Genomic DNA, 144,179 nt, shown 5'->3' with positions numbered 1-144,179 from the left:
GCATCCAACTCTTGTTTTGGCTTTGGGCTCAGGTCATGATCTTGTGGTTCATGAGATCAAGCCCCATGTTGGGCTCCATGCTGAGCATGGAACATGTTTGGGATTCACTCTTTCTCTCTCTCTCTCTTAAAAATAGATTAGACAGGGGCGCCTGGGCGGCTTAGTCGGTTAAGCGTCCGACTTTCGCTTAGGTCATGATCTCGCGGTTCGTGGGTTCGAGACCTGCGTCGGGCTCTGTGCTGACTGCCAGCTCAGAGCCCGGAGCCTGTTTCAGAGTCTGTGACTCCCTCTCTCTCTGACCTTCCCCTGCTCACGCTGTCTCTCTCTCTCTCCTAGAAATAAATAAAAAAAAAACATTAAAAAAAAATAGATTAGAGAGATAGATAAAAATAAAGATCTCAATTCAGTAATCTAACCTTCCACCTTAAGTGTATGATTCTATTATAGATGTGTCCAGAGTAGGTGAATCCACAGACAGAAAGTAGACTATTGGTTACGTAGGACTGGGAGGCATAGCGGGAAATAGGGAATAACTGATAATGGGTATGAGGTTTCTTCTTGGGGTGAAGAAAATGTTCTAAAATTGATTGTGGTGATGGCTGTTCAATCCTAAGAATATACTAAAAACCACTTAATTGCACACTTTAAATGGGCGAATTGTATGCTTTGTAATTATAACTCGATAAAGCTATTAAAATGAATACACTCAAATATATACATACAAACACATACAAACATATATAGTACATTTCATCAATGCTAAGACTTTTTCTTTTCACATTTTAATATCTTTGACATCAAAATGAATCTACCTACAGTGAAATCTCTGAGAGCAAAGCAGCGACTGTGACATAGTTGTCATTGCCTGTGCAAGCAGAAACCTGGTTTTCTCTTCACAGAGTTTCTGACCAACTGCAACCTCTTCATTTCCTTCAACAAACTGCTTGATGTTCATTTTAGGAGAAATATGGGTCCTTTTCTTGTTTGGACATTCCACTGGCACCACCAAGATCAAGAAAGTGCCAACATTAAAAGGTACAGAATATGTGTTAGGAGCTTAGAAGAAAACTCCAGAGACAATATTGGAGCACTTCCTATGAAACACAGGATAACATCATATGGAAAAACATAAATATCCATAACTCTGGTAAAAGAATGACTCACAAGACTTGGGCTCTGAAACTTTTAAGGTTACCCTTAGGCAATTTATTTCTTTTACGTATTCCTTTTTATATATGGCTAAGAGTGATATGTAATTTTTTAAAATATCTAAATAAATTTTACAATAAGCATAACATTAAATTTTTGCATGATAAATTATTATGTCGTAGTTTAATCATATTTTTTTCTAGTGCATCTTACAACTGATGGCAATGATATACAGTTATGTTAGTAGCAACAATCAATGTGAGTAAACTAAACTCATCATTTAAGAGGCCGAAATTATCATCTTGCTAACTCAGTTCCTATAATGCATAGAGTCAAGATAGATTTGCCTAATTCTAATTTCTGGAATTCTAACATAAATTGAGAATTCCTAAATTCATTGAGATTATACATAGGGTTTTTTTTTTTTAATGTTTTATTTATTTCTAGGAGAGAGAGAGAGAGACAGCGTGAGCAGGGGAAGGTCAGAGAGAGAGGGAGTCAGTCACAGACTGAAACAGGCTCTAGGCTCTGAGCCGGCAGTCAGCACAGAGCCGGACGCCAGGCTCGAACCCACGAACCGCGAGATCATGACCCAAGCGAAAGTCGGACGCTTAACCAACTAAGCCACCCAGGCGCGCCTAATCATAGGTTTTTAAATCAACAAATACAGGAGTGCCTGGGTGACTCAGTTGGTTCAATGTCTAACTTCTGATTTTGCTCAGGTCATGATCTCAGGGTCATGGGATCAAGCTCCATGTTGGGCTCCACACTCAGTGTGGAGCCTGCTTAAGATTCTCTCTCTCTCCCTTTGCCCTTCACCTCTGCTTACGCTCTAAAATATAAAAATAAAAAAATAAAAATTAAATTAACAAATACATTACCAGAATTTTTGTAGAGAACTTCTATAGAACCTTAGATTATTGACTATAAGGCAGATTAAAAAATTTTTTTTAAATGTTTATTTATTTTTGAGAGAGAGAGCATGAGCAGAGGAGGGGAGGAGAGGAAGACATAGAATCTGAAGCAGGCTCCAGGCTCAGAGCCTGATGCAGGGCTCGAACTCACAAACGGTGAGATCATGGCCTGAGCTTAAGTCAGATACTTAACCGACTGAGCCACCAAGGTGCCCCTATAAGGCAGGTTTTTAAAGAGGACATGTCTATCTTGCAACCTGACAGGAGAGGTGAACTATTAAAATGCCAAACTGACTTCACAGTCAAGTAGTTTCAATTTAAGAGGATCCAGAGATATAATTTAAGAAAGATGCTATGATAACTTTAGTTTGTGTGGAAATAAATGCAATTTTTAAAAAATTACAAGTCACTTTTAGCTTTTACTTTTCTCCCCTAGTACAAAAATGGACTACTCTACTTTCAATTCTTTTTTTCTCCCCTTGGAAACTTTTCACTCTGATAGTATGAGTTGTTTTACTACGACATTTCCTTCGTTCCCTTAGAGGTTGTTTTAAAAGTTAATCTAGTCATCTAATGTGTGCTGAAATTAAAAGCGAAGAGCCTAAAATTTTTAAAAATTTTTAATGTTTATTTATATCTGAGAGCAAGAGAGAAAAAGAGAGCTAGAGAGAGAGAGAGCGAGCGAGTGAGCGAGAGAGAGAGAGAGAGAGAGAGAGAGAGAGCAAGCAAGCGTTGGGGAGGCAGAGAGAGGAAGAGACAGAAACTGAAGCAGGCTCCAGGGTCTGAGCTATCAGCACAGAGCCTGATGCAAGGCTGAAACTCAAGCTGTGAGATCATGACCTGAGCTGAATTGGATGTTTAACTGACTGAGCCATCCAGGCACCCCTAGAGCCTAACCTTTTAAAACAATTATTAAAATATGCCTGTCGAAGTTTATAAAAATCTTCTTGGGATTTTGGTAAGAATTGCATTAAACAATTAAATCAATTTTGGAAGATTAAAAAAAAATTAAGAGCCTAACAAATGAAAATGAAAATGAAAACAACCAGTACAATCTCTCCCCAAATTATATAGACTTCTGTTCATTGACATATTCTCTTTTAATGCCTAAAATAACTCTAAATTTTTATCTTAGAGGTAAGAAAACTAAGGTAATAAAATTTACAGGTAAGAAAACTAAACATCAGAAACCTTGTGATTTGATCAAAGTCACTCAAAAAAGAGGGGAGGGCAGATTCAGCACTCAAATACAAATCCTAAATCCTTTATAAATCCACCAGAACCTATTATGCCAGGGACAAAAAGGCTGAAAAGAACGGACTTGATACTAGTCACATCAAAATAGGTATGTTTCATTACTCTCAGGAGACTTCCAAGTAAACTCCTTTTTGAACAAGCAAGAATTCACATGGTGCTATATAATCTCTGTGTCTCTATCCTATCTTTGCCTCAATTTTCCTCTCTGTAAATTGCAAGTAATATCTTCCTAAAGAAACTTCAGAGCTGACAGGACCATTACAAACAGCAGAAGAAAACGGTTTTAATTTGGAAATCCTAAACCAAAGCAATCCACTAAAATAAAAAAAATACATAAAATAATCTGCGACTGAAATAAACAATACTTTTTACATATAGAATCTAAAACTAATCTGCAATGACAGAAGCAGGTCACTGGTAGTCTGTGTCCATGGGTAGAAGAGATTGACTGTAAAGAGGAACAACAGAACTTTTTTAAGTGGTGAAAATAGTCTGTCTGCTTGATTATGGTGGTGGTTATATGAATATACACACCTCAAAACTCATTCATTGTACATTTAGGTTTAATTCACTGTATGATAAATTATACCTCAATAAAGCTGCTGTAAAAAAGGAATAGAAGACACAATCAAAACCAGGCCCTACAACAAGAACAATCTTTTCTGCATATCACTTTCATATCTACCAGCCTTTATAAAGTGCTTAATGAGCATATTTACCAGAAGAAATAAAGAGTTGTTAATTGTTAAGACACAGAAGTTCACCTGAAGACCCACAGTATGTTCAACAACTTGGTTTTCAATCACAACTGATCAGTAAGTATCAGAAATACAGGGATCGGAAGGCCATGAAGTAGTGTCCCACCAATTTTACAGAGAGAATCAGAAGTACTGGGAAATGGAACAATAATCCTAAAAGTTCAGTTTCAATGTCCTAGCTACAAGATTCTGAAATCTCCTAAAAGTATATTCAAAAAAAGAAAATTATTTTTAAAATTATTTAAGGGTAAGATTGAACAGCACTCAAGGGTTTGAGGAGTCCAAACAGCTCTAACCTACAGATTGCTAATTTATGACTACTGAAATATAATTAATAAACCCAGGTCTTCTGCTCCTGGCATATTTGATACCTAGCGACATAGAGAGGCCATCCAAAAAAGCTCATATTTGAACTGCAGAGACTGTGGCCAGGCTTGATTTGACCATATATTAGCAATGCTAACTAATGGTTAAGGCTGGTTTTAATTTACCTGACATCCGAGAAAATCTTGCACATTTCCTACTGAACATAAAAATAAAGAAAAGGGAAAAGAGTGACATAAAAGGTACTTTGAATTTCCAACTGTCTTTTAATTTTATTCCAATGGATATAAACTTTAGGAAATGAAAAAATAGTTTAGATTATTTTTATTCTAAAAGGTCTGAGAGCTTCTGTAAGTCATGGGTAAAAAAAGGGATTCCTTATTCTTGATGAAGTCATTTGCCTTTAATATTTGCAACGGAAAGCCCTAAGGGTTACTAAAATAATCTTTTAAACATAAGACACATCCCAAGAAATAATAACTTTCAAGGAGGAGCTGGCATAAAGCAGAACAAAAGGCTAATAAACTCTTTCTTCCCTCCTACTCATTACCCTCTCCCATCATCTTTTACAGCACCTCTAATGAAACCATTTGCAGATTTTGCAACATTATGGACAAAACTGTTTTTCATTGTTTCATTTGTAAGTGGTCAGATAGTCAAATTAACTATACTATGCTATCAACAAATGCATTCTTATAAACTGAGTTTGGGCGAAGCACAGAATTTTCATTAAGACCTTTTTTTCTATGCCCTAATATCTAATTTTTCTTAAAGGTAAAAACCATACCCATAGGTCTCACTTTTATCCCATTCTACAAATTTGTGGTCATTAATGATTCTAGTGGCTACTAATCAAAATATCCACAGTGAACTTGTGCTATACAGAAATTCAGAAAATTCCCTGAAAAATCCCATTCTCTTCATATAGCCAAGGAGTAATTAAATCCACTCAGAACTTCATGGCAATTACATTTCTTAGTTACTGTAAGTAGATTATGCCCCATTTTCATTAGAAATATTAAAAATAGAATATGAAATATGATTAGGGCACTGAAACTATTTAAATTGAAATTATGATTATTCCCTACTGCATACTCTTCCTAATGAAAAGGTAGAACTACTGTTAAAACATTTCATAATTTGGGCAGTGTAAGTAGGAACTCTCAGCCCAGATGGTGAACAGAGAATATCTGAGCACAGGGGCTACAGTATGTTATGCTACCTTTCAAGCTACCGGACTAAGCACGGGCTCACCTTTCAAACCAACTGAAATTCCTAGCTATGCAATACATTAAACTGCTGCATAACCACAAGGAAAAAAATACCATGTCTACATGCATATTTTACTCACAATTGGCAACCATCTTCCCCCCACTTTTTTTTTTTTTTTTTTGATATCTTGAAGTAACAGTTCTTTCTGCGGCCAAGATTATACTCTCTTTAAATTGAATTAATGGACTATTTGGCAAACCAGAAACTGGCTCAATCACCGCAGCACAACGAAGGAAGAGAAAGTAAACTGGAATAGACTTCTACAATGCCCTGATTCCTTAAATCATTTAGTAGAACTGAAAGCCACAGGGCCGAGAAAGGCAGAATATGTGGCTAGTCAACATTATGTAAATGAGTGGAGGCCAAAGGGGAAAAAGCTTGCTCTTAAGAATAGAAAAATCTAACAGTTCAACTTAGTCTTTGCTTTCTTACTAATGGTAACTGGCTACTTTTAGAGAAGGAAATTAAGAATTTAGGTCAACTCACTCTAATGTGGTTCTTCTCCTTTTGTGTGTGGATGGGGGCAGGGTGAGGTGGGGGGTATTATTATTACCTTACATCTCTCAAACCTTTCTTTCCATATTCTTCTGATTCTATGACCCAGTCTTCTAAGCCAAAACTTAATCAGCTGAATTTTACATAAAGACACCTGAACAAAAGTAACCACCTTTTCAATGTCTCTTTAAGTCCAGTCTTTCTCTCATAGCAGCTGAGAATGATCTATCTAAAGTAAAACCTGATCATGTGACTCCTCAGTTTTAAATCCTTCAGGGGCACCTGGGTGGCTCCGCTGATTAAGTGTCCAACTTTTGCTCAGGTCATGATCTCCTGGTTTGTGGGTTCGAGCCCTGCATCAGGGTCTGTGCTGGTAGCTCAGAGCCTGGAGCCTGTTTCAGATTCTGTGTCTCCCTCCCTCTCTGCCCCTTGCCCGCTCATGCTCTGTCTCTCTGTCTCAAAAATTAATAAAAACTATAAAAAAAATTAAAGCCACTGCCTGTAGGATAAACCCAAACTCTGAAGACAGTATGCAAAATCCGACCATAATCAAACCTTTCCCCCATCCCACCATCTCATACTACACCTTAAACTAATTTGTAGCCCTTAAAAAAAAACAAGCCATGCTATTTAACACTTCCATAGACACTCATATAGCTCCTCTAACACAAATGCTTTTCTCTTACTCATCTAGATACCTATCCAGCAGCCACTTCTCAATATTCCTCCTCCACCCAATTCAAGACCCAGCTGATCTCCTCTGGAAGCTTTTCCTAGATCCCTAAACTGCCTTAGGTGCCCAGCTTGTGTTCTTCTATAGATCCTTGCTTGGTGTGGTAGGCAAAATAATGGCCCCCAAATAAGTCAACGCTTCAATCCTCAAAAATCCATGAATATGTTACCTTATATGCAAACCTTACAGATGTGGGTAAGGACTTTGAGATTTGGATTTAAAATCATTGTCCAGGATTATCCACATAGGCCAATCTAATCACAGGAGTCCTTAAAATCAGAAAACCTTTCCTAGCTGCAAAGACCCAGAGAGATAACAATGAGAGAAGAACTGGACCCACTGTTGCTGGCTTTGAAGATGGAAGAGATGAGTGTGAGCCTACCTCATACAGGTGGCCTCTAGAAATTAGAAAACACAGAGAAATAAATCCTTTTGTAAAGTGTCCCACAAGGAACACAGCCAGCCCTGCTGACACCCTGATTTTAGCCCAGGGAGATCCATGTCAGATTTCTGACCGACAGAACTGTAAGGTAATAAACTTGTGTACCTTCAAGCTACTAAATTTATGTAATCTGCTACGGCAGCAATAAAAACTAATATATTGGGGCACGGTTTTTATGCTGCTCTACTTTTACTGTCTGTGTCTACTAGAGGGTGGGAGCTCCATCTCATTCAAAATTGTTTTCACAATACCTAGCACAGCTGTTGTCTATAGGGATGCTCAACAGTATTTTAGAACAGATACATGTTCATAATTTAATTCTGAAGAAGCTTATTACTATAATTAAAACATTTTTCTTCAATTCAGAATCTTAATTGGCAATATGAACTGCTTTCATTCATCATTAGTCACTCCAGGCACAGAGATCTATTAATACGAGTTTACTTATGACTTTCTCCTTTCATTAACAGGACAAGTGCTCAGTGTTACACAGTCTTCCTATGGAACTTGCATGTATATAGATTTGTTATCAATTTTCCTGCTTCATATCTGATACCATATTTTTAAAAAATCATATACATTGCCATCAGGAACACGTGTGTAGCTCTATCAATTCCAAGATCCATTAAGAAGTATTTTATGTATTCACAGTGCCTTTAACCTAAGTCTCTTGAGTATCTGACAAAATAAATTAGTACTGGAAGTTCATCTCTTAAATCAAGGATTTAGAAATATTCAGGACCTACAAAGTCCATTTCATAACCCTCTAAAATTAACACTATTTTCCCCTCGTCAGCAGCATGCTCAATACGCTAGTTTACAATATCAGCTGAGAGTTTTGAGGGCATAATACATACCTATCTCTGTGGTACTCTTTATCTTTACAGTGACCCTACAAAGGTGATTCTACCTATTACCCTAATTGGAATAGCAGTAGGTGGCTCAGAGGGTTTAAGTGTCTTGCCTGAGATTAATTACACAGCTGAAAAGCAGCAAAAATGGGAATTCAACTCCAAAGTCAATTAAAGAGTAAAAAGAAGTATATATCTTACATCAACCCTTATGTAGCTTATTCTACTATTCAAAAATAGAATTTGGGAAAAGTCAACCCTCACATCTGACCAAGAGTTTTCAGACTGACAGGTACCCATGAAGATATGGCAGTGGCTATCATAAAATACAAAAAAGTACCCATCATGTGACAAGATAAGATGAAGCAGTCTGGCCATGAGATAAATTCATTTTCTTTGTAGCTTAAAATACCTTTTCTAAATGAAGATAAGACTGTGGGTCATATTATTCCTGTGCATCTTTCCTAGCAACTGATACTTCCATTCTTCAGGAGACAAAAAGAAAGATTCTAAACTTCAGGTTCATTCTGTGGTTTAAGATTGGTTCCATATGCAATTCAGACCTCTCACTCAACATCTTCTGATGCCTCTCATTGCTAATTCTCATTACTCATTAACACGGCTAAAAAAATGGACTGCAGAACACTGGCAGCATTGATCTTCACTTCACTAATCAGCTCCACAATCTCAAGTCACCTAATTCTCTGGTCCTTGGTTCTCTCCATCCAAAACACAAGAAAGCTAGATTAGAGAAAGTCTGAATCTTTTCTTAATTCTAATATCCTAGAATGGCATTAACCTTTGCATTCTGCCTGGCATTCTCCTGAACTCAGTACAGCTAGTAGAAACTTAGAAGGAATTAAGATATAATTAAAAAGCTTCAGAGGGACTTTGTTTCAATCTCAGTGCTGTCACTTATGAACTGTATGGCATTGGGCAAGTCTTAGTTGCTTTGCCTATAAAATAAGGAAAAACATACCACCTATGTTATTTGAGAATTAAATTTGTAAATACTTTTTTTTAAATGTTTACTTACTTATTTTGAGAGACAGAGGGAGAGAGAGCCCCCAACAAGGGAGGGGCAAAGAGAGAAGAAGAGAGAGAGAATCCCAAGCAGACTCCGCACTATCAATGCAGAGCCCTTTGCATGGCTCAGTCTCATGACTGCAAGATTAAAACCTGAGCCGTTATCAAGAGTCACCCAGGGGCGCCTGGGTGGCTTAGTCGGTTAAGCGTCCGACTTTCGCTTAGGTCATGATCTTGCGGTTCGTGGGTTCGAGCCCCGCGTCGGGCTCTGTGCTGACTGCCAGCTCAGAGCCTGGAGCCTGTTTCAGTCTGTGACTCCCTCTCTCTCTGACCCTCCCCTGCTCACGCTGTCTCTCTCTCTCTCTCCTAGAAATAAATAAAACATTAAAAAAAAAATTTAAAAAAAAAAAAGAATCACCCAGGTGCCCCTTTAAATATATTTTTTAAATGCATCTAAAACAATGTCTGGTGCTGCGTAACTGCTCACTAAATATTCCTTTCTCTTAAAGTATGACTTGTAAGTATTATAACCAGGTTTTCAAAGGAGCCATTTCTTGAAACAGAACTTAAAAGTTTTATAGGATTTAAAGATAATGTAGCACCAAGAGCATCTTAATCTATTTGGGCTGCGATAAGAAAATACCATATGGGGGGCCTGAGTCACAGGGTGGCTCAGTTGGTTAAGCATCCAACTCTTGATTTCAGCTCAGGTCATAATCTCATGGTCCTGAGACGGATGGCCATCCCAACCCCCCAACAGCCCCCACAGGCACTGAAGGTGGAGCCTGCTTAAGATTCTCTCTCTCCCTCTGCCCCTTGCCTGCTCATGTAAACAAGTGTGTGTGTGCTCGCTCGCTCGCGCGCTCTCTCTCTCTCTCTCAAGAAAAAAAAATACCATAGACTATGTGGCTTAAACAAAAATTTATTTTCTCACAGTTCTGGAGGCTACAAGTCTCAGATGACGGTCTGCCAGGGTTGGTTTCTTGTGAAAGCTCTCTTCCTGGCTTATGGGTAGCCACCTTCTCACTGTGACTTCTCTTATTCCTTCTACTTCCAGTCCTGCTGGATTAGGGATCCACCTTTACGACCTCACAAAATCTTTATCACCTTCCCACAGGCCCTACCTCCAAATATAGTCACATTGGAAATTAGCACTTCAACATATGGGGGAAGGGGGTTGAGAGAGAAGGGCAGAGAGAGAATCCCTAGCAGGCTTCCCACTGTCAGTGAGAAGCCCTATGCAGGGATTGAACTCATGTACCATGAGACCATGACCTGAGCTGAAATCAAGGGTCGGAAGCTTAACCAACTGAGCCACCCAGGTGCCCCTCAACATATGAATTTTGGGAGGACTCAAACATTTGGTCCATAACAAAGAGTATTACTTTATTTTTGTACTAAAAGTTTTTTATTTTAAAGCAAAGGTTATAGACCACATTCAAACCTCATTCCAAGTCTCTAAGATGAATAGAAGTACTATGATCCTACATAGATACCTGAGTAACAGACATGGAGAAGTTATAATCTTAACGACACAACTGAATGGAGGCAGAGTTACAAACTGAATTTGAGCATTTTAACTTTGAAGCTCATTCCATTAAATAATAGTGCATTTTTGAAACTTCTATTTCTAAATGTATTATCATTGTTCTCTCTCGCATCTGTCGTAGAATTCTGTTTCGAAGGGGCACCTGGGTGACTCAGTCAGTTAAGTGTCTGACTTTTGATCTCGGCTCGGGTCATGATCTCAGTTTGTGAATTCAGGCCCCGCATCTGGCTCTGCACTGATGGCACAGAGCCTGTTTGAGATTCTGTCTCTCCTCTGCTCCTCACCTGCTTGTGCTCATTTTCTCTCTCAAAATAAATACGTAAACTGAAAAAATAAATAAATAAAAGGAGACATTCTTCCAAAATAACATTGTTTTCAAAAGAAAATTTATTTATTAAAAAAATTTTTTAATGTTTGTTTACTTCTGAGAAAGAGAGCGTGAGCAGGGGAGGGTCAGAGAGAGGGAGATACAGAATCTGAAGCAGGCTCCAGGCTCTGACCTAGCTGTCAGCACAGAGCCCAATGCAGGGCTGGACCCACGAACCGTGAGATCATGACCTGACCTGAAGTCGGATGCTTAACCAACTGAGCCCCTCAGGCGGCCCAAGAAATTTAAATAATATTAAAGAATGGGTAGATTTTTAAAAAATGACTAAAGTTCTCAAAGCCGAGGAAATAGATTAAATAGAGCCATGAAAACCAAGGTTTAATAAGCCCTATGATTTTGTGATTTCTGCTTTTAAGGAAAGCCAAGAAACTGACACACTCAGCAAAGTCATTGGCTTATTTCTTGACCGACACTCATCAGTGACGCTCATCCACCCACAGACAAGCTGGAGTTAGATAATTATTTCTAGTAACTGAAAGTTGCCTATTCTTGATTTCAGAAAAGAGAAATAGATTACTTTAATAATTATATTTCACATTCTCTGGATGGCAGAGATTTTAGCCACCATCTCTCTGGGTAGCAAATACTATATACTATATCTGTAGACATGACACAACATAGAGGGCTGTTTCAAAGAACATTCTCATGGGGTGGGGGGACAGAATTCTTCAGTGGGGAGAAACACTGGCTTGTATTTAGTAGGTATTACTCCTCAGACCACTGTGGCTTAGGCGTTAAATTCTTTTCCTCTTTTTAGAGATTAAAAAAATGTAAAACAAGGTGGTGTTATTTCAATTTCTATCCTTTAGCACTGATGTGCAGGCTAGCACCTTCTAGAAAAAGTGAGAAACTTCCTGTTCAAAAATAGCAATTTTTACGGGACTTTCTGTACTTTTTGGTAGGGAGGAAGGGAGAGAGAGATCACGTTGTACTTGTCCTTACCTAACCAAATGAAATATTCTATTTAAATATATTAAATATTCTTTTTTTTCTTTCCTTTTTTCCCCCCTGAAACAATGTTTGTATTCACTGTGCAAAAATATTGTAAATCCCGGGGCGCCTGGGTGGCTTAGTTGGTTGAGCGTCCGACTTTGGCTCAGGTCATGATCTTAGCCCGTGGGTTCGAGCCCTGCATTGGGCTCTGTGCTGGCAGCTCAGAGCCTGGAGCCTGCTTCAGATTCTGTGTCTCCCTCTCTCTCTGCCCCTCCCCTGCTTGCTCTCTGTCTCTCAAAATAAGAAAATAAAGATATTTAAAAAAAATATTGTAAATCCCTATGTTCCTTCAGTTGGAGGGGGTGGTGAAAGTGGTGGTGGTAGTGACTTCCTGTTGCTAATCTCCAGATTACTCGTCGTCTCTTATTTGGCTCACAGCCCCTTCACTGCCTGTGTTACAATTTTCCTGCATTAAATTTCTTCTGTTGTAAATACCTGAGAGAATTTCCATTTTCCTAGTGAGACTCTGACTGATAAAACCGCTACACAATGGCAATTTTGTCATTTACTGCTTTTTGAAAAGTTAATTAGCTTTTTCATATACTTAATGTGCTTTAATATGCCTCCTCAAGTAGAAATTTTAATCTTGAAGTCATGGATTCTGAGATCCTAACTGACTTCTTAGGGCACACACTGAAATAAGGATGGGGAGTGCAGAAAGGAGAAAAAAGCGGACATGGAAAGTCAGTGAACAAAATGGGGTAGAGCAAAAGCTCTTCAGGTAATATGCTAGCGATGACAAAGTCATGTCAGCCAAGGAGTCTCTGAGATTGAGATGTCCTTTGAGTATTTTAATTATTTTTTAATGTTTTATTTATTTCTAGGAGAGAGAGAGACAGCATGAGCAGGGGAGGGTCAGAGAGAGAGAGGGAGTGACAGACTGAAACAGGCTCCAGGCTNTTTAAAAAAAGTATCGTAATCATAGTTGTGTTTTTTTTTATTTTTTATTTTTTTATTTATTTTTTATTTATTTCTAGGAGAGAGAGAGAGAGACAGCGTGAGCAGGGGAAGGTCAGAGAGAGAGGGAGTCACAGACTGAAACAGGCTCCAGGCTCCGAGCTGGCAGTCAGCACAGAGCCTGACGCGGGGCTCGAACCCACAAACCGCGAGATCATGACCTAAGCGAAAGTCGGACGCTTAACCGACTAAGCCACCCAGGCGCCCCGATTGAGATGTCCTTTGAATACAGCAAAAAGTATTATTAAAAACATGTCAATACATGTACAATGAATACAGCAAGCAATGATAATGCTATTACAGCCTCCAAAAATCAAGATTCCCAAGCAGTGAATTATGCAATTTCTTTAGAGGCTTCCCAAACTGGCTAATAATCCAAAAGAAATTTTTTATGCATGAGTAATTGTTAGTGGCTGTAACTTTAGGCAATCTACTGAAAATGCAGTTCTTAAATACTAACAGTCCAAAGATAGACTGGTATCACAACACAGTATAAACGGCTTGTGCATACCTCTTTCAGGAAATGGTTTCCTCTGGGCTAGTATCCCTAAAGTAATACTTTGACACAATCTTTGAAAATTCCCGTCTGGCAAGAAAAAGCCCCAAGAGACCATATGTAGATAATCATTTATGTTTCAGCAAATCATATCGCTTTGGCTTATAGGCATAAACCCATAATGACAGAATACTAATAATAATGACAACAGCAACTAGCAATCAAATAGTAGTTACTAGACTTATGTTCTGGGCACTTTCCTAAGTGCTTTACATACTTACCTCATCTAGTAATTCTCACAACTCATTGGGATAGGAACTATTATTTCCTACTCCACCTCCAATATCACAGACTAGGCTTAAAACAGCAAGTAAGTTGCCTAAGTTCACAGAGCTAGTAAGTAATTGCTAGAATTTGATCTCAGGTAGTCTGATTCCATAGTCCATGCTCTTAATTATTATACTGTATTCTCTCCCTAACTTGGTATAAGTCATACAGGGAACTAAGTGGTGACACCAGGACTTCAATACAAGTCTTGGGCTGCATTTAACCAAAACACATTTAGTCATGAGACACGGGAGGTTATAACTCTTTAGCTCTCCCCCTTTTAAGCCCTGAGAAGTCTTTACCATCACCAGCAAACAATGCCTATGGAACTAGGCAATGCGCATAGCACAATATGGGACGCCAGTGCATACATAACAAAAAGAGCAAATTATTTGTGTTCAGAAAATCATGTGTTGAAGCCAAAACTTTGTCATTAATTGGCAGTATGCTATTAAATAGAGTATAGGCTCTGAAGTCAAACAGACATCTATTGGAATCTTAGCTTTGAGACCACTGTGTAGGGTAACAAAGGGCACTTAGAAAAGCAAGCAAAATGGGGCTGAAATTCTGCCTGTGTTCAGCTGCTCACCAACCATCTACACTGGAATAGGGGATGTGTGTGCTAGAAGAAGTGGCACCTAGCACGAGCCCCTAAGCTATTACCAAGGGTAGTGTGGCAGCCCAGAACTTTTAGCCTCTGGTTCACCACAGAGGGCACCATTTTCTATTTCAAACAAAGGTTTCTCAAAAACTAAGGGTGACTGCATACTCTAATACCAGCTATGTAATCTTAGGCAAGTTACTTAATCACTCTAAACCTCAGTTTCTACATAGGGAAAAAGTATTTGAAAATAGTACTTGCTTCATGGTGCAGTTCTAAGGATTACGTAAAATGATGCAAGTCAAGTGGTTAGTATAGTATAGTGCCAAGTACTTAATAAGTGCTCAGCAAACCATAACCAATAAATTATAAACACATGTAACACAACCTGGTCCTCCCACCCTTCATCAGTTAAAATGAATACCATCAATCCCACAAGACATTTCCATGAATGCTGAATTGTGATGAGAAAGCATTTTATAAACTATTTCATATTTATTTATAATTGTTATATAAAGAATTAACAAATACAAAAAGTTTTTGGTACCCAGCGCTTACTAAATGCACGATGAATGTTAAATGGTATTGTTGCTGTTAGTATTGACAATTCATTTAAATTTTTTACATGATACATTCATGTTTAGGTATTTCTTATTTTAGGGAGGATAATCAAGTTCATGCATCATTTTGAATCGTGAGAGGAAAATTATCTTATCAGAGAGATCTGTAAACAATACACATCTAAGGAATCTAAGACTAAGTATTCAGCACTCCCTAGCCTCCCGCCAAAACATCCTACAATTGATCAGGTTTGAGCTAACTAAAAAAAAAAAAAAATAGGAAGAGGCGCCTGGGTGGCTCAATCAGTTAAAGTTAAGTGCAGTTAAGTGTCTGACTTCAGCTTAGGTCATAGCTCGAGCCCACGTCGGGCTCTATACTGACAGTTCAGAGCCTGGAGCCTGCTTTGGAAAGAGAGAGAGAGAGAGAGAGAGAGAGAGAGTGTGTGTGTGTGTGCCTGTCTGTCTGTCTCTCTGCCCCTCATCCACTTGCACTCTATCTCTCTCTCTCTCTCAAAAATAAATAATATTAAAAAAATATTTTTAAAGAAAAGTAGGGGCGCCTGGGTGGCTCAGTCATTTAAACGTCCAACTTTGGCTCAGCTCATAACCTCATGGTTCATGAGTTTGAGCCCCATTAAGGCTCTGTGCTGACAGCTCAGAGCCTAGAACCTGCTTCAGATTCAGTGTCTCCCTCTCCCTCTGCCCCTCCCCTGCTTGCACTCTGTCTCTCTGTCTCAAAAGTAAATAAACATTTTAAAAAAACAAAGGAAAAGAAAAATCATGTCAGAGACACTAAATCTTCTTGCTTAAAACTAGAGCCTTCTCAAAGGAAGAAATTGTATTTATATCTACATGATACATATACACCACCAGATTTACACATAGTGGCATAACTAGTTTCTCTGAACTTGGAAACAGCATTCCTCAGAAACTGCCTGTTGATTCAGCTCAAACTCAAAATAAATATTTGACCCTGCTCCCCTAAGAAAAGGGCTCCTTCCACCCACATTGCAATGTTTGGGACATTTAAAGTTTCTATTACCATAAATTCCAAGTTTATAGTCTCACAGCAGCTATAATTCAGCTACAAGGGACACACATAGGTCTACAAACTAGAGGATTTAATAGGCCTCCTGCTCGATGACAGATTGATGCTTCATGTGACCCATGCCGCAGGCAAAACCCAAAATAAAACGAAGACCTAAGACAGCTATCAGACCTTATATTTGCTTCATGTCTATATTCCCAATGTGCTTACAAGTTTTGTTGTTGTTCTTTTAAAATATTTATTCAACAAGTTTTGTTGTTTTGTCACCGTTCAGAGTCACTACCACCACCAGAGTGCTAGCAACACATCAGCTGATAGAGTACTAAGGAAAGCAAAGAATGCTTTCTCAACTTTATTAATGCTTGCATCTTCTTAGCACTCAAGCATAAAGCACATTCTAGATTTACTGTGTTATTCTGTCCATCAGAATATCTTGATGGGATGGACAACAAGATGCTCTGGAATCAAATCTGAATCGGTCACTAAGTAATGTTATGTCCTCGGTACATCGTTTAACCTCTGCAGGTCTTCTCAGAGATAATGTATGAAAGAGATTTTTAAAATTATAAAGTGATAGGGGTGCCTGGGTGGCTCAGTTGATTAAGCATCCGACTTCGGCTCAGGTCATGATCTCATGGTTCGTAGGTTTGAGCCCCACCTCAGGCTCTGTGCTGATAGCTCAGAGCCTGGAGCCTGCTTCAGATTCTGTGTCTCCTTCTCTCTCTGCCCCTTCCCCACTCATGCTCTGTCTCTGTCTCAAAGATAAATGAAAACATTAAAAAATTTTTTAAATTAAAATTATAAAGTTATATGCACATGGAAATAATTATTTCTGCCAACAGTATATCATACAAACACTTATAAAAATCTTGCTTTCGTTATTCCAATGCACTATAAAGGAAAAGTTATGAAAGTGCTCTTTGAGAATAGAAGCATTCTATAAATGTGAGACTTATGAATTATATCATCTTTGATTCTTTATAATCATATTATAGTACCCACTAGAGGTATTATACCAGATGGCTCAATCAAAAGGTAACCATAATTTGGAAACTTCTAGTATAGGTATTGACAGTGGGGATAATCAGCTTCATCACTAATATTATCAGTTTGGCAATATATGCTTTCTTTTTTGGCTTTTTTGGTAGCATTTTATGCAGCCTGCCCTATTGCATGGGTACAAAGGAGAAGCAATATTACCTCCACTTAATAAAGGAGAAAAGTCTGGGTGATCATCGAAACATATGAAATAAAAAATGAAATCAGAACTAGAGCAGAAAATAGGCTAAGTTCATTGTTCTTTCCCCTAGAACACACTGCCTTCCTTGGGGCATGAAAAACCTCCAAACTGAAAACAAGAAAACAAGGAAAAATAAAACCCTTCCCTGTCCTTTCTCTCTTCACTTTACTACCCATCTGAGATACTTGCACAACAGAGCACAAGAAGCAAAAACTTTGTCCCATAAGGCATAGCAAGGGATGAACTTCATGAATCTTTGTTTTCTACTTGGCAGCTCTACAAACTATATATAAACTGAGCTCCATTAAGATCAAGGCCAGATTCATGTGATTCAAGCTGCTCCATTTGGGAAGGAAACCTTGGACATCTGGCAAAATAATCTGCCAAAGACATGGCTCCCTTCATCATGAACAGGCAGATGAACATGATTGCCAAATGTCAAGAGTGATACTGAATGACTATTTGCTAATGTGCACTTACCTCATTTACATAGGAATTATTTTATCTATTCAGTGTGCATTATGACTAAACTACAACATCTCTAGTCCAGAGTATATCTCAGACACAGAGCATGGCCACTAAGAAATAAAACCACCACTTCATCTGGCTTTAAAAGCCAACTAGGAAGAAGCCAGAAACACAAAGTAGTTTAAGAATCATACAAGTGACGCTTGAATAATGTAGGTGTTATGGGTGCTGACCCCTGCACAATTGAATATCTATATATAAGAAGTGACTCTCCAAAAACTCAATGACTAATAGCCTACTCTGACCAGAAGCCTTACCAATAACATAAACAGTTGGTTAACACATATCTTATATATATATATTATATACTGTATTCTTATAATAAAGCTAGAGAAAAGAATTAGAAAAATCATAAGAGATAACATTTACATAATATGCTATAAAAAATCCATGTATCGGTGGAGCCATGCAGTTCAAACCTGTATTGTTCAAAAGTCAACTGTTATTTCCCAAGTTAAATATTTTCATGCTATGTAGTATTCAAATATGTTGTCACTGGAACAGCATTTTGCTAACAATGTATGGCAACACTGATATGATATACCACAAGCTAAAAATGGCTGCTTATCCAGACATGAGGTCTGGATTACAGATGAAGTAAGCTGATTTGGTTTTAAAATACTAAATATGTTTCAGCTGCTGACATGCATCCTCAATCTGAATTTATACAGAGAACATACTGACTCCATAAAATATAACAAAACAGTGTACAAAGTTTCAGAAGGGAGAAAATGAGGAATGATTTTTTTTTTTTTAACTAGATGTATGTAAGCTGAGACACGGAGGTTGTTACTGAAGACTTTTCCACCTGACAGATCTGTGCTCCTGTGGCCATAATTTGATATGAAACGTATTTTAAAACCATTTAAAGGCAAACTGACATATGAAACTCATCGAGGTATAGTTTATTCACATGAATTTTCTTACATAGTCTCTCTCTCATGAAAATTGTGTTTGGGTTTCTGAGGAGCTGGCTGGCTGACTCTCATGGTTCATGGATGATCACTGTTCCTCATCTGGAATTATTCTTCTCTGTCAATTTCCCTTTCCTGACACATAACAACTATTTTGGATTCCTGGACTCAATACCTAAGTGTGTGTGAAGGTGTTTTCCAACCCACCAGTAAGCAATTCTTGGACACCAGCACAGTATCCAAGAATCCAACTCAATTCTGACACTATCTCCCTGGAGACAGTGTCAGAAACTCAGGAACAGCCAGATGGAAGAGATGCGTAGGGCAAGGTATGTGGGAAGGGGCACGGAGCTTCTGTGCTCTCTCCAGGCACACCATTCTTCCCACATCTCCACATGTTTACCAACCAGAAGGCTCTGGGCAATGATGATTTTTGAAGTAGAGTATCTAAAAAGATAAACTAGGGACTCTTGATTTCATATCAGAGGCCACTGAAAGTTTTTGATCAAGGACAAATATTTAAAACAGTACAATTATATAGAAAACACTTAAAATTGGTCCTAAGAGCAGATTTTATTTTTTTTAATATTCATTTATTTTGAGTGAGAGAGAGAGAGAGACAGAGAGTGGGAGGGAGGGGAAGGGGCAGAGCGAAAGGGAAACAGATAATCCCAAGCAGGCTCTACACTGACAATGTGGATGAGCCGTGAGATCATAACCACCCGGGGCCCCCAAGAGCTGATTTTAAATTTAAATAGAAAAATGGATTAAATATATAAATGGGCAACTTATAGTAGGAGAAACTCGAACAGCTAATATATTTTTTAAATGCTCAGCCTCACTCATAATCAGAAAAATAATTTAAAAGACTAGTCAAAAATAAAAAGTTTGACCATACCAAGTGTTGAAAAGGATATAGAGCAATGTAAACGCTTTCACACTGCTGGTAAAAAAAAGTAAATTGCTTATGACCACTTTGGGCAGCATCTGTTAAGAAAAATATGCAAATCCTACACCCTAGCAATCCTGCTCATAGGCAAATACCATAGAGAAAGCCTGGGCCAGGTACCCAGAATGTTCACAGCTGTATTTTTATTAGGGGGAAAAAATTCCTGGAGGGGAGCTGGGGTAGCTCAGTCGGTTGGGTGTCCAACTCTTGCTTTTGATTCAGGTCATGATCCCAAGGTCGTGAGATCAAGCCTCATGTCTGGCTTTGTGCTGAATGTGGAGCCTGCTTGAGATTGTCTCTCTCTCTCTCTCTCTCCCGTTCTCGCTCTCTCCGCACTCCCGCCACCAATCTCCCCCAAACCCCACCTCAATTGTGCTTTCTCTCTAAAATAGAACAAAACAAAACAAGAAAACCACCCTGGAAATAGCTGCCTATCAACAGGAGAACAGAAAACAAGTGTTCAAAAACTGCTGAACAAATGACACCAAGAAATGAACAACAGTGTTCTCAAAGGAGGTCAGAGTCTCAGCAATCTGTGGGTATAAACAACCATGTCATCAGAAAGAAGACAAAGAATATGATGCAGAAAAAACATTTAAAGAAATAGCCATTGAAAACTTATCAATTTTGGTGAAAGACAAACTGTGGTACATTCATACAATAGAAAACTATTCAGCAATAAAAAGGAACAAGCTATTGATACATGGAACAACATGGCGGATCTCAAAGGCCTTATGCTGAGTGCAAGAAGCCAATCTCCAAATGTTGCCAACTATTTGATTCCATTTATATGATAATCTGCAAAAGGCAAGACATAAGAACAGAGAACAGATCAAAGGTTGCCAGGGGTTGTGGATGAGAGGAGGGTGTGAGTCCAGTGAACAGCACAAAAGAATTTTAGGGGTGGTGGAACTGTTCTGTATCCTGATTGCTAACGTGGTTACACAAACCTATACATGCATTAAAATTCACATAAATGGACATGCAAAAAAAGCCAATTTTATTATATATATACTAAAAAAAGAAAAGCCTAGGAAAAAAATCAGTATCTCCTCCAAAGTCACGTAGATCCAAGATATATGGCATCACATATCCGGTGCCTTTTACACGCAATGTAAAAAGTCACCAGATCAAGCAAATATATTACGATAGCTCCCTAAAAGATGGTTAACAAAAAATCTAAATAAAAGCACTGAACAATAAAAATCAAATACGTAATTAATGTCTTGCAACATAATTTTATCAGGAAGAAAGTACTCAGTTATTTTTTGTTTTTTTTGTTTTGTTTTAAAGACTGTATTTTTAAGTAATCTCTACACCCAATACGGGGCTCAAACTCACAACCCTGAGATCAAGAGTTACACGCTCCACAGAATGAACCAGCCAGATACCATTTCAGTATTGTTTTTAAGTAATTAATCTATAATTTAAAGACAATAACTCTGCACAGTTAACAGGAAACATTCTTCTGTCTCATTTCATGCCTGAAAAACCTTTTTGTAGAGGATGGGAGATATACCCAGTCTGTTATTAAAATGTTTTACCTTTCCCTTCTCATTCAACCTCTGAAGTTCAGTGTGCCCTAAATAAAAAGTTGTCTAAGCCCTGAGATGAAGGAGATGTCACCAACAGATCAAGCCCTTAAAAGTGATTACTTCCACAAATGCAATTTCCGTAGCCTATCAGGATTGCCAAAATAGAAGATAGCAAAGCTTCAACAAAGCCTTTTAACTTGGGTGGCCATATGTCCTAACCTGCTTGGGACAGCACTGGTTTAACACATGCTGTCCCAAAATAATTAACAGCACTCTCTCTCACTCCAGAGGTGCTGCAGTTTAGACAATAAATTATATGGCCACCCCACCTGTATCCTATTTCCCTTAAGGAACTTAACTCATAATCCCTACCTATCACCAAGGTCTAGAAAGTAGACCTCACAAAGAGAAGCACTAATACTAGGTTAGAAAAGAAAAAAAATGAATTTGATTAACCTAATGTGTTTGTGTTGTATTTGCTTGTTCTGTCAATTACAGCTAATTAAATTCTCTTCTTTGGATTGTATGACTGCATAAGAATAACCCAAAACTCTATTCCATACCCTAGTATCTTAGAAGAACTCCATCAGTCACATTGAGTAACAACAAATCACCCATTTAAAATCTCTACCCATGTGCTCGCTTCGGCAACACATATGCTAAAAACTGGAACAATACAGAGATTAGCAAGGCCCCTGTGCAAGGATGACACATAAAAGCTCTACCCATGCCTCCATTCTCATTTTAAAGCTACTGAATAGTGTGGAAAGGCCAGTGCTTTTTATTCCAATTTAGGATGCTGTTTGACAAATTCTAAGGAATTCTAATATGCTGTATCTCCAGATGGAAAGCCTATCTCTGCTTCCTTGATGTGATATCATTGTCAAAAAAAGAACAGGTTTCAAATTATATTCTTTCTTCAGACTGTAACAATGTAGACCAGATATCTTTTTTTTTAGTCTATCTAAAACAATGAACTTACTTCCTCAGAGAATGAACTGCCCAAACTCCTTATATCTCTTTGTCATCCACCCTTTGGGCAGTTCATTGAACAAGGAAAAGTTAACATTCTTGCTATCATTCCTTGGTAATAAATCTGATGAGAGAAAGAGAATAAAATGATAGACCTACACTGTGCATTATAACAGCCACTAGCCTCATGCTCTGCTGTTCACTTGATATGTGTTTCATCCTAATTGAGATGTGTAGCAAGATTTTTAAAACTTAGTACAACAACAAAAAATAATGTAAATTAAATAATTTTTATATTGAGTACATGTGGAAATAATAGTTTTGATATTTTATATTAAAATATATTATATAGGGGCTCCTGGGTAGCTCAGTTGGGTAAGTGTCCGACTCTTGATCTCAGCTTAGTCATGATCTCACAGTTTGTGAGATCAAGCCCCACATCAGGCTCTGCATTGACAATACTGAGTCTGCTTGGGGTTTCCGCTCTCCCTCTCTCTTTCTGTCCCTCCCCTGCTGATAGGCATTCTCTCTCTCAAAATAAATAAACAAACATTAAAAATAATAATAAAAATAAAATATACAAATCCACTGGTTTCTTTTTACTTTTTTTAATGTGGCTACTACTATAAAGGTTTATTTTATTTTATTTTTTTAAGATTTTTTTAATGTTTATTTACTTTTTGAGAGACAGAGCACAAGCTGGGGAGGAGCAGACACAGAGGCAGACCCAGAATCTAAAGGAGGTTCTGAGCTGTCAGCACAGAGCCCGACGCGGGGCTCGAACTCATGAACCATGAGATCATGACCTGAGCCGAAGTCGGAGGCTTAACCGATTGGGCCACCCAGGCGCCCCTAAAGTTTTAAATTACATGGATGGCTGCATTATTTTTCCACTCAACAGTCCTACAATAAACCATGTTTTGATGTGTTTCCATAATAATTTTCATAATAACAATAGCAGGCATAATACCAGCTTAGTTATAGAGGCTTTGCAACTGCTCCACAGGTGTCAAAGTAACAAAATTATTTGTAATGAGAACAGTCCTTGTTACTGTACAGTAATTAGCACTATATTATCCTTAACAGATTTTAAAAAGAAATAAATACCAAAGCAAAACTCAGGATATTTTTAACATGCAATGCTCCTCACTTTTTTGTTTTAAGGAGTACTCTTAATTCTGTAAGAATTTATTGAGTATCTACTATTTGTCTAGACACTGTACAATTCCTGAAATATCTCAAAGCAACCAACTATAGATTTTATTGAAATATAGTTGATATGTTATATTAGTTTCAGGTATACAACATGGTGATTCAACAATTCGTGACATTATGCAATGCTCACCATAGTAAGTGTGGTTACCATCTGTCACAATACAAAGTTATTGCGGTATCACTGACTATTCCCTATGCTGTACTTTTCATTCCCATGACTTTTTTACAACTGCACCTCTTAATCCCCTCACCTTTATTGCCCATCCCCCTCCCCTGGCAACCACATATATTTGAGTTCATTTCTGTTTTTTTTTTTTGTTTGCTTATGGAAACAACCTAAGTGTCCACTGATAGACAAATGGATAAAGAAGATGTGGTATTAAAAAAAAGATGTGTGTGTACAAACACACACACACACACAAACACATCACACAGTGGGGAATATTACTCAGCCATAATAAAGATGAAATCCAGCCATGTGTGACCACATGAAATTCTGTGAAGTGAAATAAGTTAGACAGAGAAAGACAAATATCATATGATTTCACTTACATGCAGAATCTAAAAAACAAAACAAAACACCATAGTCCCAGTCTGGGAAAACTATATCCACAGAGGAATGTAATGTGGAATACGGAAGCAAAACACAGGCCCTGAACATAAACAAGGTGCAGCAAATAGGCAACCTGAGTTTAAACAAAAATAAACTCAAACTATTGTTCCATAATGCTTTTGCCCTGCATGTACTCCTAAACTTTCCCTTATATTTTTAGTTTCTATTTTTAGGTGCTTTTGGTCATATCTCCAGAGTTAGGCTGAAAAGACCTAAACAGTTTCACTGTTAGATTCAGAATTTCCTTTATATTTTCAAATATCAAACAGGCTGACTTCATGCTTAGCAACCTACCATTAAGAGTTTAGCAAGCTTCTCAGGTGCCTGGGTGGCTCAGTTGGCTAACTGACTGACTTTGGCTGAAGTCATGACCTCATAGTTTGTGGGTTCAAATTCCCACATCAGACTCACTGGTGTCAGTCTGTCAGTGCAGAGCCTGGAGCCTGCTTCAGATTCTCCCTCTCTCTCTCCGCCCCTCCTCTGCTTGTGCTCTGTCTCTCTCTCTCAAAAAACATAAATGTTAAAACAAATGGGGGGGGCATAGAGGAGGGCACTTGTTGGGATGAGCATTGGGTGTTATATGGAAACCAACTTGACAATAAATTATATTAAAAATTTTTTTTTCAAGAGTTCACCAAACTTCTAAGTAAAAGATAATAAATCAGGCCACTTCCAATACTCTACATAACAACTACAAGTTTTGTTATCTCAGAGTTGGTGTTAAAAGATCCAAATAAACTATTTTTTCCATACTCTGGGCTACCTTACATGGTAACAATTATAACAAATTTTGCATTGTTGAAACTTCACATTGCTGCTGAAATTACAATTATAATTACAAAATAAAATGAGATCTCCAAACACACAGCAACTAGCATACTCTCTGGAGGCAATTTCAGGTATTTGAAACACTCAAGTCTTTTTTTTTTTAGTTTTTATTTATTTTCTTACTTTGAGAGAGAGAGAGAGAAGAGAGTGAGAGTGAGCACAAGCAAAGGAGGGGCAGAAGAAGAGGGAGAAAGACAATCCCAAGCAAGCTCCATGCAGTCAGTATGGAGCCCAATGCAGGGCTCACAGTTTGTGAGATAATAACCTGAGCCAAATCCAAGAGTTGGATGCTTAACTGCATCACCCATGCACCCCTGAAACACTCAAATCTTATTAATACTGCAGAACAAAAAGGAGACTTGAAAATAAGGAACTTTAGACTTACTGCTTAGGACAGACATAGCTTCAAAAATAACTCAAACGATAGATCATTCTATAACCATATTTATCCACTTTAAAAGGAAAGTAATATTTATCAAGATACAAATGACATTTATGGCTCCTTGACATTTAAAGTTAAATCCAAGAACAGTGTACAACAGCTATTTTTTTTTTTTTTGCAACCACAAAAAAATCTTTTGGATTCTCCAGATATGTGATGTGACTTAGAGCTTCTACTCAAGTATCTTTTTTTCCTTTTAATTAGGTCTGGCCATAATTCAAATATTGCCATGTAGGCTTTATCTTTTTGAATTTTGAAAAACTACAGCAATGCTAGTGTAGCTAGTGTCAGATTATTCTGTATTTGAACATTAGGGGTAATAGTTACATCACTAGGTTCCATGCCCTACCACATAAAGGCGCTCAATAAATATTTCTTGAATGAATAAAATGAGAAGACGGGAAATATGCACAGTGGTATAAGACTGCAAAGAAAAACTTAATGCAAGGAAACAAAATACAGGCAGAACTAGATGGGATGCCCTTCCACCAAAAACATTAAAAATAGCTACTCAGGGGGCATCTGGCTGGCTCAGTCAGAAGAGCATGCCAACTCTTGATTTCAGGGTTTGTGAATTCGAGCCTCACATCAGGTGTAGAGATTACAAAAACAAACTTAAAAAAACAGCTTCTCAGTATGGAACGATGCAAAAGTTCTGGAGATTGAAGCAGTAATGGTTCACATCAATGTAAACGTACGTGATGTCATCAAATTGTGAAGTTAAAATGGTTAACATGTACATTTTACCACAATATTTATTTTAAGTAGGCTTCACACCCAATGTGGAGCTTGAACTCACAACCCTGAGATCAAGAGTCACATGCTCTACCAAGTGAACCAGCCAGGCATACCTAAAAAATTTTTTTAATAGCTACACAGCCAAGCGTGACTACAGACTTTCACAGGAAGACACTAAAACTATGATGGTGAGAAATTCTGGCCATGTAAAAAAACCACTGGCTATGTGTATTGTACAGTAAACAACTTCAAAATAAGCAAAAAGGCCCTCACTGAAAAAGTTGTACTGTTTTACAAAATATCTGTTTGCCAAGTCCTTGTGACAAAATTAACATTCTGTGGTAGCTGCTCATATGTATAATATTAAGTAGTATTTACTCCATTGGAAGAAAAACTAAGTATAACTGTAGGTAAACACAGACTTTGAGCCTTTAAAAATAAACACGCTTACTTAAAAAGGAAATAAATTAAACTGTTTTTATCTAAACTGACCATAAGACTTTCAATTTTAAGTTTTTAAAAACTCATATGGACCAACCACATAAACAATGTAATAATATTAATATGAAATACTTATTTGCAAATCTTGTTACATAAATCCAAAAGAAGAGGGTCAGGTGAAAATATGAAATCTCAACTGGTGATACGGGGACAATTTTCTGATCCAGGGGCTATATGAACTTTTCTGTAATCCTCTCCAACAAAACTTCAGGAAGAAGTATGATAGAAAGAAGTCTGCGATACAGCTCAAAGAAATTTGGTATGTTAAAAAAGCAAAATGGGGGCGCCTGGATAGCTAGTTGGTTCAGTGTCTGACTTCGGCTCAGGTCATGATCACACGGTTCGTGGGTTCGAGACCCGCGTCGGGCTCTGTGCTGACAGCTAGCTCAGAGCCTGGAGCCTGCTTCGGATTCTGTATCTCCCTCTCTCTCTCTGACCCTCCCCTGCTCACATTGTCTCTCTCTCTCAGAAATAAATTAAACATTAAAAAATTAAAAAAAAAAAAAAGGAAAATGGGCTTATAACTAAATAACCACCTCTATTACTATTTTATGTTTTGTCCCAAAGCTGTGACCAGTCAAAAATTCGAACATTTTCTCTCCTCACCAAACTCTTCTGGATTTCAGGAGCTACTTGGCACAGTGAAGTCAGCCCACTGAACAAAGTCTGCGCTCAGTTTGTCACTAAGTAGGGATATCATATTACCACTAACGTTAACCATCCAAAAATCTTAAAACAAACCAACCCCAAAACGTGCTTTGGATCTAGAATAGAAAAAATGAAGCCAAAAGATACATTTATTACATAATATATAAAAAAATTATACCATATATAAAAAATACTTCCCACATTAAAGGTGGGTTAAATAGAAATTAGGTTATAATCATTTAATCTTTTTTTTATTTTATTAGGAAGAGAAAGAGAAAGAGCAAAGAGGGGAGTGGGGCAGAGGGGGAGAGAGAGAGATAAAGAGAGAGAATCTTAAGCAGGCTCCATGCTCAGTACAGAGCTCTACTCAGGACTTGATTCCACAACCCTGGGATCAAGATCTGAGCCAAAATGTAGAGTCAGACACTTAACTGACTAAGCCATCCAGGCACCCAAAGATAATTTTCAAATAACAAAAGAAACAAAATATATAAATATATAACACTGTCAAGGGGGAGAAGTGAAAACGATGAGTTATAGTATAACCTACAAAACATAAATGGATGGGACGCCTGGGTGACTTAGTTGGTTAGTATCGAATTCTTGATTTCAGCTTAGGTCATGATCTGAGGGTCGTAGGATCAAGCCCTGTGATGGACTCTGCCTTGAGCATGGAGCCTACTTAAGAGTCTCATTTTCTTTCCCTCTGCCCCTCTCCCTTGCTCACGTTTTCTCTCTCTCTCATTCTCTCTCTCTCTCTCTCTCTCTCTCAAATTAAAACAAAACACAACAAACAACAACAACAACAAAACCAAATGGCTGGTTTACTGGAAAGAGCTGCAGAGTTTATTATATTATAGAACAGTACCATGTTCAGCTTTTCAGAATCAGCTGTCACCATGCACCAAAGAACTTCAAGCAGAAGTAAAACCACTACACAGAACAAAGGTTTTTTCAAGCCTAATTAATTAGCCTCAAATTCTATCATGCATATACCAAATCTTTCATGATTTCTCCACAGCTACTCTTCCATGTGCAACATCCAATAATACCATCCCCTAGGTGATAATGCAAAATGAATTGTTTATGACTTGAGCCAAAATCAAGAGTCAGACACTCAACCAAATGAGCCACCCAGATGCCCTTGCAAAATGAATTTTTATTTTTTAAAGTTTCTCTCATTTGCTTCTAAATTCATAATATAGTAATTTACATCATAAAGCTTATGCTTGCAAGCTTCTAAAAGTAAAAACATGGTTTATACAGCATCTTAAATGTACCTGTACTGAAAACAAAAAGTGCTTTCAATGATTAGAACAGTGCCTGATAACACAGTTGGTACTCATTATAAGTATCTGTTGAATGAATAAAGGAATTATAGTTATGGAATTATAATTAGTCATAGTTAAGTTTACCATCTCCCCCTCATAAAATGCTTATATTACAGTGGCTCTAGAATCCTAGAGCAGGCAGAGCCATAAATACAATGTAGCGACCAAATGGCATACTCTCTCCCTCTCTGCTTCCCTCACCACCTCCAACATATACACCCATTTGATCCCAAAACCAAATTTAAGGTACTTATTTCCCTCCCTGTCCCTGTCTTCCTGCCTTGAATAAAATATTCAGTAGTATTTATAGTTGTGCACTCCCTAAAATGAGCTCAGGAGTTGCCTCAAGAGCAAGTGGAAGTAAATCTAACTATATCTAACCACATCTTCAAGAGAAAGACCCATCCTAACTTGCGTTCTGTGATGCTCTTTTTCTTCCTCCAGTGGGGAAAAAAAATCACACCCTACAATTTATCCATAGTCCAAGTCCTGCCTGTGGGCAACAGATTCTTTCAAAATTAATGGCTCTTAAAAAAAATAATGGCTCTTCATCATTAGACATAGCTATATGTGTGGAAGTTGTTGGGCAAAAGACACGTCTGACTTATCTTTCACTGTGTCCTATGTGAGCCTCACTAGGTCCAGTTCTCACCCAGTCACCCTGGTCAGTGAACAGGTAGCCACTTAATGAACCCATGAAAACCACGATTATTAGTTTATAAACGAAAACATTGTCCAGTGGTGATTGTCCAGGTTGCCACTGGAGGAACTGTATTCATTTCTGAGCATTATTTACTTAACTAAAGATCTAGAAGTCTATAATATGGCTGAAATATATATTAAAAAGCTGAGAATCTCTGAGGGGTAAAAAACACTGTCAGGTAATACAACAAAGTATAAACACAATAAAACTGCAAGTCTGAAGAACCCCTTTGATGACAAAGATGGGTAGAGTACACAGAAAAAACAGGAACAAGGGGAATCTAGAAGACTTATCCAATAAAAGCTCAAGATACAAATAATCTGCAAGCCACCGTCAACCTGGAAGGATGGCACAGGCAATGCCAACAGCAGTGACACAGGCCGCAGGGAACACAAATATCTCCTCTCACAGTACAGATGCCTCTTTGTACATCTCCCACTTCCAAAAGAAGACTGTTTCTGTATGTTTATCCTTTATGGTGAATGTCTTTAAAATCACAGGGGCATATTTTTGACACAACTTACTTATGCCTACTGAAACCTATATTTACTCATGCTCAATTAAATGCTGCCTTCTCAAAAGCTCAATTGCCAAACTCATTAATTGTTGTATCTGAAAGGGGAAAAAAAATTCTTAACTATGTTTACAATTAAATATATGAATAAGTGCATTAATATTTTATTAACAACTATTGAAGTATGTTGGAACAGCCTACATGATGCCAAATATAGCTAGAATTTTTAATACATCCAATAAGTCTTTGCCTATTAGATCTAGAAGCCCTTCTCTAGGAATCACGCTGTCATGTCCCCACTGACATAACTAGATTAAAGGATCTGTCCCGACAGTTTATCTAAGAGACACAGCCACACCTAACAGCGGCATGCTGGCCGCCCAGGCAAAGGAGCAAGTGACTCATGGTACCTGTTGGTTTGAACTCACCCTTGTAAGACACCAGCTTTAATGACCTAACTGGAATTGAAGTTGGAGATGAAGAAAACAAATAACACATGAAATAAACAAAGATACAGGAGTCAGAAGTCAGAAAGAAATGCAGAACTCAAAGTCACAATTCTGATGCTTGGTTATTAAAGAAATTAAAAAAAAAAAAACACCTGATAAATAAGAAATTTTGTTTTGGGAAAACCATTCCTTTGGAGGGGAGGGGCGACGGGAACCATTCCTAATAGGATATTCTGTCATTTCACTGTTATGATCAGCCACAAACTAGGGAGCTTCCTATTTTGAGGTAAGAAAAGAGGAAGTCTCACACTAGAGGGGAAAAGATCATGATGAAAAAACTCTTTTCCAGGTGGCCATAGAACAGTAAGCAAGAGAGTGATTATTAATTGATATACAGCAAGGGGAAAAAACACTGACTCAGGATCAAAGCAGAGTTAACAATAAAAATCTTCACTGGCTAACTTCATACACTCAACCTCCTTTCAGAGGAAAAGAGCTGAGCAACCACTTACCCCCAAACCCTATTCCCACAAAAAGACAACAGAACATAAAAGGTTGGCTTTCTTTAAGGGCACCTAGGTGGCTCAGTTGGCTAAGCGTCCAACTCTTGGTTTCAGCTCAGGTCATGATTTCACAGTTCGTGTGTTTAAGCTCCGCATTAGGCTCTGCTTGGATTCTCTCTCTCCCTTCCCTCTGTCTCCGCCCCTCCCTGCTCTCTCTCTCTTTCAAATCAAATGAATAAACATTAAAAAAAAAAGAAGAAGAAGTTGGTTTTCATTAAAATGGAAAACTCTTCTCTGTTTCGTAAACAGAGAAGCCTGGAGGATTGCTGCAATGAAGGCTATTAAAATGCTAAGTTCGCCCAAAACTGAAATTCTCCTTAGCTAGAATTCAACACACGCACACACACACAGAGTCTAACTTTAATCACTTTTTCAGTTCCCAACACTAAGACTTTTAAAAAAAAAAATCCTATTTGAGACAATACAATTTAATAAGAATCAAATTATCCTAAGCATAATTCCAAATGCTATTTTACAAGTGTGTAAAAGGGAATGGTCTACCTCAAATCTGACTATATACTTCACTGCAAGGCATATTGCACATTCCACCCTTCTCTTTTTCGGCAATTAGCTGACTATTCACTAGTAGTAAAAAACTTTTTAAAGTAAAGTACACCTTGATATTCCAACTTATAGTTCCTACTTCAGTAATTTCATTATAATGTCTTGTGCACCTACCACGTACAGCATATCGCTGTGACGTGACATACAAACCTAAGTGTAAGTATACATAGTGCTACCTTCTTTTTTTATTTTTTTAATGTTTATTTTTGCGAGACAGAGAGAGACAGAGCACACGTGGGGGAGGGGCAAAGAGAGAGGGAGACACGGAATCAGAAGCAGGCTCCAGGCTCTGAGCTGTTAGCACAGAAAGCCCGATGCAGGGCTGGAACTCATGAACCGTGAAATCATGACCTGAGCCAAAGTTGGACGCTTAACCGACTGAGCTGCCCAGGTGCCCCTACGTAGTACTTACCTTCTAATACTAAACATGCTTTTAGCTCTAGCCAAATACAAAACTAAAACACAAGGGACAGTTTGGAGCCAGGAGCCTGTTTTGGATTCTGTGTCTCCCTCTCTCTCTGCTCCTCCCCCACTTATAGGCACACGTCTCTCTTTCTCTCTCTCTCTCTCTCAAAAATAAACATTAGAAAAAATGAAACATAAGAGCTAGAGCCTTAAAAAATGAGTAGCACTTTGGCCACTGGAAAGGGTCAGGAGGACATCCCACAAAAAGCTGTGAACAAAGACAGAACCATTAACGCACGTCTCAGGAAACTAGACCAGCAAAAGCCTAGGTTGCAAAAGAATAGGAGGCAAAAGGAAGAACCTGGAAGGCTAGACTGGGTGCAAACTATAAAGGACCTTTAATCCTCAAGTACAAGGATTTTAAGCTTTATTCTCCAGGCAACAGGCAGCAACGGATTTTAAGCAAAACGGTGACTATTAAATACCATGTGCCAAATACAGAATTTCTACAGATAAGAAATCCTAAGTTTCACATAACATTTCCTTATGTTATTTATAACCCTTAACTATTGAAAGATGAGGCTAGGATGTCACCATGGCTATCAGTACTCAGCATTTCCTTTTTCAAGATAATTAAGAATCCACATTTCCTTGCTTAGCATAAACTTTCTAAAAAGGCTTTGTCTTTTTGCCCCATTTTATCTAAAACAAACAGCACAAACCAGAGGAAAAAGTAGTCTTTTCTATGTTTGCTCAATCCAAAAGCTAACCCTGGCACGAAGGGTACACATTACTATAGAAAATTGGCTCTATCCCTCACTCCACGAGACTATTTTTGATTTGTTGGTCGTGTAACTAAGGAGGGATGAGTGGAAGGAATTTCTCAGTGCCCTCAGGGTACTTATTTATCTAACTTCATGCCAATTCCACCTCTATCTCCCTTAAAGAAACTTTTTGATTACTATAATTACCAGCTTTATTCCATCACCAGAACTAGAAAGCTTTTCCAGTGGTTTTTATTTGTAATGACTGTAACTCTGTCCCCAGTTCCAGTCTAGGCTTTCTCATTGTTTTAAATTATTACAAGATTTCTCCAGCAGCGCTACCTCCTGGCACCCTGCAAGTCTAACTACTAAAGTAACAACAGTACCTAAAGATAACTTCTGTCCCTGCCTCCACTCATCACTACTCCTACGCCCACACAAAAGTCAGAAAATGAGGAGTGGCGGGGGATGCAATCAACAGCCTGCTGCACCTATAGATAAGGGACAGCCCACTCCTGAAATTCAGGTCAAAAATTAAGAAGCAGAAAAGGGGAAACACTGGCAAGTTTCCTCCTAAGGAATTCACATGGGGTAGCTTTCCGTATCTTCTCCTCTTAAGTTCTAAAACAGAAATCTCTTACTATTAGGTTATGTGCCTTTTGAGGTCTGAGGCCAAGGCCTAGCAATGTGAGACTTTTACAAGGAAGGTTTGTTCTTTTTTTTTTCTAAGTAAGTATTGCTTGAGTTGAGGTTTCTGCACCTGTTTTATCACTTAAGTTTCCATATTGCTCTAACAGAAAGTTCCTGCTATTACATTAGTGATCACACTTAATCTATTTTCTTACCTCCAAAACACAGTTATGCCTTAACACCTTAGAGAATACAAACTCATGACTGAAGAGTATGAACTATATACCACTTCTATGGTACCAAGAGTAGAATTTCTGAAGTTTGGAGAAAGCGAGTTATTAGTTATTTTCAAGAAAAATGTGTATGGCCTTTTAGAGTATAATCTACAAGTGACCTACGTGTTTGACTAACAAGGCTAAGAAGCTTTGAGTAACATTGCAGCAAATTACAAACAAGTGCTTGTAGAAACCTTTCAGAAACACCGAGAGAGCAGTCTGTGACAGCTCTTTGACCAGATGCCAACAGAACCATTTCTCCTCACACTACTGTCTCAAATACTGTACGGCTCCATGTTGACATCAAGCAGTAATATCCAAGATGGGCCACCATTTAGATTGCTAAATGCTTGGCCTAAAAGTCGTCAAAAGGGCGCTATTAAGCTAAGCCAAAGGAAGGATAGTAATAGAACTCTTCAATGACAAATGTTACAGATTTTTAAAGTAGGTGAGAGAACTATAGCAATTAAATCGTTAGAATCCGAAGCTAAAATTCACTGAATGATAATAATGGGGGGGGAGAGGGGGAGGAGTAGGTCTAGCTCAGAGCTTTTGTTTACAACCTATTTACTAAGGCAGCTTAGCAACATTTCTCCTGAACATCACCAAGAGGCAAATGTTGGCTATAATCCTTCTTTCCCAAAAAGCATAAAGGGTCAACCTTTGTCTCTGGGGGTTAAAATAAAACCATCTGAGGGAAAACAAAAGATGTCTGGGTTAGAAGGAAACATTTTCCTAAGGGAATGCAACATTTTTTTCCACTCTTACTTCCTCTTAGAACTCAGAGTCCTTGTGAGTACAGGGGTACTAACTAGAAATCAGTACTTAATGGGGGGGAGTAAATGAATCAGAGAAATTAGTCAGAATCTTACTATTTAGTTATCTAATATCGCAAACCTGGAGCTGGAAGTAAATCTGAGGATGTAGAATAATCTGCCAAAGCCCAACTAAATTTCACTGTCACCATCCGGAGAACTACCTAAAGGAATACAGGCAAATATTAAGCAAAGCACTCTTCCAAAAGCACAAAATATTCATGTATCCAACCTCCATGTGTATACACATCTCTCAATACATGTGAAAGGTTATAAACACACAAAAAAAGTTTATATTAATTTATTGTTATTTTTTAATTGTTTTGAATTAAAGTATTGTGTTGATACACAAAACAATAATATTTGTTTATGACTTTGCCTTTTTTTTTAATAGAGTAATACATATTCATTGTAAAAACTAAAATTAAATACAGGTATGCATAACATGGAAAGTGACAGTCCCTTGCAATCCCATCCTCCAGGGACAACGGCTGTGAACAGTTTAGACCCCAGTAGTCTACAATGTTCTCTAATTATAAAACCTCAAGGGCGAAGATCTACAATGATAATAGATATAATGGAGCATCTTCTCCATCCCCACTCTCCTAAAAGTACTAACATAGACTTTACAATGTCCCTACCAAATGTTTAGCCTGACTCTACTGGAACAAATCCTTTGACAAGGACCTGACTACCCCTCAAGGCAGTCCACTCCATCTCATAACAGCTTTTATTCTAATACTGACTGGCTACTACCTTGCTGTCAGATCATCTCAATTTCTGTCTTGAATATATCTGTTTTTAAATGTGCACCCATAAAATCAGGTACAGAAATGAACACAGTAGTTTGAAACCATCATAGTATTCATTCTGGACACTATGCTTCTATTAACAGAGCCTAAATTACACTGTGGACTAACTCACACTGAACTCACATTTAACATGCACCACTCCAACCCCCCAGGATTTTTCATGTTACCTATTGTTAAACTACATCACAATCATCTACAGTAACACTTATTTTTTAGAATCATATGTAGACTTTTGTGCTTATCAATGTTTAATAAAACTTGATCGGTTTAGTCCATTTCAGCTAAAATAACTATTTTCAATTTCTGTTCTGAAAAAATAACACATTAATTGTACACTTATCATTGCCAGCTTCAAGTCATGTATGGATCTGCAAAGCAAGCCATTGATATTTCATCCATGTTATTAATAAAAATGTTGAGTGCTGAAAACTCATCAACTATGAAAAGATCTGAAGTTCTGGTATGTGCTACAACATGGATGGACCTTGAGAACACCATGCTTAGTGAAATCAGCCAAACACAGAACAACAAATATTGTATGGTTACACTTATATGAGGCACCTAGAATAGAAAAATTTACGGAGACAGAAGGAAGACTAGAGGATACTAAGGGCTGCGATGAGAGAAAGTTATTGTTTAATTGGTACAGAGTATTTTTGGGGTATGACGAACAACTGTGAATATATTTAATGTTCCTGAATTATACACTTACAAATAGTACAAATATATACTATGTTATGTTTATCTTACCACAATAAAGAAGAAAAGGTACTATTGATACATGCTGAGAGAAAAGAAGCCAATCTCAAAACGTTACATACCTACATAGGACTCCATTCATTTAACATTACTGAAATGACAAACCTATAGAAATGGAGAACATATGAGTTGTTGCCAGTGGTTAGAGACTGGGGAGCAGAAAAAAAGATGTAGTTCTAAGAGGACAAGAAGAAGGATCCCTGTGGTGACATCCTGTTCTGTATCCCTGTTCTTTATCTTGACTGTGGAGACAGAAGCCAATACACGTCACAAAATTGCACAGAACAAGATAAACACACACACACACACACACACACACACACACACACACACACACACCAATCAATCAATCAATCAATGAGCAGAGCAGAAGTTAAACTGAGAAAATCTAATACAATCTGTAGGAGCCCCCGACTGCTTCCGTCAATAGAGCACGTGGTTCTTGATCTCTGGAGTTGTGAGTTCAAGCCTCATGCTGGGTGTAGAGATATACTTAAATATACCAGAACTCTTTTTTAAAAATGTGTATTTTGAGGCATCTGGGTGGCTGAGTCAGTTAAGCCTCTGACTTCAGCTCAGGTCTTGATCTCACAGTTCATGAGTTTAAGCCCCAGTCCGGGTCTGTGCTGACAGCTCAGAGCCTGGAGCCTGCTTTGGATTCTGTGTGTCCCTCTCTCTCTCTGCCCCTCCCCTGATCATGATCTGTCTCTCTCTTTCTCTCTCTCTCAAAAATAAATAAAAACATTTTAAATAAATAAATATGTGGATTTTATCAATGTCAATATCCTATGATTGTATTTTGTAATTTTGCAAAATTTTACCAGTGGCTAAAGGGCACACACTGGATCTTACTGCATTATTTCTTTCAATTTCATGTGAGTCTACAATTACCTCAAAATTAAAAGTTTAATTAAAAAATTTTTTAAATGTCAAACAAAAGATGGCAAAGCACAGTGTCTGCCTATTACTATCATTTTCCCACTGTCTCCTGTTAATGTGATACTATAGCCCACCATTAGACATGCATTCTTTTTATTTGAACTCTTTAATTATCTAACTAGTTCTAAGTTCATTTAATTATGAAAATATAAAATCCTCATTTCCCCTCCACCTGCTTACAAGGAAATTATTTTAAGCCTAGTTAAATATCCAGTACTTTAAATTTTTCAAAAATATCTTAGTAACTATTTATATACTCAAAGCACAATGCTGTCCAGTACTTCCAATAGAAATATGTGAGCTACACATATAAAGCTTGTTTATTTTTGAGAGAGAGCAAATGCAAATGTGCACAAGTGGGGGAGGGGCAGGGAGAGAGGGAGAGAGAGAATCCCAAGCAGGCTCCACACTGTCAGCACAGAACTCAATGCAGAGCACATACTCACAAACTGTAAGATCATGACCTGAGCCAAAATCAAGAGTCGGATACTTAACCAACTGAGCCACTCAGGCACCTCAATCTCACTTTATCTGTACAACAACTTTTCAAGGTAGACTTTATCCATCCCATTTTAAAGATGAGAAGAGTGATATTTCAAGAGATTAAGGGGTTTGTCCAAGGTCACCAAAGGAGGAAATGGTACATTTTGAAACCTGTCTGGCACCAAAGCCTGTGCTCTTTTTAACCCTCTCTACCTTTCTTCAGCACTCCTTATAGAATTGTATTTTATTTTTCCATTTAATATTAATAAATTTAAATTAATAAAGACTATAAATGCTCTTACCAAAAGATTACATCCATATTAAACCCACGAAATATAAGGGAAAAAATCTAAAGGGCAATTTTGGTCTCATGGAAGTGCTCCTCTAATTTAATCAAGTTAAGAATATATTTGGGGCGCCTGGGTGGCTTAGTCTGTTAAGCGTCCGACTTTCTCTTAGGTCATGATCTTGCGGTTCGTGGGTTCGAGCCCCGCGTCGGGCTCTGTGCTGACTGCCAGCTCAGAGCCTGGAGCCTGTTTCAGTCTGTGACTCCCTCTCTCTCTGACCCTCCCCTGTTCACGCTGTCTCTCTCTCTCTCTCTCTCCTAGAAATAAATTAAAAAAAACATTAAAAAAATTTAAAAAAAAAAAAAAGAATATATTTAATAGGGGGCGCCTGGGTGGCTTAGTCGGTTGAGCGTCCGACTTTTGCTTAGGTCAAGATCTCGCGGTTCGTGGGTTCGAGCCCCGCGTCAGGCTCTGTGCTGCCAGCTCAGAGCCTGGAGCCTATTTCAGAGTCTGTATCTCCCTCTCTCTGACCCTCCCCTGCTCACGCTGTCTCTCTCTCTCTCCCCTAGAAATAAATAAAAATATTAAAAAAAAGAATATATTTAATAGTAGCCTTCATTTACTACTACAAAACATGGCACATATGATAGCTATGTAAATCATCATCATGATCCAGTTAAACCAGTTATGAATTCTTTGAATGCCCAAATTCCTTTTGAGGGAGGGTAAAACAAATACATGATCTAAATATTATGTACAAAACCCTGCAATACTAAGTACAAATGTTCCTTAAAACCCGGTGAGAGAGAGCACTTAAGGGGTGTGTCAGAAACCAACAGCATTTTTTGGACACATTTAGTAGCTGTGGTTTTCTTGCTCAATCAGATTCCCATAGGAATTAAAGGGATTTAATTCTACTCATCAGATCCTATCACATTTGATCTATATTAGTAGTCCTTTGTGTAGTTTCTTCCACTTATCTGTCTTTGTACATCAACAATCTCCATTTCAATTTTTCAACAACATGACTTTTACTCTGTTTATGATCAATACTTAAAAAAACTAAAGGATACTGAAAAGGGCACATCACTACCTTCTTTGGAAAAAAACTCTGAGGGGCACCTGGGTGGCTCAGTCGGTTAAGCGTCCGACTTCAGCTCAGGTCATGATCTCACAATTGGTGAGTTTGAGCCCATGTTGGGTTCTGTGTGACAGCTCAGAGCCCGGAACCTGCTTCAGATTTCTGTGTCTCCCTCCCTCTGCCCCTCCCCTGCTTGTTCTCTCTCTCAAGAATAAATATTTTTAAAAAAAGACTCTCTGAGTTATCAATTTGAAAAATGAATGATAGATTCATAATGATATAAAGAAAAACTTTAAAAAGATGCCCCAACTCTTCCAACTCAACAGAAAGACAAACAACCCAATTTAAAATGGGCTAAGGGGGGCGCCTGGGTGGCTTAGTCGGTTAAGCGTCCGACTTTCACTTAGGTCATGATCTCGCGGTTCGTGGGTTCGAGCCCCGTGTCCGGCTCTGTGCTGACTGCCAGCTCAGAGCCTGGAGCCTGCTTCAGAGTCTGTGTCTCCCTCTCTCTCTGACCCTCCCTTGCTCACGCTGTCTCTCTCTCTCTCTCCTAGAAATAAATAAAAAATATATTTTTAAAAAATGGGCTAAGGATTTGAATAGGCATTTCTCCAAAGAAGATATACAAATGGCTAATAAGCACATCAAAGTATGCTCAACATAAATAGTCATTAGGAAATGCAGATTAAAACCACAATAAGTTACCACTTCACACCCACTAAAATGACTACAATAAAAAAGACAATAACAAGTACTGGTGAGGAACAAGGAAACTAGAACCTTCATACATTACTGATAGGATTGTCTCTCTCTTTTTTTTTTTTTTTAACATTTATTTATTTATTTTGAGGGGGGAGGGGGAGGAGAAGGGGAGAGGAGGGAGGGAGGGGAGAAGGGAGGGGGAGAGACAGAGAGAGAGAGGAGAGGGGGAGAGAGGGGAGAGAGAGAGAGAGAGAGAGGAGTGAGGAGCGAGCAAGGGAGGGGCGGTGGAGGCAGAATCCCAAGCAGGCTCAATGTCAGTACAGAGCCCGATGCAGGGCTAAATCTTATGACTGTAAGATCTTGACCTGAGCCACCCAGGGACCCCATGTGGGGCACTTTAAAAAATGGTTTAGCAGCCAGACGCTTTAACCCACTGAGCCATCCAGGCGCCCCACATTCCTATGGTTTTGAGAGGCAACCAGGAGCAATCAGATTTGTAGGCCTCTCTGTACTCATGAAGTAGAAGAATGAAGGTTCTCTTAACCAAGGTCTTTTCCTTCAGATTTAGGACAATGTGCCCATCCAAAATCAATTACTGCCACCAGAGGAATTCCATGTATAGACTAGCTTAAACCAGGGTTTCTGAACCAATCAGTGGCAAGGGGAATGAAATTATCATGATTGTCTATGACTAATAGTTTTTTAACTTTTTCAACAGCAAGCCATGGTAAGATATATTTTACATCAAGACTCACACACACGTAGACACATATTCAGACAAGTTAACGAACATTCTGTGGAACAATACTTATTCTTAATATACACAATTCACTCTGATATTTTCTTATATTACATTTATTATTTTTTAAGTTGGTTGCCATTCTATTACGTTGATTTTCTGACCCTTTAATAGGTCATGTTTGGTCATTTAAAGACCACTGGCTGAGGCTAATCAGAGCCCACACATGAGGCAAGTGTCAAATTCAGAAGCCCTACTACAGATGTACAATGGGAAAAAAGTGAAATAGTTATTGTGGCATCAGCCATTAACATCCATTATATCACCCATAGTGCACTTTTGCATCTTCTTATATGATTTTACAAAAGTAGTACTGGAAAAATCCACTCGATAAACACATAAGGGAAAGAGGTTTTTGTCTTCTCATTTTCAAGCTATGTTAAAACTCCCTGCACATTTAGGATAAAGAGGTCATATTTAGAAACTGCTCACATGGATGTAATCATCTCTGCAGAGCACCTACAAGTAGGGTCATCAGATATCGTTAGAAAGGACAAATAGGACTGGGTTTTAAAAGAAAGCCGAAAAGCTATAGTTGGGGCAGCGGTTCTCAACCAGGGATGTTTGGCAATGTCTAAAGATATTTTTTTGGCTCCCAAAACTGTGGAGAGGGTGCTACTAAACATGTTACAATGCACAGGACTGTCCCCCTTTTACCAGAATCATGTTATCAGTAGTGCCAAGGTTGAGAAACTCTGCATAGACTATTACCACCGATGGTCCCATCAGCCCATCTAAAATCCAAGCGCCACTAAGCAGTATGAGAATATTAGATACATAAGGGCTGTCTGTACCAGTTTGAATGAGAAATGGAAAATGGAAAAGAGAGTGAACGAGAAGCAGAGTTTTATTCAGAGTCATAACTACTCTGCCTTCCAAAGCAAATTTATCTCATTTGCTTGTGGAGTTGATTTCTTAAAAAAAATAAATAAATAAAAGACTAGAAAGCAGTTTTCTATCATTTCATTATATAATGCAATTCTTTAATGGGAAAGATCTATCATAGCAGACTTGAGGTTGGAGTCTTTGTTATTCTGAAGCAGTCACAAGAGCTAGTGTAATACAAATCACTGTAACCACATAAACACTGTTCCTGTACATCAAGGTAAGAGGAATAAAGAAGGAATTTCTTTCAAGGCTCCCTAGATTGAGGCACTGGAATGAAAACAGAAGGCTTCATCCCATTACTCACTGGACATGCAGTCTTTCTAGTATTTCTTATCTTTGCTAGAAACCTCATGCTGTTTTCCTCCTAAGAGCATATAAATAATTTTAGTCACTTCCATAATACCCAACAGCTCGTGGGTTTAATAACACAGAAATATCCTCCTTTTCTCCACACCTATAATTACATCTCTACTCTCAACAGGACATCTCAGGGGAAGAAAAAGTAAGATGAGTGTCTTCACACTTCTGTTAAAATACAACAAAACAAAAATATCCTCTGCTTTATAATTTCATCTACACTCCTTCTCACTCGCACACTCTAGCACCATCGGCCATCTTGCTTTTCCCCTGACAGGACAAACTCATTCACCACCCTGTCCCTCCAACCCCCATCGCAGTCCTAAACCAGGGCCTTTTGACTTGTTCACCCTACTAAAATATTCTTCACCCTTCGAGTTACATGGATTTCTCCTTATCATTTAGGGCTGAGCTGAAGTATCTTGCCCTCAGAGTTGCTTCCTCTGACTACTCAAATCTAAATTAACCCTGCAATCACTCTCTACCATATCAACTTTTCCATGGTGTTTTACCTTCCTTGTTTGGAAAATTTCCCATCTCCTAATTGTGCCTTCCCAAAACATAAGTTAGAAATTCACTTCCACAGCCTCTTCTGCAAATAGGAAGTGGGTATGGGACCTAGGTTCTCCCACCTAAACACATCCACATGATATGTCAATTAGAAAGCAAGTGATATAATGGAGACACCATGTTTAATCTATTCTGAAGTATATTCCAGAGAGATATGCCTTTTCAGAAGTAGAAATGATAGAGGTCTTAGCAGTTACATCTCCTACTCAGCACAGACAGTGCAAATTCCAATACCTGTCCGTGACAAAAGAAGTAATGTCTCCAAGGATGGAGCCCAGTGTTATAATTTAGGCACTGTCCCTAGCTAAGTGGTCACCAAGACTGCTTCTCCACTTTCCCGCAAAGAATCTATGAGCTGTGTAATACCCTCGAATTTTTTTCCTCTGCTTTAACTAACTAGAATGGGCTCCACCACTTGCAACTAAGATATCTGATTCATTCTTCATAAATGTTTTCATAAAATTCTTACTGTCTAATATTTTCTTGTCAGTTATCTTATTTATTGGCTGTGTCTCCTCACAAGAATATAAACTCCATGAGGACAGGGACATTTTCTATCTTTATCCTTTATACCCAGTATTTAGAGTAGAACTGCATATGAAAGAGGCACTCATAAAAACTCAAAAACATTATTTACTGCTACATAAATGTCTACTTAGGAACAATTTGGAAGAAATTCCAAGTACCACTGCTACAGGAGTTAAGGACGAAAAAGGGATCAATGAGACTAGAGAGGCCAGAGAGTCTTCACGACTAAGACGGCACTTGAGTACTGAAAAGATAAACTAGAATCCATCTTTCTGCAGGGGTGCAGAAGGGGAAATACATGCCTTCTAAGGGGGATGAGAACAAATGAATGGCACTGGGAATAGTGTGGCAAACACAGAAATACAAGATTAAAGAAATGTGTGTTGAGCTCAGTGGGAAATATCTTAGATATGCAGGATGGGCAAGCTTATGAATGGCTGTGAATACTGGGCCTGGGAATGTTGTATTTGATGATGTTTCAAGAACACTAATCCTCAATGAGCATTTTCATCTATTCTTTATCCTAGATGTTATCTGCTATGTAAAACTACAACAGCTACCCACACATTTTCTTCAGCATTCCCTCTCTGAACATTGGTGCTCTATATTTATCTGTTCAAGCTGAGACTACTAGAGAAAGAGACTGTTATAATTAATCCTCTTTTAACCAAGCGAATACCCAACTTGCAGATAAAAATCTACTACCAAAATGGACTTTATTTCCAAGCCCGATTCCCAAAGTCAGGTTTTAACATTTGTCTCAATTCCATTTACCCTCTAGTCTCTGAGAATATTACACTGGTACTAGGTACATGAACTAGAGCTTTAGGAATTTTGTTTTCTTTTGTATTAAAGTAACACAGTCATTCAGAACACAGACAATTTTATAAAGAGAATTGTTCAGATAAAGTCTGAACTTTAAGGATCCAGAAAATCCAGGGCTCCTGGGTGGTTCATTCAGTTAGGCGTCCTAGTCTTGATTTTGGCTCAGGTCATGATCTCACAGTTCATCAGACTGAGCCCTGTGCTGGGCTTCATGCTGACAGCACAGAGCCTGCTTGATTCTCTCTCTCCTCTCTCTGTACCCTTCCCGGGCTCATGCTCGCATACTCTCTCTTAAATAAATAAATAGACATTAGGGAAAAAAAAAAAAAAGAATCCAGCAAATCCTATAGCTAACAACTATAAAAAGGCTACCTAATTCTATTTTATGGTCTTACATAAATCAGAAGGGACTTGAGAAAGACTCTTCTGTCGTTGGTTTTGGAAAACAATCTGTAGTAATTGTTAAATATTACTAAATATGCATATAGCATACACACACACACACCCTTTGAATCAACAATCCCACTACTATTCTTTGGCACCCCCCACCTACTGATTCTTTATCTCATAGAATAAATGTACTAATACGTGAGAGTATGTACAAGATGCTTACTACAATGTGCACAGTGACAAAAAAAGAAAAAGGGAAACAATGTAAGTGTCCATCAACAAAGGATTAGCTAAAAACATGGAAAGAGCCTAAGTGTCCATCAACAGATGAATGGATCAAGAAGATGTGGTTTATCTATACCATGGAATACTACATGGCAATGAGAAAGAATGAAATCTGGCCATGTGTAGCAACATGGATGGACCTTGAGGGTGTTATGCTGAGCGAAGTAAGTCAGGCAGAGAAGGACAAATATCATATGTTTGCACGTATAGGAGGATTAGGAGGAACTTGACGGAGGAACAAGGGGGAGAAGAAGGGCGGAAATGGTGGGGGAAAGGGAGAGAGGCAAACCATGAGAGACTCTTGAATGCTGAGAAACAAACTGAGGACTGATGGATGTGGGGGGGAGGGGGTGATGGGCATGGAGGAGGGCACTTTGGGGATGAGCACTGAGTGTTATGTAGAAACTAATTTGACAATAAACTATTTGTTAAAAAAAAAAATAAAGAGCAGCAACCATAAAAAAAAAAACAAAAACAAAAACAAAAACAAAGGATTAGCTAAATGGACAAATGTACAGCTGCACCAAAAACAATCTCATTTAGGGACACTGGGTGGCTCAGTCAGTTAAGCATCCAACTTTGGCTCAGGTCATGATCTCACTGTTAGTGAGTTCAAACCCCATGCTGGGCTCTCTGCTAACAGCTCAGAGCCTGGAGCCCACTTCAGATTCTGTGTCTCCTTTTCTCTCTGCCCTTCCCCCATTCGCATTCTGTCTCTCTGTCTCTGTCTCTGTCTCTCTCAAAAATAAACAAACATTAAAAAAAAACTTGGTTATTTAAAACCTCATTTATAACAGTATATTTTATACAGCCAATAAATGAATGCTTTAGTGCCGTACTAGTTGATGTGCAGAATACTGTACGAGTTATTACTGAGAAAAACAAGATGTGGAAGAGAATGCATAATATGATTCAATTTTATAAAAAAATTAAAAATTACTGTACATATGCATGTACGCCTGGAGGAGTATGTGTACTGATAGGCAGACAAAAAAATACATAGGATGGCGATTCAAGTAAGGGGGAAATATGAAAAGATATTCACTACACAGTTAGTTTGGAGCAAAACACAAAGTAAAAGGGGAAAGGGAATTAGGCAAGACAGGAAAAAAATGACATAAATTCACAATTATATAAAAAACAATATGCATAGAAAAATTGGTATTTTTAAAATAAAAATATGAAAATAAAATGGTTATCAGAAACAACCTAATCTAACCTTCCAGATGATTCAACCCGCATTTATTCAACACTATGTGCCTATTTTGCACAATGAACAGGGACAGGGCTGTTATTTCCTTTCCAATCACAGATCTAGAAACAAAGAATCCATCTAGTCCCAAGGATGCCCATCCCATTTTAAAGCTGATCTAATGAGAAATTCTTCCATGTGATTAACTGAAATTTGCTTCTCCATGAGAAGGAATAAATCTAATTTAACCTCTATTTATATAACTGTCTTCAAAGAACTAATATCATATTCACTTAGCAACATTTACAGGTAGTTTCCTGCTTTTATACATAATACAGCCCTTAAAATGTGCCTGTTGAAACTGCAGACTCAGACTTAAGTAATTTAAATGTTAAAAAATGACAACCAGGGGGGGAATCTGGGTGGCTCAGTCAGTTAAGCATCCGACTCTTGATCAGCTCAGGTCATGATCTCACAGTTCATGAGACTGAGCCCCGTGTCAGGCTCTGTGCTGACAGTGCAGAGCCTGTTTAGGATTCTCTCTCCCCCTCTCTATCTGCCTCGCTCTCTTCTAATTAAATAAACAAATTTTTTTCTTTTTAAAGAAAATTGCAACTCGATCACAAAGGCTTTTCTTAATGCTGAAACAGCTCCTAAAAATCACAAAGAAAAAGATCACTATAAGAGTTAAGGAACAGGAGCTTTAGTGCACAGCAAAAGCAAATGCAATTCTTTAAAAAGATGTTCAACTTCACTCACTTAATGCAAATTAAATCTACACTGAGATACAATTTTTCCACCAATCAGACATAGATCCAAAAGTTTGGTAACACATTTTGTTGGCAAAGATGTAAACAGATAGTAGTTCTCATACTTTCTGCTTTTAGGAAAACATTCTATAAACTCATAGAGGAGCAATAATGAATGCACAACGTTATTCACTGTAGCAGTGCACCTAATAGCAAAAGACTAGGAATAACTTAAGTGTTTAACAGAAGGGAATTGCTTTTTCCAAAAGTATAGTAGTTCAGCACATCTATGTGAAAGATCACAAGGTATGAAAACATCATTTAGCAATTCTGAAAGTTTAGAAAATAATTATTTCTTTTTTTAAAAATTTTTAAATGTTTATTTCTGAGAGAGAGAGAGAGACAGCGACAGCGTGAGCAGGGGAGGGTCTGAGAGAGAGATACAGAATCTGAAGCAGCCTCCTGGCTCTGAGCTAGCTGTCAGCACAGAGCCCGACGTGGGACTCAAACCCACGAACTGTGATATCATGACCTGAGCTGAAGTCGGACACTTAACCGACTGAGCCACTCAGGCGCCCCAGAAAATAATTATTTCTATATTTAACTTTTTGAGGAACTTCCTTATTTTCTAGAGTGGTTACCCTATGAGCCAGCAATTGCACTACTACGTATTTATCCGCAGGATACAAAAATGCTGACATGAAGGGGCACATGCACCCCAATGTTTACAGCAGCACTATCAAATAGCTAAAATATGGAAAGAGCCCAAATGTCCATCAATTGATAAATGGATAAAGATGTGGTGTACACACACACACACACACACACACACACACACAATGGAATATTACTCAGCGATCAAAAAGAATGAAATCTTGCCATGTGCAATAATGTGGATATAACTAGAGTATATTATGCTAAGTGAAATAAGTCAGTCAGAGAAAAACAAGTATCATATGATTTCACTCACTGTGGAATTTAAGAAACAAAACAAATGAACATAGAAGAAGGGAAGGAAAAATAAAATAAGATAAAAACAGAGAGGGAGGCAAACCATAAGAGACTCTTAAATACAGAGAACAAACCAAGGGTTGATGGAGGGGAGCTGGGAGGGAAGATGGGCTAAATGGGTGATGGGCATTAAGGAGGGCACTGGTTGGGGGGTGCCTGGGTGGCTTAGTCGGTTAAGCATCCGACTTTGCTTAGGTCATGATCTCGCGGTTTGTGGGTTCGAGCCCCGCGTCGGGCTCTGTGCTGACTGCCAGCTCAGAGCCTGGAGCCTATTTCAGAGTCTGTATCTCCCTCTCTCTCTGACCCTCCCCTGCCCACGCTGTGTCTCTCTCTCTCTCCTAGAAATAAATAAAAATACAAAAGAAAAAAAGGAGGGCACTGGTTGGAATGGACATCGGGTGTTATTTGTAAGTGATGAATCACTAAATCCTATTCCTGAAACCAATACTACCCTATACGTCAACTAACTTGAATTTAAATTTAAAGAGAAGAAAATTATTTCTTAATATTTCTCATTACCAAATCTAGAGATGGAACGATGGGCTTTCCAACAGCCTTAGAAGAATCTTATCAGTTTTTACTAAAATGGTAAAAGGGTTCTTGAGAACAGCATCTCAAACAGATGGACTTTAAGAAATGCTTTAAATAACTTTATTGTAATTTGAGGCTGTTACTTGTGAGTGTATAAGAACATGGTGAGGGCGGTATCCAATTCTGTTCACACAGTAACATAGTACAGACGGATCATCAGGTGAATATAGGTTTTTTTAACTTATTTTTCAATTTTCCTGAAACTTGTATCAAGAGGAAAGAATGTTTATTCTTCATTTTAAAGTTTATTTATTCATTTTTGAGAGTGTGTGTGATGTGTGCACAAATGGAGGAGGAGCAGAGAGGGGGAGGGGGGACGGTAGGAGGGAGGGACGGTGAGAGGGGGAGGGGAGAGGGGGAGGGAGAGAGAGGGGGAGGGAGAGAGAGAGAGAGAGAGAGAGAGAGAGAGAATCTCAAGCAGGCTCCATATTGTGAGCGCAGAGTCCAATATGGGCACAAACCCATGAACTATGAGATCATGACCTGAGCCAAAGTCGGACATTTAACTGACTGAGCCACCCAGGCACCCCAAGAATGTTTATTCTTTAAAATTATGAAGTGGCCACCAAAAGAAAAATCTATTTTGAAAATTATATTGTAAACACAAACAGTAATATAGCTACTCTTTGGAATATTAAGCTGCCATTAAATGTTCATGACAAGTTTGTTAAACATTTGGTATAATGCTAAGCAAAGGAAGCAAAATATAGTTTTATGCTATATTTAAAGATGAACTACTCTTTTATCAAAAGTGAGATGAACTCCATAAAAATGCTGGAAAGAAATGCATAAAAATATTAACAATGGCTATTTCTAAGTAGCACTTTCTCTTTCCATTTTTCTGTATATTTTATTTTTCTGTGATTTCATACTTATATAGTAGATACATAATATATATTCATGTTCAAAAATGAATAATAATAACTTCATACACAAGAACACAAAATTAAGTTTATTTTTGTTCTGACAAACGTACTAGGTACTCATTTAAAATGTAGCTGTAAAAAAAAATCTAACTCTTATTTTCCCCTCACTTTTGCTGTGAATCTTAAACTGCTATAAAAGAATTGTTTTAATTTTAAAAATCCTAGAAGATAAACATTCCCTAAAGACAAAAGTCATATAACAAAGCAAATTAAGCTTTCATAAGAGAAAGGAGCTTTTTCACCCATGCCCAAAAGTCTTAAGGAAGGAAATATTGCAAATTTTAGTTAAAACATGATCCAAGAAAGTAACACACACACAAAAGAGAATCAGACTTTAACTGTCTGCAGGGAAGAAGTGACAGCTTTCATTTCAAGCTACTCTCTTCTTTGACCTCTGTGAATCAAATCCCAACACAAAAATGGGTTATTGTGGCTACCCACAGATTAACTTGGAAAATATAATGCTGTCTCCTGTGTTTTTAGCTGTTATTACACAAGAATTTTATTCATAAAAATACTTACATGTAAAAAAGAGAGAAAGAAAAGAAACTCTGGCAGCAACTACAACTCAATCTTGCTACCTCATTGTAATTGTTGTTTATGCCTAGACTAAGGCAAGTGGAGAGCTGAATAAAACAGATAGGGGGGAGTAGGTGGTGAGGCAGTAACTGAGATCAAGTGGGAAAGATAGAACCTAATTTATAAGAAGTCATACACTTTTTAATTACAATAAACGAGTATGCCAAGCTGGTCTATAAATTTTAGTATTCATACAGAAAAATGTCCTCATAAGCTCGTTTTGATCTTCAAATAAAATGTACAGATTCTGTTTTCTCATTACTTATCAAAGATCCTCAAATTCACAATGATGATATTGTAAGAATAACACACTACCAAACACACACTTAACCATAAATATTGTCGAGTTCCTCATTAGAAGCTTAAGTGAAGAATAATTTCAAGCTGCAATTACCAGTGACAAGGATTAAACTGATTTGTCTATAAGTTTCACAGATATTTTTATTTCAACCAAAATAAAATGCTTCTTTTTCAGTCTCAAAAGCAAATACAACCATTACCCACATACAGATGACACTGTCTAGAAATAGCAGTAACGCATCACTACATCAAGGCACAGTCAGGTATAAAAACTTTGTAGTGTAATTAGAAATCATCTCAGGACAACCAATAAATTAAATTTAAAAAATCTTTCTATACAAAGGAAACTCTGAGATGATGAAACACACTCAAATGTGCACTTTTAAAAGAAGTACATATTAATTCATCCAACAACTATGCGAGTGCCCACATGTTAGACATTCTTTTAGGGGCTGAGCATTCTGTAGTGAAGAAAATATTCCTGCTCTGTTGAAGAGGAAAGGACAGAAGAGCAAGTAATATATACACATGAAATATTGGAAGTGCTAAAAAAAAAAATCATAAAACAGGGAGTAATGGAGAAAAAGAGTGTTGAGGAGATGGGAGAAGACTGCAGTTTTATATAGGCATACTTCATTTTATTGAGCTTTGCTTTATTGTATTTCAGATACTGCATGTTTTACAAATTAAAAATCTGTGGCATCCCTACATCAAGCAAGTCAACTGGTGCCATTTTTCCAACAGCATCTACTCACGTGGTGTCTTTGTATCCCATTTTGGTAATTTTTGCAATATTTCAAACTTTTTCATTATTTTTTTTTTAATTTTTAACATTTATTTTTGAGAGGCAGAGAGAGACAGATCATGAGCAGGGAAGGGGCAGAGAGAGAGGGACACACAGAATCGGAAGCAGGCTCCAGGCTCGGAGCTGTCAGCACAGAGCCAGACACGGGGCTGAAACCCACCAACTGTGAGATCATGACCTGAGCTGAAGTCGGACGCTCAATCGACTGAGCCACCCAGGCGCCCCAAAACTTTTTCATTATTATACTTGTTATGGGGATCTGTGATCAGTGATATTTGATGTTACTATTGTAATTGTTTAGGGGCACCATGATGTGCCCATATAGCACAGTGAACTAAATGGATAAATGTGTAATGTTCTGACTGTGCCAGTGACAGGCCATTCTCATGTCTCTGTCCCTGTCCCCGAGCCCACTTATTCCCTGAGATACAACACTAGAAATAGGTCAATTAATAAGCCTACAATGGCCTCTAAGTATGCAAGTGAAAGGAAGAGTACAAATCTCTCACTTTAAATCTAAAGCTACAAATGATTACGCTTAGTGCAGAAGGCATGTCAAAAGCTGAGATGGGCCAAAAGCCAAGCATCTTGTGCCGAACAGTCAGCCAAGTTGTGAATGCAAAAAAGTTCTTGAAGGAAATTGAAAGTGCTACTTCAGTAAACACATGAATGATAAGAAAGTGAAGCAGTCTTGTTGCTGATAATGAGTAACGTGGTCCGGATAGAAGACCAAACCAGCCACAATGTTCCCTTAAGCCAAAGGCTAACTCAGAGCAAGACCCTAATTCTCTTCAGTTCTAGGAAGCTGAGAGAGGCAAGGAAACTGCAGAAATTTGAAGACAGCAGAGGTTAGTTCTTGAGGTTTAAGAAGCTGCCTCCATAAGAAAGAAGTGAGGCAGCAAGTGCTGGTGTGGAAGCTGCAGTAAGTTTTCCAGAAGATCCAGCTAAGATAATTCATGAAGGTGGTTACAACGGCTTTTCAATGTAGATGAAAACAGCCTTCCATTGGAAGAAGACGTCATCTGCAGTGTTCATAGCCAGATAGAAGTCAATGCCAGCTTCAGAGCTTCAAAGGACAGACTTTCTTGACAGGGGCTAATGCAGCTGTTGATTTTAAATTGAAGCCAATTCTCATTTACCATTCTGAAAATCCTTGGGCTCTTAAAAATTATGGTAAATCTACTCTGCCTTTGTTCTATAAATGGAAAACAACAAAGCCTGGATGACATCACATCTGTTTACAACACAGTTTACTGAGCATTTTAAGCCCACTGTTGACACCTACTGCTCAGAAAAAAACATTCCTTTCAAAATACTACTGCTCACTGTCAATTGGTCACCCAAGAGCTCTGATAGAGATGTACAACAAAACTGTTTTCATGCCTGCTGACACAACATCCATTCTGCAGCCCATGAATCAAGGGGTTATTTTGACTTTCAAATCTTATTATTTAAGAAATACTTTTCAAGGGACACCTGGGTGGCTCAGTCAATTAAGCATCCAACTTCAACTCAGGTCATCATCTCACAGTTTGTGGCTTCAAGCCCCATGAAGGGCTCTGTGCTGACAGCTCAGAGCCTGGATCCTGCTTCAGATTCTATGTTGCTCTCTCTCTCTCTCTCTCTCTCTGTCCCTTCCCCGCTTGCACCCTGTCTTGCTCTCTCTCTCTTTCAAAAATGAGTAAACATTAAAAAATTTTCATAATAAAAAATACTTTTCAAAAGCTATAGCTGCCACAAATAGGGATACCCCTGATTGATCTGGGTAAAGTAAATCGAAAACCACTTGAAAAGGATTCACTATTCTAGATGTCATTAAGAATACTCATGATTCGTGGGGGGAAAGTTCAAAATATCAACATTAATGGGAATTTGGAAGAAGTTGATCCCGGCCCTCATGGATGACTTTGAGAGGTTCAAGATCTCCAAGGAAGAAGTGAGGACAGGTGTGGTAAAAACAGCAAGAGAACTAGAATCAGAAGTGGAGCCTGAAGAGATGACTGAACTGCAGCAATCCCATGATAAAACGTGAATGGATGAGGAATTGCTTCTTGTGAATGGACAAAGAAAGTGGTGTCTTGAGCTGGAATCTACTTCTGGTGACGATACTGTGAAGATTATTGAAACAACAACAAAGAATTAAGAATACTACACAGACTTAAGTTGATAAAGCAGCAGCAGGGTTTGAGAGCACTGACTCCAGTTTTGAAAGAGGTTCTACTGTGGCTAAGATGCTATCAAACAGAATTGATGCTACAGAGAAACTGTTCATTCCCATCGAAGGGAAGAGTCCATCCATGCAGCCAAATTCACACTATTGTCTTACTTTAAGAAGTTGCCATAGCAACCCCACCCTTCCGCAACCCCCTCTGGTCAGTCAGCAGCCATTGACACGGAGGCAAGACCCTCCACCAGCAGAAAGATCACAACTCGCTGAAAGTTCAGGTGATGGTTAGCATTTTTTAGCAATAAAGGTTTTTTAATTAAGGTATGTACTTTTTTTGATACAATGCTACTGCATACTTAATAGATTACAGTAAAGTGTAAACATAACTTTTATGTGTACTGGGTAACAAAAATACATTCAATTCATTTTATTGTAACATTCACTTTATTGCAGTAGTCTGGAACCAAACGCACGATATCTCCAAAGTATGCCTATATAGGGAGATCATGGAGGAGATCTGAGGAGACCTGAGAAGGATAACAAATAAGCAAACATGCAAGTATTTCAGAAAAGAGCGCTCTAATCATAAAACTGCAAATGCAAAGATCCTGTGAGGTGGGTACATATCTGGCATGTTTGAGGAACACTAAAGTCAGTGTCACAAAATTGGAGTGGGCAAGGGGAAAGCAGCAGCAGGTGGGGGTCAGACAGGGAATGTTCAGCACTGGGGAGCTGAAGCTGGCTGGTACCAGCGGAAAAGAAGACTGTTACACATTCCAGGACTTTGAATCAGCCATAGTGGGAGGAATTACCCCACAGAAGTAGTCAACTGTTACAAATTAGTGGCTTTTCCCCAGTTCTGGAGATCCAGTTTATCAGCACATTGCCGCCTATAGGCCACTTTAAATACTTTATCTTTTGCTCTGTGTGAGATCAGAAGCAACTGGAAGAGTCGTCTTCGGTCTGATATCATCATTCCCCCTGCTTGTGTTCTGATCACAGAGAAAAAGGGCAAAAACAAAGACTAATTTGGAGGCTGCTGACATACTATAGATGAGATATGCTAGTGGTCTAACTCAAAGCACCAATGGTGAGAGCATGAGAAGTCAAATTCTGAATTATGAAGAGCTGCTCTGATTTGAATCAGCATATGGCAACAGTTACCAAGCTTCCAACCTACAAATCAACGATATCTATCTCTAATCTAAATATGTCATTTCTGGTTCTGACTTATGACTGCTAGTTGGATTTATAAAGAGCTTCAAGAAGTGCAAAGAACCAATAAGGACTCTTAGATGCACATTATTATTATCTTCAGCTATCAATGGTTCTATTATCATTCGAAATGATCAACACAGACATTTACTGAGCACCTGTTATATATAAGGTACTGCAAGAGATACAAAAAAATTTATACTCCAAGCCCTCAACCTCAAGGAGGTCATAGTCTAAAAATTTAAGCTAAGGGGTGCCTGGGCAGCTGAGTCGATTAAGCAGCTGACTCTTGATTTTGGCTCAGGTCATGATCTCATAGTTCATGGGATGGAGCCCCACACTGGACTTGCACTGACAACATGAAGACTTCTTGAGATTCTCTCTTCTCTCTCTGCTCCCCCCCACTTTGCTCCCACACACTCACTCTTGCTCTCTCTCAAAAAATAAAGTTTAAGCTAAATCATCCATATATAAAAATAAACAGAGTCAAGGCAGTGAAAATACAAAGTGTTAGTAGCCCTAAGGAGTTTTCTATAAACTGGAAAGGAGGGTGGGGGGGATCAATGGATGTGATGAATAGAATGGGACTGGGAGAGAAAAAGGAACAAGAAAGGGCCTTCCAGGCAATGAATCTGAGAAGTGAAAGAGCTGGGTAAAGATGGGAATGCACTTGGTGGTTCGGGGGTAGCCTACTGGCATTCAGGAGCACTGGGAGATAGAGATAACAACTGTGGCAATATGGAAACCTATAGTTGAACTCTTAACTGTATCACTTGAGCATGTTACTTAGAACCCTCTAGTCTCTATTTCCTTGGAAGTGACAATTTACAGGACCAAATTAAGTAAAATTATGCATGTAGAGTGCTTCACTCAACTTGGAAGTTAGTAAGTAGTCACTGGTTATTAAAAATAACATTCTCATTAAAGACGGAAAGACAGATTAGAATTCCTTGAATATCAGACTAAGGAATGTACATTAAATCCTGTAGGTAGTGGCAATGTAGGGGGCAAGTTTTGTGTAGGAGAATGATTTGGCGAGATTTTACAACTATAAATCTGGCAAGCAGACATAGAATGGATTGATTACAGAGGAAACATTGAAAGTTGAGATGCTATTTAGACAACAATCTAGATATACAGTAAGAGTTTCATCAAGGGAAAGGATAGTGATAATGGACTATAACGTGCAAAGGGTAGAATACTGAACTGTGTGTACACAGTTAAGAAATGGTTAAAATGGTAAATTTTGTGTTATGTGTTTTCACCACATTTTTTTAAAGGGTCAGAAAGGGGAAATTAACTCAAGTAACTAGACGAACCAAAGGTGCCAATAAGGAACAACAACAACAATAACAACAACAGTAAAGTCATGAAAGGGGGCTCCATTTGGGAAAATGACTCTACATTCTGGTTAGGTTTGAAGTGATGCCACGAAAGCCAAAAGAATAATTAGAATATACAGAGACACAAGACAGAAGCTCACTCACTGATGAGTGGGAAGGAGAAATTTCGCCATGCATAAACATACTAATACACCCAAGTCACAACTACTTGGCTTAACAGTCTTTACTGTAAGGCTAGAAAGGATGGATAAATGATTTGGTGACTGTACTTAATACAGACTGAAAGATGCTGTCCGAGGCATCCCCAAAACTTAATTACAATAAAAGGCAGCTATTAACGCAACCTACTTTATTCATCTGATGATACAAATAGGACTGTAACAGATCCAGTAACACAATGCCACTTTGATAATCCTTTAATTCAGACACCATATATTCTAAGATGTGAGGCTAATTTGTTCGGTGTATTCTCCATATATCCCTTAAATGTCAGCAGTGAATTTGTGCATGTGTGTGTTTTTTCCAGAATTGCTAACATTTTTGTATATTTTTTTCTTTGAATAACATGAATATAGAAAAATATATAAGCCTGGTAAACTTTCATGAAGTAAACACATCCATATAACCAATACCCAAAACAAAACCCAGAACATTACTAGTTCCCCAGAAGGCCCCTTCATACCCCACTCCAAACACTTTCCCCAATCTCCAACAAGGGTAACCAATCTCCTGACTTCGGACACCACAGGTAGTTAAAACTGTTTTTGAAATTTATGTAAATGCAATCATAAAGTGTGCACTCTAGTGTCTGGCTTCTTCCACTCAGCATTAGATTTATGAGACTCACACATTATTATATACAGCTGTAGTTTGTTCATTCTAATCAATATTTAATATTCATTGTGTGATTATGGCAGAAACATATTTACTCATTCCACTGTTGATGGGCATTTGGAAAATTCCAGCTTGCGCTATTACAATTAGTCCTGCTTATTAACATTTTTGTCCAAGTCTTCTGGTGAACACACACACACAATTCTGTTGTGTAGAACTCTAGGAGTGAACACGCTGAGTCATAGAGCATGTAAGTGTTCAACTTTAGTAAAACAACTAATGAACCTGAAAGGAAGGAATATTTTAAGGTCTTTATAGGAAAATTTGAATAACTAATGATTCATCAGAAGGTGCTGATGAAAACGACATCAAAAACAACTTCGAGAGGGTAAATATATTGAAGTAGGATTGTTGAACCACATGGCTTCCAAAGGCGGCAATTTAGTTTGGATATTTTCACCAGCAATTTAGAATGTGACTATAACACTTGGAAGTAACCAAGTCTGGGGCGCCTGGGTGGCTCAGTCAGTTAAGCGTCCGACTTTGGCTCAGGTTATGGGTTCGAGCCGCACACTGGGCCCTGTGCTAACAGCTCAGAGCCTGGAGCCTGCTTCGGATTCTGGGTCTCCTTCTCTCTCTGCCCCTCCCCTGCTCATGCTCTGTCTCTGTATCTCAAAAATAAATAAAAACGTTAAAATTTTTTTAAAAAAAGAAGTAACCAAGTTTATCTTGTTTCTGGAACTGCTGATGATGAAAATTTTGAAGCAACTGAAGAGCCATTACTATCAATAAGGTAAAGTAGCCACTTTCTCATCATGTTACGGAATATAAATGTCACAACTCTGCAGCAGTTAAGCCTGTACTCATTGAATCACACTCCTGGAATATGAAAGGGACTTCAAAACTAATCTAACCTTTAGGTGGTCATATCAATGCCTTCTAAATCAGTGAACATGCAACCAAAAATTCATTTAATCCTGGAACAGAAAAAGATTATTAGGCAAAAACTAAGAGAATTTGAATAATACATACTTTAGTACGTGCCAATACTGGTTTATTAACTGTAACAAATATACCACTCTAATGTAACATGTTAACATGTTATATATATGGGGTATATACGGGAATTCCTTAGCTATTTTCCTATAAATCCAAAACTGTTTAAAAATAGAATTTATTTTTAAAACTCCATTTAAAACTCTGCAACATAATCTGCAGATTGTAATACACCTGCTAAACTCCTTTCAGAATGCAATCCAAATGCATTTTAAGAGCTGTTAGACACCCACGTGTGCGCACAAAGACACACACACACACACACACACACACACACACACACATACACTCTCTCTCTCTCCATCTATGAGCTTAGACACATAGTTATATGAGGGAAGCATTCTATCTGTGCTGATTTTGGTTTTGCTCCCAGCTATAAAATAATGAACAAGGCTCAGACTTCCTTTTTTATTCCAACTAATCTAAACTTTTTGAGTATGTCCTATAAGCACTTAATGATTCATTAAGAAATCATCCCCCAGTTAATCTTCAAACAAGAAAATAAAAGCATCCAAACTCCAAGTAACATCAATTCTCCAATAAATCACATCATTGTGGTTTAAATGATTGAGTCTTTCTGCTTCTACTTCAGAGGGAATAAGGGGGAAAGGCTGTGCCTTATAGATAGTGGTGAAAACAAGTAGTCCGAATATGGTATAAGACCTAGTAGAAGGAATCCTTGGAAGAGGAGGCAGAAGAGCTAGTTTCTGGTTCAGTTCCACCACAAATCTCCTCTGTGATCCTTGAACATTTCTCCGAACATCTCTGATCCTCAATTTCCATGATCTTAAGTTCATCTTAACCCTAACATTTGTTCAAAAAAAATCAAGACGTCCTTTAGTTATCACTTCTTGGAAGATACCCTAGTTAAAGCTTTTATCTTTATCTGTTTATAAAATCTTTCAAGTATCTAGAAAGAAAAATAATATCCTGTTATGGAATGAGTGTTTATTCCCATGGGGGTTGGTGAGTAGGGAGATATAATGAATGAAAGAAAACAAGTTGAACAGCCATCATGGATTTCCATTCCATTAACCTCACATTAGTAACCCCACCACCATATATATTGCAAATATTTATTTGCTAGACAGCATTATGACACAGGCTTGGCTTTCTTTTTAGAAGACTATTTGAATTCACCTGTGGTTCCAGCAAATTTATATCTAAATACATCCTGAATTTTGGTTCTTCTATAGAAGGAATTGGCACGCTTTTTCTTAAAAACCCAGATAGTTTAGGCTTTGCGAACCTTATGGTCTCTGTCACAACTCAACTTTGTTGCTGTAGTGCAAAAGCAGCCATAGACAACTGTAAATGAATGGGTGTGTGTTCCAATAAAACTTTATTCACAAAAACAAGTGATGGTCATGGCTGTAGTTTGCTACTCTCTGTCCTACTATCAGAGGTAGAAAAATCAACTGGCAAGATAGATTTTGTGAAACCATGTCATTAATTCACACTGAAATCAACTGTTTTGTTTGCAGGGAGAAAATGTTTATGAATCATGATCTTCACATACCTGAGAATGTTCAAGTTTCCCCTGCGTGAACAGGTCACATCACCAATACCTAAGACAGAGCAGGAAAACACTCTCCCTTACATGGTTGTTATGACATAACAGGGGATGTGTTAATTTATATAGGCAAAATTTACAAGGTGACCTGCAAAAGTAAAATACCAGGTTTTAGCAACTTAAGCAATAAAAGAAACCCAAACCTCATTAATGCCAACCATCACTTCTTCTATATATTGAGCTAAATTAATTAAGCTATATATAGAGCTAAATTTCAAGGTCATTGACTTTCTTGGGAGAGCTGTACTGTTTCCATGCAACCCAGCTGGTGTAGACCAGCAGACCCTGGTCATCCATAACCTGTTAAATTTCCAGAAGGCCAGACTAACAAACTGTTTGATCTAATACAAAAGTTCTGATTCATTCTGGGATGGGACAGGAGCTGCACATCAACATGAATGGGCTAATTTGGCCAAGATCAGATCTATCATTCCTTAGGGTCTATCCTAACAAAAATGTTCCATCCTGTGACAGTCACCTTGCTAAATTCAGACCCATGTTAGCTACCAGGTATTTAACAGCAGGCTAGAGCAAAGAGGCAGCCCACAAGGATCAAGCAAGTGCCTTTTTAAAAACTAATCTTAAGAAGTTCCTCTACATGGCTTTGCAAAGTAAGCAAAAACCATGCCAAATAGTAAAAAAGGCACTTACTTGACTCCCACAGGCCAGCTCCACACTCTAGCAGCTAAGATGTCACTGGCATGGTACATGGAGAGTGAGGTGGAAACGATATCTTGTCAACCACTGTAGGAATGGTAGTGAAAGACCTAAAAAGTAAAAAAGTAAAGAAAAAAGAAAAAAGTAAAGTCAATGTCAAAGGTAAAGGCTCTCCTGAGCCTGCTGACATGGGTACCTCAGCATATGACAACAAAGGAAAGAAAGCTTGAGAAGATGTTGTTTAGGTCACTTTAAGCTGCTAGTCATTACAGGTGACCTTTAGAACAAGACGGCACTCTTGAAAGAATATTAGCTATAACCCAGAATAAATCCAGAAGGTTATGAGAAACTCTCAAATATACATTTTTCCTGAGAAAGAAAGTATTGAATCTTTTGATATCTGCCTGGTAAACTCATACAGACGTAAAACTCGAGAATCTGAAGCAACAATTCATAGACCAGTGATACTTTTAGAAATTTTAAAGAAGCAAATTTTTTTTCACTCATCTCTATGCTTCTAGCATTTAAAAAATGGAACCCTAATAAACAATGAGAAATTTTTTAAATTTTTTTTTTATAATTTTCTTTTTAACGTTTACTTATTTTTGAGAGGAAGACAGAGAGTGAGCAGCGGAGGGGCAGAGAAAGTGGGAGACACAGAATCCAAAATAGGCTACAGGCTCTGAACTGTCAGCACAGAGCCCAATGCGGGGCTCAAACCACAAGATCATGACCTGAGCTGAAATCGGTCATGATGGCTTTGAATAAGTCATGCAAGCACCCCAAGATTTCTTTTATTAAGTAATCTGTAAACCAGTGTAGGGCTTGAATTTACAACCATGAGATCAAGAGTTGCATGCTTCATGGAATGAGCCAGACAGATGCCCACTCCCCCCCTTTTTTTTCTAAATAAGAAAAAAAATTTTTTTTAGCTGAAGGGGGCCCTGGCAGTAGGAGTCTCAGGTTATTCACATTCATTCAAAACTTTCACTAGTTTCAGAAAAAAGTTCCCAAAACACAGCACTCTTGGTGCACTAAAGCACAACATCTAATTCATTTACCTAGCAACACAAACCTCTGTTGTAGGAGTTCTGTTCCAAATGCGTGACTCTTGGCAAATTTTATCAGTGATCATTCAAAAACAAGAACACCAACAATTTTTTTTCAGCACAACAGCATTTTTAAAAAGAGCCTGTTCACATACCACTACCTCCTCTCCCAATGCCTACACTATTTGTGGGTAAAATAATTTGTGAATAAAGAACTGCAAGTTATAAGAAAAGCAGCAATAGTGAAAAAACAAAAATCATTCTTAATAATCAGTTAAGTCTCAATTCTTAATTCTCAATAATCTCTTCTTTCCATCTAATCATTTCAACCTCCTCAATTTTTATTTATTTATTTTTTAATGTTCTCTTTATCTCTGAGAGAGAGAGAGACAGCGTGAGCAGGGGAGGGCCAGAGAGAGGGAGACACAGAATCTGAAACATGCTCCAGGTTCTGAGCTAGCTGTCAGCACAGAGCCTGACGCAGGGCTCGAACCCACGAACCTTGAGATCATGACCTGAGCCGAAGTTGGATGCTCAACCGACTGAGCCACCCAGGTGCCCCTCCATCTTTTTTTTTAAATAATCTCTTCTTTTATTTGCTGGCCCTTTTAGCATCCTATCCCCCAGAACCACGATGGCAGAAACTAACAGGCAACTGAATGTAATTCTTGGGGCACCAATCTCTCCAATAAGAAAAAACAAATATAATTTCAGTTTTTATTCTAAATTAAGTTTTAGCCAAAAGACTACTTTGGCTAAATTCTAATATGCTTAAAGTTAGGTCACCTTTTTAACAGTCTGATGATTCAAATGGCCCAGGCCTCAATTAATTTAATTAGAAAGGGATATTCACTGTTAATAGCATATCTGGCCAGACTGCATTATGGGTGCCTACCTCACATTTTCTTCTCAATTTTGGCTTGTGTTTGCTTTGCCTTAGCTCCAGTCCCTGGAAAGCATCCCATTTATTAGTGTTTCCCTTGCTGCATCAGCACTTCTGTTAAAGCACAATAGCAAATCATTTGGAGGGACAACCTGAATGGAGTTCTATATTGTATATTCTGCAACATTATCCAAACCTTTATCAAAGATGTTATTTTTTTTAATGTTTATTTATTTTTGAAACAGAGAGAGACAGAATGGGGGTGGGGGGAAGAGACAGAGGGAGACACAGAATCTGAAGCAGGCTCCAGGCTCTGAGCTGTCAGCACAGAGCCCAATGCGGGGCTTAAACTCGTGAACCTGACAAAGCCAGATGCTTAACCAACTGAGCCACCCAGGTGCCTCTCAAATATGTTACAAATGACACACAACTGCATGAAATTGAGAAGAAGAAAAGTTTATCAGAGATCGTCTTTCTAAAACAATGACTACAAGGAATACTCAATGGCAAATACATATATAAAATTCATTATTAAAACAAATATTTATTTCACATCAACTGTCTATCTCTAAAGGAAGTACCCCCCCCCATTCCTAGGCTTTGTTTTTCCTTTGCTCCATAAAACCATGACACAATTCAAGAACATTCTTTTTACCATTTAAGGCACATACCCTTTTTACAAATAAAGCAGTCCCAAACTGCAAATTATTCCAAACTCACAAAGAGAAACAATGAATAAATGTCAACAAGTTTTCGTCCACAGCTTGTCTGCACTTCAAAAAACCTGAGCATTTTTATAGAGCAAACCAAGTTTAAGCTGCAACAGCTCAATCCCACATGAGTTTGCTGTATTACAGCAGATGCTGTTTGGCACTTTGCATAAGACATATTCATCTATGTAATGAAACATTCTTCTCTGCCTTCTCTACAGGAGTACAAAGGGTTGTCCCAGGAATATGATAAATGAGGGCATTCCACACCCAAAAAAGGAAACTGGCTTTTTTGAAAGTCAAAACATTCCTAGTCTAACTTTTAAAATGACATAATAGATTCCTCTTTCTCAGCTGCCCCAAATATTCAGCTAAAAAGACTCTCAGTCAACAAGAGAATGGATAAACATAAGAAATGGAGAATGATGCACCACAAAACAGTTAAACGAATGAACCAGAACTACATGTGTCAACTACAGATTCTTTATTTAAGTGGAAAGAACAAATTATACAACTACATACAGTGTAAAATCTTCTAAATAAGGCTTATTTACAGTACTATGTAAGGTTGACAGACAGATATAGCAAAAGCATAAACGCATGCATGGGAATGGTAAATACTAAATTGGAAAGAATGGTAATTTGGGGAGAGAGGACAAGAAATAGGCCTGAGGGAGGATACCTGGGAAAGCAATAATAGGTATCGTGGTTAATTTTTCAAGCTAAAAGAAATAAATATTCTATATGTTTTTACAGACATAACATACTTCATACTTTAAAAACAAATGACTTTCCCCATTATGTTTAACTGAATAGAATGTAATTTTCTTATGAAGGCCCCAACCCCTCCCCCCATAGAAAAACCCTCTGGTGATGGAATGCCCTTTCCAAGTGAGATTTGAGAGCCTGCGCAGCAGTACAGATCTTCTGTTTTCTTCCACTAGTGCTGCTACTTTCTGGTGCTGACTGTGATGGGATTTTCAGATCCCTAACTCAGGGCCTCAGCTTGTCTCTACTTTTAGTCTTACCAAGAATGCTCTTTTTAGGCAAGAAATCTATTAGAGTTCCCTTCCATTTTCCTCTTTTCACTCCTAAAAGCTCTAGCAATCATTAAAAAGAAAGTCATTACATATTTAAAGCTCACCCGACTCTGTGGCACTAAGCTAGGAACTTGATTTTATTGTGAATCAAATGCCAATGCAGAATGAGATATTAAAATTAAAGAAAACACTGGGGCACCTGGATGGCTCAGTTGGTTAAGTGTCTGACTTCAGCTCAGGTTATGATCTCAATGTTTGGGAGTTTAAGCCCCACAGGGGGCTCTGCTGACAGCTGAGCCTGGGGCCTGGAGCCTGCTTTGGATTCTGTGTCTCCCTCTCTCTCTGCTCCTCCCCTGCTGATGCTCTGTGTGTGTGTCTCTCTCTCTCTCAAAAGTAAACATTAAAGGATCAAGAAGATGTGGTTTATCTATACGATGGAATACTACATGGCAATGAAAAAGAATGAAATCTGGCCATGTGTAGCAACATGTATGGAACTTGAGGGTGTTATGCTGAGTGACAAAAGTCAGGCAGAGAAGGACAAATATCATATGTTTGCACGTATAGGTGGATTACGAGGAACTTAACGGAGGACCGTGGGGGAGAAGAAGGGGGAAAATGGTGGGGGAAAGGGAGAGAGGCAAACCATGAGAGACTCTTGAATGCTGACAAAAGCTGAGGACTGATGGGGTGGGGGGTGAAGGGAAGGGGGGTGATGGGCATGGAGGAGGGTACTTGTGGGGATGAGCACTGGGTGTTATATGGAAACTAACTTGACAATAAATTTGTAAAAAAAAATTTAAAAAATTAAAGAAAATACTGACTGCAGTTCAATTTTCTATCTAATAAATGAATATTATAAATTTCTGTAAGATGTTATACCATGATTGCTTTACCACCTCAACACTGTTCAGACAACATTTTGTTTTGAAGCTTAAGTCAGAGCTGGAAAGAAAAAAAGAAAAAAATTAATGGTTGGGGGGGCGGGTTTAAAACAAAAGTGAAAAAAACTCTGAATTTCTCACCTGCATACATGTAATGAGACATGCACACAGAGCATACACTTGGGATTCACTCAAAAAACGAAAATAAAAAAGTCACTACCACCTTTTCATGATCAAGAAACTCTTTTTTCCTATCTATTTTAGCACCAGCATTCAAAGATCAGGGACAGAGGGGCAAGAAAAAAGAAAATGACAGAGACAGACATAAGCCTTACCTAACAAATGTAAATTCCATGAAAAGCAAATAAGAAAATTCCAATCTTCTCGTTAGGTTTTTACTATTTCTCTTACTCCATTCAATCTATCCTTAAATACTTCATAAAGTATTCTGATATCCATACTCTGTTTTAAAATGGAAAAATAGGTTTTATCACACTTGGCCACTTGCCACAGCCCTGCTTCATGGCAGCTAGCAGAATTCTGGCAGTGCAAGATACAGGATACAGTGGGGGCAGAATGGAAATACAGAAGATTAGTTCCAAAATAAACACCTCCAAAAAGCTGTCATCTTTGGAAATATATACATGCAGGGAATCTAGAGTTGGCAGCACCTCTTTCAAATAGTTCCTTTAAAGCTCCCTTCTGCAGCGCCCAGCCCTCCACCCTTCCCTCTGCTCTTCTACTTCCTCCAAATACTTGCCACGCAGATGCATGTGTCAATTTCTTAAATTACTTATAACACAATAGCACTACAATATTTTTCCATCACTATTTTACTTAGTATTTTCTAGCATCCTGCTTGTTTCAGCACAATCTGTGAACCCTTTTAAAATGATAATGCTGCTGCATCAAAGAAAATTTCTTCTTATTTCTATGGTTCCCATCACTCTATTATCTAGGCACGGAGAACAAGAGAATCTACAGCTGCATTGTTCACAGGGTTGACGGGTTTAGACAATGGTCTCTAGGACTTTTTAACGCACTGACTCTTATTTATCCAACACTGGCTGAGTGTCTCTGTTCTGGACTGTACTAGGCTCAGTTCACAGCATCTGGGAGAAGAGACTACTGTGGGCAGCTAATCACCTGAGGGTTTCACACTCAGGATTCCTGTAGTGTAATCAAAGGAAATCAGAAACATTCTGTTGCAGGCTGGCAGGTCACAACTCAGAATTAGCAAATGATTAGAACAGTCCGTCTTACTTCAGCACTTCAACATTAACTGGTTTTTTCCTTCCCCTGTCTCTCCAGCTCTCTGGATTCCCCACCACATCTCCACCTCTTCCCCCTCAGCAGTTTGCATTGGAAAAGGAAGAGAAGAGAGAAGGATGGGATTTAAAGGCATAATGACTTGTTTAAGAGGAACGCAGGGTAAATTGTCCATCAATATGTCAGAAGTAATATGCAAACTGTCCAGAAAAGGAAATGGAAGGTATTTTTGGTTGCTTCAAGCCCTTCACCTTGGTGAGAATAAACAAATATATTATACTTGGGTTTATGATTTTATACAAGCTCCCCAAAGAAAAAATATAATAATTACTTAGAAAGTATTACATGAAAGTGACATATGTCTTCGGAAGCCCTCTAGGCTCATTTGATCAAGCATCCTAATTTAAGGGACCAAAACATTAAGACCAAAGAGGTCACTTGCCCAGGGTCAAATCGCAAGTTAACAGAAGAGAAATGAACAAAACCCAGACTCCTACCTCTCTTGTATCACATGGTACCTAGCCCTCTTCAAGTACAGTAACTTACTTTTATTTTGGTGACTGAAACGCACACGCAAAACTTCCATCTCTTATTTAACTATCGCAGAAAACGAATTAAAAGTTCTACGAAGGTACAGCAATCCTTAGTTTTTCAAAGGCTCACCAACAACATGACAAATACAATCTCTTCTGGTGAAGCAGATATTGTAATGGCTCTAAAATATTGTCATAATTATCAAATAAATACTTACCTCTGTATTATAGTATCTAGAAGACCAAAGAATATGTGCTTTCCGAATAAAGCAATCCAGTAAGGTACCTATCTAATCAATTAACATATAGAGAATCACTCCATATAACTTGTTCTCCATTATTACACGTTTTTATTTTTATACTCCCCTTGAGAAACGGATGGCAGGAGAACTCCCAGCTTCACTTCTAATGTAAGAATGGAGGTTGCTAACATTTTCCTAAGAAAAGGCTTCTTGCCTAGGAATGACTAGGTTTTTGTTTGCCTGTTTTAAAGATAAAAGACCATCATGGATACAATGCTCAGTGTTCCCTCAAGGTAAACAAATATCAAAAAAATGGAAAGCTAAAGAGAACAAAGTCAAAGGAAATTACTGAAAAACATTCCTCTTATTAACTAATGCAATGTGAAGAGTTTCTGCTTTGGAAGAGTGTAATTACACAGAACACACACTTTCAACAAAGACTTGTAGGAGTGCTCGTCACACGTTGTGAACTCTTTCCATACCAGTGCACAAATCTTTCAGAGTCTGATGGTATGGGGGAGGGGAGGGGAGGGGAGGCAGGAGCATGAGGGTAAGGTGGGCATCTGATTTGATACATAAATTTTAAAATCATTAAACCAGGTCAGCACATTTTTATATACAAAAGAAGAGGCACAGAAAAGACAACAAAGTAGCATATTTAACATGACTAAAAAGAAACACACAGAGAAGGTCCAGAAATAAAGTTTCAGTGCCTGAGTATTAATAGCATCAGACAGCCCTTGAATTGAACTGCTGCCTTTCTACCTGGTACTAGCCGAGTGATAGTCTATGTCAAATCACCAAGTTCTAACAGTTCTACTTCCTAAATCTGCTTCTTTCTATTTCCTTTCTCCATCCCCAGTGTTACTGTCCTCATTCAGGCATCTTTTGCCTGGTTCACTAAAATACTCCTTACTGGCCTCTTGGCTTTCTGGTCCCATCCTCTCCAATCCAGCCTTCACACTGCTGCCATTGTAACCTACTAAAAAGCACAAACCTGATCATGTGATTCACCCAATTGAAATTCCTCAGACGCTCACCTATTTACTAGCAGTTATTTTTCCAAACTGTGGCTTAAACTGTAGAATCAATTTAAGTGGGATCCAACCAGTATTTCTTTAACACAACAGCATAGAAACTATGTATGCCTCATATATAGTGAAAATATTGTCTCAAGAAACTTTTCCTACTTTTATGTACACGTGCACATTCTGGGTCATGATATAAAATGTATTTCTACTGTGGGTTGAGTTTTAAAAAAACCACTGACCTACATAATAAAATTCCAACTCCTTCACAAATCCCTTCACAGTCTGATTCCCTCACCATAGCACAGGAGTTAAGAGACAGGCTCTGGGGCCAGACTGCCTGCATTTATTTGCCTGATATACCAGAATCAGCTGCATGATGCTGAGCAAGTCATTTACTAGCTGAGTGTCACTTACCAGCTGTGATCCTGGGCAAATCAACCAATCTGAGGTAACTTGGTTTCACGATCTATAAAGTGAGGATAATAACAGCACCTACCCATAGGGTGCCAAAGAATTAAGTGAGATTGGGGCGCCTGGGTGGCTCAGTCAGTTAAGCGTCTGACTTTGGTGCAGGTCATGATCTCGTGGTTTGTGGGTTCGAGGCCACATCGAGCTCTGTGCTGACAGCTCAGAGCCTGGAGCCTGTTGAGATTCTGTGTCTCCCTCTCTCTCTGACCCTCTCCTGCTCGCGCTGTCTGTCTGTCTGTCTCTCTCTCAGAAATAAATAAAAACATTAAAAAAAATTTAAAGAATTAAGTGAGACTACCTACATGAAGCGTGTAACACACAGTGCACTTGATAAATATTAATTATTAGTGGTATCACTACTACTGCCCAGCCTGATCTCTGGCTCTTCTTGCCCATACTCCAGTTCTAACAAACGACTGGCCATTTCTCAAACACATCTTCTTCCCTCATACACTCATGTCAGATGTTGCTGCTGCCTAGGCTGGACTGTACCTTTCCAGCCCCCACACATCATATTTTATCCTATTTTAGCTTAAGTGAGGCCTCCCCTGTGAAGCTTTCTCCAGCTCCCTCGAGTAGGGCTAACGGCTCCCACTGAACCTCAATAAGAGGGGAAAAAAGCATAGCCACTTACAGTCTTGCTTGTCACGGTCTCGTAGACAAACTGTGACCTCAGGACCACCTCAGAGACATTGCTCTTTCCCAGCACAGCATCTTACAAACAGCAGTTCATCAGATATTTTCTGAATGACTCCAGGTTACTTACCCTTACTAGGTCTTCATTTTCTCATCTGTACAATGGGAGTAGTATTTTGCCTGAAGAGTCATTGTGGAGTATACTAGACTATGTTACAAAAGCATCAATACAGAAGCAATGCTCAATAATGGGTGAGACTTTCCAGAATCTTTAGCTAAATTTCATAGACCCTAAGGAAGCAACAATATCTTAGACCCTTATTAGCTAATACCTGGAGGAGCGGGTAGAGAGACTTAAACGTTGCCAGAAAGATGGTAAGATCTCTTGGAAGAAAACTGCAGTAGATGCTTGAGAAAGAAACATGGCTGAAGGGCAAGATGAAAGGGAAGGAGGCCCCACGCTGACACTCAGCCAGGCCTAGACATAAATCTCAGCTCCAAAGCATCTGTCCATCTTTGTATCCCTAGCATTAAAACAGTTTATGACACTTAAGAAGAAATGAACCTATCTCATCCTCAACTTCCTCATCTATAAACCCGGGATAATAATGCCTCTCATAGGCACTATTTGAGAATTAATTTGAGAATTAAATAAGGTAACACAGTGCCCTCAGATCTCAGATGCTTTCTTCTATATCCACTCCTCTACATACGTCAGGTAGTTCACATTAACCTATTTGCTCTCCAGTTATTTGACAAATTATCAGTCACGTTAACTTTCTCTAAAGTTTAAAGCAGATATTAATGCTCTTGAACACTCTGTAACACCACTTACGACAAGTGTTACAAAAAAGGTGCAAGGCACAAAAGAAGTTTAAAGGATCTCGTAATCCATAAGGCAGTAGTTCAAGACTGTACATTGGAGACTGTCCTCTGGACAGCCTTATACACATATGGATTCCTTGGCAATTCTCTGGTGGTATTCCAAACAATAAAAAAGACAATAAATAGTAAAAACTGAAAACTTTAGTAACAAAGTATAAAAAGTAAATACCCCCTTTTGATTAATATATACAGTCAATGTCCTTAAAGAACCTTTGAAAAGGACTCTTATTTTCAAGAGGTGTCAAAATGCAATCTCATATTTTCCATTTTTTCCAGAACTGCATTAAAAAAGTTCAGTTTCAGCATGCTTCTAGACCCAGTTGGTGACATAACCTACCAAGGTATATTTTTATGAAAATAAAAGATTCAAGCCCATACACAGTTTATGGGTCAATAATTCACTAAACTTATTAAAATTACTTTGCTTGAAGTCAACTTTCATGTTACACAGGCTGTCTCACTGCAAGCATTTAACAAAGTGCAGTGAAATAATTAAATGGATTGTTTCTCTTTTTGTGTTCAACCTGCAGAGGACAAGTTTTTTAACACATGTCATCGAGCTTGACCTAAATCAGGAAGTAATTATTCAGGACTGGGTTTGAGTTTAGACACTTACTAAAAGAACAGGGCCCCAATTCACTTTTTATTTGTATTTTTTTTTTCTAATTCACCTTTTTTTTTTTTTTTAAGTAGGCCCAACATGGGGCTTGAATTGGGATCAAGAGTCAGATGTTCTACCTGGGATCAAGAGTCAGATGTTCTATTGACTGAGTCAGCCAGACGCCCCTCCCAATTCAGTTTTTAAAAGGAATCTCAGCTTAATTGTTTTTAAAATGAAACATACATTCCTACAATTTCGTAGGAAAAGAACTGAATGGGAAAGCCAACAGATGGGGGAACCATTTACAGCTTTGTAGTAATTTGCTGGGTTACTAAGGAAAAAACCATTTCACCACTCTTGCACTATTTCCTTAATCTATGGTCTTTCTGAGCTCTAAAGTCTATGATTCTTTTAAGTACATGTCCTCCATGGTAACATCTTAGTTTTCCTAGTAACATATTATTCCAGTAATTCTAAAATATCCATGAGTCATGGTATGGTATTAATCAGTCAAAAAAGAATAGAGGATTCCGTTATGTTGAGTGGCCATCTCAAGATCTTAAAAGGTAGTCTTGTCCTGGGATGCCTGGGTAGCTCAACTGGTTGAGTGTCTGAGTGTCAGGCTTTGACTCAGGTCATGATCTTGCAGTTCATGAATTTGAGCCCTGCACCGGACTTGCTATTCTCAGCACAGAGCTCCCTTCAGATCTTCTGTCCCTCTCTCCTTCTGTCTCTCCCTGGCTTGTGCACATTCTCTCTCTCTCTCTCTCTCAAAAATAAAAATAAAATAAATTTAAAAACTAAAAAAAAAGTAGTCTTGTCCTTAAGCACACACATAAACCAGTAATTTTTAAGAAAACCTATATAGGCACAAAGCTAGAATATAAAAAAGAAATGAAAGCAACATCTGTGCAGTTATTCAGATAATGGTATCAAAGGGGGCAGGGCGCTTGGGTGGCTCAGTCGGTTAAGCCTCTGACTTGATATTGGCCCAGGTCAAATGATCTCCCAGGCATGTGACTGAACCATGTCACGCTCAGCAGTGAGCATGGAGCCTGCTTAGTATTCTCTCTCTCCCTCTCTCTCTCTCTCTCTCTCTGCAACACCCCCTCCCCTCAAAATAAATAACAAATAAACATTAAAAAAAAAAAAGCAGACAATGGTATCAATGAAGTGCTACTGGAGAAGACCATGACCACTCTGGATTTCAAACACAAGGCAGTCCCAAAACCAAAAATGATGTACATTCAGTTTGTTGTTGTCTTTGACATACACCATTCCTGATGCTTTAGATTTCCTCTTGGGGTAGAGTTCCATAAAGCCTAATAATCTAGGTATTAATCATATTTTTGCTGGGCTTTGGGAAGAAAGTAAGTATCACTGCAGAGCTCATTGAAAGGTACCAAGTCTGTACACCAGTCTACCATAAAGAAGTGTAATATGCAATCAAAGACAGCACCAGCAATACCAAAGTTAAAGCAATTACCCAAATGTGGCTACCTAGGCAACAGGCCATTAAACAAGTCAAACTGAGGGGTAAGGGGGAGGTGGTAATGAGCATACCTTTTCACTGCAACTGCAAGCAGACAAAAGGGTGCATGTTCAATTAATGCTCGTCTGAGTGTCACCTATGTACCTAGCACTGCGCTGGAGTCTATGGGAGACAAAAAGGCAGTATTGTCCACCCACCCTGTAAGATAAGGCACCCACAAATGAAACTTTCAGATAACAAGATAAGTCAGCGTCAATCTGTGTTCTGCTAATAATAAATTAGCTAATAATAAATCCTATCAGAACTTAGACAAGACAGAATACAACAATAGAAAGGGATTAAGAGCCAGGAATCACACAAATTAAGATTCTGACGAGGACTTCTTGAATCCACCTCCATCTAAAGACATTTCAGATGTCATTAACCACAAACATAACCTAATAAGTCACCTCCCTCAGTTCCCATTAGGCGTGTTTGCTCATCTGTAAAGTGAGGAAGTTATTCAAAGAGGAGTCATAGGTCACAGTCTCTAACCTGAAATGGACCTTAGAGGTGAGAGAGTGATCAAGACTGAAATTCAGCTGCAAAACTGCATAAACATTTAGTAGAGATACTCAGAATACTGGCATAAGAGCAGTGGAGTATTTGTCCTGGGATGGCTCTGCGAAACCCAATTAAAGAATTGCGACTTGCTTCTGTATCTGGTAATGTAACCTCTGTTAAAACTATCAGGTTAAACGGAAATGTTATGACTGCTAAAGAACTCTAATGTGCAAAATAGAGAGACATAGTCGCAAACTCTAACAGTCTAATGACAGACTTAAGCAAGAGATTTAGTAATTCAGTATAGCCACTGACGACTAGGAAATGTCAACAGTCAGGCTTTCATAACCAGAGGTGAGACCGTTTGATTTAGCAAAGGAATTACCCAGCTCCCAATGAAAGGCAGTTCCCCCTCAAAGAACCATCCCTGAAAATAGCAACCACCTTCACTAACCACACAGAAAGGCATGCACCAAACATTTTACATCAGTCTGAGTTACAGTCACAAGCTGGGGAGCAATAACAGGCTCTTCACACAGGAAAGGAAAAACTACACTAGATGGTGCTAAATATATTGAATAAGCCCCTGCACTCTTATTTCTATGTACTCAGTTGAATGATCTTTTAATGAGGAAAGTGGGAAGGGGACACATGTTTCATAACTTCTAAAACACATTTGCCAATGGGCTGAACCATATTGTTTTGGACCTCTTCGGTAAACTTGGAAAAGATTTCACACGCATGCCTCTCAAGCAAAAAATGAACCGGTGCCGTAACTGGTTATGTCCCCCTGGCTCTAATTTACTGCACCTACTACAGCAGAACAAAAGTGGCACAAGCTGGGTTTGTGATCCGTCCAATGCAGAGTGCCATCTGCTGCACACACACAGGATATCTCCAAGGCAAGATTCAACCTTAGTGTCTCTCAGAGACCTTTCCAAGAGCAAGCTGTTTGCTCCCATATTTGCCTACTACATTCATCCTCAAACAACATCCACTTACAGGAACATTCCCATCCATGGGATTTTAAAACGCCAATACTTTCCTAACAATAGCTAGTTTTATAAAGGAGGAATAGACCACGAAGGAGCAATAGCACCTTATAATGAAAAAAACACAAGAACGGGGTCAGAATATCCAGGGTGGGTGGGAGTTCTAAAACTGCTGCCTATTAGCTTTGTAATCCTGGCCAAGTTTCTCCCCTTTTCTGGGCCTCAATTTCAGTCATACAATGTCAAGAGTTAAACACATCTCCAAGAGATACCTTTCAAATTGAGTCTTGTGAGAGATCATAGAATAACAGATGGAGACAGCTATATACAGGACGGCTTCAGAACAATCGTAGAAAAAGGAAAAAAAAGGCCTGTTTACATATTTTAAATAATCAGATACAATTTTTTTCAAGAGTGTACACTTCTAAGTTCGTTTACAAGTCAACATTCCCATGATAACACTTCAGCCCTTCAGAAATAACACTTCACTTTAACTGTGCTTTCAGTTACAAATTCAGCACATCACTTTTACCCACCCCAGAATAGCACAGAAGAACACTTTCATGAAGTACCCACACAAGGAAGGCACTCACAGCCTGACAGATTCGCATAGTGGAAAATATACAAGGCACAAATTTAAAAATGCTAAATGAATACCACACCCAAATAGCCTTAAAAACAAACTGTGCGAAGTCAAAAGACGTATTAGCAAAATACAGCGATAAAGACAACTTGAGAGGTCTTTAAATAGTTTGAGGCAGAGGGAATGCAATCAGATTTTTGGGTGGCTTCACGTTTTGAGGAAAACAAAACACTTAAATGGAGGCTATGAAACATGCAAATCTAAACTGAACTGTGGAAAAGCTCGGCTCTCACCCAAAAGCTTCAGCAAAGCAATATGTCAGTATGCCAAATATGAAGTACAATTTTCCTCACAAGAATGAGGATAGGATCCATACATATGACTAATAATAACGATATCATCTTGCATTCACAGAGCATCAGTTCTTTTCATAGCTCTTTTAGACACTTGACTTTATGCTGTCATCAGTCTTGGGGTATCCTCTCTGAAAACCTCCAGTCCAGTTTCCTCTCCAGAGCTATGTGATCACAATAAGACAAGAGGATGATATTTGTTAACACAGGTGGATGTATGTGTTGACATCGGAAGGTACTAGTTTCTTCTAGCAGGCTGTCTGCAGTGATTCTCTCATTACCACACCACACAACTTAGCTCTAGGAAACAAAACCCACACTCTTTCTCCCTCAGTTGGCCAAAGACCAACACAAATGGGTCAGGAAAGTCCAAGGAAAGAGAACCCATTGACTTGTTAGGTCAAAAACTCCAGGCCAAGTTGATCTCTTGCAACTGAAAAAAGAAATGACAATCACTCACAAACACACCCCAGGGCTGTTCAAATAGAAACTCTCCTTCGTTGCCAGCCAATGAAATCCAGCAATAACTGGTTAATTCAACCACCAAATCCCTGCCTCTGTGAACAACTTGCCATATCCACTTCCCCTCCGCCCGCGGCCCATCCTTCCTTCTCCAGGCACGCGTGAACAAGCCGATAAAGCAGCCCTCCAAAAAGACCACCGAGGACCTTTAAGGACCTCAGGGGATGGAGCTTGCTTGCTCCTGAAGCAATGCAGCATCCTTCGCGAGGGGGCTGGTCCCCGTGCCCACACACGCAGGAAGTCAGAGGGGGATAAAGTTTGATCATCCTTTCTTGCCCGTTCCCAAAGGGCCGAGAGAGGACGAGGGAGCGGTCCCGCTGGGGTCCTGGGCTGCCCTCCCGAGACAGTTCCCAGAAGCATGGCTGGCACTGCCACTCTCCTGACACATACACCAGGCAGCCGCGGCAACTCAGGACACCCCGACCCGCCCGGAGGAGGAGAGAAAGGGGACAACTTGCACGGGGCTCAGTTCGCGAGCGGTGGGGCAGAGCGGTTTCTTAAAAAAAGAAAAAAAAAAAAAAAAAGGAGGGAGGGACCGAGATAGGGGGCGAGTCAGAGACGGGTTCAAGTCCCTTCCCCGCCCTGGTGCCCCGGGTCCTGAGGGAACATCCCCGCCATCGCCCCTCCTCCTCCTCCACTCGGCTTCCTCCGCCCTCCCTCCCTTCCTGGTCGCCGCCGCAGGCGCCTGAAGGGCACGGCGGCTCCTCGGTGCCCGGCAAGCTCGGGAGCGGCAGCGAGTTGAGGGAACTCGCCTGCTGCCCCGGCGGCCTGCCCGCCGGCGGCTCCCACACGCCAGCGCCGCCCCGCCCTCCCCGGAGCCTCGGGGCGCGCTCGCTCACCGTCCGGTGGTGCTGCTGCTGCCGGTGGCGGCTGACGCCCAGCCCGGGGAAGCAGCCGGCAGTCAGCGCTCCGCAGCCGCCGGCGCCCCCGCCGCCGCCTCGGGAGGAGAGGAGCAGCAGGAGCGATCTACCTGCGGCGGCCGCCATCTCTCAACTGGAAACGGCGCCGACCCAGGCAGCGCAGCGGACGGCCGGGGCGGAGCTAAGGCCCGCCACTCACCCGCGCCGGACCAACTGCCGCCCTTGGCTGAGTTGAAGAGGCGGGGCTTCCTGCAAGGCCCAATCGACAGGCGGGAGAACCACACTTGAGGCTGCCTGTCACTTCCAGAGTTACCTATTGTGGGACATAGTCAATTACGGGCAAATTCTAAGGAACCGGTAATTGGCACCCGAACCCCTCAGAATAGCAGCAGTAGAGATGGCATATTCGATTTGGCTAATCTTCACCAAGGATAGAGCTATGGTAAAGGTAACTGGGGAAACATATTTGTGCTAAGCTTTCTACTTCGTGAGTGTTCTAAGTTGGCAAAATATGTACCAAATTAATAATCATTAAACTAGGGATGCCAGAACTCTCAATGACACGCCCAGAGTTACCATTCATACTGATGGCATTCGGATATGCTGGAATTAACCCTACATCATAGGGTGATCTAATGACTGTGATGTGTGGCATAGTATAGGAGAGGTAGAATGATTAGGATATCGAAGTCCCAGAATGAGTCCATGCCATCAGAGTGAATTAACAAGCCTATACAGATTTCAAATACCCTTCGTTTTTACACCATCTTTTAGACTGATACTCTTACATTCTCCAGAAGCAATAGTCTCCATTTTCTTACTATCTTTGACCTTGTGTGCACTTACTAAACTATGAAAGCAGAACATGTTGGTCATGTAATAAAAGTCATGTAAAGGGTATTTCAATGAATTTTCATAATTTAGCTAAACTAGTCATTAGGATACACTTTGGAATAATTCTTGATCACTTTCTCTTGAAAAATATTTATTTCCCCAAGAAAAAATACTATAATGAAACTCATTAAAGACTGTGAAATGAACACTTCCTTTAGAAGAAGATTCCCTTGCTATCTGTTGTTATAACCTGGTTAGACCTCACATCTTCTTTAAAAATCTTGAAACAAAAGACAGTTTGGTAAGCAGATAAAAAGTATTGCTCTCAGTTTTGGAAAACCTCTTGGTAGTGTAGCCTTAGGTGATCAAGCTGATCAAACAAACAAAAATACACCACACACAATGTTATTGTATCACTTGTTCTAATAATGTTTTTTAAAGTTTAACTGAAACAGTACTTAGTTGGTCAAGAATTGCTAAATGTGAAGTGGAGTTTTTGGTCTGTTTAATCCTTCCACCCCACTCTGGAAAGTAAAATGATTGGCTTCTCCGGGTGAGACCATCACACCACTCACCCAAAAGGCATTTATTGCCCAACAGTGGAACCTGAGAGCTCGAGAATGAGATTAGCCCCCCATTCAACAGCTGCACACACTAATCCCCCTAGTTGGAAATCTGTGACATTCCTGGAAGAACTTCACTTATAGTCATTTTCCGCCCATCTATATTTATCCCATGCTGTGCCATTCCCTTCTTCTTACTAGGATTACCATGGATTTTAGTTTTGTTTCTCTTTTCTGTGCCCTTGCCATGTCTGGCTACGAGTCAGGATAGTCCCACCACCTCCATCTTATACTTTGAAAAGTTCTACGGGAATTGTCTTTCTCCTGTTTTTCCAAGTATAGAAGTTGGACATGCATCCTGCAGTTGTGAGATTTAGTCCTGTGCATTTGAAAAGAACCAGAATAAATAGGGTTTTTTAAACTGCATCAACCTGAAACTAGAGGGACTACCCAAAGCTTTCTTCTTATTTACCAAAAGATTTTATCTTTTATCTACCAAGAGGAAACCATTGATGCACCCCAGATAGGCTGTGTAATTTGAGGATCCACTGACTGAAACGAGTTCTAATAACCCAGGGCTGGAAATGTCATCTCACAGAGAACATCTTTTTCATAGCTGCAAAGGATATAGCTCACATTAGCTAGCTGGCCAGGCCCCATAACAAAAAAGTGCAGAAAGCTCAACAGAAGGCATCCTCATACCTAGAAAATAAATAAATAATAAATTATATATGAAGAGAAGTTAACATATCACTGGAAATGGAGTTAATATTCATTGAGTACCTGATATGCCAGGCACTATGCGGATCACTTTTATAATACTTTTATAAAAGATGGCAGGGTAAGTACAAAAAAAATTAAAAAGTAACTTTTGGGGCACCTGGGTGGCTCAGTTGGTTAAGTGTCCGACTCGACTCTCGGTTTCAGCTCAGGTCATGATCTCGTGGTTTCATAAGTTCGAGCCCCACATTGAGCCCTGCATCGAGCTCTGTGCTGACAGTGTGGAGCCTGCTTGAGATTCTCTCTCTCCCTTGCTCTCTACCCCTCCCCCACTCATGCTGTCTCTGTCTCTCTCTCAAAAAAAAAAACTTTAAAAACATTGTAACTTTTGAGAATTAAAAAATTGCAGAAAACCTAAATGTTTTCCTATAGGGAATTGGTTAATAAATTGGAGACTAACCCTATTACAGAATATTATGTAACCATTAACCAAATGAATTGTCCCATCTATAAAGAAGTAATAATATAGTACAGATGAGCCTTTTAAAAGTTATTTATATACAGAATATATATATATAATATATATATAAACTAGATATATAATTCAGCTACATAGTGACTTCTGGAAGAATAAACAAGAAACATGTTAACTCTGGGGACTTTTGAGGGGGTAGCTACCCTTCCAAATGGTTCAAGATTTTCTCACGTGCATGTCATTTTTACCATTATAAAAACATGGTCACTGAAACCTATATGGCTACAGAGTTGTTTTCTGCGCCAGTCCTTAAAACAAGTTGGTCTTTTTTTAGCTAAAACTAATCAGAACAGATTTCCTGGAGCATGAAACCCTAACTGGGCTCCCTACAAAATGTACACTGAAGTCAGCTCCCAATTATGACTCAACTCAATGGACTATTTGCCTACAGGGATTCCAGAATAGCCAGGATAGGCGATACACACACTTCATTGACATGAGCAAGAAACCACAACAGGGGTCTACTTAGAGGTCTGGGGGCTGTGTTTCATGGTTCACAGATGGTGTGAATTATTATGCAAATAAGGTCAGCAATTTTTAAAGGACAGAAACAAAGTATAAGAAGAAGGAGAGCAAAAGGAAAGGGGTTTACCATCAAATATGTACCATAAATCACAGCCTAGATCTGTCTTCTGGCTATTTGGGGTTCACTATTTTCCCAGATGTCATTATTCCCATTTCTCTACACCTACCCATCTGTAGTCATGTCTCCCTCGTTACCACTCACTTTCCCATGACTTCCTAGTTTCTGTAATCTTTTCTGTCTTTTTTCAGCTTCTCTGGATCAGAAATATTTCCAGTAAGCATAGCTGAGAAGGGCTGAACCAGACATCTCTTTTCCTGTCTATATCTACAGCTAGTCTCACTTCGCTGAACTGAACACACAGTTTTTTCCTTCCTCATTTTTAACCCCTTTCCTTTTCTCCCTCCAATATTCCCATCCCCCTTACTCTAATATAGACTGCAACCTTACACTGGATTATGAACGTACTTTATATACATAATTTACGTAGGTATACTTACATATGACCTCTTAAGTGGTTGTGTAGCAGGGGCCTCAGGCCCTCACCTTCAAAGAATGACTGACTCCATATTCATTTTGTAACTCAGTGACCCTGTAATCTAACATTCTTTTAGATCAGAAACATCCAATCTACAAGTTTTCTCCTGTCAAGACTGTGGGTTGCCTGAGTGGCTCAGTGGGTTAAGCATCTGACTTTGGTTCAGGTCATGATCTCATGGTTGGTGAGTTGGAGCCCCACGTCAGGCTTTGTGCTGATAGCTCAGAGCCTGGAGCCTGCTTTAGATTCTGTCTCCCTCTCTCTCTGCCCCTCCCCCACTTACACTGTGTGTGTGTCTCTCTCTCAAAAATAAGTAAACATTTTAAAATTTTTTCAAGAGCAGAACATCAGGAAAACACTGAATTGAGAAGCCTTGTTCAAATAGGACTATCTTTGTTCATGTTTCTCAAGATCTAAGAGGTTAGCAGAAAATATTAACGCTGTCCTTTTTGTGTTGGATTGGTTGTGGCTTCTTATAGCACTTGCAATTTACTAGACCTTTGGAGCCAGGAAGTCTTTTGCCGCTATCTGAAGTGATTCAAAAGGGCAGGACACAAACTTTGCACTCAAATAAACCACACCTCTGGAGGAATTCAGCATAGGAATTTGGCACACATTCTTATTGCAATTGAACACCATTCCAGAATATCCAAAAGTGCCCCCAAAATCATAAGAACATTCTCTGACGAGACCAAATTCTAGCAAAATTCCAAATTGGTAAAGTGCTCCCTTCTCTCAGCAATCTCCAGGTATTTACTACCTATATCCTGACTATGCCCTGTTCTTTGAACCTCCAACAATGCTTTTACTGTCCCTGTAAGTCACCTGTTCTACTCTTTTGAAGACCAACCTTGCCCCCTCTGAGAGTAAATATCCAAGTGAAATTAAATTCTCATAATTTACTGTTTGACTTTGTATCACAGTAGTTTGGTACTTGATGTGAGCTGATTTGACAATGAGGTCTGCCACACCCCCTTAGTTACCAGACCTGTTTGATTAGACTAATCTGGTTGGCTGGGCCACAGTCCCTTCTCTCATCTTCTAAGTGTAATTTGTATCACAATTATTGATCTTACTATATTTCTCTTACAGAACTCTTCCAGGTTAGTGTTGCCAATCTGGCAAACTAACTTAAGCTAACTCTTCAGATGATAATAAGTACTTTTTGAATTGCCTCCTTTCTACAACATTTAAATTTATAGGAGTCTCCCAATGCTGAGAGCCAAAATAATTTCACAAAGTATGGCAGGTCTAACAAAATTATTCTGGGGTGCGGCGCATGGGTGGCTTAGTCAGTTTAGTGTCTAACTTCTGATTTTGGCTCAGGTTATGATCCCAGGTCGTAGGATCAGGCCCCATATTGGGCCGCATGTTGGGCTCTGCACTCAGCATAGAGTCTGCTTAAGATTCTCTGTCTCTCCCCTTCTGCCCCTCTCCCCATTCTTTCTCTCTCTCTCTAAAATTAAAAATTAAAAAAATATATATATTCTGGGGTGAGATAGTCCATTAAAAGTCTTCAAAAATTCATCAAATACCTAGCACATTAGTTTACCTACTTCAATGTCAGATTCATCTTTACATTATGCTGAGTGTTGCCGAAATTTCAGCTCCTCTGAAACTAAACAAATTTAGTGTCCAATGGTATATTCATTCTCCACATTGATATAATGTATATAATCTTCATCAGTACTTGTTTATATGTGAATGCATAAAGACTCTGAGCTGTGGGTTGCACTTGGTAGGAGGCAGAGGGTGGAGGAAGCTGTGGGCGTGAGACTGGTCATTGCCAGTTAACAACAGGTGCGAATGCTGCTCTTTAAATTTAGCCATTGCACTTGGCATCTCATCTCTAAGCTGTCACGTATGGCAACCACTGCTGATTTGGAAAGGATCAAGGAAAGAATGACAGAAAGGGTCACATTTATTAAAAGGCAGAGAGAAAAAGAGCTTTGTTCTCTTTTATTTAATAAAAGATAGCCTAAGAAATAAAAAAATAGCACGAGACTTGGAAAGTGAAAAAACAAAAGAGTGAAAAGAGGAAGAAAATTATTCAAAGAGATAATATTATTAACAAATCATTCTTAATTAGGCACTTTAAAAGCCATTCCAGCTGCCAAAATGTGGGAGCAAAATTATCTAAAATTTGAGTAGAGACTCAGAAAATAATTATTATTAATTGGGAGTTAGAATAAGAGGAGGGGACAAAACCTGAATGAGGATAATCATTTATTCATCATTTGATCAGTCAGTCAAATGTATTGAATGCCTCTTATGTGTCAGGCAATATTTGCCAGGAGAAAAGTTTCCAAAATTGACATTTTTTTGCATCATGCATTACTTTTTCTAAAATGTTCACCCTAACCTTGAAATGGAATCAATTCTTCCCATAACTTGGCAGTCCAACATTTATAGAGTATTCAAAAAATTACTGAAAGTAATTGAGTTATCTTGAGTTATCTTGGAGTCTCCATATAACATAACTTTAAAACATACTCCCAATGTAATAAATCACCCCACCCAACAAAATTAGCAAGAAGACATATGAAGAAATTTTAGTTTTTTGCTGTCATTGTATACAATTCTATTTAAATCATTTCTGACTAGTTCATTGCCTAAAGAAAACTTCAATCTCAGAGAATTATGAGAAGACATTGCATTCCTTCCTTCATGCCTTGCTCTGCTAAGACGTACCTATTAGGTTGAAACAGGGCCCTTTGGCTTTTCCAGCATCAGAGAAAATAACTCATTTAATAGACTTGTTAAAATTTAAGCAAGATTTATAGCACCTATACATGCTACTACTTTAGGATCCTGAAGCAATCAGATATATTAACTATTCAATCAAAACATGATCATTATTAAGAAGAGGAAATTTTCACATAATACCACTAAATTATAAACCTAGGATAGCATGTGAAAGGGTCCTAATTCAGAATCCTGAGTTAATTTGGATTATTTCCCAGGATATTTTATAATAATTATTAGAATTCCCGTTATATAGAACTCACTTAAGAGGATTTGAAAAAGACGGTAAAGATCTGATTGTTCTTTTAAAATAGGCTTTGATGCTTTCTTATCAATTTTATGTTTTGGAATGTGAAAATATATAAACATAGACAATACTTTCCTGTTTGCAAACATGAATCCTTCTCCAAGAAACAGACCTGAGAAATGAATGAGTCTTGTTAAACCAAATTTTACATATAGGTTAACAGTAAGCAGGCCAACTTTGAAAAGTAAAACCCTAGTTTCTAGAATGCATTCTTTTTCTTTAATGCTTTTTAAATTTATTTACTTGTTTTGAGAGAGAGAGCACACGTGGGATAGGGACAGAGAGAGAAGGAGAAAGAGAGAGAAAATTCCAAGCAGGCTTCCACACTGTCAGCACAGAGCCTGACATGGGGCTCAGACTCACAAACTGTGAGAACATGACCTGAGCACAAATCAGGAGTCAGATGTTTAACCTATTGAGCCACCCAGGCACCCCTGGAATACATTCTTTAGAATGACAATTCCCAATTTTTGATCCATCTTGGCAAATAAAATTTTAACACATGGTCATCACAAATAATAGCCCACTAAAAGCATCTCAAAAAATAAGATAGACTTTGGCTTATACAAAATTCCAAGTATGTTAATTGTAACTACATTGTGCCCAAATATCTCCTTGTATTAAAAAATATGAACTATTTTTAAACTTATTATTTATTTGGAGAGAGAGACAGTGTTAGTAGGGGAAGGACAGAGAGAGAGGGAGAGAAAGAATTCCAAGCAGGTTCCACGCTGCCAGCGCAGAGCCCAAGGTGGGGCTTGAACCCATGAGCCACAAGATCATGACCTGAGCTGAAAACAAGAGTCAGATGCTTAACCAACTGAGCCATCCAGGCACCCCTAAGTATTTCTTAAATTTAATAAAAGAGCTTATTCTGCAACTGCAGTAATGGCTATCCCTGAGTTCCAATAAATTCATCTATTCAATAAATAAGGTGATTTGTTGGTTGAGTTACCACAGCTAACAAACAAAAGGATCTGGCCTCACAAGCTTACCATATAATGAGGTAAGGGAAACAGGAGAGCATTACAGGAGAGCATTTTACCTATTTTTGAGGATCTGGGTAGGGATCTCAGGAGATCCCTTTGGTGGCACCTGACAAATTAACGGAAGTCAATGCTGAGGGAAAGTGAGATATAATACCAGAGGGTAAACAGGAACCTTTTACATAGTGTCTTAAAAATCATATTAAGGAATTTGGACTTTACACAAAGAACAAAGGTTAAGTCTTCAAGGATTTTAGAAATGGGAGAGATTAGAGAATAGATTAGAAACCAGAGAGACTGGGGACGCCTGGGTGGCTTAGTCGGTTAAGCGTCCGACTTTCGCTTAGGTCATGATCTCGCGGTTCGTGGGTTCTAGCCCCGCGTCGGGCTCTGTGCTGACTGCCAGCTCAGAGCCTGGAGCCTGTTTCAGTCTGTGACTCCCTCTCTCTGACCCTCCTCACACTCACGCTTGCTCTCTCTCCTAGAAATAAATAAAAATATTAAAAAAAAAAAAAAAAAAAAAAGAAACCAGAGAGACTGAAGAAAAACAAATTAGGAGATCTAGGCAAGAAATGCCAGCGATATGATTTAAAGTATTGGCCATAGGAAAAAAGAGACTCATTTGAGAGAGACTGTATATAACAAGTTGAATCAAAAGGTACTAGATAGTTGGGGGTGGGAGGGAATAAAGTAGAGTAAGGTATCAAGGGAAGTTTTTAAGTGTCTCATTTGTGTGGATGCTGGTGCCAGAGGAAACACGGTAAAGATTTCATGGGGGGTGATGAGTTCAGTTTTGAAAATGTATATGACAGGTGTCTGAGACATCCAAGCAACAATATTCATCAAACAGTTGGTTATTTGAGCGTGATGAATACACTGTAGAAATAGATGCGGGGGTCATCAACATATAGAGAATTGGTAAATGAAGCCAGTGGTTGGAACCATCCAGAATGTGTATGTGGAAGAAAAGAAGATCTATGAAATTAGTTTCCATTTAGTGTTCTTCCATAATACATGCTTAACAAATATTTAATTTGAGTAAATGAATGAATGAATAAAACCATGAGCCTTAAAAAAAATCTAGAAAGTTTTAACATTTGCACAGTTTTTCAGTATTTAGTATTGATATTCCCTTTTTCAGTATTCAGTATTGATAATCACTGGCGTAAGGTAGTTAGTGGCTATGAGTTGTTTGGTTTTCAAAACTGTTCTGGGTCCCTGGAAGATTTTTTTTAATTTAGTGCAAGATTTGTATTTTATTACAATGACAATATGCGTAAAGTTCCCAAGCTGAGTTCTAATACTTCAGAAAGAAGCAAACTCACATACTTGGCATAGTTTCTTATACATAACTAATGCTCTAAAATCATATGTTCAGGGACACCTGGGTGGCTCAGTCAGTTGAGTGTCCAACTCTTGATTTCGTCTCAGGTCATGATCCCAAAGTCATGGAATTGAGCCCTGTGTTGGGCTCCACACTGGGCGTGGAGCCTGCTTGAGAGTCTCTCTCTCTCTCTCTCTCTCTCTCTCTCTCTCTCTCTCTCCCCCTCTGACCCTCTCCCCTGCTCATGCTCAGTCTCTCAAAAATAAATAAATAAATAAATAATAAAAAATAAAAATTAAATAAGTTCAAAGAGATTTGTGGAATGAATGAATAAATACATAAGTGAAATACATATTCTTATCTTCTCATAATAAAGAAAGTTATAATATCTCCATTCCACTGTTCTTTATGTTTGTTGAGGTAGTATAATAAGAACAACATAAGCAATTCAGTCCCGAGGGCCATTTAATCAAAGGAAGAACAGCTAAACTAATAATGCTGCCCAGGCATATGGACAGAGAGCTGGGGTGATATTGACAAAGAACTCATGTCCAAAATATACAAAGAGTTCTCACAAATCAATAAGAAAAAGGCAGCAACCCAATAGAAAAAAATGGGCAAAAGACTTGAACAGATAATTCACAAAAAGATATCAAAATAACCAGTAAACAAATGGAAAGGTGCTTCACTTCATTCCCTATGAAGGAAATGCAAATTAAAAACCACGGTGCAATAGCACTTCAAGCTCAGTAGAATAGTCAAAATGAAAGAGATAAAAAAATATCAGGTTTTGGCGAAGAAATGTAGCAATCTCACCTTTCTTATGTTGCTGGTGGGAGGATAAATTTGCCCAAACACTGTATCAGTCATAGTACAGTCAGGAGACACAAACCACACCAATCACTTGAAGAGACAATTTAATATAAACAATTGTTGATAAAGGCCTCTTCTCTAGTTTTAATAATTTTAATCATTTTCTTTTGTCCTCTTAGCTGAAGGGGTTGTAGCTGCTTTCTGCAGTTGCTACCCCATGATTCTTTCAAGCTTTTTGATCCTTGCAGTTACTTAGTTAACATCTTTACACCTGGTTAATATTTACATTAAATTACCTCTTCTCAAGTAATTTTTATCTCCTGACTCATATAAAATTGATATGAAGAGTGATCCAGGAAACAGACCCTCAAATATAGGATTGAAGAATTGTTGTGATCAAGTCTTCAGGCTTGAGAGCAGTGCAGACCTCCTCCTCAAAAAGAAATATGCTAGAAATCTGTGGTGTGCAGTATAGTCACATTTAATCAAATCATCACCTACAAATGAATGTGATCAATTGCCTACTAAGACAAATGTCTTGGGGTTCAAGTGGCTGCTGTACTTTATCAATATGGCGATAATGATGACTTCTGGGACTGTCATGTGGCCTGGGCCCAGATCTCTATAAATGTAGGTTCTCATGTTATGGGGAATGGAGGTACAGAAGCAAGGGTTTTCATGATTGAGATTATATAACTCTTACATCCTAGTCACCAGCAATGATCCTCCTACACACTATGAGGTAGTTCAGACTCAGGGATCTTTCTGGAAAACTACTCTATACACACACAATGGAGGGATAATTGAGCTACTAAATTCAAAACTGGCCAAATTACTGAAATACATGTTTCTATTACAAAGAAAAAGACACAGGTTGAAAGACAAAAATAGAAATCACTTTGGAATATAAATCACCCAGGAAACAATTTAGTCCTAGTCTCTGATTGGACCAAAAAAAAAAAAAAATTAAAGGACCTACTAGTGCTGAGTGTTTAATATCTATTAGCTCATTTAATCGTCTCACTAACGTTATGACTAGGTATTAGTATTCCTGTTTTAAAGATGGAGATACTGAGGTTAAGTAACTTATGCTAATTTAGTACCCAACTCAGGAATGAAAGACTTTAGCACCCACACTCTTTACCATGAATGTAATCTGACTCTCTGGAAGCCAGCAACTCTCCAAATGCAGTTCAATATAATAGTCTGTAAACTACAGCTCAGCATTACTTCCCCCCACCTCCCTCGCCCCAGGCTATTGAATTTGCAATGGGGAAAAAAGCTAAATAGAAAGTTAGATCTGAAGAGGACTTCACAGGTTCTCTCTATCCTACTCACAGTCTGCAGTGACACCAGTGAAGTCTAAGCACATACCTGATTTGCCCTAAAGGCCACAGAGCAATTTGTTTTTCCAAAGGAGAGGGCATTTTATTTATTTATTTTTAAAGGTTTTTTTTTTTTTTTTTTGAGTAATCTCTACATCTAACAGGGGGTGGAGGGGGGCTCGAACTCATGACCCCATGCATGCTCTACCAACTAAGCCAGCCAGGTGCCCCTCATGAGGCTATTTAGCAGTGGAGGAAGACCTATAATCCAAGTTACCTAACTCTCAAGGCAGTTTTCTTTTCACTATACCACAAAATCTGCCCCTCCCGCATTCTGTTCTCTTAGAGATGGGTATTGGTATAAAGTCCAAAGTTCTTATTGACTCTTTAAATGGATTGGCCAATGTGGACAGGCAGGCTTGTTTATTAAAGGTAGACAGCTTCTACTTCCTGGTGTGTATATTCAATGCTACCTCCAGTTTTATGCATTAGCAGAGTGGGCAGCTACTCTGTGCTGTGCTAAAAAGTCCCCTGTTTTCAAACTGCCCTATATTACCCTTGCCTTGATACTTCAGACTCACAGTGTTTGCTCCTTTGGGTTGAAACACTAGAAACTTTTGTTAAAATGCCAATGGACAGTACAACTAAAGGAAGGTGTTGTCAATTCCTTAGTTCGAATTAGTTTAAGCAATTAGCATTTGTTTCATGGAAGAGTCCTAAAGGATCGGGACTCTGGAGAGATTGGGGTTTTCCTGGTAGTACCAATGGCATAGGATGACCTGAGAGAAGTGAGGCAAGTTATAGTGGAAGCTTACGGGGACAGGTCATGGCCATATGAAGTCACTACATACCGGGATAGGTGAGAAGAAACTAAAAGTCAGAAAATGGTACAGAAATGGGATGGAAAATGGAGCACTTTTGTACGAATTAGACAAAGAGACCCGTGGGGCTCCTGGCTGCTTCAGTCAGTTAAGTGTCTGACTCTTGATTTTGGCTCAGGTCATGATCTCACCATTGGTGAGTTCAAGCCCCACATCGGGCTCCACGCTGACATTGCGGAGCCTGCTTGGGATTCTCGTTCTCTCCCTCTCTCTCTGCTTCCCCCCCCCCCCACACACATACACACTCACACACTCACACACACACTCTCTCACTCAAAATAAATAAACTTAAACAAAAAAGAGAGAGAAAGAGAGAGAGAGAGAGAGAGACCCTTTCTGAGCATTCTGGAGAACACAGTACAGACTAGATTTCTACTTCTACAGGGCCCAACTTGCACACTGAACAAGCATTTGTAATAGACTTGTGTAAATCGCATGCATCATAATGTTGCTGAGTGATTGCCTCTGCCTACCACTCCTGCTGTTGCTCCTCATTTCCCAGAACAGCCACAGAAAAGAAAGAGAACTAACCTTCACAGTGCCCGGCCACAGCCCTCAATGAATTTACTGAGCTCTTACTCTGTACAGTCAGTCATCACCAAAAAAAACTCAACGAGTTAGATACTATTTTCCCAACTTTACAGATGAAAAATACAATGGCCCAAAGAACTTAAGTAATCTCTATAAGGCACACAATTGAGATATCATTCAAAGAGGCTAAGTACAGTGTACACAGTGAGTTACGCTGGGTCTGTCTGATTCATTCTTATCTTTGTCTCACTATACCACACCGCTTCACAGAAAACTGTTTCCTGCCATTTACATGGTTGTACATTCTCAGTTATGGCCAACCCTCATCTTTATTATGCGGCATTGACCTTCAATGGTCTAATTTAACACAGGTAAGCACACAGGTTTCTCATTTGTAAGTGGACCATTTGGCAGGCAGCATATGGAAACAGACCCTTTGACAAAGCCATAAGGTTAATTAAGTCTAGATTTTAAAGTATTTTTCTAAAATCTCAAAGAAAGAAAACATACTTTAATGATAATTTTGACTACTATCTAACAACAAAGTGATATGCTGGGTGCTATAAAACTACATTATAACATCTTGCTTCATCCTCAACATATCCTTATGAGGAAAATACTATACAAGCCCCCATTTTTCAGATGAGAAAAATGTGACATTGAGAAGCTACTTGCTAAAGATCCCCTGGCTGAAGTAGTGGAGCCAAGATATGAATCCAGGATATCTGTTACCAGAGGCCACACACTTGTTCCTCTATATTACCTCCCCTGATAAATTGAACAGTTCATGATAAAGATCTCAGAGAAAATCCTGTAGCATCTTAGACTATTAACTTAAAAGTAATTACTCTGAGGGCTTATGGGATGGTGTCATGATGAAAATTGCAAAGAAAAGGAGATTTTTGTGTTTTTAAAATAATTTCTTGGATAATATTAATTTCTTTGGTATGTTTTGCATACCAGATTATTAGTACCTTTTGGGTAAATGTCATGTGTTTGACATGTTTCCTTCACTCACTCAATCATTATTGAATCATTATTGAACAATATTGATCTGTAGCTATTGATCATGCCTAACACTGAGCTTGGCCTATAATAAACTCAAATTTTTATTGAATGATTAGTTCCAGAAGAAAGACGTTTTACCTGAAGTTTTCTAGATGTAGTTCCATAAGAATTAATCATGAATGATTTTGATAATTTCATCACCAAATTATTAAGACAATATTTAACAGGTAGGGGTTGAGTTTGAATCTATGTGTAATGTAACAACTTGTGAATTGGTGGCAGTCATCAAATGTTCAGTAATTATAACCTTTTTTTCTTAAGAAAAAGAGAGTAAGTAGGAGAGGGGCAGAGGGGAAAGAAGAGAGGAGAGAGAGACAGAGAGAGAGAGAGAGAAAGAGAGAGAGAATCTCAAGCAGGCTCCACACTCAGCACAGAGATGGATGTGGGGCTCAGTCCCACAACCCTGGGATCATGACCTGAGCCAAAATCAAGTTAGACACTCAACTGACTGAGCCATCCTGGCGCCTCAGTAATTATAACCTTTCTAGAGAGTAAGTAAATTGAAAATATTTATTTGCTTTTTCTGTAAAATTTTAAAAGCTCTCTAACATTAGAGTTGGTTAATATCAAATGTCTGTAGTTCAGTTTTTTTTTTTTTTTAGTTTTATTTATTTAAGTAATCCCAACACCCAATGTGAGGATCAATCTCATGACCCCAATATCAGTGTCCTCTACCTTGTTTTAGAAAGTATAGGACATCCTTTATTTACAGCAAGTCAACTCACAGTTCTCATTCCAGGACTCTGCCTACCACCACCATGTTCAACTTGTGGTGCTCTTAGTGAACCCAGAACAAACAAGCATATGGTGCCCAGACTTTTGATGAAGTGCATTTCTACCTTATTGCAACAAAAAACCCTGCAATCTGATGTCCAAAGCCTATACCTTGCTGAAGAAATATATAAGAAAAATAGATATGCAAAACAAATCTTCCTTCATCCATTTCTCAAAAAGCCATTAAGTGGCCTAAAGTTTATCTAGAAATCATCTCAAAGGTAAAATTAAAATATTGCCATAGCCTTCTGTGACATAGTGGAAAGGATGTTGGAAGTGGTTTTGGAGAATAAGATTTTATTTTTTTATTTTATTTATTTTTTATTTTCTTAAATGTTTTCTTTATTTTTGAGAGAAAGAGAGAGACTGCATGAGGAGGAGAGGGCTGGAGACAGAGGGAGTCACAGAATCCAAAGTCAGTCTCCAGGCTCTGAGCTAGCTGTCAGCTCAGAGCCCAACGCAGGGCTTGAACCCGTGAACTGTGAGATTATGACCTGAGCCAAAGTCAGACCCTTAACCGACTGAGCCACCCATGCGCCCTGAGAATTAGATTTTAAACCCAGGTCTAACTACTATGCAATCTGTGTGGGTAAGATACTTAACCTCTGCTTCGTCATCTGTAAAATAATATTCCCCTCTCTGGGTTGCAAAGGTTATAAAGGTTAAAAAAAAAAGGTTATGCATATGAAGTTAAGCAGCACCCTAAAAAAAGTCAGTTTAATTAAAGCCAGAAATATGTTAATTTCTTTCTTTCTTTTTACCAGCAAAACAAACAAATTTAATAACACGCATATCTTCTGTGTACGCGGGAGATACCAAAGAAACTGACTCCAAAAGATGCCTCTTTCTCTGCTAATTTGTTGTTTAAAAAAACAACAACTAAGAATTATGAAGAAATAAGATCTTTGTTCATTTGCCCCTACCTTCCTGGTGTTCTGGTTTATATAAAGAATTTCACCATTGAGGAAGTCTGTGTGAGCTTTACATCCCTGCCACCCGGGCAAAATGCCTGTCTTCATGTAAATACATGAGAAGAATATCATGTGTCAGCTTAAATAATGAGAGTTCATGGCACTGTATTGCATCTCTTAGAATCTTTTTTATTTGGTGAAAAGCTTTTTAACTTCTCAATTATGACCAGTCTCATTCATTGTTTCACAAGGTTAAACAGCAGATGTCTTAAGTATAGAACAAAATATACCCCCCACCCCCCCAACACACACTTCTATTTTTTCCTTTCCTCCCCTGGCCTATTCTTAGAGCTTAGAATGGACCACATTACCCTTTAGACTGACACAATGGACTAGCCAACCCTTTTTTTTTTTAAATTGCTTTTAATGTTTTTTTATTATTGAGAGACAGAGCCTGAGCAGGGGAGGAGCAGAGAGAGGCAGAGACACAGAATCCAAAGCAGGCTCCAAGCGGGGCTTGAACTCACAAATCATGACCTGAGCTGAAGTCAGACACTTAACAAAATGAGCCACCCAGGCGCCCCGAGCCAGCCCTTTGAAAAACAGCTTTCCAGTTTGCTCATTCATACCTTCTTTAAGCAGAGATGATTGTTTCTAACTTACAATGTCTTTTTTTCTCTGACTCCTAATGAGCTTCAGTCGACCAAGATCCTTTTCATATTACACAAATATTTAAATAACAGAAGAAATGACAATGTCCAAAACGAATTCCAAAGTGAGATATTTTTCCCTTAGGTAAGCCAAAATATGAATTATTCTGTCCGTCTATAATGAAAAGTTAACTGAACTCATGCTAGTTTGTCTCTAACAGCATTAAGCTGCCACTTTTTGATGAAGTTCAGTAATTTAGTCCTGCAGCATAATGGCAGGATCAATGGACAAGGAGTTAGAAGACTTGGACTCTATTTTCAGTTCTAGCTCTGGCTCATTACCATTACTTTGCCCGGACCATCTTCTATTATTACTTGGAATCTCTTATTCTATTAGCAACACAGAAAGATTTGGAAAAACTACCGGGTAAGCTAACAACGAAGATGCAGCTGTCTTCTTTCGGCAGTTGGTGTGCCCCCGTGGTCTCAGGCAAGAAACAGTCTAACTTGGCATCTCAGTTTCTTTATCTGTAAAGACATGATAAATTATCTCTTCCTCTTTTCCTCCCAATTCCCTCACAGAAATGCAGTAGTGGAAATAGTATTAACACTAAAAGATTTTGGATCTCTCTAGGCTGTTGCTTCTAAAGAGAAAGTCCTTTTTATATTTCAATTGGCATTTTTAGGTATTTCGTGCTCCCTGAGTTTGCACCATATCAATTCCTTTTGGAAAAGATGACTACATAAACTGTTATTCTTTGCAGAACCTTTGCAGAAATAAAATGGGCCATGGAAAATACGTTTTAAGAAAAAAAATTATTTCACAAAATTTGTGATTGTTGGAAGTTAAAAATTCTTCTGATTCACATTATCACCCTAATCATTTTAACTTGAAAGAAACAGCTTGCTAATTCTCAGCTGTCTATTGCCATGCTGTCTAGGTAGCAATACCAGCTTAAAAAATGGGCATACTGCTCAGTTGATCCTGGTTATTCCAGGATTTTTATAAAGTACCTGAGAAAAGTGTGTAGGTAGTGGGATCTTAAAATCTAACAATAGTTGACAGATAGATTCTAATCTTGGTTTTGCATGTGTGGAACCTAAGAATGTTACAGGGATTTTCACTTATCTCATGTAAATAGGAACATTGACAGATAATAAGTATATCCTATCTGCTAAAAGAATTATTATCCTTACAATGCCCATTTTAATTTTTAAAGACTGTAAGGTAAAGTATTTTGTTATACAATCTCTTTTGTGTGTGTGTGTGTATCCAAAATGTGTTTATTAGGATGCTTTCCCACTTTTTTTGACTCAGGGTGCTTTTAGTGCTGTTTCTGTCTGAAGGAGCATCCTTCTGTAACTTTTCCTCCTGTGGTCTGGCAGAGGACAGTTGGAAGAGTCAACATACAGACTACCATTTGTGCATGGCTAAAGATGTTGGTGATTTCATAGTATCCTGGGTATTTCCTGGCCATAAAGTAGGAATCAAGGCTCTGTACCAGTTGCTTCTTCTTGCGTTTCCTCTTCTCTTCTGGAGAGGGATGGGGCATCTTGCTCAAGGCGCATATCCCTGTGGAGAGGTTGTCACTGCTGGGAAGGCTGTTACACAGTCCCTTTGTCACATTAGAGTACTAACAGATCCAAAGCTTAGACAGTGAAGGAAAAAAATTCTCAGACTAACACATGAAATCATATTAATGCAAGACAGGTCTGAGACTGAAAAATCAGTTTAAAGGGTGAAAAGAAAAAAGGAACATAAAGAACCAAAATTCACTGCCAAGGAAGACCCAAGATGTAGAGGTGGCCTGGTAACTGACAGAGATTCTTACGGGCAGGTCAGAACTCATATGACTAGCAACAAGTATTGGAGATTAGTCACTAGGAAACTGGAATACAAAGTCAAGAAATCCAGTTACTTTGGTTACAAAAGATACACATAGAAAACCTACATAACTCTTTGAGGACAGATCTTCATTTACTCATTTAATAAATGTATTTTAAACACTAGACACTCTTTTAGACACTGGAAAATAAGCAGTGAATAGAACAAAGTTCACTGAACTTGTGTAGCTAGTTGGGGAGGGGGGAGGGCAGAAAGTAAACAGATAAATAAGTAAAATACATAGTTTACCAAAAGAAATAAGTTTATGGAGAACTTCTGGGTTGCAATTCTATTTTTTAAAAAAATTTTAATGTTTTATTTATTTCTGAGAGAGAGAGGGAGACAACGTGAGCAGGGGAGGGTCAGAGAGAGGGAGGTACAGAATCTGAAACAGGCTCCAGGCTCTGAGCTAGCTGTCAGCACAGAGCCCAACACAGGGCTCGAACACACAAACCGTAAGATCATGAGCTGAGCTGAAGTCAGACATTTAACCTACTGAGCCACCCAGGCGCCCCTGGGTTGCAATTTTAAACAGAGTGATAGAGAAGGCCTCACTGAGAAGATAGCATAGAAGCAAAGACTTGGACTAGACAAGAGGGAAGGAAACAGTCATGCAGCTATCTATAGAAGAGCATTCTAGACAGAAAATACAGAAATGCAAAGAACTTGAGGCAGGATCCTGCCCAGCACATCTGAGGGATAGTAAGGAGGGCATCATAGTTGGAGCAGAGCGAGGAAGGGGAAAGAGTAGTAGGTGGTGTCAGAGAAATAAGGAGAGAGACACCAATTGTGTTGTGCTCTGAAGATCATTGTGAGGCCTCTGGCCTTTACATTGAGTGAGATGAGAAACTATCAGAGAGTAGTGAGCAGAGAAAAAGCACAACATAATTCCAGTGTAAAAGGATACAACTGACTATTATTTTGAAATTAGACCCAAAGTGGGCAAATATGGAAGCAAGATCATTTAGGAAAGTATTCCAATAATCGAGGTAAGAAAGAATAGTAACTCAGACAGGCTGGGGGTGGTGAAGTGAGAAGTGACTGGGATACGGATACATTCTGAAGGTAGAGCCCTCAGGATATGCTACTGGACTTGAAATCAGATGTGAGAGAAAGAGTGGAGTCCAAGATGACACCAAGATTTTTGGCTGGAAAAACTGGAAAGTGGAGATGCTCTTGATTGATACAGGGAACAATGTGGGAGCAGCCTTAACCTTCTTTGCATCTTCATGTCCTAGTGCAAATGCCAAATACATGGGAATGTTCAGTGACTACCAATAATCTAATCTGAATCTAGTTTCTATGCATTTGAGATCAAAGTTGTTGTATACAGGACTGACTCGGAGTTACTACACTGGGCCTTTGTTCTAGACTCTGGGACAAGGTTAAAACCATTGGTGTGCTAGAGCCAACTTGTACTAGCTAGCAAGAACCAACAGTTAAATTTGGGGGGATATTGCAAGCCAGGTGTTAAATACAGTTGTTTTGTAAACTTACAGCTGGTAACACACCTTAAAAACAAAGGTAAAAGTACTTAAACTTCATCACTTCCTAATTATTTTACTATGTTTTACTATTATCTATACCCTTGAGGTTATTTATGTTTGCTGTGTCTGTACAATAGAAATACTATAGAACAGTGTGCTACTATCCACCTCCTCCAAACTCTGTTCAGTGATGTTATGCAGGTAGCTTTAAATTCGCCATGATGTGAGTATTTATGATACAGAAATTGGCAAATGCTACAAATGAGGCCTCCACACGCCCACCCCCCCATCACTTTCCTGCCCCCAGAGCTAGTTAAATCTGTAAGTGGAAATTTAGCCATATTAGCTTTGAAGGCAATACTAGGGGATGAGCAAACTGATACATATTTTGGAAATATGCCCAGGTACAGGCACTGCACAGATTATTATAGTATTATAGCAATGGTTATATGAGAGGTTTTCCCTATTCTGGTGAGGGGGGGTTGGGACTGAGGAAATTGTAGTAGGAGATAGACACACAGGGAAATTCCACATAGGGAAAGACAGGCTTTAATGATTGATCAAATCAGGAATTGCTGAAAGAGATTAGCATCTACAGTTAATCAGTGCCTTAATAGAATAAACCTGGAACAAATTACAAACTATTAACAGAGGAGATTAAAAGCTTTGGACAGCTTATTTGTATATCTGATATTATGAAGAGAAAATGGGGACTAGTCAATGTCATGGAGTAGTGACTGCATATTTGTAAAACTTTCCTGTATTAAAAATCTTACATTTTATTGTCAGGCCTTGTAAAAAAGAAACACCAGGGATACTAAAGACACTATTTATTCCTATGAGACAGCTAGAAAAGCAGCACAGTTTAGTTTTGTTTTGATTTTACAAAGAAGGAAGCTAGAATCCAAGGAATATAATATAAATGAGTTATTTAGGATAACAAAGTAAGACAATTTGGGGGAGGAAGTATGTTTGTGTGTGTGTGTGTGTGAGTGTGTGTATAATAGACAACAATGAAAAAGCCCACAACATATAGTGATTCATTTTTCAAGAGAAGCAGAAATAAAAATATGTACGTTAATTAAAATGTGGCAATTAAAAAACAAAAATGTGAAAAGATGCATCTATGAAAGGAGACTATGAAAAAAGAAAACATTTTCAGACTCCAGTTTTCCTCAAATCTTTCTACTGCACTGATTCTAAATGGTTCCAAAACTGTTTTTTTCTTATTCCTTAAATATATTTATTTTTTATCTCCCATTATCCCCCAATGGCTTTTTGTTCAAGGCTCAATCTTTTCTATTTATAATGTTTTCTCAAGGTTGTTTTGCATAACACAGTAAGACTTCATATTTAGCAGAATCACTTGGTTTGAGCATTAGTCTTACTTCCCCAGACATATTTATGGATATGAAGATGTGGAATTACTGAGTAAAAGAATAGGAACATTTTGATGGCTTATGGGCTTATCAAGACTGTAGTGATGTATGAAAGTACCTGTTCATTGTATCCTGGCTTATTTGGTACTATTGTTTAAAATATTGACAAAGTTGGGGGCGCCTGGATGGCTTAGTCGGTTAAGCGTCTGACTTTCGCTTAGGTCATGATCTCGCGGTTCGTGGGTTCAAGCCCCGTGTCGGGCTCTGTGCTGACTGCCAGCTCAGAGCCTGGAGCCTGTTTCAATCTGTGACTCCCTCTCTCTCTGACCCTCCCCTGCTCACGCTGTCTCTCTCTCTCTCTCCCAGAAATAAATAAAAAACATTAAAAAAATTTATAAAATATTGACAAAGTTCCTAAGTGAAAATGGACATTTTGTTATTGTCTTGGTTTGTGTTTGTTTGATTACTAGTGAAACTGAATCTTTATTTCATGTTTGCTCACTAATATTATGTCATTTATTATCCATTTCTTTTAGGCCTAGTGCACTTTTCTTAGTTTACATCAATTTCTTAATATAAGAAAGATAACAAACCCCTTTACATTTAGTAGTTTTTGATATTTTCCCATTCTATTGTTGCCTGTTTACTTTGTTTATTTTAAAAAAACCTATTCATATTTTCCTGTGATTTTTAAAAAAATGCTGCTAAGTTTCTTCTGGTTTTTTCTTCTGTTTAACATTTTATACCTATTCTTTAATTTATCTGGAATTTATTTTGACCTATAGTTTGAGATTATCTAAACTATTTTTTTCTAAATTGATAACCATTTTGGAATGGTTCTTCCTTTTTCTACTGATTTGTAAAATCCCCTGTATTACACATTAAATTCTAATATGTAATGGGACTATTTCTGTATGAGGCTATTTGTTTTTACTTGTACTTCCCTATTTTAATAGAGTAGCTTTGGTATATTATTATATTCAATTGGTTTTGCCCTTTTTTGTAATTAAAAAGTTACCCTTCTATTATTTACATTCTTATTCTCCCAGATCAAATTTTAAAATCATTATAGTAAAAATAAATAAATAGATAGATAAATCATTGCAGTTGTTACAAAGACTTTGATAGCAATAAGAGTTGTTTTTTCTTTGATAGGATAATAATTATTTCCTCAACATTACTGATTATATTACCACTTATTAACTAGGTTAACCAAAAAGAAAGAAGTATATAAAGTTAACTCATGCTATTAAATTCTATAGGATTGTTCAAAGCACTTCTAGGTCTCAGAAGTGAGATGGAAAAAGATTTTTTAAGACTTAAGAGTGACAAGAACATCTATGCAAAGTTCTCCCTGGAAGGCTATTTTATGATTTGGAAGGAAAAATATTTTTCTTTGAAGCAAATAAATGCAAAGAACATAAAACTCAAAGTGATTGAAAATATAAGTTTACATGTCTTTGAGTATATTTCATATCTTGTAGTAAACCTTGCACAATGCTCCTGAAACTGAAGCCTGGCATGATGAACAAATTTAATAATAGTTGCTTATATTCATTGTTCTAATTTAAGTTTACTATAAATATTAATTTGCCTGAGTATTACTCAGAGCCTCCTAAAAATTAATATTTTCTTTCTCAAATTTATATTTATTCTTCAAAAATAATATAATTCTAAAAATACACATAAAAACTGAGAGAAGTTGAGAACCTCTGTAATCTAATTATGGTAAATATTTCTTGAAAAAGTGGAATTTGTATTTCTGTGTTCATTTCATATTATTCACAATAGCCAAGACACGGAAATAACCTAATGTTCATTGAGGGATGAATGGATAAAAATGGTGAATGTATGGACAATGAAATATTATTCAGCCTTAAAAAAATCTTGCCATTTGTGAACGTGGAGGGCATTATGCTAAGTGAGATATACCAGAAGCAGAAAGGCAAATACTGTGTGACCTCACTTACATGTGGAATCTAAAGTAAACTCATGGAAACAGAAAGTAGAATGGTGGTGTTTGGGGCTACAATAAGATGAAAATAGGAAGATATACTGGTCAAGGGATACAAAGTTTTATTTATACAAGATAAAGAAGTTCTAAAGCTCTAATGTACAATAATGTAACCATAGTTAACATTATCATATATTTGAACTTTGCTAAGGATGTAGATCTTAAGTGTTGTCACCACACATACATACATAAAGGTAATTAGGTAAGGTGACAGATATGTTAATTATCTTGGTTGTAGTGATTATTTCACAATGTATACATATATCAAATCAAGTTGCATACCTTAAATATATACACATTTTTAACTGTCAATTATACTTCAATAGAGCTTGGAGGAGAACAAAAATTAAATTCCACTGTCCTAACATGAACTAAGCTTTCACACTTTTATTTATTTTAATATATATATTTATTTTCAGAGAAAGAGGGAGAGCACACATGTGGGGGAGAGGGGCAAAGGGAGAGAAAGAGAATCCCAAGGATGCTCCACACTCAGCACAGCATGGAGCCCATTGTGGGGCTCAATCCCACAAACCTGAGATCATGACCTGAGCCAAAATAAAGATCAGAGGCTCAACCTACTAATCCACCCAGGCACCCCTAAGCTTTCATGCTTTTATTTACTTATTTATTATTTTTTAAAAATGTTTAATTTTGAGAGAGAGAGAGACAGAATGAGAGAGAATGCGTGTGCAAGAACGGGAGACGGGGGAACAGAGAGGGAGGGGGACAGAGGATCCAAAGTAGGCTCCACATTTTCAGCATAGAGCCCCATGTGGGGCTTGAACTCATGAACTGTGAAATCATAACCTGAGCCAAAGTCAGAAGCTTAACCAACTGAGCTATTCAGACACCCCAAAGTTTTCATGCTTTTAAATGGTTCTCTACAGGGCTCCACTATACCATCTTCTCTTTAACATATGAGTGTAACTCAGATGAAAGGTAGCATAAATATTCAATTTGAAGTATTTCCCTAAGAGTCTATGATAATTCTCTAGAGTTTTATCCACAGTTGTGCCTAACAATGTTTAAGTTTCTTTATTATGTGACAAAGGCATCAGTTCTCTAAAAATAGCCAGGAAACTGGACTTGCCCAATAGCAACAGAACCATTCTTTGTAAATGAGAAGCAGAAGGTATGAGTGGGAACTCACAAAAAACAGATTCATGTGCCCTACATTTCTTTTTCAAAATGATTCTATCAAGGATATTTTATTATAATCTTGGTTTCTGTTATAATTGGTTCCCATTTCAAAAGGAGCTGGCCATGTTAGAAAGAAGAGCTGGGGTGCCTGGGTGGCTCAGTTGATTAAGCTTCAGGATCTATGATTTCAGCTCAGGTCATGACCTCATGGTTCATGAGTTCAAGCCCTTCATTGGGCTCCATGCTGACAGTGTGGATCCTGTTTGAGATTCTCTCTCTCTCCCTCTCTCTCTGCCCCTCCCTGCTCTCTCTCTCTCTGAAAAATAAACAAACTTAAAAAAATTAAAGAGTATCTAAGGGTTATTAATTTATATGTTCCCTTTTGTCATTTATAAAGTCTTTGAGATATGATTTAACTTTCTCATCTTGCTTTTATAAACTCTTGCTGTTAAAACATGTGTCTTCTACCTTTGATTAGTCATGTTCCTTAACACTGGATATTTATACATTTTAAAAAAATCTCTGTAATTACTTGATTTCCGGTTGCTGAGCCTTGCTTTGTTATCTTAACAAAGCATAAATGGTGTCTGCTGTGGAACTGGGTTTACTCAGGCCATTGAATAACCACACCCATATGATTATAGATTTGGTAGTCACCAGAGAGTGGTACAGTCAGCATCAAAATATTATGCCATGGGCATTTATATGAACACGATTTCTTAAGGAATCTGGACATCAGCCAAGAGATTCACTAAACACCAGGGACATAATGCTTATTTTACATCTCTATGAAATCAATAAGCTGAAAACTTGATAACAAAGAGATTTCATGGTTACAAAAGTACTACTTTTCATATGATATTTTCCAGAGCTCAAAGAAAGTCTACCTCCTCTCCTGCCATGTCAACCAATAATCTGCAATTGTCTGAATTATGCTGGGAAAATATAGAATACGAAAATTCTTGGTGTACCTGTGTAGCTCAGCAGGTTGAGCATCCAACTTCAGCTCAAGTCATAATCTCATAGTTCATGAGTTCAAGCCCCACATCAGGCTCACTGCTGTCAGCACAGAGGCCACTTTGAATCTTCTGTCCCCTCTCTCTCTGCCCCTCCCCTGCTCATGCTCTCTCAAAAATAAACAAACATTAAAAAAAAAGATTAGGGATTCTGAAGGAAAAGTGGTAATAAGTAAATGTAAGACTTAGTGCTTTTTCAGTTAACAATCACAAACTTTTAAGAGCTATCTGCAATAATGAGTAAGTTAACTATAACTTATTTACACAATGGGATATTATACAGTCATTAAAAATAATGAATAAATGTCTTTATTGACATGCAGAGATATTTGTAACACATAAGTTGGTAAAAGGAGCTTATAAAAACATGATCTCACTTTTGTTTAAAGTAATAAAAAATTATACTTGTATATATGCATGCAAATATATGTGTCAAAAATATAGCTGGTGTTGAACTAAATATAATTTTAATTTTCTTCAGACCATTTGTATTTTCTGAAATTTTTACAATGTGTATTTTATTATTTCATAATCAGAAAAAAAGGATATTTCTATTAAAATTAATATATACAAATGTATATGAAAAAATAATGTATATGAATATGTATGAATAATATATATGAATAATATATAAAAATAATATATATGAATATATATGAAAACAGGTTTTCTCTCTTACTTTCTCCAACTTTTTTTTTTAATGTTTTATTTATTTACGAGAGAGAGAGAGATAAAGAAGGGAGGGATGAGCAGAGAGAGAAGGAGACACAGAATCCAAAGCAGGCTCCAGGCTTTGAGCTGTCAGCACAGAACCTGATGCAGGGCTCAAACCCACAAACCGTGAGATCATGACCTGAGCTGAAGTTGGACGCCCAACCAACTGAGCCACCCAGGTGCCCCCACTTTCTCCATCTTTCAATTCTGCTTGCCTCTGATTGGTGTAGTACTAAATACAGGTTCATCAGCACATATGGGTTCTAGTCCCAAAGTGGGAAAGATGAGCATCACTGGTAATCCACAGTTAACTCCAGCAGATAGAGACAATCTTCCCTATGAGCTCCAGCTACAAAAATCATAGGGCAGACTGACTGTCTTGACTTGAATTGGGACCAAATGTGGAGGGGACTGAGAGGTAGGGAATAGGAGACACAAGTTTCTGATAGGACAGGTTTTGGCCACATTATTTCCACTGTACCCCTTAGTACACCCCAGGGAGAAGAGGGAGTCTGCATTGATTTGGTTCCCAATAGGAAAGAGGAGTTTTACCACCTGAAAAAAGGAGGAGGAAATGATGTTGAAGAGACCAAAATAACAGCCATTCCAATACTCATTCTAGACACTTAAAATAATGATAATGACGTTCTTAAAGAGTTACCACAGGGACACCTGACTGGCTTAGTTGGTAGAGCATGTGACTCGATCTCAGGGTTGTGAGCTTGAGCCCCACAATGGGCATCAAGATTACTTAAAAAAAAAAACAAACATTAAAAAACAGGGGTGCCTGGCTGGCTCAATCAGAGGGGCATGCAACTCTTGATCTCGGGGTCATTAGTGAGATGAGCCCCATGTTTGATGTAGAGATTACTTAAAAAAAAACCAAAAAACAAAAAACAGAGTTAACCACAGCTTTTCAGTGTTTGGGAATTAGAAACCACAATTCAATACCTAAACCACAATACTTATCAATACTTATTCATTCAATAAGTGTTCAGCAAGTATCTACCATAAACTTTGTAGTCTATATCTTACTGGGATGAGCAATAAACAAGCAAAACAAATAAAATACTCCTGCCCTCAAGGATCTTACATTTTCAGACATCAGAAATAACTCTAAAGAATGAGTCTGAAATTGGCCTCTGGCTAGAAATTTTACTGCAGTAGTTGAGATAAAAGAAAATGCAATTTGGCTTTCATATAAATTTTTTCAACTTGTCTGTGCTAAGATCTGTACTCTTGAAATAAATTAAGCTGAATCATGAGATTTATAAGCTAATGAGAAGAGTATTGGCTTTTGATATTGATGGAAAATTACATTATCTAGACATACCCAAGGTGTTCTGTAGCATCCTTGAGCTTTAACTTCTATGTTACCTAACCTGGCCTTACAGTGACATTGGGCAAACCAATCTCATGGTACATATTCAATTTCAAGTAAAAAGTTTTATTACAGTTGACTGGTAGCAATGAGCAAACTTTTTTTTGCAGGTAAATTGGTTAAAGTGTATGAATCAGAGCAAGGCATTATTGTTCTGTTTTGTAACTTGTTAGTATTTATCTACTACAGACTGCCCATCTGTGCCCCCATCTCCCCCAAATTCATAAGTTGAAACCTAATCCCCAATGTGACGTATGTCAAGATGGAGCCTTTGGAGGGTGGTTAAGTCATAAGGGTGGAGACCTCATGAATGGGATTAGTGTCCTTATAAAAGAGACCCCAGAGAGCTCCCTTGCTCCTTCTGCCATCTGAGGACACAGCAAAAAAGTTAGAGAGCAATCGATGAACCAGGAAGTGGCCTTTATCAGACACTCAATGGGCCAATTTGTTGATCTCCAGAACTGTGAGAAAAATTTTTTGTTGTTTAAGCCACCCCAGTTTACAATATTTTGTTATAGCAGACTGGACAGACTCAGACATTCTTGATATAGCAAACACCTAACACCAAATTTAGAAAGCTTTGAAAGGAGAACAAAAAGCAAGTTTTGGCAAATGCATCTTCATGCTACCCTCTCTCTTTTTTTTTTAAGCCTTGAAGAACATAACAATTCTAACTCCCTAACACAGTGATTCTCAACTTTGACCACACACTAGATTCACCTTTTAAAAAATGCTGGAACTGGGGGTGGGGGTTTGTGATGGAGGGTGGGGATGGGGCGTTGATAATCCTATAAAAAGTACTATAGATGATTTTAATATGCAGATAGGTTTGAGAACTACCTAAACAATAAGACATGTTCACTGGGGTGTGTGTATGGATATTTTTAGTCTATACACTCGAATATGTTCATTTTATCACCAGTCTGACTGTCATCAATGAATCACATTAACTCTTATCATTTACTCACCTTTAAAAGAAGGATAGGGTGCCTGGGTAACTTATTCGGTTGGGCATCTGACTCTTGATTTCAGCTCAAGTCATGATCCTAGGACCATGGGATGGAGCTCCATGTTGCTTCTGTGTGAACGTATAGGCTGCTTGGAATTCTCTCTCTTTCTCCCTCTGTATCTCTCCTCAGTCACTCTCTCTCCCTCAAAAAAAAAACCCCAAAAAACAAAAAAAACACAATACTAAAATAAGGATAAGTGAGCCCACATCCTTTCATTTACCCATCTTCCTTTTATTCTATTTCTCTCTCTCCTTTTCTCTTTCTCATTCATGTATTCATTCAATCACTAATTCATTAAACAAGTATTTATTAGGGATAAGTACTGTGTGAGGTACTAAGGATATAGAAATATAAGTCATACTTTCATTCTAGTATTACATTAGTAAGGTGGTATATGGAAATTAATCATCTTGAGATTCCCAAAGTTTGATTTGAAAAAAAAATATCTGCAAAAAATACACACCAATCCTTCCGCTGGTTGATTTATTTTGTAAAAAACTGTATTGAAGCTTGAGTTATTGTGTTAGGCAAACATCAACACTCCTGACCTTCCGTGCTTTCAGTGAGTCACATAATAAGCCACCCATCTGCTTTTTCAATTTTCAATCTTTCATATATTGAATGAAAAGATGTAATTGCTCATAGTTCATTAGGCTGTACATAAGAAAAGATTCAGATACTATCAACTTTAATTAGAAATTATTCTAATTTAAGACTGTTCAGATGTCTTTAGAATATTTTGTGAGGTTCTATTTCTGATATACCAAATTCCACCCAGAGTCCAGCCACATATCTTGATCTTTAACTCTTATCCAATTCCCAAAGCAGATTACTTTGTAGATGAAGCCAGAACCCTACTTATTTGTTTGTTTGTTTTAAATGTTGATTTTTGAGGGGGGGAAGGGCAGAGAGAAAGGAGAACAGAGGATCCAACTCGGGCTCTGCTCTGTCTGACAGCAGTGAGCCCAATGAGGGGCTCAAACTAATCACGAGATCATGACCTGAGTGGAAGTTGGACATTTAACCGACTGAGCCACCCAGGTGCCCAGAACCCTACATATTTAAAGATAAGCAGGCACTATGCTCTGGACCGTTCATGCCATTTTCCCAATTTTTAAGCTCTAATTTGCAGTATAACAGCTGGTTAAAAACCTACTACAGTGCCCAGCTCTGAGACTAGGATTGCTAGATCCCTCTTGGGAAGTTGGACATTATCGTATTACGGAAATAGTTACTGACACACATTTAAAGCCAAGAACAAATGCAGGCTCACCTCACCCACAGAAGCACCATAATCATTTCTGATGCCGAAGTACACCCACCTAACTCCAAAAGACAAAAGAAAAAAATTTGAATTAAAATCAACATCCGGGGAAAACAACAGCAAGGTATAAAGGGAGAACAATTTTCCTGCCAAAAATAAATTCAAAGCTAATAATTTCCAATACAGCAAGATCTATCCATAGCATAAAGTTCCCTGTAACCAGGAATTTGATATTGGTACTATCACATAATTGTAAATATTATGAAGCATGAATTTGCTCACAAGAAGAGAAATACAATTAAAGGAGAAAAAGAAGAATTGACATGAAGAACAAAAAGTAATTCTATATCTAAGGGCAGACAGATTTACATTTTTGAGATATATAACCATTCAGTACTGTCTATGAATAAATGATTGTATTCTGAGAAATAATATTACTAATAATAGTAATAACAGCTAACAATTACTGAGCATTCATCTTATGCCAGGCAATATTAACATTTTGTCCATTTTCCATACGAGAACAAGGAAGCTCTGAGAATTTATGTAAGCTGATTAAGGTAATATGGTTTATAAATATTTACACTATGATTTGAAACCTAAACCTGTCTGAATCCAAAATCCATGCTTTTAACTATTACCAACCCACTGTCCTAATTTACCACTAGAGATTATATAGCTATAGCCATCTGGGACTTTTTAAGACTTCTGGACCTTTGCAACTACTCTGGGCCTTTTGCAATGTATCTGTCACCAGTAATAGATAAATCTCTAATGGTGATATAGTACACTGGCAGGTAGTTGCAAATAGGAAGCAATTTGTAGCTGCTGAGTGAGCATTGCACAAAGTTCACTGCACCCTCTAGTTGGATGCAAATGCAAAAAACAGAAAGCCAAACCATCAATATATATTGTGGTAACTAATTACAGGAAAGAATATTGCTAAAACTAATTGCTCCTCTTTAAAACAAAAATAAATAAAATAAGTAAAAATAAAATAAAATGAAATAAATAAGGGGAGCCTAGGTGGCTCAGTTGGTTAAACTTCCGACTTCAGCTCAGGTCATGATCTCATAATTCGTGAGTTTGAGCCCTGTGTCTGGCTCTGTGCTGACAGCTCAGAGCCTGAAGTCTGCTTTGCATTCTGTGTCTCCCTCTCTCTCTTCCCCTCCTCCGCTCGTTTTTTTTCTCTCTCTCTCAAAAATAAACATTAAAAAATAAATAAAATTAAAAACTAAGAGTTAAAAGGTTTATAGAATTTTTAAAAACTATTTGTTCTCCCTTTGTATTGAAATGTAGTGAACACACACACACACACACAGAGTCCAGATTTTCTTGGATATTGTTAGCTTTATGGAGATATTAAGTATGTTGAGCTGATGTAGCAACTTCCACCTCTGTTGGGGAAAATTATACTAGTAATGTGACAGGGAGGTGATTCATTTTCAGGTAAATTTTTTTAAATGAAGATTTTTCTGGCAATACTATTTTATTATATTGCACAAAATGGAATGAGCTGACTTCATTAGAAGTTGATTGTGAGTTGTTAAGGACAGGTTTTGGCCTACGATATACATTTTCATATGTTTTGAGCCTACCTACATCCAACATAGGTGTCTATTTAACTTCTCAGCTTTATTTTATTTTATTTTATTATTTTTTAAATGTTTATTCATTTCTGAGAGAGACAGACTGATAGAGCACAGGTGGGGATGGGGCAGAGAAAGAGGAGACACAGAATCCGAAGCCGGCTCCAGGCTCTGAGCTGTCAGCACAGAGCACAACGTGGGGCTCGAAACTCACAAACCATGAGATGGTGACCTGAGCTAAAGTCGGACGCTTAACCGACTGAGCCACCCAGGCGCCCCTAACTTCTAAATTGTAAAACTTCCTCTGTTTTTAAAATTCACCACCCATAACCTGCAGTTTAACAACAATACTTAACTTCCATGTGTATATCTGAATGTTAAAAAAAAATCACTGACTCAGGAAAGGAGGAAAAAAATTCTGGTGATAAGCTTCAGGAAATATAAATATGCAGATATGTAACTTGCTTTGGGAACCCCTTGAAGTGTATCTACATGAACATTTCTTTATAGGAAATGTTTTGACTAATATTTATAGGCTACCTACCCTGTATTGGTCTGTGTCAGAAAATCCAGGGTCACAACCCCAAGGTTGATATTGCTGCTGGGTCCCTCAGGAGGTGAGGTGAAGCTGAGTGTGGTGATACACAGATGCTACCGTTTAACAGCAGCTTCTAGCAGCTGCAAGCGATCTGGGTAGTGCATCTCACACTTCAGGGTGCATAAGAACCACTTGCCCAGCTTGTTCAAGATAATCGAAAGATTACTGGCCTGTGGAAACTAATTTGACAATAAACTATTTGTAAAAAAAAAAAATAAAAAAAAATAAAAAAAAAGATTACTGGCCTTAACCCCAGAGATTCTGACTCTGTAGGTCTGGGTCATGTGAGAAAATCTACATTTCTATGACCACTTAGGTGAGAGGGAAGCTGCATACCCAAGAAATGTGCATTGAATAGTACTAAAAGTATGTGTTACTAGAAAAGTTCACAAATTCTGAATTTTATTTATTTATTTTAATATAATTTATTGCCAAATTGGCTAACATACAGTGTATACAATGTGCTCTTGGTTTTTGGGGTAGATTCCCGTGGCTCATTGCTTACATACAACACCCAATGCCCTTCACAACAAGTGCCCTCCTCAATGCCGTCACTCATTTTCCCCTCTCCTCCCCCTCCCCCCTCTCCCATCAACCCTCAGTTTGTTCTCTGTATTTAAGAGTCTCTTATGGTTTGCCTCCCTCCCTCTCTGTAACTATTTTTTCCCCTTCCCTTCCCCAATGGTCTTCTGTTAAGTTTGTCAAGATCTGCATATGAGTGAAAACATATGATATCTTTCTCTGACTTATTTCACTTAGTATAATACCTTCCAGTTCTACCCACGTTGCTGCAAATGGCATGATTTCATTTTTTCTCAATGCCAAGTAGTATTCCATTATATATATAAGCCACATCTTCTTTATCAATTCATTCATTGATGGACATTTAGGCTCTTTCCATAATTTAGCTTGTTGAAAGTGCTGCAATAAACACTGGGGTACATGTGCCCTTATGAATCAGCACTACTATATTCACAAATTCTGAACTTTAATCACTTTCCTAACTGAGTGCAAATCTGAATGCTGGACAAGGTAAAATGCAGAGAAAGTAGAAACTGGCAAAAGGCATTTCTACTATCCTTTGGCTGAACAGAACCATGAATCTTAGAATAGTAAAAAGCTGTAAGTATTCAATAGAGGTCCTCTTTGAAACAATTTAGAAAGACCCTTTGCTATATGATGATGTTGGAATGGTGTATACAGAAATTAATGAGAATTTAGCCATAAGTTAGAAAAAGAATTCAGCTTGAAGCAAATATCCTGACTCTAAGCCCTTCACAATTATAATTTCATGATCCTGGACCAGTGGTCACTAAACCAGCAGCATCAACATCATGACCTTTGTTTTTAAATTTTTTTTTTTTAATGTTTTATTTATTTCTACGAGAGAGAGAGACAGCGTGAGCAGGGGAGGGTCAGAGAGAGAGGGAGTCACAGACTGAAACAGGCTCCAGGCTCTGAGCTGGTAGTCAGCACAGAGCCTGACGCGGGCCCGAACCCACGAACCGCGAGATCATGACCTAAGCGAAAGTCGGACGCTTAACCGACTAAGCCACCCAGGCGCCCCAACATCATGACCTTAGAATTTGTTAGAAGTGGAACTGGTGGGTCACACCCCAGAATTACTGAATTAGAAACTCTGGGGTGGGTCCCTCCCCAGGGATTTATCAAGCCCTCCAGGTGATTCTAATACATACTAAAGACTGAGAATCACTGCCTGACTAGTGGTTCTCAAATTTACTGAGCATTAGGATCACAATTCCCTGGGAGTATTTGCTTAAGACATAAATTCCTCTTCCTTCCTCTTTGGGGACCTAATTTTTATAGACTTTTGGGGATTCCAGTGTATAAAACAGCGCCCTAACCCAGAGGCTTTCAAACTTTTTTGACCAGGACTGATGTTCACATGAAGACTCGAATGAAGAAACGAATTCCTTGCTTGTTTCATTACCACTTGTTCCTCTGCCTTTGGATTTTGTCAGTGATGAGTGGCCTAACCTGGTCTGTTCAGGACTCCCGGAGCAGGGTGCTTTTGCACCTTTGGGCCCCGGTTACAGCAGCAGAATCCACTAAATTAATTTCTTGACCTACTAATTGGCTGAAAGGTCAGCTTGAAAAATACATTCTGGATCAGTGCTTCTCAAATGTTACAATACATTTGAATCACCTAGAGGCCTTGTTATAATGTAAATTCAAATGTAGTAAGACTGGATGGGGCATGAGATTTTGCATTTCTAACATGCTTTAAAGTTTCACAAATGCTGCTGATCCATATAGAATCCTTCCAGTGGCAAAGCCTGGGCCATAAAAAGTGCAAGAAGGTAACAGCAAACTTGATGCCTCTTCCAGTCATGAACCTATGTTAGTTCTCTTCATGATAGCGAGCTTTAAAAGAAATTGCAACTAGACTGTGGTATTTATCTTGCCCAGGTGTAATGTCCTTAACTGAGTTGTGAGTTGTCCTTAATATCATTGTCAGTAGTTATGGGGTTCAAACTCTTAACCTGTGTGGGTATAAGTGGGTGCTGATTCGCAACAGATCATATTCATTAGTCCATTCATGAGAATCCACCAGGAGATTCTTGTCATCTACCTGATTTAATATCAGAATTAGAAAAATAAAAGAATAACTAGGATCATTTAGTTTTAGAACAATGTGTGTCCTGTGCCACATTATTAAAATATCCCTTCATACATAGGTGAGGAAGTTTAAAGAAGGTGATACACAGTGGAGTGGGAGAGAGAGAAGTGTGTGTGGGGAGAGAGAGAGAGAGAGAGAGGGAGGGAGGGAGAGAATGCTAAGCAGGCTCCACAGTGAGCGCTCAGTATGGAGCTGGATGCAGTTCTCAACTCCATGCCCCTGGGATCATGACCTGGGCCAAAATCAAGGGTCAGAAGCTTGGGGTACCTGGGTGGCTCAGTTGGTTAAGCATTTAAGCATTCAACTTCAGCTCAGGTCATGATCTCATGGTTTGTGGGTTCGAGGCCTACATCAGGCTCTGTGCTGACAGCTCAGAGCCTGGAGCCTGCTTCGGATTCTGTGTCTCCCTCTCTCTGCCCCTCCCCTGCTCACGCTCTGTCTCTCTCTTTCTCTCTCTCTCTCAAAAATAAATAAACATTAAAAAAAGGGTTGGACACTTAACCAACTGAGCCACCCAGGTGTCTTTGGAAATCTTTTATACCCACACATTTACTTCTCTCTAAACTCTAAGTTTAATTGTATCATGATGCTTTATTAAGTCAGTAATTAGTGTTTCCATTATTAGGATTATCTAAATCTTATCACTGCTGAGCCATGAGATTTATTCTGAGAGTGTTTCCTTTCTTGTATAATTTCCTGAAGTTAATGATTGCCTCCCACACCCTGAAGTTAGCTCCTTAAAAACTAAACAAAATTACAGCAGTTTTAGATTAACAGAAAAACTGTGAGAATAGTAGAGAGAGTTATTACATAGCCCACACCCTGTTTCTCCTACTAGTAACATTTTATGTTAGTGTGGCACCTTTGTTAAAATTAGTGAACCAATGAGCTAGAGTTCATAATTTATTCAGATTTTCTTAGTTGTTACCTATTATTCTTTTCCTGTTCCAGGATCCCACATTCTGTTTTGCAATTATGTCTCCTTAGACCTAAGTCTGTAGTTTCTCAAATGTCCATGTTCCTGATGACCTTGACAGTTTTGAGGAATACTCATTGAGTATTTTTGTAGAATGTCTCTCAATCAAGATTTGTCTGATATTCTTCTCATGGTTACATGGGGTGATTATATGTTTTGGAGAGAAAGATCATAGAGGTCAAGTATCATGTTCATCTTTTCAGTATAGTCACTGTGTCTGTGTTGTTTTGTTTTTCTCTCCTGGAGCCATTTTTCCTAGAACCCTCTGCTCTGCTCCTGTGCTAGTCCTGCTAATTGTCATCATGAGATCTACCTTAATGTTTTTCCTTGAAATTTTTTATACCATCCTTCTGAATTAGATCTCTGTTTCTTGGATCTCTTTTCCCCTCCTCCTCCCTCTTCTCCCGCTGCTTCCCCTCCCCCTCTCCCTTCTTCTCTTCCTTCTCCTCCACCTTCTTCTTTTGGTTTAGTTTTGTATTTGGGTATCTGCTAGTAGACTCCGAAGAGAAAATACAGAGGAGGTAAATTTTTGCATCCTTGCAGCCTAAAATATCATTGTTATATTACATTTGACAAATAGTTTTGATGATTTTCATATCTTTTCTTTCTTTTTTGATGATTTCTTCTACCCCATCTCTTCTGTTCTCTCATAGTTATATATTGAGCCTCCTGGTTTGGCCTTTTCATTTTCTTATCTTTCCTTTTTTTTTTTTTTTTAATTTTTTTTTTAATGTTTTATTTATTTCTAGGAGAGAGAGAGAGACAGCCTGAGCAGGGGAGGGTCAGAGAGAGAGGGAGTCACAGACTGAAACAGGCTCCAGGCTCTGAGCTGGCAGTCAGCACAGGGCCCGACGCGGGGCTCGAACCCACGGAACCGCGAGATCATGACCTAAGCGAAAGTCGGACGCTTAACCGACTAAGCCACCCAGGCGCCCCTTCTTATCTTTCCTTTCTTGTTTATCTCTTACAACTTGTGTTACCTTCTGTGTAATTTTATCACGTGTTTCATTTACCAGACTTATTTGTTGTTCTTTAAATTTTTTTTCTTTTATCTGAGATACTAATTTAAAAAATTTTTTTTAACGTTTCACTTATTTATTTTTTTAAAATGTTTTATTTATTTCTGAGAGGGAGAGAGAGAGACAGCATGAGCAGGGGAGGGTCAGACAGGAAGGGAGACACAGAATCTGAAACAGGCTCCAGGCTCTGAGCTAGCTGTCAGCACAGAGCCCGACGTGAGGCTCGAACTCAGGAACCGCGAGATCATGACCTGAGCCGAAGTTGGATGCTTAACCGACTGAGCCACCCAGGCACCCCATGTTTCACTTATTTCTGAGAGAGAGAGCATGAGGGAGAAAGAGACAGCATGATAAGGGGAGGGTCAGAGAGAGAGGGAGACACAGAATATGAAACAGTCTCCAGGCTCTGAGCTGTCAGCACAGAGCCCGATACAGAGCTCAAACCCACGAACCATGAGATCATGACCTGAACCAAAGTTGGCCGCCCAACTGACTGAGCCACTCAGGTGCCCCAGAGGATATTAATTTTTAAAAATATTTTCTTCAGTTCCTTTAGGCTCTATTTCCCCCAAGTTCCTTTGCTCTGCATCAGTCTCTTTAACAGAGTTTCTTCATTTTTCTGTGATTTTTGACTGCCCATTCATGTTTCAAAGTGAGGGACTGAAGGGGTGCCTGGCTGGCTCAGTTGGAAGAGCATGCAACTCTTGACCTCAGTGCTGGGGTTTGAGCCCCATGTGCGGTGTAGAGCTTACTTAAGTAAATAAAACTTTAAAAAAAGCTAAGGACTAAAAGCTCATTGTGTACGAGTGATGTTTGTTGGCCCTATAAAGGGAGAGGTTAGTCAGAGGCTTCTGCTTGAGGACTATCTGACTGGGTGCAAACATTCCAGGAGTTAAGTATAGGACCCAGGAGAGTGAAGGGCAGTCTCAGGATTTGGGAGACTCAACTCTCTTGTTAAATGTTATGTCTTGGGGCACCTGGGTGGTTCAGTCGGGTAAGTGTCCGACTTCAGCTAAGGTCATGATCTCACAATTCGTGGTTTCAAGCCCCGCATTGGGCTCTGTGCTGACAGCTCAGAGCCTGGGGCCTGTTTCGGATTCTGTGTCTCCCTCTCTCTCTGCCTCTCTTCTACTTGCACTCTGTCTCTATCTCTCTCTCAAAAAAAAAAAAAAAAAATTAAAAAAATTTTAAATTAAAAAAAGTTTTGTGTCTCATCCCTGCTCTCTGCCTAATATCTCTGCACTCAAGGCCTTTCTAGTTCAGTTCAAGAGAAGATTGCTACAGTAGAGAAGGGATACTCACTGACTCTGCTATGGGAAAGAAGAGATCTGTGGGCCTAACATTCTTTGTATATTACACTATCAACTTACCTGTTTTCAACTCACTCCTCAGCTTTTAATATACCTGGTACCTTCAGTTTCTACAACTATCATCTTGCTTCTTGCTGGTTTCTCTGTGGGCAAGACAGATTTCAATTCTTCTTTCTCTGTTTCACCAAATCAGTGACTAGTCTTTCATCTATTTTGCATCCTCTTGATTTCTTCCCTTTCCTTTTTCATCTGCATGTAATAAGTCATTTGAGCCTTTTGATTCCATCTCCTAATTATCAGTGAAATTTACTCTCTATCTGTCCATTCTCATTGTCATCATTTTAGTGTAGGCCCTCATTTCTCTTCTGTACTGTTATAATAAAAGTCTATGTGTTCGCCATGTTTTTTATCTTTTTCCATATCCACCGCTCCCCCCATTTTTCTTTCTAAAACATAAATATAAATTTTTTTTACTTCTCTGTTTAAAATTGTTTGAAGGGTTTCCTGTTACTTACCAGAATAGATTCCGAAATCTTCATACACAATCCCCCTTCAAAATCTGGACCCCGCCTACCTTTTCTCATCCCATTCCTTGCCACCATCCCCAACTTGGCACTCTACATTACAAAGTAAATTATTTGTTATTTTCTGACACACCTTCAGAACTTTTCATAACTGCTTTCCTCTTCCTAAACATCCTTCCCTTTTCCTTTCTGGGAAAGTATTACTCATCCATCCAAGCTCAGATCAAACATCACCTCAGACAAGCCTTTCCCAATCCCCAAAATGAATTAAGTCATTCTCTTGTCTATATTCTCATGACACTTCCCACAAACCTCTATTACAGCCTTTTTAGATTGTGCAGTGATTTTTTTTATGAGTCTGTTTCTCACAAAACCTGTCCTACTCATCTTTGTACCCTCCTTTTTCCTATCCACCCTCTACCTCTCAGCTTATAGCATAACACCTAGAACACAGTAAGGAGGCTAACGTATATTGAGCTCTTACGCTCTTACTAAAATATTTATTGAATAAGGGAAGGCAACATATGAGAAATTTCAGGAAGTCCCTACCCTTAGGATTTCCTGAGGTCCTTATTTTAGCAGTTTGTACAAAAATATACTTGCAGGCATAGATGTGTATTTCCTTAATTGTGACTAATGCCAAGACAAGACTAAAGACAAGGCCATAACTTAGGCAAGCTTGCCTGTAAGACATTTTGAAGCTGGCTAGAATGTAATCTCCAGAAAAAAGGAATTTTTATCTCTTTGTTTACTGTTGTATCCTCAGTCCCTGGTACATAGTAAGTGCTTGTATCAGTCAGGGTACCAACAGGAAACAGATGGCACACTCAAAATAGGATAACTTGAGGAGAGACCATTTATAAACGGGTAGGTGGAGTGTAGGGGAACCACAAATGATAGCAAAAGAACACAGTGAGAAGCTGTTAAACCACCCTAGGTCTGAAAGGGAGAAGTATGTACAGTAGCCTACCCTGGGAATGGCCAGTCCCAAGAGGGTAACCTCAGTCCAAATCACAAGGTTCAATAGTATGTGGAAAAACTCAGGCTTAATGGCTGGCATTAATGTAAAAGGACTCTAATCTAGTGTGGGTATCAAGCAGCAGGAATCTCTGAGCCAAGCCTGAAAAATGTGTGCCATACATGCCACCATCTTTTCCTTCCATATTCTTTGTCAATTATGGTTCTCTTTCTTACTTCACCCACAAAAGGCCCTAGAATACTTTTCAACACAGTCTTCTAGGAAGCAGGTGACGACCTGTAAACTGCTGTTACCTGGTATGCAACCTATTTACCAAACTGGCTCTGGTCAAATGAGAATACAAGTAGGATTAGTAGGGTCTTTGCAGTTTGAAATAGGTCCCTAGCAATCAACTAGGAATACAAAGGTTGGGTCAGCTCCAGGGAATAGAAACTGCCAAGTGTGAGACTAAGCAGATTTTGGGGGGAAGGGGCAGACAGCCAGGCTAGGGTTCAAGTTAGGGTTCTGTTTCTAGGGAAGGAAAAATACAAATCAGCAATCAAAATAAAAATTCTACAAACTGGTAGAAACAGTGAGAGTTGAGGAAAAGACATATAGTAGATATACAGGAAAAGTTTTTCAGAGTAAGAATGATTTCAGACTCATTTGCTGGTGGAAATGATATTTCTAATTTACCATGGTATGGACTGACTCTGGAATTTGGCATGACTGAACTCACAACAGCCAGAAGATCTTAGGTGCCTGCAGCTAAGCAGGGAAGGATACAGAAAGGAATAATAACTCGCTTTTTTTTCCTTCTCCATTCCTTTTAAAAATGATTCTAAATTAAGCCAAAAGCATTTGCTGTAAATGTTTAATTAAAACAGGCATATGAAATCATAATAACTACTATTTACTGAGTATCTACTGTTTTATGCTTTAGATATGTTTTCATTAATCTGCATAACAACTCTATAAGGTAGATATAATTATATTTACTTTACAGATGAGGAAATGAAGTTGAGAGTAAAAAAAGAAATAAGTTACAGCTTTAGGGTTTTGATCCAAGCTTATTTGGTTTTAAGGCCTGCATTACTTTTGATACTTCAGTTGCCCATGCTATTCTGTTGAGACCCATGATTTCTTTTTTTTTTTTTAATGTTTATTTATTTATTTTTGAGAGTGGGGAGGTGGAGGGGTAGAGAGAGAGGGAGACAGAGGATCCTAAGCAGGTTCTGAGCTGAGAGCAAAGAGCCAAATGCGGGGCTCGAATTCGTGAACCGTGAGATCATGCCCTGAGCCAAAGTCTGATTCTCCACAGACTGAGCCACCCAGGTGCCCCAAGACCCATGACTTCAATCAACCTCAAGTCATGTATTCCTCTGGGTCATCATAAATGATGAGGACAGGCAAGCTTAATGTGGTAAGTCCATAGGAGGATAGATATTAACATATTGTCAAATATTAGCATGGTTAAGAGTAACCGGAATATTTTATTCAGCTTTAAATGTTTTCATGTTAAATATTATACCTGCCAGACTCAGAGTACTTTCTAAGAGAAATCATCTCACTCTGGTTTCTGATGGCAGGGCAATCTGTACTACGCTATATTTCTCTTTGATATTTCCCCTCCCTAGATGTGTGGCCCAAGGACAGGCAACTGTCCTAGGAGCTGCCAGTTCTTCAGCTAGCCTGTGACCTCTCAGACAGCCAGGCTTGAAAAAACAAAGTAAGCCACTTGCCTGAGATTTCTGCACTTAGATATTGGAATTCACAAATACAGAGAATGTTACGTAAGGGTAGAATTGGAGCCTTGGTGGATCGTGGCAAACCAAAACAGAAGCTGTGAAATAAAACACAAAAAACCAGATAAACAAATATGTAATTCAAGGTTCTAACAAGAACAAATGACATGTGTAAATGGTGAGAAGTTGGGGAGAGTTTATCCACAGAGCAAGTAGTTAGAAATGTGTGGGCAGGGTGTAGGGGAGGTGTAGGGATGGCAGAGGAACCCAATCTGGGTAGCAAGGAAGCTATTACCACCCCTAGACCTGAAGGGACAAGGGAAAGAAGAGATTGAAAGGGGAAAGTTGTGTGGAGTGAGTCACCTTGACAGAAGCAGTGATCTTTGGATGATAGACACCATGTGCCTAAAGTGACCTTGCAGGGAGGGAGCCAGGAGAATAAATACACTGACTTCATTTTGTTAATATAATCTGTCCAGGTCTGGCTTCCAGGAAAGAGAGCCCTATGGTGAAGGATGAAGAGTGGATCTGGAGGAGCAAATTGACCATATTTTTGAAAAATAAAACAATGAGTAGAGGAGGGACAATAGAATAGACATGGAGAGAGAAAAAGTTGCTGGAAACGAGAAAGAGACTCTACCTGCTAGCAAGACTGAAAGGGTAACTAATTCCTAGAGTTGCCTCAGATCTTGATGACTTTCCAGTTTGAAATCCAGTTCCAATTTTAGTCTAAGCATAGCTTTACAATAGACTCTCTTCCTTTAAAATAGTGTATGAGTAATTTGTGGTTTCTTGTAGCCTAATAAAATGCTGGGCACAATGAGAGTAGTTTGTTTATTCCTCTTAGAAGTCTTGAAAACAAGGACATTTGAGACCCGTAGGCCACTTACTGAAGAGACACTCTCCTCAGCGCTTTTTAAGTGTCCAGATTTAAAAATAATGGGGGCAGTGTTGTGAAAACCATTTACGGTCAAAATGGAGAAATTATAAAACTGACCTAAATAAGTGAATTCTCTTGAATTACGGAAAACATAAGCTGCTCTTTGAAAGAATCACAGACCATTCTACAGGAAACTAAAACAATAATAATATTTTTCTTTAATCACCTCCCCTCCAGCTTTACTTTATCAACATACCAAACTACTCATATTTAATGTATAGAATTTGATTGATATATATATATATATATACATATTCATCACCATAGTCAAATTAACATTTCCATCCACTCCAAAACTTTCTTGTACCTCATTGTAATCCCTCCCTCTGCTTACATCCCCAGGAAACCACTAATTTGCTTTCTGCCACTTTGCATTTTCTAGAATTTTGTATAAATAGATCAAACTATATATTCTTTTGCCTACTTTTTTCACTGTGCGTAATTATTCTAAGATTCAACTATTTTGCTGTATGTATCAATAATGGTTCTTTCTTTTTTACTGCTGAATAGTTTTCCTTATATGGATATACTTAATTTGTCTATTCATATCTTTTTTAAAATTAAGGTATAACTGACATACAATATTAAATTCATTTCAGGATAATGAATATGGATAATAACTTGGTCTTTGTATACATTGCAAAACTGCCACCACAATAAATCTGGTTAACATTTATCACCACACAGTTATGAAATTTTTTTCTTATGATAGGATCTTTGAAGATCTACTCTCTTAACAACTTTCAAATAAGCAATCCAGTATTATTAACTATAGTTGCCATGCTGTACATTACATTCTCATTACCTATATACTTTATTTCATTTTATTTACTTTTTGAGACAGAAAGAGAGAGAGAGAGAGAGAGAGCGAGAGCGTGAGCAGGGGAGGGGCAGAGGAAGAGAGAGCAAGAATCCTAAGCATGCTCCACACTCAGCACGGAGCCCGACATGGGGCTTGGTCTCACAACGATGGTGAGATCATGACCTGAGCCAAAATTGAGAGTCAGACGCTTAACCAAGCGAACTACCTAGGTGTCCCTGCTTATTTATTTTATAACTAGAAGTTTGTAGCTTTTGACTCCCTTTACCCATTTTACTCACTCCTACCCCCCTTCCTTTGGCAACCTCCAGTCTATGAGAGGTTTTTTTTTTTTTTAAGATTCTATATATAAATGAAATAAGAGGGTATTTGTCTTTCTCTGTCTAGTTTATTTCTTTTAGCATAATGCCCTCAAGGTGTATCCAAGTTGTCACAAAAGGCAAGATTTCAATCTTTTTTATGACTAATATCTCACTGTGTGTATATAGGTCACATTTTCTTTTCTTTTTTTTTTAATGTTTTTTTTTATTTATTTCTAGGAGAGAGAGAGAGAGAGACAGCGTGAGCAGGGGAGGGTCAGAGAGAGAGGGAGTCACAGACTGAAACAGGCTCCAGGCTCTGAGCTGGCAGTCAGCACAGAGCCCGACGCAGGGCTCGAACCCACGAACCGCGAAATCATGACCTAAGCGAAAGTCGGACGCTTAACCGACTAAGCCACCCAGGCGCCCCAGGTCACATTTTCTTTATCCATTCATCCATCAGTGGACAGTTAGGTTGTTTCCATATCTTGGCTATTTGAAATAATGTCATAATGTTAGTATTTTTGTTTTCTTCAGATAAATACCTATAAGTAAAATTGCTGGATCATACGGTTGTTCTAGTTTAAATTTTTTGAAGAATGCCATACTATTTTCCATAATTGGCTGCATCAATTTACATTCTCACCAACAGTGCATGACGGTTTCCTTTTCTCCACATCTTCACTAGCACTTGTTGTTTCTTCTCTTTTTGATAACAGCCATTCTAATAGGTGTGAAATGATGCATCATTTTGGTTTGCATTTTCCTGATGGTTAGTGATGTTGAGAACCTTTTCATGTACCTACTGGCCATCTGTATGTCTTCTTTGGAAAAATGTTCAGATCCTCTGCACATTTTTATTTTTATTTATTTATTTATTTTTTGTCATTTATATATCTTTATTTATTTATTTTTTACAAATAGTTTATTGTCAAATTAGTTTCCACATAACACTCAGTGCTCATACCCATAAGTGTCCTCCTCTATGCCCATCCTCCCCTCCCCCCCACATCCATCAGTCCTCAGTTTTTGTCAGCATTCAAGAGTCTCTCATGGTTTGCCTCTCTCCCTTTCCCCCACCATTTCCGCCCTTCTTCTCCCCCTTGTTCCTCCGTCAAGTTCCTCCTAATCCTCCTATACGTGCAAACATATGATATTTGTCCTTCTCTGCCTGACTTATTTCGCTCAGCATAACACCCTCAAGGTCCATCCAGGTTGCTACACATGGCCAGATTTCATTGTTTCTCATTGCCATGTAGTATTCCATGGTATAGATAAACCACATCTTCTTGATCCATTCATCTGTTGATGGACACTTAGGCTCTTTCCATGTTTTAGCTATTGTGGAGAGTGCTGCTATGAACATTGGGGTACATGTGCTCCTATGCCTCAGCATTTCTGTATCCCTTGGGTAAATTCCTAGCAGTGCTATTGCTGGGTTATAGGGGAGTTCTATTGTTAGTTTCCTGAGGAACCTCCACACTGTTTTCCAGAGGGGCTGTACCAGTTTACATTCCCACCAACAATGTAGGAGGGTTCCCGTTTCTCCACATCCTCGCCAGCATCTAGAGTTCTCTGATTTGCTCATTTTAGCCACTCTGACTGGCGTCCTCTGCACATTTTTAAATAGAATTTTCTTTTACCATTGAGTTTTATGAGTTATTCACATATTTTGGATTGTAATTCCTTATTAGATATACAAATTGTAAATATTTTCTCCCATTTAGTAGGTTGCCTTTTCATTTTATTGATGGTTTCCTTTGCTGTACAGAAGCCTTTTAGTGTTTCATCCTACTTGTTTATTTTGCTTCTGTTGTCTTTGCTTTTGTGTCAGATCAAAAAAATTGTTGCTAAGACTGATGTCAAGGAGATTAATGCCTTGTTTTCCTCTAAGAGTTTATGGTTTCAGGTCTTACATTCAAGTATTTAATCATTTTGCATTAATTTTTGGAAATACCCAAAATGGTTTTTCCAACACCATTTATTGAAGAGACTGTCCTTTCCCCAATGTGTATTCTTGATTCCTTTGTCGTAAATTTATTGACCATGTATGTCTTGGTTTATTGCTGGGCTCTCTATTCTATTTCATTGAGCTATGTGTCTGTTTTTATGCCAATACCATACTGTTTTGATTACTATAGCTTTATAGCGTAGTTTGAAATCAGGGGACATGTGCCTCCAGTTTTGATTTTCTTTCTCAAGATAGTTTTGGCTATTATACAACTGTTAACTTTAAGGTGGGAAATAGGAATAATATTTTTCTGGAAGGCCAAGAGATGTTAGAAGTAATTGCTTCAGGAAATTCAAAGCATTAGCCCTCAAGTCAGTGATCTCAGTGGATCATTCATTGGCTGTGGGACTTGGGACCAGTAACTTTAAACTTGCTGTGCTTTGATTCTCTCGTCTGTAAAAGAAGCTTAATGATATCTGCCTCAAAGGATTTTGTGAAGATTGAATATAATTCATATATTTAACTTTTTGTTTAAATATTAACTTTGATTACTATGAAAGTAGTGGAAAGAACATTGAGAAATTAGCTCCTCTTTATGGACTCCGGTACTGAGGACCAAAGGACATGATCAAGTATCATGGCTCTGAGCAAAATGATAACAAATGTTGGTCAATGTTTCTTCCTCCTTCATTTCCCTTGTCCCTCCCTTCCCCACCCCTCCCCTTCTCCTTCCTCCTAGCAGTTTGTTATTGTTGTTGCAGAGTGTCTCTTTCTTCTCCTGGGCAAGATCCGTTTTCTTTCTTTTTTCATATTACTTAATGTATTATTCTTATATCATGTTTTCCATGAATATATATTGAGAGAATAATAAATACTTGTGTAGTAATTTATAGATTACAATGAGTTTTCAGATACATTATCTCATCCTGATCCTCAAAATTTCCCAAGGAAGTAGGGAGAGCAATAATATTATCCTCATTATCAGTGGAGGAAACTAAGGCTCAGAGAGATTAAAACTAGCTGAGATAATCAACAAGCCCTTTAAATGATAGCTCAGAGTGCCTTTACCTTGACATACTTACTACCTACCAACATTCTTGACAGGATTTGGCGTGTTCTTCAGGCTCTAGTTAATACTAATACATAAAATCTTTGCAAGATAAAAGACTGAGCTTCATTTTTAGAAAACTAACAGTTGGTGGCATGTTGATGCTTTACAGGGAACCACAAGAGATCTGAAATTTCAGGATATAGTACTAGGACTGTCACTATTTGTAAAATTTGAGAGAGATATATCTAATATTCTCCTTCCTCCTAAGTACAATTCTGAGCAAAATAAAAATTCGAAGTTACTATAAGTACTCCATAACAGTTAAAAGTATTTTATTTCTAGAATATTGTTTCTAATTTAACCAGTGTGCTAAACATTGCCTGAGGATGAATCATATCCACTTTTTCTTTTCTATTTTTATCTAATCTTATTGAAGACATTTTTTGACCTATTGCAAAGGTGTAATAATTGGCAGCACCTAATACAGTATTTTACATTTTGGTTTATATAGGAAGCTCAGGGTTTTCATTTTCTTTGGGGCTAATCTTGCTTACCCTAACCCTCTCCTAAAGGAGATTTTTTTGTTGTTGTTCTTTAGTTAAAAGAGCATGAAATGACTGGGGACCCTTTTTATTTCTATTCCCAGTCACTTTTTATTTCTATTGCTAATGGAAATAAAATAGAAATAAAAAGTGTCTAATTTAAGACCAAGCAATAGAAATAAATTATAGAATAGAAGAGCAATAGAAATAAATTATCTCATAGGATCTAAATTGGTACTTTTATGGTTAGCATATGACAAAGGGCTCAGCATATGCACCCTGATATGGGATAAGCTGGACTGTGTAGTTTTTGCAATTAAAGTTATTGATGTTATGACTGTACGTTCTTATTTTGAAAATACAATAAAAACTATTTTTTAATAAAGAGGGGCTCAATCTAGTTGGACTACAATAATTTTAATTTCTTCTCTACTACAAGTGAATGTTAGAAATATAAAAAAGATAATAGAGACATAGGTAAATATTTTTCTATTCATTTTCATATACATAAGACTTCATATTTCATAGTGTCTGAGTTTATAACATGGCTTGTAATGGATTATTTTTTCAAAATGTAGAAACTTATAAACCTAATTTTTAAATTTTTGATGAGTTTGATACTAAATGTTCCATTAAAGAATGCTAACAATTTTTTACTCCATAAGAATTATTGGTTGTGTTTTATTTTTTTTCTTTTCAAATTTTTATTTAAATTCCAATTAACATATGGTGTATTATTAGTTTCAGGTGTAGAATTGAGTGATTCATCACTTACATATAATACCCAGTGCTCATCACAATAAGTGCCCTACTATATACCCATCATTTATTTCACCCACACCCATTCACCTCTCCTCTAGTAACAATCAATTTGTTCTCTATAGGTAAGAGCCTGTTTTCTGGTTTGCCTCTTTTTTCCCCCTTATGTATATCTGTTTTGTATCTTAAATTCCACACAAGAATGAAATCATTTGGTGTTTGTCTTTCTCTGACTGATTTATTTTGCTTAGCATAATACTCTCTAGCTCTGTTCACATCTTTTGCAAATGACAAGATTACATTCTTTTTTATGGCTGAGTAATATTCTACTGTATATATGCCACATCTTCTTTATCCATTCATTAGTCAATGGACATTTGGGTTGTTTCTTTAATTTGGCTATTGTTGATAATGCTGCTATAAACATTGGGCTGCATGAATCCTTTTGAATCAGTATTTTTATATCCTTTGGGTAAATATTTAGTAGTGCAATTACTGGATTATAAGGTACTTCTGTTTTTCACTTTTTGAGAAACTTCCATACTGTTTTCCAGAAGGGCTGCACCAGTTTGCATTCCCACCAACAGTGCAAGGTGTTTATCCACATCCTCACCAAAATCTGTCGTTTCCTGTGTTGTTAATTTTAGCCATCCTGATAGGTGTCCTTGCTGATTTGGATGCCTTTTATTTCTTTTTGTTGTCTGATTACTGAGGCTAGGACTTCCAGTACTATGTTATTCCTGACCATAGAGGAAAAGCTCTCAGTTTTCCCCCATTAAGTATGATGGTAGCTGTGGATTTTTCACATATTACTTTTATTACGTTGAGGTATGTTCCCTGTATCTCAGCTTTGTTGAGGGTTTTTTTTTTTTTTTAATCATGAATGGATGTAGTATTTTGTCAAATGCTTTTCCTGAATCCATTGAGAGGATCATATAGTTTTTATCCTTTCTTTTATTAATGTTGTGTATCTTGTTAACTGATTTGCAAATATTTATTAGCTGTATTTAAATACATTAGATAATGCCCCTGTCTTATTCCATATCTGGTAACAATCCTACAGTACCTTAGCCTGTGAAATTTAAAATTTATCAAACCAAATGTGATAGATTAAGAAAGACAGACATGAGCATATCATTTAAAGTTATAAAGGTAATTACTAGAAGGAAACAATAGAAACTGATGGGAAGAGTAGAGAAAGAAAAGTGAGGAGTAATTTAAAAGTGCTGTATTCTGCATTTTTCATAATTAGCAATCAGTAGATATTGTTGAAAGTTGTTAAGAAATGGAACTATCTTTATTTTTATTTTATGTATTGCAGTACTGTTTGAAAATTTTTAGTCGTGTGCATGCATTACTTGCACAATAAAAAAATTAAAACATGGCATAGTACTATTTTTAAAATATGACTTAACTAGAACAAGTATTTTGAGCTCCAATTCTCCATCCCTAAATTGATTCAGGAGACAGAAAAGTGGCTTCCCAGGGATGTGGCCGTACTTTAATTGATACTCGGAAGAAAGCCTTATCTAGACCATAGAGTTGTGTTCATTAGTCCTCCCTGAGAAACTAAAGTGGGCTCTCTTCCTACTGTATATAGGTGGAAAGCAGGGAGACAAAAAGAGGTGATTTGCCAGCCTTTAGTCAAGTAATAATAGTCCTTTGGAAGAGAAGCATTTAATGCACTTATGGAGGCCTAGAACATGCAAGGATGGGAGTCTCTACCTGTATATAGTTAACATTGCTGACTAAATGCTTTAGCTTAGAAATTAAGGATTTAATTAGGTGTTCAGGGTACCTAATGGTTGTTTTTGCTTTTATTTTTATGAAACTTCCTTCTGACATAATCTGACTAGCATCCTGGCTGTCAGTAAATAGATTTCCCAAGCAACTGGATGGAAGTTCAAGCCCAGTGAAGTATAATATACCTATAAGGTGTATCATAGTTTCGTGACTACTTTTCGTCCATGAGTCATTACTGTAACATCTTGCTGGTATGTGTACTTACATATATTTACACAATGTACATTCTTGAAAATATGTCATCAAAATTTCCGTACAATTAAATTAATTACTGGGGCACCTGGGTGGCTCAGTTGGTTGGGCGTCCAACTGCAGCTCAGGTCATGATCACTCAGCTTGTGACTTCAAGCCCTGCATCGGGCTCTGTGCTGACTGCTCAGAGCCTGCAGCCTGCTTCGGATTCTATGTCTCTCTCTCCCTCTGCCCCTCCCAAACTCATGCTCTATCTCTCTCTCTCTCAAAAATAAATTAAAAATAAATAAATAAATTACTGGTAAAGGAAGCTAAATCAGTCTCATTTTTAGAGTAAACAAACTGTACAAAATGAAGTTAAGTTTACTATGCTACAAAGTATGGCAGGTGATCCATCATGATTAAATAGTTTTTGTATTTAGGAACAAAGAGGTTGTATTAAGGTTAGGATGCCCTAATGCTTAATTACCTTCATTCAGGTTCTTGGATAAGAACATCCAAGAAGATTCAAATGCAAGTAGTTTATTTGGGAGTGTAGGGGAAGGGGAAGTAAGAAAGGAAAAGAAGGCAGTCAATAAAGGGTGCAATATCAATATGGCTACTGAGATAATATGGGAGGGGTACCAACAGCCAACAAGACTAAATTTCTTCCAAGCTTTCAGAATTGGGCTATGACTATTTTAAAAACAACAACAACAACTAGTGTATCATTTCCTGTGCATCCAAATTTATTGAGTGAGATTCACCCTCATTTATTTCACCTTCTAGGCAATACTTGTTGATATTTTTTAGCTTAGAGAGAAATTAAGTCTTCAAGAGGTTGGAACACTAGTAAAGTATTTTGCATGTGGTGAGAAAATTCAATTTTCTATTGAATTGAGACAGGAATGCATAATGATATATGATGATATTAATACTGGACCCATTCCCAGGAGTCCAAAGTTATTTGAATTGAGAAGCTATCCTGGAACAGATGGGGATAGAGAAAGCCTCAGTCCATAAGAATTCTTCTAGACTCTGGGGCGCCTGGGTGGCTTAGTCAGTTAAGCGTCCGACTTTCGCTTAGGTCACGATCTCACGGTTCATGGGTTCGAGCCCCGCGTCGGGCTCTGTGCTGACTGCCAGCTCGGAGCTCGGAGCCTGGAGCCTGTTTCAGAGTCTGTGACTCCCTCTCTCTCTGACCCTCCCCTGCTCACGCTGTGTGTGTCTCTCTCTCTCCTAGAAATAAATAAAAATATTAAAAAAAAAAAAAGAATTCTTCTAGACTCTTTGTGATTTTGTTCATATTTCAGGGTCATTTTATTAAGTATGCCAATAAAAGTTATGGCAAAATATTTGAGTATGTGTTCTTTTTTTCATTTTTATTTCAGGCATTTCTTCTATTTTTTTATATTATGAAATATACCAAACATATAGAAAACAGTGTAAGAGACATCTATATATTCACGATGCAGATTTTACTTTATTTGCTTTAGTTTTTGTTTTTTTTCTTTTTTTTAATAAACAAAAATCTCTAGGTAAGTTGAAGCTCTGCCTTTGTATCACCCACCTGCTTATACTCACTAACCTTGGTCTTACATTTTTTCGTTAAGCTTTTCTTTCCAGCTTACCTCTTAACTCAGGCAAATGAAACCTGACATCACCCCTCAGGTGATGGAGAATGCCCGGACAGGACCTTCAGTTGGCCCGGAACAGCCAGACCATTTGAGTTGAACCCCCGACTCATGTCTGTGTAGACCATGGAGTGACCTCTGGAATGACCAGCAATGTTCTGCCCAAGGAGGAACCTCGGCCTCATTTATAAAACATGCAATGCATGTGTAGGCATATTTCCTAAAGGTGCATGTGTGACCTTATGCCTGCCTCTGCATAGGATGGCAAGGCTTCCCTATCTAAATATTCCTCCTTACCCTAAGCAAAAGGTACCCATTCACTCTCTCTCAAGGAGTCATGGCTTTGGAAGCCATTCCCTATGATCACCTTATCTGCTGCAAATAGAAGTTTTCTTTGTGCAACATGGTACATTTCTGTACCAAATGTCAAGCTGGTACATTCTCTGACTCACCAAGGAGCGAACTTCTGTTGGTTCCATTAGAGTATGTATGTTTTTATACTTCTACCTTATATGTATCCATTAACAACATAGCATTTTTTTGTGTGTTTTAAACTTATATAACTGGCATAATAATTTATATCACCTTTTGAAATTTAATTTTTTAATTTTTAATTTATTTTATGAAAACATTTTTTTCTTAATGTTAATTTTTGAGAGAGAGAGAGACAGACAGACAGAACACTAGCAGGGGTGGGACAGAGAGGGAGGGAGATACAGAATCTGAAACAGGCTCCAGGCACTGAGCTAGCTGTCAGCACAGAGCCCGACATAGGGCTCGAACTCACGAACCGTGAGATTATGACCTGAGCTGAAGTTGGATGCTTAACCGACTGAGCCACCCAGGCACCCCTAATTTTATCTTTTTCCACATGGAAAAATTTTCTTGTTTTTTTCACATTAAACTAAAATATTTGATATCTGTATCTCACTAACGGATAAAGACTAAAAACAAAATGAAACACCCATAACCACAATGCCATTATCACACCTAACAAATTAATAAGATGATTTTTATCTTTTTTTTAATGTTTTATTTATTTCTAGGAGAGAGAGAGAGAGAGAGACAGCGCGAGCAGGGGAGGGTCAGAGAGAGAGAGGGAGTCACAGACTCTGAAACAGGCTCCAGGCTCTGAGCTGGCAGTCAGCACAGAGCCCGACGCGGGGCTCGAACCCACGAACCGCGAGATCGTGACCTAAGCGAAAGTCGGACGCTCAACCGACTAAGCCACCCAGGCGCCCCGATGTTTTTTATCTCTTATCCATGTTCAAATTTTCCAAAATATCTTTTCATAGTTTCTTCGAATCAGTATCAAACAAGGTCAACACATTTTATTTCATTGACACATCTTTTACATCTCTGGTCTATTACAGTTTCTTCTCTAATTTTTAATGTTATTTATTTATTTATTTAAGAAACATGGTCATTTGAAAAATCCCACATTCTAGATTCAGTCGATTGTATCCTTGTGGTATTGTTTAACATAGTCATCTATTCACCACATTTCTTTTTTTTTTTTGTAGGAGAGATAGCGTGAGCAGGGGAGGGTCAGAGAGAGAGGGAGTCACAGATTCCGAAACAGATTCCAGGTTCTGAGCTGGTAGTCAGCACAGAGCCCGACGCGGGGCTCGAACCCACAAACCGCGAGATCATGACCTAAGCAAAAGTCGGACGCTTAACCGACTAAGCCACCCAGGCGCCCCTTCACCATATTTCTTATAAACTAGTAACTCTTCCCCTCTCCCCTTCCCCATCAGCCCTCAGTTTGTTCTCAGTATTCAAGAGTCTCTCATAGTTTGCCTCCCTGCCTCTCCCCAACCATTTCTCCCCTTCTTTTCCCCCATGGACCTCTGTTATGTTTCTCCTAATCCTCCTACAAGTGGAAGCATATGGTATCTGTCTTTCTCTGTCTGATTTATTTCACTCAGCATAACACCCTCAAGTTCCATCCACATTTCTACAAATGGTCAGATTTCATTCTTTCTCATTGCCATGTAGTATTCCATTGTATAGATAAACCACATCTTCTTGATCCATTCGTCCGTTGATGGACACTTAGGCTCTTTCCATGATTTGGCTATTGTTGAAAATGCTGCTATGAACATTGGTGTACATGTGCTCCTATGCATCAGCACTTCTGTATCTCTTGGGTAAATTCCTTGCAGTGCTATTGCTGGGTCATAGGAGCTCTATTAATTTTTTGAGGAACCTCCACACTGTTTTCCAGAGGGGCTGCACCAGTTTACAATCCCACAAACAGAGGATGCCTGTTTCTCTACATCCTCTATAGTCTCCTGATTTGTTCATTTTAGTCACTTTGACTAGCGTGAGGTGGTATCTCTGTGTGGTTTTGGTTTGCATTTCCTGATGATGAGTGACGCTGAGCATTTCATGTGTCTGTTGGCCATCTGGATGTCCTCTTTGGAGAAGTGTCTGTTCATGCCTTCTTCCCATTTCTTCACTGGATTATTTGTTTCTGGGAGTTTGGTGATTTATTTATAGATTTTGGATACTAGCCCTTTATCTGATATGTCATTTATCTTGCATAGATTTTAATGGTTCAAAATATTAGTGGTTCTAATATAACTACAGGATATGTATAAGAAATTCCAGTTACTTTTAATTTTTTAATTGTTTACATAAAAGGACAAAGAAAATATTTTATATTGCTAGTGTACCTTTCATCTCCCTGTAAGTAATTTCTGCCATTCAGGCAGACTGCACAAAAACATGTTGGAAGGCTAATTAAGTTGCTTAAAAATAAAAACTATTATATTTGTTTTGAGCCAAAAAATTTCAGGCACTTAATTGGCATTAACAATTAGTCCTCATAGATCTTTTGAAACTTAGTTATAATAATTAATATAATTCTTAATTAATTTGTATGTTGTACAAATAACAGGATAGTGTATAGCTGAGGAACAGAGAGTTAAAGGAAGTGGCCTGAGGGAATTCAATAATTTAAATACACAGGCCTATTAAAGAGCATTAGCAATGAAAATATAAAAGAATGTGACTCCTTCCACAAAGCTATGATGTTCTAGTTATTTCCCTTCTCCTTAATACAATCTACTAGTATAAAGCAAACTTAATTTTCTAATATTAAAAAATATTACATAATATTAGTACTATAGGAAAAGAATAAATACCTAATATTCAGTCAAAACTTGTTTTCAATAAAACACAGTGATCTGTTGGGATCTAGTCAATATAATATTCTCCATGATTCACTATCTACTTCATTTTGCTCACAAATATCAAAACCGCAGTTGTTTACAAATTAAGAGGGCATGATCCCACATTTAAAAAAAACCTTCATGGGGTTGTTGGCTAGTTCTTGAAGGAACTTTTCAAGTTGTCCTCTCATGAATGTATTAGAATGTATGTTCCCAATATTGGACATATGCTCAATTGAATATGCTAGACTTACATGATTTATGTTAATAACTTGTGGAAGTAACAGCTGAGGGTGAGATAAATATGAAATGGATAGTGAAGGAGGGAAATGATGAGTACCAATTGTGGCCTGAGACTAACTGTAGGTCGGGGACCATTGCTCAGCCCACTAATCTTCCTCTTCTAAGCTTCCTCTTAGGAAAAGAACCTTACAGGAAACTTGACAAATCTACTTCCTGAACATATGTGGAGATGGACCAGTGTAGAACAAGAAGTGGACTCTGTTAGTCATGGGGGTGCCCTGCTCAGATCTCCCTTCTAGAGATTCTACAGCAGGGAGCATGGCTGATTGACAATGAACACACTTTGGGCTGTAATGCATTCATATCAGGCCTTGCTTCCCCTAAGCTTCTTTCAGTCAATGACTAAGCACAGCAGGATAAAAGAACCAGTCTATTCCTGCACAAAGTGGGATTCCTTTTATTGGCTGCCTTAGCTTAGAGACTTCCCATTGGTCTGGGTTCTCTCAGAACTTCTCTACAGTCTTTTTTTAATTAAAAAATTTTTATGTTTATTTTTGAGACAGAGAGAGAGAGAGAGAGAGAGAGAGACAGAGACAGAGGGTGAGCGGGGGAGGGGCAGATAGAGAGGGAGACACAGGATGAAAGCAGGCTCCAGGCTCTGACCTGTCAGCACATCGAGCCTGACATGGAGCTCGAACTCATGAACCACGAGATCATGACCTAGGCAGCAGTCAGATGCTTAACCAACCGAGCCATCCAGCTGCCCCAGAACTGCTCTACAACCTGAGGCTCCTCCCACTCAATTCTTCCTTACCTCTTCCCTGTCACAGATGTCCCTGCATCACTCTCCCTGTCTACTCCTACTCCCTTTCCTTTCTCTTTCATAAGCACTCCCTCTAGTAAATCCCTTGCACATCTAATCTCTGTGTCTGCTTCTCCATAGATTCAAACTGATACACTTACACAAGAGTTTAGCCCATTAGATTAAACTCACAGCTGTTTATAGCAAGTACAAACAATTTCTTGAAAAACTATATAGATCAATAGATGGCTTACAATTAGAACACTTCTTTAAAAATTAATACTAATGCAAATTTACATGTAAACTATTGAATGGTTTTAGAGTCTTAATGAGCAATCACAATTTCTCCTGGGTTTTTGATCTTAGAAGGTACATCTATCTATTATATAAGTGCCATTTTGCAGCTTTGGGATGATGTAATTATGTACAGCAGAACTTTCTTTCTAAAACTATTTTTAAGTTTTATGATAAAAGCAATTCATAATTCAAATTCTACTTTTCCACTTGTTCTTAGCTCTTAATGGTGATTGTGAAATATTAAGGGCCTGTGTTTCTATGTGCTGTTAAGTAAAGCATATTGGCAGAAGTAGATACAGAAGGTAAAAGGACTAAAGAAGTAAAAGAAACATAGTTCATGATTTATTAATATTTTTCCTCATACTGGCAGCAATACTATAATTTTGGTGTACTTTATTTCTGGCGCAAAGCAAAAATAAATGGAAACAACAAACCCTAGGCATTCCCCAAAGCCAACAGATGCTGGACCAAATTCAGCTACCTTGTGTCTCACAGACCATTCTCTTCCATGGTGAGAAAGCTGTGGATTCCTTGAGTATTTTTGTTTTGATTTCCCAAAATAAATATTAGTTGTATTCATTTGGCTTTGGACAAAATCATACAATGCCCATCAAGAACAATGAAAGGAAGTTTCATTTGGGAAAAAAGAAGTACCATTATACTTTCTTGGCTTATTTTTAAGTCCTACACTTTGGAAGATATCCAGCACTTAATAGAAAAAACCTTCATATTACATTGTTGACAATCAGTATCAAGTATCAAAATGATACTGAACCGTTGAAATATCAAAAATGATACTTTTCCATTGTAGTAAAAGAGCTCCATTTTCTCTAGAGTCATTGTGAACTATGACTCTAGGTTGACATAAAAGTAAATGTAACAGAAATGTAAATATTAGATCCTAATAATTTTAAATGTTTTAAGGGATAAAAAGTAGGACTTTATGGAAATAATGCTGCTTGGTGTGTGTGTGTGTGTGGTATTTATTTTTATTATCCAATGAATGTATTTAAGTGCAAATACTTGCAAAGGACATCCACTTATTCCATTAATATTTACTAATTTCCCACAATGTGCCAGGTACTATTCTAAGTTTTAGAACATTTGAAGATCCTTAAAAGGGGAGATGACCCCTTGTTGGGCCTTAAAGACATCTTTAGCTCAGTTATTAGAAAGTAGAAGTCTACTAATTTTGACTTTTGATTGAGAATTTTATGTGTTATTAAATCCTGAAATATGTTGTTCATATCAGTTCTCTTTCGGTACTATTGGGCAAGTTATGTCTAATAAATAACAATTAGGACACCAATCTGCTGAATGATTCTGAAAAATACTTACTAAATCTGAAGAAATTCTAGAGAGAAGAGAGAAAATAAACAGGAGGAAATTATCAAAGAAATAAATCAAGAAGTTTTCTTAGAACCAAAGGACAGAAGTCCTCTAATAAGGGACTTATTGAATGGCCAGCAAATTAAATTTTAGAAAGGCCCATAGCAGGGTACAACATGCTCTGGGGAAAAAAGAGAAGACCCTAAGAACTTTCAGGAAAAAAAAATGCATCTCACTTCTTGAGACCAACACTGGAAGCTAGAAAATAGTGGTAGAGTGTCTTAAAAATTCTCAAGGAATATTCTTCTATTTTAAAAATATTTTATTTATTTTCTTTCTTTCTTTAATGTTTATTTATTTTGAGGGTGGGAGGGTGAGGGACAGCAAGAGAGAGAGAGGAGAGAGAGAATGCCAAGCAGGCTCCATGCTGATACGGGGCTCGATCTCACAAACTGTGAGATCATGACCTGAGCTGAAATCAAGAGCTGGATGCTTAGCCGACTAAGCCATCCAGGTGTCCCATTTAAAGATTTCATTTTTAAATAATCTCTGTACCCAACGTGGGCCTAGAACTCACAACCCTGAGATCAAGAGTTCTATGCTTCACTGACTGAGCCAGCCAAGTGTCTTGGAAAATTATCTCTGATCTAGAGTTTTATACCTAGTCATTTAATCAATTAAGCATATAGATGGACTAAAGACAATTTCAGACATATAAAATCTCAGAAACTTTGCTTTCTTTCTTAGGAGTTTGCCACCAAAAAGAAACAGTTTGCCACCAAAAAAGAAAGCTAAGAAAAAGGAATCACTGATTGAAAAGTGGGAGAAAAGCCAGGAGGACAAAGAGCCTACATCCTAGGAGATCTACCAAAGGAGAGAGGTGAATATGATACCCAAACTGATAATGAAGCAGGTTCACAGATGACAGCTGTATAGGAAGACAAGAAAACAAAAGATAGAGAAGGGGTGGAGGGGAGGTGGGTTCCAACAGACACAAAAATTGGAAATGATAGCTTTTCTGATGAGTTTGAACATATTAAGAGAAAATATATTCATTCATAATAAATATTTATTTAGTGACCAAGTTAACAAGATAGTGAACAACATACTATTCTCGTTGAGCTTTCATTCTAGCATAAAGAGTAAGATAACAAGCATAATGAATAAAGTTTATATTAGAAGGCAATAAAAGGTATGAAAAAAGAACAAGTAAAACTGGGTAAGGAAGATTATAATTGCTCTAGGTTGGGGAGAAAAGAGTGTGTATTACAATTTAAGATAGGATAGTGAGGCTAGACCTCACCATAAAGTGACATTCAGCCAATATATGAGGGGAATTAGGAAATTAGTCATGTGGCTTCAGAAGAACTTGCCAGGCAGAGAGAATGGCCAGAGGGGGTAGACAAATGTGAGAGGGGTAGATACCAGAGCAGTAGGAGAAAATGAGGTCAGAGAGGTAATATTTTTTTTTTCACTATAGTGACTGGGGTTTCTCTGAGGGAAATGAAGACCCATTGTAGGAGGGAAATGGTTTTTCATTTTAAGATGATCGCTCCAGCTGCCATGTTAGAAAAGACTTTGCAGATAAGGGTGGAAGCAGGGACATAATATGGAGACAACTGGATTGCCTAAGGAGGTAATTTTTCCAGTAGTTCAGGCAAGAGATGTTGGTAGCACAAACTACCAGGGCTACATCTGGTGTATGTAAACTACAGTGGTACCTCTGCTGAAGGGCTGAAAGAGGAATTACTAATAGTCACATAAAAAAACTAAACAAAGTTAAGAAATGAGCCAACTATTAACTATAGGAAAAACAGAAATGGTATAAGAAGGAGAGATGATTCTAATAGTCCTTATAACTCAGTTATAACTATGTTTACGTAGTTATAATCACCTAAATCAAATATGTTAATTTAATCAAATATTATCATATGGTTATATTGGGAAGGTATATGGTGAGAGTATGGTTAGTTACCCTACATTGAGCCCTTACATATCACGTTAAAAAAAATAAACCCAATGGAAAAATGTGCACAGAATATAAACAAACAATTCAAAGAAAAAGAAAAGACAAATGGGTCTTAAATTTATAAAAAGAAGTTCACCTTCCCTCACATAAAAGAAAGGAAAATTAAGACACTGAGATATCACCTTTTACCAAGTTGATTGATAATGATCCAGAAGTTTGATCAACACTGTTTTGGGGAGAATATGGGTAAACAGGCATTCTGAAACATTTTTTTGGGAGTATGAATTAATATAAATTAGATTATTTGAAAGAACAAACATTGGAAATGCTCTGAATGTCTGATTAAACAAATCAGGTGACTGATTAAATAAAGGCATATCTATACAGTGGAATACCACATGGCTGTATAATAAACTAAGGAAGCCTTCTGTATAATGATATGAAAAGATCTTCAAAATATATGTGTTTAGGGGCGCCTGGGTGGCTTAGTCGGTTAAGCGTCCGACTTTCGCTTAGGTCATGATCTCGCGGTTCGTGGGTTCGAGCCCCGCGTCGGGCTCTGTGCTGACTGCCAGCTCAGAGCCTGGAGCCTGTTTCAGTCTGTGACTCCCTCTCTCTCTGGCCCTCCACTGCTCACGCTGTCTCTCTCTCTCTCTCCTAGAAATAAATAAAACATTAAAAAAAATTAAAAAAAATATATATATATGTGTTTATATATGTAAATTTGTATATGCATGAAGGATGCATAAAAACTAATGTCATTTGTTACCCTTGAGTAGATTTAGTTATCTCAGGGATAGAGGTGGAAGGAAGACTTTTCATAGTGTACACCTTTGTACTTTTTGAATTTTAAACCATGTGATTGAGTTATATACTGATTAGAAAAGACTTTCATTAGCTGAATTATTTGTCTTAAAACTACATATAAAAAACTATATATGCACAGCACAGAGAAAATAAAAATTAAATTAAAAACTACCTGTTACATAAGAGAAAAAGGAACAAATTGTGCAGAATGATTTCCATTTTAGAAAAAACTGTCTTCACATACAGATACACACATTGATAGAAGCATGGAAAAGAGTCTAGAAGGAATCAAAGCTTACTAGTAGTTATTAATTCTCAATTGTTTGAATTAAGGGAATGTATACCTTTGTATTTAAAAATAATTTTTAAAAATTATGACACAAACTAAAATTTAAAAATAGGGAAAAACTCTGACTTACCAATATTGTAAAGAAATCTTCAGATGATGGTTACAGGAGGTTGAAAACTAATAATGTGAGGAAACTGAAACACATATACTACCTTTGCTTTAGCCTTGATTCAACTGAACAACTGGCTCAATTAGTCAATTTCTTAAAACCTCTAGTATAAAATCTCGGTTGCATATATAGAAAGTCCCTGCAACTGGGATTAGAAAATTGTTTGGCCTTTTAAACTTCACTGCTTTCCCTCTTATCGTCTGTATATAATCAACTAAAATTATAACATATAACTACCACTTGACTCTAATAAGGATAGTGGAAATAAATGGACTAAAAGCAGTGAAAAGGTTCATGATCAATGTTCTGGTCCATTTTGGAAAGAATCTTAAGGGAGGGAAACTGGAGAGCCCTTAACTTTTTTTCTTTTTGTAACACAATTTAAACATACAGAAAAACTGCAAGAATAGGACAGAGAACACCTGAATACCATTTATTCAAATTCACCAACTTTTAAAATTTTGCTGCAGTTGCTTTATCATTCTCTTTCTAGATATTTTGCTTTATTTTTTCCAAAGCACTTGACAATAGATTGCATACATCATGCCCCCTAGCTCTTCATACATTAGAATATACTTACTAAAAAAAAGGATACTCTTTTATATAATTATCACAAAGTTACCAAATGTGGGAGCTACTTTAATCTATGGTCCATATTCCAACTTTGTCGATTGTTCCAATAAATATTCCCTAGCATTTTCCCCCACCTGGTACAAGTTCCAGTTGAGGATCATATATTAATGTCAGTAGTTAAGTCTTTACTTCCTTTTAATATGGAGCAGTTAGTTCCTCAGCATTTTTTTAAATCTTTCATGATGATTATTTCATAAAATGTTCCTCAGTATGGGTTTGGTTGATGTTCCCCCATGATTAGATTCAAGTGATATGACTTTCTGAGGATATCACATCAGGAAGCACATGATGACTGATGAAAGTGTTGCCTAGTTTCCCCACTGTATAGTTACTATTTTCCCCTTCCAACGAATACACAGTATGTGGGGGGATACTCTGAAAACATGAAAATATGCTGCTTTTCATCAAGCTTTCCCCCTGGATTTAGAATCCATTTGATGATGTTTCCCCAAACCCATCTCTTCTACAATAGTTGCAACTCTGTCACTCTTTCTGTATTTAATCATGGGCATTCTCTTTTTAGGATCATCTTTCCCCTTTCCCTCATTTCTCTCTCTTACATTAATACAGACTCATGGATTTTATTTTATTCAGTGGATCATAGTTCATTACTGTTCTTATTTTCGTACTTGAGTTATACCAGTTTTGGCCAATGAGAGGCGCTTTTAGCTGACTCTTGTGGACATGCCCCCATTTTGTTTTCTGAGCATTCCTTATTTCTGGCATAAGATGGCTCAGGTCATCTTGTTCTTCCTTCCCTAGCCCTCAAATTAGCTGTCTCTCTAAGAAGCTCTGGTTACTTTCCATGGGGACAGGTATTTAGAAGTCAAGATCTGGGCAGGGAACCTCTAAGGTTGAAGTTAGTTTTTTTATTTTTAAATTTTATGTTGTTTTTTTAAGTTTGTTTTTGAGAGAGAGAGAGAGAGAGAGAGAGAGAGAGAGAGAGAGACAGCACCAGCAGGGGAGGGTCAGAAAGAGAGGGAGACACAGAATCCGAAGAGAGGCTCCAGGCTCTGAGCTAGCTGTCAGCACAGAGCCCGATGAGGGACTTGAACCCACGAACTGTGAGATCATGACCTGAGCTGAAGTTGGACTCCCTACCGACTGAGCCACCCAGGTGCCCAGAAGTTAGTTTTGATCATAAAATCAAGGGGGTGCCTGAGTGGCTTGGTAAGTTAGGCATCCGACTTTGGCTCAGGTCATGATCTTGCGGTTCGTGGGTTCAAGCCCTGCATAGGGCTCTGTACTGACAGCTCAGAGCCTGGAGCCCGTTTCAGATTCTGTGTCTCCCTCTCTCTCTGCCCCTCCCCAGCTCGTGCTCTGTCTCTCTCTGTCTCAAAAACAAATAAATGTTAAAAAAATTTTTAAAAAAACCAAAAGGAATATATATTGGTTTTTACAAATCATCACATATATGGCTGATTTAGCTATTTCCTTTTTTCCCCTTTGTGGTAAGAATAGCTTGTTTTCTGGATTTTTCTTATTTACTTGAATTTAATTAGCTCTGGCTACAATTATTAGCAAAGAATTCTCCCTGCAACAGTAACTATGGATCCTCAATGTCTGTATAACTATTCAAATATGCTGTATCATCAAAAGAAATTTGTGATGGAAGACTGCATAGATTTTGAAATACATACTATCACATAATCTGTGGAACCCTGTAGATAAGTGAAATGCAACATGGGACATCTCATTGAATTCATTTTAAAGAAATTGAATCAAATCTCCATGAAATAACACTTTCTACAGTAGATGCTTGTTGCAAAAGATGTTTTGCTTTTTACGGTGCTGTGATATGTTGGAAATTGCTGTGGTAATGTCTCATATTATTTTTATTTGATAAAGGCAAATGAACTATAAAATGTTTGAAATAAGTACATCCATTTCTATTTTCACTGAATGAAATTAAATATGTACTCTGTCTCTTGATAATACAAATCTTTTAACAGTGATATACTTTTCAACTATTGGAGATGAAATAAATCATATTTTATGTGTGATAGTACTAGGGGCAAAGACCAAATCCATTTGTTTGTTGCATGTATTTCTCATTGTATGGGAATCACCTGGGTCACTTTTTTTTTTTTAATGTTTTTATTTATTTTTGAGAGCGAGACTGAGAGCATGAGCAGGGGAGGAGCAGAGAGAGACGGTGACACAGAATCTGAAGCAGGCTCCAGGCTCTGATATGTCAGCACAGAGCCTGATGTGGAGCTCGAACCCACGAACCGTGAGATCATGACCTAAGCCAAAGTCAGCCGCTAAACCCCCTGAGCCACTGAGGCGCCCCCCTGGGTCACTTTTTAAAAATCCAAATTCCTACATTCCTGAGCACCACCCTGGTCCACTTAAACAGCATATTTCATGATCCAGAAATCTGTATTTTTCAATTTTCTCCAGGTAATCCTGAGATATTTGATCATTAAACCGATTTGGGAACTATGGAATGTGGCAAAAAAGACATTTATACCAGATGTAAGTCTCATTATATAAATAAGCTGCCCAAGGGCAGGAACTGTGCTTCTAAATTTTTATAAGCTCAGCACCTGTTATGAGCCTTGCCTGAAGTAGGCATTTAATATATGCCTATGAAAATAATTCTGACCTCAAATTTTATTGGAGTCTTGATACTTACTTTGTGCAGGGAATATAAACCCACTTTAGGGATATTCTATATTCATGTGGGAGGAACTACTTTGCACAGCAACTTGAATGATGGTATTGGATTGGTGGACTGATTTCTAATGCAGTAGTTATAACCCTGAGTCTTCTAACTTACCCAATGGTTTTGAAGAATGAAGAAAGAATACTCACATTTATGACTGGTGTAGTCTGTAAATTTTCTCTGTCTTGTTCCTCTTTCCACTAAATGTTCTACTTGTTGACAAAATGGCTAAACAAAAAATAAAATAGTAGCTTACATTTGTATGATATCAAACAGCAGTTCTCAAAGTGTGGTCCCAGGACTCTTGGAGTTCCTGAAACGCTTTCTGGTGACCCATAGCTCAAGACTTTACCCACAGTAATAATAAGCTGCTATTTGCCTTTATCACTCTCATTCTTGGAGTGTACAGTGGAGGTTTCCAGAGGCTACATGATATGTATATCGAAAGATATTAATGAAGAAAAGATATGAGAAGTAGCTTCTTCTATAACCTGGACATTAAAAAATTTATAGGAATTTACAGGCTGTTCTATTTTTTTTTGGAAAATAAGTTATTATTCACAAAACATTTTTATGTCAGCATGTAATGGGTTTAATATTTTTAATGACTGAAAGTTAAAATTTTTAGTTTTAATTTCTAATATTTTAAGTACTGATAGGTATAGTACAATAAAAGTTGTTTAGAGTCCTCAGTAATTCTTAGGAGAGTAAAGGGGTCCAAAAAGATGAAGAAGTTTGAGAACAAGTGATTTATGTTTTTACATGTTATTTAGTTTTATAGAGACAAATATTAGAATTAAATTAAAATTAAAATTAAACTTAATCTAGGAGCCTGGGAGGCTCAGTCGGTTAAGTGTCCGACTATGGCTCAGGTCATGATCTCGCAGTTCGTGGGTTCAAGATCCAAGTCAGGCTCTGTGCTAACAGCTAGGAGCCTGGAGCCTGCTTCATATTCTGTGTCTCTATCTCTCTCTGCCCCTCCCCCACTCATACTCTGTCCTTTCTCTCTCTCTTAAAAATGAATAAACATTAAAAATTTTTAAATTAAATCTAAAGTTAGACTAAATTACACCAACTCTTAAAAATAGATTTTCAAAGCAGGAAACAACCTCCTTGACCTCCATTGCAGCAACTTCTTACTTGACACATCCCCAAAAGCAAGGGAATCAAGAGCAAAAATAAACGATTGGGACCTCATCAAGATTAAAAGCTTCTGCACAGCAAAGGAAACAACCCACAAAACTAATAGGCAACCAATGGAATGGGAAAAGATAGTTGCAAATGACATATCAGATAAAGGGTTAATATCCAGAATCCATAAGGAACTCACCAAACTCCACATCTGAAAAACAAACAACCCAGTGAAGACATGGGCAGAAGATATGAACAGACACTTCTCCAAAGAGGACATCCAGATGGCCAACAGACACAGGAAACGATGCTCAGCATCCCTCCTCATCAGGGAAATACAAATCAAAACCACACTGAGATACCACCTCACGCCAGTCAGAGTGGCTAAAATGAGCAAAACAGAGAACTCTAGATGCTGGCGAGGATGTGGAGAAACGGGCACCCTCCTACACTGTTGGTGGGAATGCAAACTGGTACAGCCCCTCTGGAAAACAGTGTGGAGGTTCCTCAGGAAACTAACAATAGAACTCCCCTATGACCCAGCAGTAGCACTGCAAGGAATTTACCCAGGGGATACAGAAATGCTGATCCATAGGAGCACATGTACCCCAATGTTCATAGCAGCACTCTCAACAATAGCTAAAACATGGAAAGAGCCTAAGTGTCCATCAACAGATGAATGGATCAAGAAGATGTGGTTTACCTATACCATGGNAATGAAATCTGGCCATGTGTAGCAACATGGATGGACCTTGAGGGTGTTATGCTGAGCGAAATAAGTCAGGCAGAGAAGGACAAATATCATATGTTTGCACGTATAGGAGGATTAGGAGGAACTTAACGGAGGACCAAGGGGGAGAAGAAGGGTGGAAATGGTGGGGGAAAGGGAGAGAGGCAAACCATGAGAGACTCTTGAATGCTGAGAAACAAACTGAGGACTGATGGATGTGGGGTGGGAGGGGGGTAGATGGGCATGGAGGAGGGCACTTGGGATGAGCACTGGGTGTTATACGGAAACCAATTTGACAATAAACTATTTGTAAAAAAAATAGATTTTTAAAAAATGTTTATTTTTGAGAGAGAGAGAGAGAAAGAGTGAGCAGGGGAGGAGTAGAGAGAGAGGGCAACAGAGGGATCTGAAGCTGGCTCTTTTGCTGAGAGCAGACAGCCCAATGTGGGGCTCAAACTCACAAACCGTGAGATAATGACCTGAGCCAAAGTTGGACGCTTAACCAACTGAGCCACCCAGGTTCCCCCAAAATGGATTTTTGTTTGAGGTACCTGGATGGCTCAGTTGGTTAAGTATCTGACTCTTGGTTTCAGCTTAGGTCGTGATCTCATAGTTCGTGGGATCTAGCCCCCTTGTTGGGCTCCATGCTGGCAGCATGCAGCCTCCTTGGGATTCTCTCTCTCTTTCTCTCTCTCTCTGCCCTCCCCTGCTCAAGCTCTCCCAAAATAAATAAACTAAAAAAATGGATTTTTGTCCAATTTCTATGTAATGATGATTTAACTTACTTTTTTCCCTTGTTCTGACAAGCAGTTGTCTTAGCTACTACTTAAGGTTCTATGAGAACCTCAAAATGGTCCACAATAATCTATGACACAACTTGAAATTTCCATTATGAGAGTTAATAGACATGTTGCCTGGGAAGGATATCATGATAAGTGTCTGCTAATAAATGGGGAAAGATTTCTTTATGAGACTTTTCATTTAACAGTAAGCAGGCTCTAAATGGAAAGAGACAAAGGGAAGGTTATTTTGATAGTTATTAGTAGCTTACGGGCTAAAGTCTCCAGCGGTGTTACTTAGCAAAGAGAGCAGTCAAAAAACCCACAGAGTAGAGGAAGTGGTAAGGTTTCTAAATTCAAAGAAGCTTCAAGGTCAGGAAATAGGGAAATTTTACTAGAAGCCTAAACCTAAATACAGTTCAAAAGGAACAATTCCCAACTCACTGTGGTCCAGTTTTCTTTTCACTGACTTAGTGAACACGTAAACGGATTCTTTGTAACTTACTTGTGTGTGTACACACTCCTTGTGTGTGTGCTGGGGAGGGTCGGGGAAGGAGGGGACCAGAGGAAAAGCCTGAGAATTTCTGGCAGCCCTTTCGCTTTCCCGCCTCAATAATGAGGGGGCGGGGCCCGAGGCCGGGGCGGGGCCCGAGGCCGCAGCGGGGCGGGTTGCTTTCCTGTCACCGCCCCAACTCTAGTTCTCCGTGCCCCTCCCACACGCATTTCGCCATGATCCCAACAGGCCCAGCGGCTAGGAGAGTCACGTGAGGGTGGGCGGTGGAGGTGGAGGTTCTCCTCCGCTGGTTTTTCGTCTCTATGGTTGTCAGAGGTGGGCGGCTTTGACCCAAAGGCGTTGGCAGCTCCGGTGCTGACAGGTGAGTCCTGGACTCTTAAGGGTGTGAAGGGACAGACATTTAGGGAAGGCGAAAGGGAAGGCAAGTTGAAACAGTTTTAAGGGATCTGGCTGGTGGTGTATTGGCTTTGGGATCCGGCGACTTCTCAGGTCTGGCGGCAGAGCTGTCTTCCCTGATAACGCGCAGTTCAGGGACTTGAGAGGAGTCCTTAGTCGTGCCTGCTTCCCGTCCTCCGCTTTTTTTAACCTCACCTCGTCCCTTTTCGCTGTCCCGGGAGATCTCCCAGTGCAGAGTTTCCAAACGCGAGATTCACTTGGACGCTGACGTCCCTCTCTCTTCGGGCAACCTGGACACGCACACGTACACTTGACTGGTTTCGCCGGGATTTGTTGATGTTGGATGGACGTGGGTGATGGAGTTTACATTTAGATCTCTGATGGGTAGAAATACTAATTACTGAATCGAAAAAAGAAGTAGAAAATCAGTGGGGACCCGAAGGAGTAAAAACATACTGCAGGCTTCTTGGGCTGTTCAGGTTTTATCTTTTACGATGCTTTCCGTTTTCATTCTCTCCAAGTTTTCTTTTCACCATCCCGTCATGACCCACCATAGAATGTTTTGAGAATGAGCCGAGTGTTATTGACTCTATGAGAATGTTGAGAGGAGTTTAAAACGGACTTTTCTTTACGTTGCCGTTTCTGCAGTCTTACAGTTTCTTTTACTTCCCTTTCAGATGCCTAAAAAGTGTTGTAAGTATTTGTAAATGTAACAAGAATTACCATTTTATGGCCAAGGGACTAGAGTAAAATATTACCCTTGTGGTACCTGGAAAGACTCACTTTCTTTGTTATTTTACAAATGTTTTTATTTTTGTTTTTTGGGTGGTTTGGCTATACCTTTGTTTATGTCAAAATACCCCCTTAGGTCCTGTGTGCACGTAATCTAGCAGTAGAAGAAAGGAGTTTGCTGACAAAATGAACCAGGTTGGTGTTGATAGATGTAGGAGAGTTAAAGTTAAACCAAATGACTAATAAAACGTCAGCATCTTGAGACATAGGTATCACCCAGGATGAGCAACATGCTCTCTCTCTGGTGTTGGACAAGGAAGTGAGTTTGTTGACTATCACCTTGTCTTAAAAACTTTTTAGAAGTTTCCACTTGTTTTTGAGAAGATTGTGCTGGCCTCCAGTTACTCTTTATATTCACCCTTGATAGATGATTATCTCTTCTACTTAAGAACTTCACTCTGGCCATCTAATTATGTCTGGCCATCTAATTATGTCATCGACACCCTCTAAGTGTCCTTACTGAAAATTGTAAAACAGAGTAATACAAAAAGTGAAGATTCAGGAATTGGTTCTGTGCTTGGAGAGAAAGGGAAAGAGTGATAGAAGCTAATTAAAAGCAAGAGAACAAAAGCATGTATTGCTACGTTCCTTTATAATTTATAGACCATTTACTATATTCAGTATACTTTTTACATTCCATGGATGTGATTGAGACTGACTTTTCTATATTTAAGAATAAACAACTGTATGTAACTTCTCCCATAACACCATATTATGTGAAATAATTATAACTGAAAGATTTAACTGACCCTTCAGGTCTTATATTATTTAGAATTAATTACTGTCTAATTACTAAAGTAATTGATAAAGTTATTAAACCTGATTTGGTCACCTTAAATCTTTAGTTTTACCTTTTGAGCAATTTTTGTAATGGTGGCAACGCTCGCTGAATGTTAACCAGTATTTTCCATATTGAGTTGTTTAATATTTCCCTTTTTGTTTTAAAGTTTATTTATTTATTTTGAGAAAGAGAAAGGAAGAGTGAGCAAGTGGGGAAGAGGCAGAAGAGAGGGAGAGACAGACTCTCAAGCAGGCTTCATGCTGTCGGTGCCAAGAAGGCTTGACGTGGGACTGAACCGTGAGATCATGACCTGAGATGAAATCAAGAGTGTGGTGCTCAGGGTACCTGGGTGGCTCAGTAGAGCCATCTGGCTTCGGCTCAGGTCACGATCTTGCAGTTTATGGGTTCAAGCCCTGGTACCTACTTCGGATTCATTGTCTCCCTCTCTCTCTGCCCCTCTCTTGCTCATACTCTGTCTCTCTCTCTTTCTCAAAAATGAATAAACATTTAAAAAAAAAAAAAGAAAAAAGAGTGGGATGCTCAATTGAGCCACCCAGGCACTCTTATATTTTCCTTTTAGAAAGGGAATCAATTCTTAAAGTTTACTTGCACCCTTTTTTCGCCACTCAAAACAAAAATAGCTTGGGTTTATGCCAAGTAAAAAAGTTGATTCTTTTAAAATAGATTTTCTATATGCTATTGTAAATTATGAGTAAATTGTTAATGCTTTTAAGACATTAAATATTGTTATGTGAGCATTTTTGAGAAGAAAACACAGGGACGGTATTTTTAAATGTTTTATATTTCCTGTTATAAAAGTGTATGTGCCTATTTTTGAAAAATAGGAATATTATGAAAATATAACATTGAGTGTTGAAATTCTAATTTATCTTTTCCCCTGCCACCCGGTAACCATTAGTTCCCTTTGCATATATGTGAATCAGTGTGGAAAAGTAGAGTCTCAAGTAAAACTCCCTGAGAGAGACGGCCCTAATAGCGTCAGGCCTACAGCGTACAACCTCAGAAACTCCGAAAGAGAGAGAACTTCCCTTTCTCTGTGATTCCAGCAAACTGCTGTATGGGGATTTCATTAACCTGATGTAGGTCATTGCCCATCCTGTGGTCAGAGAGATAGGATGCTTTGTGTGGCCAAGATTGGATCTTGTTCTCACCACGGAGTGGAATAGGGGGATACAGTTTTAAACTACACGAATTAAGAGTAGGCAACATCAGGGTTCCTGGCTGGCTCAGTAGTAGAGCATCCCCCACTTGATCTTGGGGCTGTGAGCCTGAATCCCACATTGGGTGTAAAGTTTATGAAACTGAGGTGTCATTTCCTGGAGAGGGGAGAAAGATTGCTGGGACAGGCAAAAACAACAGATGTTCACTGATATAATTTTATATGTATTTGGTTTTTTTTTAGTTAAGAGAACTTGCTTTCCTTACCAATATAAATTAATTATACTTT

The 144,179-nt window shown here is 38.3% G+C and overlaps 2 protein-coding genes, 1 long non-coding RNA gene and 1 other non-coding gene across 4 annotated transcripts in view; 1 reads left to right on the top strand and 3 right to left on the bottom strand.

Moving 5' to 3' along the window:
* The window catches only part of MCU (mitochondrial calcium uniporter), a 199,565-nt gene extending 124,806 nt beyond the window's left edge, over positions 1 to 74,759 (bottom strand). Inside the window, exon 1 of the mRNA XM_039235220.1 lies at positions 74,535 to 74,759. Within this exon, the coding sequence (XP_039091151.1) occupies positions 74,535 to 74,681 (147 nt within the window). The 5' untranslated portion in view covers positions 74,682 to 74,759. The remainder of the gene's footprint in view (positions 1 to 74,534) is intronic.
* Positions 21,942 to 22,046, top strand: LOC120233776. The gene has a single exon (XR_005528914.1). It is a non-coding gene; the product is annotated as a U6 spliceosomal RNA (small nuclear RNA).
* Positions 74,760 to 91,908: 17,149 nt separating the features above from the next.
* LOC120233731 (40S ribosomal protein S27-like) lies at positions 91,909 to 95,460 on the bottom strand. The gene is made up of 2 exons (XM_039235167.1): positions 95,453 to 95,460; positions 91,909 to 92,185 (listed from the first exon to the last, which is right to left on the bottom strand). The coding sequence occupies exons 1-2, from the start codon at positions 95,458 to 95,460 to the stop codon at positions 91,909 to 91,911; spliced, it is 285 nt and encodes a 94-aa protein (XP_039091098.1).
* Positions 95,461 to 103,108: 7,648 nt separating this feature from the next.
* Positions 103,109 to 134,282, bottom strand: LOC120233757. Its single transcript, XR_005528906.1, has 3 exons — positions 134,249 to 134,282; positions 103,886 to 103,938; positions 103,109 to 103,266 (listed from the first exon to the last, which is right to left on the bottom strand). It is a non-coding gene; the product is annotated as an uncharacterized LOC120233757 (long non-coding RNA).
* Positions 134,283 to 144,179: the final 9,897 nt, after the last annotated feature.

The sequence above is a fragment of the Hyaena hyaena genome, unplaced genomic scaffold, assembly GCF_003009895.1.
Source record: "Hyaena hyaena isolate Hyena2069 unplaced genomic scaffold, ASM300989v1 scaffold_97, whole genome shotgun sequence".
NCBI lineage: Eukaryota > Metazoa > Chordata > Mammalia > Carnivora > Hyaenidae > Hyaena > Hyaena hyaena.
The sequence above is the reverse complement of the archived record's forward strand: the minus strand, read 5'-3'. Positions and strand labels throughout refer to the sequence as shown.